Source organism: Moschus berezovskii, chromosome 6 (assembly GCF_049115385.1).
Source record: "Moschus berezovskii isolate FMDL1 chromosome 6, NW_MosBer_1.0, whole genome shotgun sequence".
Lineage (NCBI taxonomy): Eukaryota > Metazoa > Chordata > Mammalia > Artiodactyla > Moschidae > Moschus > Moschus berezovskii.
The window spans coordinates 33,023,987-33,168,165 of NC_142465.1; the positions used below are offsets into that span (position 1 = coordinate 33,023,987).

Consider the following 144,179-nt stretch of genomic DNA (forward strand, 5'->3'; position numbering starts at 1 on the left):
GGGGCTGGAGAAGGGAGCTGTGTTGTGTGATTTCAGATCTTTGGAGGGAGCACATGTGGGTTCACAGCCCTGCCCAACTTTGCTACTTAATAGGTATCCAATGAAAACATAAGTAAATAGTGATAATCTCTTGTTGAATTATTCTAAAATTATTAAAGAATGATGGTTATAAAACAAGATACATAGAAAAGGAATACAGAAGTATGTATACCTAGATAAGAAAAAAATTATCAAAAGTCTAGAGTGAATTATGTAAAAATATTAATAGTAGTTGCCTTCGATGGTGGGATTGTGGATATTCTTTTCTCTATTTTCCAGATCTTTTGTAACATTCCTTATATCAATGAAGAGCAGCGATAGCCAACAACATATTCACCTCCCTATTCTACACAGGTTTCTCTAAAAAACATAGGGTTGAGGATTAGGGACAGCAGAATTTATACTGTATCTGCTACAGAGAATGGCAAGGCTGGAGGGTGGAAATCCCCTTCTCATCTTTATAACTCACCTAGTCCCCATGTCGGTGTCTGACACAGGGTAGATATTTATTGGGAAAACATTTTAGTGAATATTGAGAAATTATGTCTTGGATAGATATATCTCTTCTTTTTTCTTGCCCAGTAAACCATGGGTACACTTAGATTAAGCTGACCCTATAGTATAAAGACAGTTGTTGTTGTTCGGTTGCTAAGTTGTGTCCTACTCTTTGGAACCCCATGGACTGCAGCAAGCCAGGCTTCCCTGTCCTTTGCTATCTCCTGGAGTTTGCTCAAACTCATGTCCGTTGAGTTGATGATGCCATCCAACCATCTCATCCTCTGTCGCCCCCTTCTCCTCCTGCCCTTAATCTAGGAAACCCAAGTAACTGAGTATGACCTTGACAGAAATTGTTTTAACAATTTTCTGTAGGACATCTTCTAGTGGCCTAGTGGTTAGGATTTCAGACTTTTCTTCAAAGTCCCAGTTTCAGTCCATGGTCAGGGAACTGAGATCCTGCAAGCTAGGTGGCATGGCCAAAAAAAAAAAAGTTGCCGTAGAAGTTAAGGGGACCCTTTCTTTATGCAAACTGATTATGAAGGTGCTGAGTTGTTCTCAGTCAACCTGAGGCCATAGAAATTGTTGAAGACCCATTTTTAAGGCCCAGTACTGATTCTAGAATGAATTACTACTCTTTAGTTCAGAAGACTATCACAGTTGTTCTTAGCCAGTCAGTCATTACCCATATTATGAGGAATGGTGTAAGACTGAAAAAAAGTTGTCTTCAAGGACCTCCCCTAGTCACATAAAAGAAACAAATGCAAAGCAGTAGGAACAGAGGAAGCTGAGTATCAAAATTAATATGACAAAGAGGTTTGCATCTGAGCAGTGCAGTGTGGGCAATGAGGGGGGTGAGATGACTCTGCAGAGAGGTTGGTGAATGATGACCGTATTTTCTATTTCATGGTTGACAATGTTTCGTTGCACTGAGCATGTCCTTCCTGGACTCTGGGCGCATGGTAAACAGCTCCAAAGTCCTGGAGACCAAAGAGGCCACCCATGGCTATACTAAGTCAACACTGTCCACAGGTAGCCATCAGGGCCAGTGTGTGTCTATGGTTTACTGTGTGAACATAGCCAAACATATGTGCTATTGCACAGGCTGCATTTAGGACTCAACTGTTTGTTGGGAAAGACTTTGTTTCATATTTGTTTGAAAGATGGCATTATTTTTCTTCCTAAACTTCTAACCTGGGAACTGGATTAAGTAGGATCTTTGACAACTTGACATCTGCTGCTCTCAAACAACACTGAACTCTTTCACTGTCCCAGGGTCAGCTTGTTTTATCTTTAGTAGAGATAATCCTCATGCATGATTCTTAACAAGACTGACTACATATTAAAAGTATTTGGAAAATGCAATCAAGAGGAACTAAAAAGACTCTTGATGAAAAGTGAAAGAGGAGAGTAAAAAGGTTGGCTTGAAGCTCAACATTCAGAAAACTAATCATGGCATCTGGTCCCATCACTTCATGGGAAATAGATGGAAACAGTGGCAGACTTTTTTGGGGGGGCTCTAAAATCACTGCGGATGCTGATTGCAGCCAGGAAATTAAAAGACGCTTACTCCTTGGAAGGAAAGTTATGACCAACCTAGATAGTATATTAAAAAGCAGAGACATTACTTTGTCAACAAAGTCAACATAGCCGTCTAGTCAAGGCTATGGTTTTTCCAGTGGTCATGTATGGATGTGAGAGTTGGACTGTGAAGAAAGCTGATCACCGAAGAATTGATGCTTTTGAACTGTGGTGTTGGAGAAGACTCTTGAGAGTCCCTTGGACTGCAAGGAGATCCAACCAGTCCATAAAGGAGATCAATCCTTGGTGTTCATTGGAAGGACTGATGCTAAAGCTGAAACTGCAATACTTTGGCCACCTCGTGCGACGAGTTGACTCACTGGAAAAGACTCTGATGCTGGGAGGGATTGGGGGTGGGAGGAGAAGGGGACGACAGAGAATGAGATGGCTGGATGGCATCACCAACTCGATGGACATGAGTTTGAGTGAACTCCGGGAGTTGGTGATGGACAGGGAGGCCTGGCGTGCTGTGATTCATGGGGTCGCAAAGAGTCGGACACGACTAAGCGACTGAACTGAACTGAACTGAATACAACTTACAGAGTAGGTATGTAAATTTTGTTTATGAAAAGATAATGCATTTAAAAGTCTGAGAAAGCCATTAAAGAGAATGAGACAGTTCCATTTGCAGACATGGATGGACCTAGAGAGTGTCATACTGAGTGAAGTAAGTTTCAGACAGAGAAGGAGAATATCATATGACATCACTTATACATGGAATCTAAAAAGAAATAATACAAATAAACTTAGTTACGAAACAGAAAGAGACTCACAGACTTAGAAAACTGTCATTGCCAGGGGATGGGATAGTAAGGGAGTTTGGGAAGGTCATGTTCACACTGCTATATTCAAAATGAATAAGCGACAAGGGCCTACTGTATAGCATATGGAACTCTGCTCAGTGTTACATGGCAGCCTAGATGGGACAGGGATTTGGGGGAGAATGGATGCATGTATACGTATGGCTGAGTCCCCTCACTGTTCAACTGAAAATACCACGACATTGTTAATTGGCTAAACCCTGATATAAAAGTAGAAATTTAAAGTTTGAAAAATAAAATAAAAATACAGCAAAAAATAAATAAAAGGCTGCAAAATACTTTACTTATGCATACTCTTTTTGAATTATTTTAATTATTGTTGTTGTTGTTCAGTTGCTCAGTCATGTCTGACTCTTTGCAATTTGGACCACAGCATTCCAGGCTTTCCTGTCCTTCACTATCTCCCTGAGCTTGCTCAAACTCATGTCCATTGAGTTGATGATACCATCCAACCATCTCATTCTCTGTTGCCACCTTCTCCTCCTGCACTCAGTCTTCTGCAGATTAGGGTCTTTTCCAAAGAGTCAGCTCTTTGAATCAGGTGGCCAAAGTACTGGAGCTTCAGCTTCAGCATAAGCCCTTCCAGTGAGTATTCAGGGTTGATTTCCTTTAGGATTGACTGGTTTGATCTCCTTGCAGTCCAAGGGACTCTCAAGAGTCTTCTCTAGCACCACAGTAGGAAAGCATCAATTCTTTGGTGCTCAGCCTTCTTTATGGTCCAGCTCTCACATCCAGACATGACTACTGGAAAATGCATACTTTGCCTATACAGACTTATGTAGGCAAAGTGATGTGTCTGCTTTTTAATATGCTGTGTAGGCTTATCATAGCATCTCTTCATGGAGCAAGCATCTTTTAATGTCATCACTGCAGTCACCGTCCACAGTGATTTTGGAGTCCGAGAAATAAAGTCTGTCACTGTTTCCATGTTTTCCCTATCTGTTTGCGATGAACTGATGGGACTGGACCCCATAGTCTTAGTTTTTTTTTTGGGGGGGTGGTAAAAGCAAAGATAGCTTTATTGGGAAAGTTGACAATCCTGGTGAGAAGCTGGACTCATGTTCCAAAGAACCAAATCCCCATTGCTGATCAGAAGGCAAGAGATTTTAAAGGGAAATTTCAAGAATACACAGGTGGAGAGGGGTGGCTACATGCAGAGGAGTACAGTCATCTCTGACAGTCATCTTGAAATTGTTCATGGGTGATTCGACCAGTGTCATCTTGGTTGTTTTAAGTACAGTTAATCTTCAGTTCCAGGGTCAATTTGTTCCTGTTTCCTTGAGATGAACTCTCAGAATTGTGTAAGATGGAGCAGCTTATGTTGTGCCTATAGTCTGGTCATGATGTAATCAACTTCTTCCAACTGATAGGGGCTCCAATATTAAAGGATATGGCTCAGAAAATGATCTGTAGCCCTTGAATGCTAAGTCGCTTCAGTCATGTTGGACTCTTTTCGACCTCATGAACTATAGCCTACCAGGTTCCTCTATCCAAGGGATTCTCCAGGCAAGAATATTGGGGTGGGTTGCCATGCCCTTCCCCAAATCTTAGTTTTTTGAATGTTGAGTTTTAAGTCAGCTTTTTCACTCTGCTCTTTCACCTTAATCCAGAAACTCTTTAGCTCCTCCTCACTTTCTGCCATAAGGGTGGTGTCATCTGCATATCTGAGGTTATTGATATTTCTCCCAGCAATCTCAATTCCAGCTTGTGATTCATTCATCCTGGCATTTCGCATGATGTATTCTACATGGAAGTTAAGTAAGCAAGGTGACAATATATAGTCTTGAGGTACTCCTTTCCCAATTTTGATCCAATCTGTTGTTCCATGTCCAGTTCTAACTGTTGCATCTTGCATACAGGTTTCTCAGGAGGCAGGTAAGCTGGTCTGATTTTACTGTCTCTTTAAGAATTTTCCAGTTTGTTGTGGTCCACAGTCAAAGGCTTTAGCATAATTAATGAACAGAAATAGATGTTTTTCTGGAATTACCTTGCTTTTTCTATGATCCAACTGATATTGGCAATTTGATCTCTGGTACCTCTACGTTTTCTAAATCCAGTTTGTACATCTGGAAGTTCTGGGTTCACGTACTGTTGAGGCCTAGCTTGAAGGATTTTGAGCGTTTCCTTGCTAGCATGTGAAATGAATGCAGTTGTGTGGTGGTTTGAATATTCTTTGGCGTTACTCTTCTTTGGGAAAACTGATGTTTTCCAGTCCTGTGTCCAAATTTGCTGGCATGTTGAATGCAGCACTTTAACAGCATCATCTTTTATGATTTGAAATAGTTCAGCTGAAATTCCATCACCTAGACTAGCTTTGTTTACAGTAATGCCCAGTTGACTTCACACTCCAGGATGTGTGGCTCTAGGTAAGTGAACACACCATTGCAGTTATCTGGGTATTTAAGATCTTTTTCTATAGTTTTTCTGTGTATTCTTGCCACCTCTTCTTAATATTTTGCTTAATCTCAATTATGGGGGTTTGATCCATATTAAATATAAGAATATGAGATAAATGATACCAAGGGAACATTTCATCCAAAGATACAATGAAGGACAGAAATGGTATGGACCTAACAAAAGAAGAAGATATTAAGAGGTGGCAAGAATACACAGAAGAACTATACAAAAAAGATGTTAATGACTGAGATAACCATGATGGTGTGATCACTCACCCAGAGCCAGACATCCTGGAGTGTGAAGTCAAGTGGGCCTTAGGAAGCATTACTGTGAACAAAGTTAGTGTAGGTGATGGAATTCCAGCTGAGCTATTTCAAATCTAAAAGATGATGCTGTGAAAGTACTGCAGTCACTATGCCAGCAAATTTGGAAAACTCAGCAGTGGCCACAGGACTGGAAAAGGTCAGTTTTCATTCCAGTCCCAAAGAAGGGCAATGCCAAAGAATGTTCATTCACACAATGTCACATGCTAGCAAGGTAATGCTCAAAATCCTGCAAGTTAGGCTGCAATGGTACATGAATCGAGCACTTCCAGATGTACAAGCTGGATTTAGAAAATGCAGAGGAACCAAATTGCTAACATCCGTTGAATCATAGAAAAAGCAAGGGAATTACAGGAAAATGTCTACTTCTCTTCATTGACTACACTAAAGCTTTTGACTGTGTGGACCACTACAAACTGTGGAAAATTCTTAAAGAGATGGGAATACCAGACCACCTTATCTGCCTCCTGAGAAACCTGTATGCAGATCAAGAAGCAACAGTTAGAACTAGACATGAAACAACAGACTGATTCAAAATTGGGAAAGGAGTACCCTCAAGGCTATATATCGTCACCCTGCTTATTTCACTTCCAAGTAGAGTACATCATGTGAAATGCCAGGCTGAGTGAATCACAAGCTGGAATCAAGATTGCTGGGAGAAATATCAACAACCTCAGATATGCAGATGACACAACCCTTATGGAAAAAAGTGAGGAGGAGCTAAAGAGCCTCTGGATTAAGGTGAAAGAGCAGAGCGAAAAAGCTGGCTTAAAACAATCCTGGGAGATAATGAAGGACAGGGAAGCCCTGGGTCCTGCAGTCCTTGGGGTTGCAGAGTCGGACAGCAGTAAGCGACTGTACAACAGCAATTTATTTTATGCTGTGATCCCAAATTGCCCAAGGCCTGGCATCCTTGTCACTCCCTTGCCACCTGCTTCCCTTTTCCCCAAGTTCCTTCTCCTCCAAGTGTCATATATCTGGAGAACTGTCGGGAAGAATGTATTTCTCAATGTTTCTTTTCTTTATTGCCAATTCTAATCTCAATCCCTGGGTTGGGAAGATTCCCTGGAGGAGGGCATGGCAACCCCCTCCAATATTCTTGCCTGCAGAATCCCCATGGTTGGAGAAGCCTGGTGGGCTACAGTGCATGGGGTCGCAAAGAGTTGGGCACGACTGAGCAACTAAGCACAGCACAGCACACCTCTTAATCTCTATTGAGAAATATAAAGGGAAAATAAGTTAAAAGAATCATGAACCTAGTTGAGATTTTATTGTTTTATAATTAAAATAATTCTAAGAGTATGAATAAGGAAAGTATTTTGCAGCCTTTTATTTATTTTTTGCTGTATACCTTTATTTTTTCAAACTCTATAAACTTTTTATTTTGCTGATTAACAATGTTGTGATAGTTTCAGGGGAACAGTGAAGGGACTCAACCATATATATACATGTTCCCGTTCTCCCCCCAAATCCCCCTCCCATCCAGGCTGCTACATAATATTGAGTAGAGTTCCTTGTGTTATATAATAGGTCCTTGCTTGTTATGTGTTTTGAATATAGCAGTGTTTACAGGACCTTCCCAAACTCTGGTATTATCCTTTCCCCTGACAACCACAAGTTTATTATTCTAAGTCTATGAGTCTCTTTCTGTTTTGGTGTTAAGTTCATTTGTGTCATTTGTTTTAAGCTTCCACATATAAAGGATGTCATACGCTATTTCTAGATAGCATATTAAAAAGCAGAGACATTACTTTGCCAACCAAGGTCCGTCTAGTCAAGGCTATGGTTTTTCCCGTGGTCATGTATGGATGTGAGAGTTGGACTGTGAAGAAAGCTGATCGCCGAAGAATTGATGCTTTTGAACTGTGGTGCTGGAGAAGACTCTTGAGAGTCCCTTGGACTGCAAGGAGATCCAACCAGTCCATTCTAAAGGAGATCAATCCTGGGTGTTCATTGGAAGGACTGATGTTAAAGCTGAAACTCCAATACTTTGGCTACCTCATGCGACGAGTTGACTCACTGGAAAAGAGTCTGATGCTAGGAGGGATTGGGGGTGGGAGGAGAAAGGGATGACAGAGAATGAGATGGCTGGATGGCATCACCGACTGGATGGACATGAGTTTGAGTGAACTCCGGGAGTTGGTGATGGACAGGGAGGCCTGGCGTGCTGTGATTCATGGGGTCGCAAAGAGTCGAACACGACTGAGCGACTGAACTGAACTGAACTGAGGGCTTCCCTGGTGGCTCCCCTGGTGGCTCAGAGGGTAAAGCGTCTGCCTGCAATTCAGGAGACCTGGGTTCAATTCCTGGGTCGGGAAGATCCCCTGGAGAAGGAAATGGCAACCCACTCCAGTACCCTTGCTGGAAAATACCATGGAAGGAGAAGCCTGGTAGGCTACAGTCCATGGGGTCGCAAAGAGTTGGCCACGACTGAGCGACTTCACTCACTCACTCAGGATGAGCAAAACTCTTTTCAGGTGGCACTTGTGGTAAAGAACCTGCCTTCCAATACAAGAGACATAAGAGACATGGGTTCAATCCCTGGTTCGGGAAGATCCCCTGGAGGAGGGCATGGCAACCCACTCCAGTACTCTTGTCTGGAGAATCCCATGGACAGAGAAGCCTGGTGGGCTACCTTCCATGGTGTCACAAAGAGCCGGACATGACTGAGCAAATTAGCACCCACAGTTCAGTTCAGTCACTCAGTCGTGTCTGTCTCTTAGCGACCCGAAGGACTGCAGCATGCCAGGCTTCCCTGTCTATCACCAATGCCTGGAGCTTGTTCAAACTCATGTCCATAAATTCGGTGATGCCATCCAGTCAGCTCATTCTCTGTCATCCCCTTCTCCTCCTGCCTTCAGTCTTTCCCAGCATCACTGTGTTTTCCAATGAGTCAGCTCATCCCATCAGGTGGCCATAGTATTGGAGTTTCAGCTTTAGCATCAGTCCTTCCAATGAATGTTCAAGGTTGATTTCCTTTAGGATTGACTGGTTTGATCTCCTTGTAGTCCAAGGGACTCTCAAGAGTCTTCTCCAATACCACAGTTCAAAAGCATCAGTTCTTTGGTGCTCAGCTTTCTTTATGGTCCAACTCTCACATCCATACATGACTACTAGAAAAACCATAGATTGACCAAAAGTACTTTTGTCGGCAAAGTAATGTCTCTGCTTTTTAATATACTGTCTTGGTTGGTCTTAGCCTTTTTTCCAAGGAGTGATTTTTAATTTCATGTCTGCAGTCACCATCTGCAGTGATTTTGGAGCCCAATAAAACAAAGTCTCTCATTGTTTCCATATCTATTTGCCATGAATTGATGGGACCAGTGTCTGCCCTCTGATGCCCCCTCGCAATACCTACCGTCTTATTTGGGTTTCTCTTAGCTTAGGCGTGGGATATCTCTTCACAGCTGCTCCAAGAAATCGCAGCCGCTGCACCTTACCTTGGATGAGGGGTATCTCCTCAAGGCCGCCCCCCTGACCTTGAACGTGGAGTAGCTCCTCTCGGCCCTCCTGCGCCTGCGCAGCCACCGCCTGTTGGACGTGGGGTAGCTCCTCTCGGCCGCCGGCCCTGGCCTCAGGCGTCGGGTAGCTCCTCTCGGCGCGCTTCTTTGCCTGGTCAGTTGAGCCGGGGCCGGCGTCCCTCGCGTCTGCGCCACCGGGGGTCTGGCGTCCCTTGCGTCTGCGCCACCGGGGGGCTGGTGTCCCTCGCGTCTGCCCCGCCAGCCGAATGTGGTCCACTGGAGAAGGGAATGGCAAACCACTTCAGTATACTTGCCTTGAGAACCCCATGAACAGTATCAAAGGGCAAAATGATAGGATACTGAATGAGGAATTCCCCAGGTCGGTAGGTGCCCAGTATGCTACTGGAGATCAGTGGAGAAGTAACTCTAGAAGGAATAAAGGGATGGAGCAAAAGCAAAACCAATACCCAGTTGTGGATGTGACTGGTGATAGAAGCAAGGTCCGGTGCTGTAAAGAGCAATATTGCATAGGAACCTGGAATGTTAGGTCCATGAATCAAGGCAAATTGGAAGTGGTCAAACAGGAGATGGCAAGAGTGAACATAGACATTCTAGGAATCAGTGAATTAAAATGGACTAGAATAAGTGAATTTAACTCAGCTGACCATTATATCTACTACTGTGGGCAGGAATCCCTTAGAAGAAATGGAGTAGCCATCATGGTCAACAAAAGAGTCCGAAGTGCAGTACTTGGATGCAATCTTAAAAACTACAGAATGATTTCTGTTCGTTTCCAAGGCAAACCATTCAATATTACAGTAATCCAGGCCTATGCCCCAACCAGTAACGCTGAAGAAGCTGAAGTTGAACGGTTCTATGAAGACCTACAAGACCTTTTAGAATTAACACCCAAAAAAGATATCCTTTTCATTATAGGGGACTGGAATGCAAAAGTAGGAAGTCAAGACACACCTGGAGTAACAGGCAAATTTGGCCTTGGAGCATGGAATGAAGCAGGGCAAAGGCTAATAGAGTTTTGTCAAGAGAACGCACTGGTCATAGCAAACACCCTCTTCCAACAACACAAGAGAAGACTCTACACATGGACATCACCAGATGGTCAACACCAAAATCAGATTGATTATATTCTTTGCAGCCAAAGATGGAGAAGCTGTACACAGTTAGCAAAAACAAGACCAGGAGCTGACTGTGGCTCAGATCATGAACTCCTTATTGCCAAATTCAGACTTAAATTGAAGAAAGTAGGGCAAACCACTAGACCATTCAGATATGACCTAAATCAAATCCCTTATGATTATACAGTGGAAGTGAGAAATAGATTTAAGGGACTAGATCTGATAGAGTGCCTGATGGACGGAGGTTCGTGACATTGTACAGGAGACAGGGACCAAGACCATCCCCATGGAAAAGAAATGCAAAAAACCAAAATGGTTGTCTGAGGAGGCCTTACAAATAGCTGTGAAAAGAAGAGAAGCGAAAAGCAAAGGAGAAAAGGAAAGATATAAGCATCTGAATGCAGAGTTCCAAAGAATAGCAAGGAGAGATAAGAAAGCCTTCCTCAGCGATCAATGCAAAGAAATAGAGGAAAAACAAGAGAGCTCTTCAAGAAAATTAGAGATTCCAAGGGAACATTTCACGCAAAGATGGGCTCGATAAAGGACAGAAATGGTATGGACCTAACAGAAGCAGAAGATATTAAGAAGAGGTGGCAAGAATATACAGAAGAACTGTACAAAAAAGATCTTCACGACCAAGATAGTCACAATAACGTGATCACTGACCTAGAGCCAGACATCTTGGAATGTGAAGTCAAGTGGGCCTTAGAAAGCATCACTACTAACAAAGCTAGTGGAGGTGATGGAATTCCAGTTGATATATTTCAAATCTTGAAAAATGATGCTGTGAAAGTGCTGCACTCAATATGCCAGCAAATTTGGAAAACTCAGCAGTGGCCACAGGACTGGAAAAGGTCAGTCTTCATTCCAAACCCAAAGAAAGGCAAGGCCAAAGAATGCTCAAACTACCACACAATTGCACTCATCTCACATGCTAGTAAAGTCATGCTCAAAATTCTCCAAGCCAGGCTTCAGCAGTATGTGAACCGTGAACTCCCAGATGTTCAAGCAGGTTTTAGAAGAGGCAGAGGCACCAGAGATCAAATTGCCAACATCCGCTGGATCATGGAGAAAGCAAGAGAGTTCCAGAAAAACATCTATTTCTGCTTCATTGACTATGCCAAAGCCTTTGACTGTGTGGATCACAATAAACTGTGGAACATTCTGAAAGAGATGGGAATCCAAGACCACCTGACCTGCCTGTTGAGAAACCTGTATGCAGGTCAGGAAGCAACAGTCAGAACTGTACATGGAACAACAGACTGATTCCAAATTAGGAAAGGAGTATGTCAAGGCTGTATATTTTCACCTTGCTTATTTAACTTATATGCAGAGTACATCATGAGGAACGCTGGGCTGGAAGAAGCACAAGCTGGAATCAAGATTGCTGGGAGAAATAGCAATAACCTCAGATATGCAGATGACACCACCCTTATGGCAGAAAGTGAAGAGGAACTCAAAAGCCTCTTGATGAAAGTGAAAGAGGAGAGTGAAAAGGTTGGCTTGAAGCTCAACATTCAGAAAACAAAGATCATGGCATCTGCTCCCATCACTTCATGGGAAATAGATGGAAAAACAGTGGAAACAGTGTCAGGGTTTATTTTTTGGGGCTCCAAAATCACTGCAGATGCTGATTGCAGCCATGAAATTAAAAGACGCTTGCTCCTTGGAAGGAAAGTTATGACCAACCTAGATAGTATATTAAAAAGCAGAGACATTACTTTGCCAACCAAGGTCCATCTAGTCAAGGCTCTGGTTTTTCCCGTGGTCATGTATGGATGTGAGAGTTGGACTGTGAAGAAGGCTGATCGCCGAAGAATTGATGCTTTTGAATTGTGGTGTTGGAGAAGACTCTTGAGAGTCCCTTGTACTGCAAGGAGATCCAACCAGTCCATTCTAAAGGAGATCAGTCCTGGGTGTTCATTGGAAGGACTGATGCTAAAGCTGAAACTGCAATACTTTGGCCACCTCATGAGATGAGTTGACTCACTGGAAAAGACTGATGCTGGGAAAGGTTGGGGGCGGGAGGAGAAGGGGATGACAGAGAATGAGATGGCTGGATGGCATCTCCGACTCTGTGGACATGAGTTTGAGTGAACTCCGGGAGTTGGTGATGGACAGGGAGGCCTGGCGTGCTGTGATTCATGGGGTCGCAGAGAGTCGGACACGACTGAGTGACTGAACTGAACTGAACTGAACTGATGGGACCAGATTGCCATCATTTTAGGTTTCTGAATTTTGAGCTGTAAGCCAACATTTTCACTCTCCTCTTTCACTTTCATCAAGAGGCTCTTTAGTTCTTCCCTTCAATTTCTGCCCTAAGGGTGATGTCATCTGCATATCTGAGGTTATTGATATTTCTCCCCGCAATCTTGATTCCAGCTTATGCTTCATCCAGAGTACATCAGAATTTTTCATGATGTACTCTGCATATGTTAAATAAGTAGGGTGACAATATACAGCCTTGACATACTCCTTTCCTGATTTGGAACCAGTCTGTTGTTCCATGTCCAGTTTTAACTGTTGCTTCTTGACCTGCATACAGATTTCTCAGGAGGCAGATAAGGTGGTCTGGTATTCCCATCTCTTTCAGAATTTTCCATTTTATTGTGATCCGCACAGTCAAAGACTTTGGTATAGACAATTAAGCAGAAGTAGACATTTTTCTGGAATTCTCTTGCTTTTTCTATGATGCAATGGATGTTAGCAATTTAAATTCTGGTTCCTCTGCTTTTTTAAAATCCAGCTTGAACATCTGGAATTTCTCAGTTCATGTACTATTGAAGCCTGGTTTGGAGAATTTTGAGCATTATTTTGCTAGCCTGTGAGATGAGTGCAATTGTGTGGTAGTTTGGACATTCTTTGCCATCGCCTTCTTTGGGATTGGAATGAAAACTGCCCTTTTCCAGTCCTGTGGCCACTGCCGAGTTTTCCAAATTTGCTGGCATATTGAGTGCAGCGCTTTCACAGTATCATCTTTTAGGATTTGAAATAAATCAACTGGAATTCCATCACCTCCATTAGCTTTGTTCACAGTGATGCTTCCTAAGGCCCATTTGACTTCACATTCCAGGATGTCTGGCTCTAGGTGAGTGATCACACCATCGTGGTTATCTAGGTCATGAAGATCTTTTTTGTATAGTTCTTCTGTGTATTCTTGGCATATCTTCTTAATATCTTCTGCTTCTGTTAGGTTCATACCATTTCTGTCCTTTATTGTGCCCATCTTTGCGTGAAATGTTCCCTTGGAATCTCTAATTTTCTTGAAGAGATCTCTAGTCTTTTGCATTCTACTGTTTTCCTCTATTTCTTTGCACTGATCACTGAGGAAGGCTTTCTTATCTCTCCTTGCTATTCTTTGGAACTCTGCATTCAAATGGGTATATCTTTCCTTTTCTCCTTCACCTTTAGCTTCTCTTCTTTTTTCAGCTAATTTTAAGGCCTTCTCGGACAGCCATTTTGCTTTTTGCATTTCTTTTTCTTGGGAATGGTCTTGATCATTGCCTCTTCTACAATGTCACAAACCTCCATACATAGTTTTTCAGACACTCTGTCTATCAGATCTAATCCCTTGAATCTATTTGTCACTTCCATTGTATAATTGTAAGGGATTTGATTTAGGTCATACCTGAAGATCCAACCAGTCCATTCTAAGGGAGATCGATCCTGGGTGTTCATTGGAAGGACTGATGCTAAAGCTGAAGCTGCAATACTTTGGCCACCTCATGTGACGAGTTGACTCACTGGAAAAGACTCTGATGCTGGGAAAGGTTGGGGGCGGGAGGAGAAGGGGACGACCGAGAGTGAGATGGCTGGATGGCATCACTGACTCTGTGGACATGAGTTTGAGTGAACTCCGGGAGTTGGTGATGGACAGGGAGGCCTGGTGTGCTGTGATTCATGGGGTCGTGGAGAGTCGGACACGACTGAGCGACTGAACTGAACTGAACTGAACTGAACTGAATGGTCTAGTGGTTTTCCCTACTTTCTTCAATTTAAGTCTGAGTTTGGCAATAAGGAATTCATGGTCTGAGCCACAATCAACTCCCAGTCTTGTTTTTGCTGACTATATAGAGATTCTCCATCTTTGGCTGCAAAGAATATAATCATTCTGATTTTGGTATTGACCACCTGGTGATGACATGTGTAGAGTCGTCTCTTGTGTTGTTGGAAGAGGGTGTTTGCTATGATCAGTGCATTCTCTTGACAAAACTGTTAGCCTTTGCCCTGCTTCATTTTGTACTCCAAGACCAAACTTGCCTGTTACTCCAGGTATCTCTTGACTTCCTACTTTTGCATTCCAGTCCCCTGTGTTGAAAAGGACATCTTTTTAGGTGTTAGTTCTAGAAGTTCTTGTAGGTCTTCATAGAACCGTTCAACTTCAGCTTCTTTAGCATTACTTGTTGGGGTATAGACTTGGATTACTGTGAAGGTTTATATATGTATCCTGCTCAAGGGTATGTTTCTCTTTCTTAAGAACCTTCTGACTAAGCCTGTTATCATAAAATGTATATTGTGGGAGTGGGTCCAGTAAGACCTTTACAACCTTGAGACACTCTTTTGATTTACTGTTAATAATCAATTGAAAAAGTATATAACTCCTTTGCTAGGACTAGTGAGGGGGCACTCTCCATCCCCCTTCTGATGTCTATGTCAGAAGCTTTCTCTTTTTCACTGTAATAAATTTTCTGCCACATGAAGTCCTGAGTGTCTGGAACTTTGTCCTTGATCCTGAAGCTAAATCCTCTTGTTTGGAGATCACAAATCACTATTCCATTTTTACAAATTTTGATCTTACAAATTCTAATTGTGACACACTAAACTGATTTAATAATCCAAGAATATATTGAGACTCAGTTTGAAAAGCACCATTATAGGTCACAGATATATAAAGTCACATCCAAGCTAGTGTTCACATCCCATGAGAATCACAGAAGGGTTTATGGGGTGTGTGACATTGAGTTACGTCTTGAAAAATGGACAAGATTTCAATACTGGAAGTGCAGGTGGAAGTAACAGCCAAGGTGCAGGGTCTGGCAAGCCCAGCATGTGTTCAGGAAGAAGAGAATATGAAATTCAACTAGAATGAAGGATTTCTATGGTGGGGAGGTAACAGATGAGCTGGAAAGAAGGCTGAGACATGGATTGGATCCCTGGGTCATAACCCCCAGAGGAGAAAATGGCAACCCACTCCAGTATTCTTACCTGGAGAATCCCATGGACAGAGGAGCCTGGCAGGCTACAGTCCATGGGTTTGCAAAGAGTCAGGTAGGACTTAGCAATTGAGCACACACCCAAAGACTCAATTTTGGAAATATATACATAAATATGAACAGTTGTTATTGTTCAGTCGCTAATGTAAACATATTCTAATGAATAGTCTTCATTGCCTGTCAGCCATAATATATTTTAAAAATGAGATGATACCTTTATGGAACACCTCCTATATACCCGGCCTTTTTTAACACCAGGTATACCAAGATAATTGCCCCTAATGAGAACCTGACATTTTAATGGGAGGAGAAAATACAAAAACATCAGCCCACTAAAGGATTCTGCTTATCTTATTTGCGTTATATCTGTACCACCTTTCTTCTGCCTGGTGGTGGTGGTTTAGTGGCTAAGTTGGTTCTGCCTGGTATGTAGTTGATTTTCAATAAGTATATTCAGAATGATTTAGTGCTAGGGTATTAAAGTATTCAGGTAGCAGGCAGAATGTAGGGCTAACGCCCCCTGGAGGAAGGAGTCCCAGAATGCTTCAACAGAGGGGGATATTTTAATGAAACTAATAGTCTAATAGTTTAATAATAGTCTAACTAATATGGTTAGTTTTAATGAAACTAACAATAAAAACAACAATAATGAGTTTCTCAGGTAAGGAAGGTGTATGACTGTTAGCATAATTGATGCTATCTTGCGCCCCTAGGGGTCCTCTTGTTTTTCCACTGACCTGACCCAGGACTGTACAGTCCACTGAATCACTTCTCTGTTGCCAAGTACTTTGTATCATAAGTATTGTTTGATAATCACTGGGCCCATGACATTAGTAACCCATTAATAAATCTTGACTTAGGAATGCATGTCCTGTTTTGAGCACCTACCCCACGTCCTAGTTTAACAATAAAATTGTCCCATTGGCCCCTTGGCAGTGTGGAGTGCAGTTGTGAAAGCGTCTGGATTATTTTTCTCCCAATCCTACCCTGTGAATAAGTACCATGTATTAATAATAAAATGAAGCATGATTATATGGAGATGCCTGTCTTGCTTTCCTGTCTCAAGATGCCATCTCAGTTTGATGGGCACTTTTTGTTCCCTCTGTCCTCCAACAAAAAGGGAGGGGAGGGAAGAGTTAGGGGGCTTCCCAGTTGACTGAGTGGTAAAGAATCCACTTGCCAATGCAAGAGACCTAGGAGAGGTAGGTTTGATCCTTGGGTTGGGAAGATCCCCTGGAGAAGGGAATGGCTACCCACTCCAGTATTGTTGCTGGGGAAATTCTACAGACAGAGGAGGCTGGTGGGCTACAGTCCATGGGGTCACACAGAGTTGGATATGACTTAGTGACTGAGCACACACACAAAGACTCAATTTTAGAAATATATACATAAATATAAACAGACATAGTCTAATTATTAGTCTTCATTGCCTGACAGCCATGACAGATTTTAAAAATGGGATGATATATTTATGGAACATCTCCTATATATCTGGCCTTTAGCACCAGGTGTTCCCGAAAGACACAGGGTCTGGCTGCTCACAACTCAAAGCCAATAAACAAGCCAGGTTGGTGGAAAGAAAAGCATGCTTTATTTCAGATGCTGGCAACGTCTGTCCAAAGGTTGACCCCCCCACCCCCATAGGTAAGAGATTCTATAGACAGAAAGAGGGGACTACATACTGAAACAGCACAGTTCTCTCTGACAGTCATCTTCAGATTGGTCATTTGGTAGTCTGAACAGCGTCTCTTGATTGTTTTAGGTATAGTTAATCTTCAGTTCCGGGGTCTGTTTGTTCCCATTTCTTTAAGGCCAATTCTTGGAATTGTGGCAGCTCATGTTGTGGGTACAGCCTGGTCGTCATGTAGTTAACTTCTCCACCTGGAGTTTCAGTATCTATAAGACAGCTCACAATGTGTTTATATCCCTCACTGAGTACATGGCATTTAAAAACAACATCATTACAGAAAGATAACAAAAATACAAAATCTTAAAACCCATGGGATATGGAAAACATTATCCACTGAGCCCCCAAATGTAGTAGACTTTACATAAAAAGGAAAAACAATGAGTACACAAGCATACAGCCAGCTCAAGAAGTCAGCAAGATAAACAGAATAATCATAAAGAAAAAAAAGCACCTAATACGTACCAGGCATTAATGCAATAAAAATAAAGATAAAATTGAGATGCTCAACAGAGTCAAAGCTGCTTTAAAAAGCTTCTCTAAAAAGGAAAACATCAGGTAACAATAATCAACAAGAAAAATCTTGCAAATAAACAATATTCAAAATGGGAATTATTCATAGAAGCATTAAGAATATAAATAATAGAAACAACTTTATGCCTATACATTCTAATTAAAAAAATAAAAAAAAAAGACAGCTCACAGGATATGGCTCAGAATATTATCTACAGTCCTTGAGAAGAAATTAAAAGTCCTTCACTATTCACTGGAAGGACTGATGCTAAAGCTGAAACTGCAATACTTTGGCCACCTCATGCGACGAGTTGACTCACTGGAAAAGACTCTGATGCTGGGAAAGGTTGGGGGCGGGAGGAGAAGGGGACAACAGAGAATGAGATGGCTGGATGGAATCATCGACTCTGTGGAAATGAGTTTGAGTGAACTCCGGGAGTTGGTGATGGATAGGGAGGCCTGGCGTGCTGTGATTCATGGGGTCGCGGAGAGTCGGACACGACTGAGTGACTGAACTGAACTGATGCTTAATGACTACATTATTATTATTAGGCATCCTTTGACTGTTTTCCTTTGTTTTCGCATTTCTCACTTCTCAGATTAAACTTATTCTTTGACTAAAGTTCTCTGCAGACAAAAGGCAGGCTGAAGACATTGGGTAGGAAGTAGGGATCAGGGCCTAAGGCTCCTGCTGTTTCACAGGTATACAAAGATACCTGCTGCTTTTGAGAAGCTCACATTTTAGTTGAAGAAGAAAGTACGAAAACATTAACCCACGAAAGTATTCTGCTTATCTTATTTGCGTTGTATCTATACCACCCATCTTCTGCCTGGTATGCAGTTGATTTTCAATAAGTATATTCAGAATGATTTAGTGCTGGGGTAGAGTAAGAAGTCTTTGGGTAGCAGGCAGAATGTATAACACTGCCTGGAGGAAGGAGTCCCAAAATGCTTCAACAGAGATGGATATTCTAATGGAACTAATAGTCGAAACGATAAAAACCACAACAATAATGAGTTTCTCAGGTAAGGACGGTGTATGACTGTTAGCATAACTGATGCTATCTTGGGGCCCTAGGGGTCCTCTTGTTTTTCCACTGACCCGACCCAGGACTGTACAGTCCATTGAATCACTTCTCTGTTGCCAAGAGCTTTGTAGTTAATAAGTATCATTTAATAATCCTTAAGATCTTGTAGCCCTTATGCTCTGCTGATCCTCAAACAATGACAACCTTTTGCTGAGGTATTCCAGGAAAGTAGTTGCTCCTCATAAATCTAGACTTGGGAACACAGGTCCTATTTTGAGCACCTAACCTAATACCCTGCTGTAATAATATAGTTGTCCCAATGGCTCCTGGATGGTGTGGAATTCAGTCACCCATACTTCTGGACCATCGCCCAGTCTTACTCTGTAAGTTGTTTTTCAGCCACTCAGTAGTGTCTAATTTTTTGCAACCCCATGAATTGCAGCATTTCAGGCTTCCCTGTCCTACATTATCTCCTGGAGTTTGCTCAGACTCATGTTCAACCATTTTATCCTCTGTTGTTCCCTTCTCCTCCTGCCCTCAATCTTTCCAAGCATCGGAGTCTTTTCCAACGAGTCGGCTGTTCCCATCAGGTGGTCAGAGTATTGGAGCTTCAGCTTCAGCGTCAGTCCTTCCAGTGAATATTCAGGGTTGATTTCCTTTAGGATTTACTGCTTTGATCTCCTTCTTGTCCAAGGGACTCTCAAGGGTCTTCTTCAGCACCACAGTTCTAAAGTATCAATTGTTAGGCTGTCACCCTTTTTTATGGTCCAGCTCGCCCATCCATACATGACTACTGGAAAAACCATAGCTTTGACCATATGGAGTTTTGTCAGCAAAGTGATGTCTCTGCTTTTTAATACACTGTCTCAGTTCATCATAGCTTTTCTTCCAAGGAGCAGTTCAGTTCAGTTCAGTTCAGTCGCTCAGTCGTGTCCAGCTCTCCGCGACCCCATGAATCACAGCATGCCAGGCCTCCCTGTCCATCACCAACTCCCAGAGTTCACTCAAACTCATGTCCACAGAGTCGGTGATGCCATCCAGCCATCTCATTCTTGGTCGTCCCCTTCTCCTCCCGTCCCCAATTCTTCCCAGCATCAGAGTCTTTTCCAGTGAGTCAACTCACTGAATGAGGTGGCCAAAGTATTGCAGTTTCAGCTTTAGCATCAGTCCTTCCAATGAACACCCAGGATCGCTCTCCCTTAGAATGGACTGGTTGGATCTCCTTGCGGTACAAGGGACTCTCAAGAGTCTTCTCCAACACCACAGTTCAAAAGCATCAATTCTTCGGCGATCAGCTTTCTTCACAGTCCAACTCTCACATCCATACATGACCATGGGAAAAACCGTAGCCTTGACTAGACGGACCTTTGTTGGCAAAGTAATGTCTCTGCTTTTTAATATATTATCAAGGTTGGTCATAACTTTCCTTCCAAGGAGTAAGCGTCTTTTAATTTCATGGCTGCAATCAGCATCTGCAGTGATTTTGGAGCCCAAAAAAATAAAGTCTGATACGGTTTCCACTGTTTTTCCATCTATTTCCCATGAAGTGATGGGACCAGATGCCATGATCTTTGTTTTCTGAATGTTGAGCTTCAAGCCAACCTTTTCACTCTCCTCTTTCACTTTCATCAAGAGGCTTTTGCGTTCCTCTTCATTTTCTGCCATAAGGGTAGTGTCATCAGCATATCTGAGGTTATTGCTATTTCTCCCAGCAATCTTGATTCCAGCTTGTGCTTCTTCCAGCCCAGCATTCCTCATGATGTACTCTGCATATAAGTTAAATAAGCAAGGTGACAATATACAGCCTTGACGTACTCCTTTTCCTATTTGGAACCAGTCTGTTGTTCCATGTACAGTTCTGACTGTTGCTTCCTGACCTGCATACAGGTTTCTCAAGAGGCAGGTCAGGTGGTCTGGTATTCCCATCTCTTTCAGAATGTTCCACAGTTTATTGTGATCCACACAGTCAAAGGCTCCAAGGAGCAAGCATCTTTTAATTTCACGGCTGCAGTGAATTTGGAGCCCAGAAAAGTAAACTCTGTCATTGTTTCCACATTTCCCCCATCTATGTGCCATAAAATGATGGGACAAGATGTCATGATATTAGTTTTTTGAATGTTGAGTTTTCAGCCAACTGTCCTCTTTAATACCTGTTTTAATGCCCAGTTTTAATAGCTGTCCTCTTTCAGCTTCATCAAAAGGCTCTTTTGTTTCTCGTCATTTTCTGCTACCAGGGTGGTATCATCTGCACATTTGAAGTTATTGATATTTCTCCTGGAAGTTTTGATTCCAGCTTGAGCTTCATCTGTTGGGCATTTTGCATGATATAGCCCACATATACGTTAAAGAAGCAGGGTGCCAATATACAGCCTTGATGCACTCCTTTCCCAATTAGGAACTAGTCTGCTGTTCCATGTCCGGTTGTAACTATTGCTTCTTGACCTGTATACAGATGTTGATGGAGGCAGGAAAGGTGGTTCGGTATTCCCATCACTTGAAGAATTTTCCACAGTTTGTTGTAATCTGCACAATCAAAGGTTTTAGCGTAGTCAATGAAGCAGAAGTAGTTTTTTTCTGGGATTCCCTTGCTTTCTCTGTGATCAACGGATGTTAGCAATTTGATTTCTGGTTCCTTTGCCTTTTCTAAATCCAGCTTGTACATCCGGAAGTCTTGGTTCACATACTGTTGAAGCCTAGCTTGAAGGATTTTGAGCATTAACTAGTTAGCATGTGAAATGCACTCAATTGTGCGGCAGTTTGAACACTCTTTGGCATTGCCCTTCTTTGGGACTGGAATAAAAACTGACCTTTTCCAGTCCTGTGGCCACTGCTGAGTTTTCCAAATTTGCTGGCATATTGAGTGCCGAAGTTTAACAGCAACAACTTTTAGGATTTGAAATAGCTCAGGTGGAATTCCATCAGCTCCACTAGCTTTGTTCATTGTAATGCTGATAGTAAACCGAAACATGATTATATGGAGCTGCCTTTCTTTCTTTTCCATCTCAAGATGCCATTTCATTTTGATGGGCACTTGTTGTTCCTTCTGTCCTCCAACAAAAAGGGAGGGATGGGAGAAGTTAGGGGAGCTTCCCGGGTGGCTCCTTGGTAAAGAATTCACCTGCCAATGCAGGAGACATAGGAGACGCAGGTTAGATCTCTAGATCGGGAAGATCCCTTGCAGGAGAAAATAGCAACCCTCTTCGTATTCTTGTCTGGAAAATCCCATGGACCAGTGGAGCGTCGTGGGCTATATATAGTCCATGGGGTTGCAAAAAGTCAGACAGGACTGAGCTTCTGAGCAGATACAAACAGGAGGAGTTAATTTCAGGCAGTTCAGGGAAAACAAAAGCTTGAAAAAGAATATTGAGAGAGTGGATGGGAGGTGAGCATGGAGGGAAAAGTCTCCTATTCAAATAAAAAGCACATACAATACAGATACATATTAGCATCTATACAGAAATCAGTTGGCTATTGTGGTAATGTGAAATGTTCAATGAATTTACATGAATAAGATTTTATAAAAGAGGATCATTTCCAAGCTGGAGATTTGAATGGAAGGAAATTGTTTTAGATGGAGGAACTATGGTATGGTAGTGGGGTGCTGGCTCTTGGATCTAAAAAAATCTTTATTCAAAGCCTGGCTCTATCACTAACTTGTTGTGGGTCTTTAGGCAAAGAACTTAATCTCCCTCAGACCTAGGTTCCTAACATACAAAATTAAGATCATAGTTCTTGCCTCACAAATTTATTGTGAGGATTAATTCCTGTTTATAACATTTTATATATGGTGCTTGATACATAATAAGAATTCCATTAATGTTGTTAGTTACTATAAGTGAATAGTAGGGACCCAGTAGGCAAGACTGGTGTGTATGTTGGGAGCAATTCCTGAGTAAATGTGACAGGGGTGCTATGGTAGAGTCTCCTTGTAAAATGCATTTCTATTTTGGAAGTCCTGAACTAGAACAGGGCCTTTTATTTAAACAGGTTCGTTCTTGGGTGATTTCATATTTCTTCCTTTTTTCTTCTATTTTCCTGTGAAGGCAGATACATTGAGCCCAACCCAATCTAAGGAAGGTTTTCCTTAGGAAACTTGTCTGCTGTAGAACAAGAAGAAAAGAGATAGGTCAAATTGTAGTGGGATGACTTCTAGTCCTGGAATAAAGACATCTTCGTCTTGTGACGCTATGCTGTTCTGTGATTCTAGTTGCTGCAAAATGAGACAGAGATGATATCTTAGAATAAAAGTTTTCAAATGCAATTAATTGTTCATTAATATCCAGGAGTGGCAGATATATGAAGTTTTTCTTTTCAGGGCAGGTCAAAGATGAGATTTGATTATGCTTCTAAGAGTGTTATTTGCTTCTTGAAATTTCCTCTGGTATCTTTAACAATGTGTTGCCCAGAGAAGCATAAGAGGCATTGTCTAACCAAGAGAAGGTGCACTCCTCTGCATATATAGAGGCAAGAAACAGGAGTAGCAGTGGAGAAGGTCAGACCCAGCCTGTACAATGAAGAACCAGAGTAAGAAGGAGGCAGCCCCACAGTGTGAGCTAAGTAAGTAGCCAGCAAGTAAATACATAACAGCCCAGGGAATCTACCCACAAGAGCAGACCTGGAAAACGACAAGGATGGCTTCAGCCATTTTATTTTCTAGTTGCAGTAGAAGTTTCCAAAGGAAAGGTTCTGGTCTGGAGGGACTTCATTAAGCCTTTCTGAAACTCCCCATATGTGTTGCAGAGAGATTCTCAGAATTAATTTGTGCATTTTCTTTTCTCTCTAGGAGAAATTCTGTATGGAAACCAGCCTGTGTCGGATCACTGATTATGCTCACATCAGTTTTTTTGGGTCCCTGAATTTGTCTGTACTTTATTTGGATTTTCCTTATTGCAGTTTACTCTCCTTTTCTCTTCTCTTGGACTCTTTTATCAACTAATAAAAATTTCTCCTAGCAGTTTTTACACGAAGAAAGACGTTGGAGGGTTTTATGCTTTTCTTCTCTAGGTCTGTGACTTGGTTAGATAAGCTTGGTTACCTTTAAGGAAAGCGGTTATGGGGGCGATGTAGGGGCCTGGAGAGAGAAGGGTCTAAGAATGTTTCTGGTAACTGTAAACGACATTGTAGAAAATTAGGGTGGTTAGTCAGACTATTTTCTCCCTTCTGAAGCACCACTAGCCTGGTCGTCATCTTCAGAGAAAGATTCTGGGATGTGCGATTGAAACTGGGAATGGAGTGGGACTGCTTTTGGGTAGGTGGAAAATAAAGTTTGGGAGAAGAAGCGAGGCAGCTGAGTAGGAGAGAGGAAAACAATTCATTGCCGAGACTCGGGAGTAGGGCACCTGATGCAGTCGAACTGGCTGCACTAGCTGATGCTTCGCGGTTCCTCCCAGGTGTGGGGCGCTCTTGGTGGGGCAGCAGATACTATTATGTGGCTCTGGGGGCGAGAGGTGGCTATACTTTGCAGGGTGGAGCTGGAACTCTCACAGAGCCATGTCTCAGAATAAATGACCTTGTCTTCCAGGGACGTGAGGTCACGGCGAACTACAGTAGGAGACTTAATCGTCTGCAGGTTGCTAGCGGGATGGGAGACTCCACAACACAGTGTGGGTTGGACGAACTCCATCCAGCACTAGCTCAGCTGCAGACAGCTCCCACCCAGACCTCCGTGGCCCCGCCCCCAGCCAGCCCTGGAGTGGGCGGAGACTCGGGATCCGCAGTCAGCCTGCCACGCGCGTTGGCCGAATATGGAGAGTCCAGCCAATAGGAACGTGCGGCTGCGATCCTGTCGGCCAATCGCGGGGCGTGTCGGGGTAGGCTGGCGTGGCGCTGGCTCTAGGGATATGGAGCGGCTGGCGAGGGGACTGATTGTCAGGCTGTTGCGGAGCGGGTAAGGTGGGGAGCGGCCCAGGTCAGGGGTCACGCGGGCGCCCCGCGTTCCCCGGGCTCCGGGCGGCTCGCGGGCCAGCCTGGGGGCAGGCGCCGCGGCCAGAACTTGGCGTGCGGGGCGCCGGGCGGGTCTGCGAGGGGCGGCGCGGGCCGGGAGGGCCTGGACGCGGGTTGCAGGTGGAGCCGCATTCTTCGAAGGAAGAGCGAGAGGAGGGCTCCGGGCGCGGGGGGCGGGACGCGAACGCCGGAGCTGGCAGGGGCCTCGCCCCTTCCCCGCCGGGCCCAAAGAGACCTAGAGAGAAAATGGCTGAGCCGCCGGGCGGACCTGCCGCGGCCCCGGGACCCGTGGTCGAAGGTCTGCCAACCCCGCTTCACGCCGCGGCAGAGGCCGACGGACGCGGGGCAAGGTCCCCTCGGCCTCCTTCTTATCTTCGGAGCCCTGGTGCCCCGTCCGCTCCCTGGGCCTCCCGCCGCCGCACTTCAGCGAAAGAATTCATTTTACCACAGGCGACATCCCAGAAGCGCCTCTTCGTGTAAAGGGCCTGGACAGACCGCTGAGTCCTGGTGTGTAGACCGGTTTTAGGGCTGTTTGTGCAGCCTCCAGGCTCAGGAACTTGTGTAGGGGCGTTGTCGCCCTCCGCGTGTGAGAAGGGCGGCTGGCTGCTGGACATCTGTTCGGTTTCATAGGTTCCTGCTGTTACAGCTATGTTTACTTTTGGATGTTCTGCTTTTGTTTTGTTTTTAATTGGTTTCCCCCAATTCTCTTCATGTATCAGACTATTTCAAAGAGCATCATTGAAGGAGAAGTTGAGTAACCTGGACTTCAGTTTTCCTGTGTTTAAAGATATTCTCATACCGTCCACTGCTTTCAAAAGGAGTGTTAGGAAGTTAAGGGAATGTGACACCTCTTTAAAGTGAAAAGCAAAAATTCTATGGAATGCGAGGCAAGAGGAGACAGGTTTCCAGAAACTTGCTGGCCATAGTTCTGGTGAATATTGCTGCAACTAGGGGACCTTGTGTTTCTCTCTTGACTCTTGTGGAATCTGAACCCCAACTAGTCTTGGCTCTGTAAACCTTTGAGCAAGATTCTTAGCCTCTTTGTTCTTTTCTTTCCACATACTTAAAATGGGGATTGATAAAATCGATCTTAAACAGCTGATGGTGAGTATTGAATTAATACGCACTAAGGACACGACTGAGAAGGAAACGGTAACCCACTCCAGTATTCTTGCCTGGAGAATCCCATGGACAGAGAAGCCTGGTAGGCTACAGTCCACGGGGTCGCAAAGAGTCGGACACGACTAGCGACGGAACGGAACGGAAGGACACGACTGAGCTACTGAACTGAAGTGCTCAGAACATTTCCTAGCATGTAGGAGTTTTTGTTATTATTACCTGTAATGCCTTCTTCCCCCTGAAAGATTCCACAGTAGAGGAATTCTGATCTGAACCCTTAGGCCTGTTTTTCATCCTTGTCATTCATTACCTGAGGGTATAGTATGATTACCTGTGACAATAGATTTTCTGCTGAGTTTATTTTATCATTAAGAAAGTTGGGAAACTACAGGTATGCAGTACTGGGTCTGTTCATGATAGCTATGTTGGGGTAAATGAAAACTTCTTTGACTGTTTAGTTTTTTTTGGATAATATTTCATTTATAGTCTTGGCCTAGGCCAGTTTTTGTTTTTGTTTTGAGGTCCATGCCCCAAAGACCATGATTGCAGCATACTTGGTTCCTCCTGTTTCTGGGATGGCTGTGGGACCTGGGTGGAGAATTTTTGGCCAGCCTGGTGAATGGGGAAGCTGTACATAAATTTTACTCTACTGTTGGAAAGTACACAGAGATACTAAGCAGCTTTGGTTGATTTTTTTCTTTTTAAACATTTACTTACTTGACTGCATCGAGTCTTAGCTGTGATGCCCTGGCTTCTCTCTGTGGTGCTGGCTCAGTGGTTGCCTCTCTACATGTGGGATCTTAGTTCCCCAGCTGGGGATCAAACCTGGATCCTTTGTGTTGGAAAGTGGACTCTTCAAACCACTGGACCACCAGGGAAGTCCTTGGTTCAGTTTTGACTCAGTGAAGTGACGGTTAGTGGTTACACACTGGTATTTACAAAGCAGCATCTTTTCTAATATTTGACTTTTAATGCCAAGAGCTTGAGTGGGTGCTGTGAAATCAAAGATATCTTTATCCCCTATTTCCTTATTGTGTATGTAAACAGAAATGTCTACCGACAGACTTATGCTGTTTATGTGAGCTTAAAAGTTTGTCTCAGATTCTCTTGCTACTATTTGGAAGGCTGTAATGAAAGACTTCTGTTGTGAGTTTCTCTCCTTCCAAAAAGCTGCTGTTTATATAGGTAGCAGAATTGGGACCTAATCGCAAAATGAGAAACTTTGAGTTTTCAAAAAAGAACATCGTTTAGTGCATAACATTCTGGCCTGATTTGACTGAAGTACATGTGGTGTAAATTGAATTTTTTTTTTAACTAGATGAATTAAGATTTTTAGCTGGAGTTTCAATATCAAAGTCTCCAAGTTAATATAATGAATATACAGAAAAGTAGAAGGATACAGTAGACCTGAAAAGCACTGTAAAAGCAATTCAAGATAATTAAGATTTATATAATTTTCACACAACAGTAGGATACAAATTCTATTCATGTTCCCATAGACTGTAAACTAGGAGACACTGGAACATACCTGGGAACATAAAACAATGTGCAAAATTTTCATGATCTAAAGGTATTAAAACTATACAGAGTCTCTTCTCTTATCACTGTGGAATCATGTTAGAAATCAATATCAAAAGATATTTGCAAATAACCCACATATATTTAAATGCAAAGTGACATTTACCAAGAGAGATCTTCGACTTATCCTTTGAAAGTCTCAATAAAGTTAGACTGAAAAAAACAGAGGAGGTGATTGCAGTGAAAAAAGCATTTCAATGAGAAATTAGTATCAAAATAAAAAATTAAAGATACTTTAAACAAAATCCCATGTATTTGGAAATTAAATGTCCACTTTTAAATGATGGGTGTACCTGAGAAGCCTTAACAAGGAAAATTAGAAAATATTTGTAATAGAATAAAAATGAAAAGACTGTTTGCCAAGATTTGTTGCATAAAGCTGAAGCTACTCAAGGCAGCTAAATACAGTGTGGAATCTTGAATAAGGTATAAAAACAAATAATGGACACGCATATAATTTTGTGGAATCTGACTCAATGTTTTGATGAGAAAATTGGAATCTAGGGAGTTCCCTGTTGGCCCAGTGCTTTCAGTGCTTTCACTGGCAGGCTGGCATTCCATCTTTGTTCTGGGAACTAAGATCCTACTAGCTGCATGGCGCAGCAAAAAAAAAGAAGTTGAAATCTAGAATCCATTTTCTCTCTTGGACAGATATTTCACAGAAAAGATCAGACATATTGTGTTTTATTATCTCTGTAAGTAATTATGAAACTAATCATTTAGAATACTAATAGTAAAAATTTATTTAAATTTTAATTTATTAAAAATTTTGTCTTGAGATACTTTTGTTTAAAATTATTTTACAAACACCTTTTCACACTTCATACTTGGAGAAAAAGCACACTACTATCTCAATAGTTTACTTTTTAAAGATAAACTTTAAAGGCCTGTTGTGAATAGGAATTTTCCTCAGTTGTATTGAAGACTTCTGTGCCTTATGAAACAGGATATCAGTCATCACAACAAAAATAATCTGTTAATTGAATTGGTTCCTCATGAGTAGGTCAGAAATTATAAACTTTTGATAATAATAACAATACTAATAATAATGTTCTTTTAAAAATGACTGCTGTTAACACTTTTGGGCATGTCTATTTTATTTTATTTAATTAATTTATTTTTTGGCAGGGGAGTTCCTGTGTTTTCTAAATTAGCATGAGGTGCTATGTTTTACACTCCAGAAGATACCCTGCCACACCCCTACTCTCACCACCGGCTTCTGAGAAAATTGAAACTTGAGCACACTTGAGTTGTTTGTTGGATCAAAAAGAGTTATAGATTCTATCCTTAAAAACCCATCAAAATGAAGGGAAGTCAGTCTTTTAAATATTTGGATTAATCTGGAGGCAAATGCAGAGATTGAGTGATTGCCTGCAGGCCTCTCTGTGGAGGCTGATTAAAACCTGTTTGCCCACTTCCCTAGAAAAACTTTTTACTTCAGTTTGGTTTTGAATTCTTGCCACCAAAAACATGACTAAAACTTTTACATTTTTTTCTATTAAACATCTCTTAGTCATATTCTGAAAACTGCGATTATTTTCAAGGTTATCTAATTCAGTAGAACAATTATTCGTTTCATATAGTAAGGGTTCAGTCATACAGAGTCACAGAATGCCTGTTTTGAACTTGTTTTTATTTGTTCTTGCTAATTCCTCTCCCTCTCTTCTCTCCTTTCCAGAATCCTATTCTGTGAACTCAGACACTCAGGTATCCTCCATAGTATTGGGTCCTGCATCTTCTGTTCAGATACCTGTTCCAGATGGTAATTGATTGCTTTGTGCTATTGATTCATTTTTGTTTGGAATTAGGCTTAAGCCAGTAACAAATTTACCATATTGTCCTCCTTGTCCTCTGTTCCATCAAAAATTGTCTGCATTTCCTATCCCCCAGGACTTCCCTGTAGCTCAGTTGGTAAAGAATCCGCCTGCAGTGCAGAAGTCTGCCTGCAATGCAGGAGACCCAGGTTCGATTCCTGGGTTAGGAAGATGCCCTGGAGAAGGAAATGGAAACCCACTCTAGTATTCTTGCCTGGGAAATCTATGGACAGAGGAGCCTGGTGGGCTACAGTCCATGGGGTTGCAAGAGTCGGACTAAAGCACCATTATCCCCCAACCAACAATATCATGGAGACCTGCTCCATTCAGGGTTCACCACCTGGTGACTTAGGCTGAAAATGAAATGGATTTATAACAACAGAGACCTCCCTCATAACTCATTTCTAGTTCTGAGATGAGCTAAGATTAGCTTCAAGTCTGGTTTCTTGTAGCAGTAGTGCTTCGCTAGGGCTTCCCTGGTGGCTCAGATGGTAAAGAATCTGCCTGCAGTATGGGAGACCTGGGTTCGATCCCTGGGTTGGGAAGATGACGTGGAGAAGGAAATGGCAGCCCTCTCTAGTATTCTTGATTGGAGAATTCCATGGGCAGAGGAGCCTGGCAGGCTACAGTTCATGGTGTCACAGAAAGTCGGACATGACTGAGTGACTAACACTTTGAGTTAAAGGCAGTCTAACTTGCAGCCTGTCATAAAAACCTCTAGGGTGGTTAGGTTGCTTCAGATGAGAATGCAGCAGGAAAATACTGAACTAGCGCCTTATACAGTATTTAATGAGACGGTGCTTTGACTAATCCTTCCTGGTTCTAAATTTCTCCTTTAGAATTTCCATTGCTTTTCTGTAAATTTCCTCCTCAGTTCAGTAACACTTAAGGTAAAGTGGGTCAGTTCCCTATAGAAAGAAAGCTGCAAAGTTATCTTGATAACCCTGAGATTAGAGCTTTGTGGTTAAAAATAACCATTTGATGGCTACACACAATGAGTTTCCTAATTTTCTTGTCGGTTAGCCCTTTTCTCCCAGACCCTCTGTCTCCCTGAATTTAAAATTAGCAGCAAAATGCAGGAGGAAGGGAAACAGTGATGATTAGTCTGCGATGAGCCCTCTTGTCACGAGGGTGATACTACCCTCCTCCCCAAGCTCTTCACTCCTGGTCTTAGTCAGATGGCAAAGGGTTCCTGTTTGGTGGTTTCCTTGCAGCTTCAGATTTTAGCTTGAAATGTGGCTGGATTTTGCAAGTTACCAATTTTGGGGGAAGCCTGATGGAGATATAATGTCCACGGATTATCCTTTGAGTAATTCCTACCAAATAATGGATGGGGATGGAGAGGGGAGTGTCCTATTGGCCTGACTGCTGCTACTGCTACTGCTAAGTCGCTTCAGTCGTGTCCGACTCTGTGCGACCCCATAGACAGCAGCCCACCAGGCTGTCCCGTCCCTGGGATTCTCCAGGCAAGAACACTGGAGTGGGTTGCCATTTCCTTCTCCAGTGTGTGAAAGTGAAAAGTGAAAGTGAGGTCTCTCAGTCGTATCCGACTGAGTGACCCCATGGACTGCAGCCTTCCAGGCTCCTCTGTCCATGGGATTTTCTAGGCAAGAGTACGGGAGTGGCTTGCCATTGCCTTCTCCAATTGGCCTGACTATTTCCTTCTAAAAGTTAAGATTTTAGGTTATCAGTGAGGCTAGTCTGGGGATGTTATATATTGAGCCCTAGACATCAGTGATTTTAGAAGAAAATTAAATGATTCTAAAAATTGGCAAATGATAATGGAAGTGTGAAAGTAGGGGGAAACCATTATATCGTGAGATTAGTGTTGAAAACTAATGTAGAGCTGAGTGACCGAGGAAGAGGGCTGAGAGGGAGCTTTATCACCATAACCATTTTTGTATTTTTCAAATTTTCAGCCATGTGAATGTATTGCCTATTCAAAACTTAATTTATTAACAATATAAATAAAAGTAAATTGAGATAGAGTCAGGTCAGTCTTATGTGTTTAGGTATTAAAAGATTTAATTTCAGTATTTCTAAGATGATTATTTTGTTACTTTTAACTCATTTTTTCTCAAATCTGTTAATTCAGAAGATGCTTTTGGAGACCATGGAGACTCTGCCAGTCTTGGTGCCATCAACCCTGCCTACAGTAACTCCTCAATTCCTCAGTCCTCCGGGGGGCTCTCAGAGGAGCCCTTCACCACCTACCTGGATGAGAATCATGTTGTTCCTGAGGAGAAGGTTAGTGACAGATCCTTGGAGGAAAACATTATTATCTAGGGAAAACCTATGAATTCAAAGTCTGCTGGACAACTCAGGATCAACAACCTCAGAGTCAGTTCTGGCAGGCAGTCTCTGAAGACTGAATTTCTGTAGTCAGAGTAAACAAACTGTTAAGGAAACTAAGGTCCTTGAAAAACAGGTGCCAAGTTGTACTAGTGAGTATTTTTTCATCCAGAAACCATGAATTTCAGGTTCCCTTTTTCACGTTGCCTTTTGTCCCATTTGGATAGTACTGATATTCTTGCTGGGGTTTTAGAATGAAAAACTGTTGGAAAGGGCAAGTAAGAGAAGGGTTGGACTCTTATTTGGACAGGGAGTTGACCAGCTTATTGATAAGCAGTGGATAAGATGGCAATTAAACTTGGACACACCCATGTCCAGGTTAGGAAATCCTTTGTTTATGAAACTGATATTGTTGCTCTTTATGTGATAAAATAATAAATTAGATCAGCAGTTTGGTGGTGATAATTTTTTTATTTCTCCAAGAGACACTTTATTATTATTATTTTTTAACTTTTTATTCTGTATTGGACTCTAGTCTTTTAACAATGTTGTGATAGTTTCAGGTAGACAGCAAAGGGAGTCAGCCATACATATTCATGTATATCCATTCTCCCCCGAAGGTGATAATCATTCTACTTTGTTTTCCTCTCTCGTACAGTACTCTTGTTTTAGCTTTCGTAAACTCTGGGTCTTCACAGGACCAGGACTTCTTATGAGCGTTGTGGATCCAGGAAACATTGAATGTGATTTGCAGTCTGGAGCACTGGCTGGATTTAAGGTGAACATGGAGTCCTCCCTCTTTCCTTTTTAAACACACACAGCACACCGCAGCCTTTTCCTCTGCTCTGCCTGCTGGATATCAGCCTTGGTGGCTACATGCTGATACTTCATTGGCTCTGACACTTAGGTGAAAAGTACTTTTCCATCTGTTTTTAAATTTTTTGTAGTTGGTTTTTAATTTTATTTTACCCGGTAGTTTCCTTGAACAAAAGTGAAACAGCAGATAGGAAGAACTAAGACTCAGAAAGGTGCAAGGTGACCTAGCAAATTCTGTGCAGAATATGATACAGAACTCAGGTCATTTGATCCCTGAATGGAGCTCTTTCCTGAATGTACTGTTTCTCCCTTCCATTGCCAAACAACTGAACCAAAACTTCCAGTTGTCTCATGAGTGTAATGGTGGGATTTTGTTCTTCTCTAGCTGCTGTGGGTTCTTCTGTTGGCCACCATTGTTGGGGTCCTGCTCCAAACGCTTGCAGCTAGGCTGGGAGTGGTCACTGGGCTTCATCTTGCTGAAGTGTGTTACCGTCAGTATCCTAGGGTAAGCAACGTTTGTCTGTTCCGTTCCGTTCCGTCGCTCAGTCGTGTCAGACTCTTTGCGACCCCGTGGACTGTAGCCTACCAGGCTTCTCCGTCCATGGGATTCTCCAGGCAAGAATACTGGAGTGGGTTACCGTTTCCTTCTCCAGGGGATCTTCCCGACCCAGGGATCGAACCCGGGTCTCCCGCATTGGAGGCAGACGCTTTAACCTCTGAGCCACCAGGGAAGCCCAATCATAGGTAACTGTGTGTCTGGCAATCTGTGCTGTCCCACTGCCTCCCCCCGCCCTCATACTGAAATAGTGGAGGAAGAGGGGATCTGTGTCCCTGAGGACTGGCAGTCCCAAGGGAAATTCTGTAGCTTCTCTTGCTGCTAAACCATGTTTCTGCACTCCTTCAAAATCTAACATGAGATTCACATTTACCAGAAAGTTTCCTTAGATGTTTCTGTGTGAGTAAACACTTACCTTTTACTATGCCTTTTGGCACCAAGCAGGGCCCAGTTCACAAAGGGGTGGGGTGTTCTCTAAAACTTTTTTTTCATTCATCCATATTACTCCATTACTTTGCATTATTCATATTTTCTTTTTTGTTTGTCTTTGCTGTCAATCTGAAGTGAGTTTTTTTCTTTTACTAGGGCATGTTTGGCAGGATCTTTGAATTTGTTAATGATGCGTTTTCATTTTACCTTGACCCTGGAGTTTACACTGTTCTCCATAGTTTCTTTCTGGATATTTAGGTCTTTCTTGTTCCTGCTTAAGTCAGGAATGGATAGACAGGGTCTGGAAGATAACTTTAAACTGATCTTTTGAACTTTAGATAAGTATTTACCTCCAGTTTTTTCTTAAAGTTTAATCTCCTTTCCTGGCTGTTAGAGAGTATCCTTACCTGCCTTTTTGTTTGTTTGCTTTTTTATGCATCTCGAAAAAGAAAAACCTTGGTAATTTATGGTTTGTTTAGCTTCTCTTTCTTCATGTATCTCAGCTGTTGTTTTTTTGTGACTTTTTTTTTCAGTAGTAGGTACATGGAAGTGGTCCCCCCACGGCCCCCCGCCTCAGTGAGTTAAGAAACAGAAATTTCTTTCTGTTTAATTATTTGATGAGATTATCTTCCAGATTTTGTTATTAGACACCCAGTTCCAACACTTTGCCCTGAGTCCCTTTTGCATTTCTGTCTTTTTTAACTTGCTTGTGCATTATTATATTAAGGATGACTCCAACCTTTTCATGTTTGTTTTGTCTCTTCAGCTATGGTCAGGATAGATATTTTTTCTATAGTATTTCTGTTCTCTCCTGAATAATATTTTGACCATCTTAGTCCATGGGGTCGCTGCGAGTCAGACATGACTGAGCGAATTCACTTTCACTTTTCACTTTCACACATTGGAGAAGGAAATGGCAACCCACTCCAGTGTTCTTGCCTGGAGAATCCCAGGGGCGGGGGAGCCTGGTGGGCTTCCATCTGTGGGGTCACACAGAGTCAGACACGACTGAAGTGATTTAGCAGCAGCAGCAGCAGCAACATCATTTCCCCTCAAGAATTTTAGGATTGTTTTTAGGCAAAAAATATTAAGTGGAAATAATGAATGGAAATTCCATTTTTCTGTCAAGTGAAATGGAAGGAGAAGAAATTGACATCAGCTGTTGCCCTGACCTTGACTCACAGGCTCTGCCACAAAGAGCAGCCTGGCTCTCTCCATCAAGGGGCCAAAGCTGAGTTCTGGTCCTTCATCTCTAGACCTAAGGTTTAATAAAGGACTGTTTATGGATCACTGCCAAAATGTGAATTTTAAACTATGGGGGAAGTTCTTAGAAATGATTAATTAGAACCATATCTTTCTGCTGTTTGGTGTTTAGGTTCCACGAATCCTTCTGTGGCTGATGGTGGAGTTGGCTATCATTGGTGTAGACATGCAAGAAGTTATTGGCTCAGCTATTGCCATCAATCTCCTGTCTGCAGGAAGGTGAGTTTTTTCTTCTAGAAAGTAATCAATGTTTTGTGAGATTTCAAAGCAAGTATAATAACAAAAGTCCTTCCCAGGTGGCTTAGTGGTAAAGAATCCGCCTGTGAAGCAGTAGGTACAAGTTTGATCCCTTAATCAGGAAGATTTCCTGCCAGAGGAAATTGCACCCCACTCCAGTATTGTTGCTTGGGATATCCTATGGATAGAGGAGCCTGGCGGACTACAATCCATGGAGTTGAAAAAGAGTTGCACACGACTTGGAGACTAAGCAACAACATAAAAAGAAAAACACAAGTCATTTTCAATTTCCAGGATTCACTCAAGTATTATTTTTTCTGTAGAACCTTTTTGAAACTACCTTCCTTTCTCCTGGCAGATGTAGGCTCTATATCTTTCATGTAGTCATGTTGGGTAATACATACCTGTGTTATCCAGTATGTGGCAGTGTGTATTATAATTAATTTGTATGTCAGTTTATCCCGAGTGAGGTCATTGAGAGATAAGACCAATGCTTTTCAGTTTTGTGTCCTGAATGTCTGAAATACTAGACAAAGTTTGAATAAATGTATTGTTTCACTTTGACAAACCTAGACAGTGCGTTAAAAAATGAAGACATTACTTTAGTGACAGAGGTCCCTGTAGTCAAGGCTATGGTCTTTCCAGTAGTCATGTACGGATGTGAGAGCTGGACCAAAAAGAAGGCTGAGCACTGAAGAATTGCTGCTTTTGAACTGTGGTGCTGGAGAAGACTCTTGAGACCCTTAGACAGCAAAGACATCAAACCAGTCAATCTTAAGGAAATCAACCCTGAAGACTCATTGGAAAGACTGATGGGGAGGCTGAGCTCTAATACTTTGGCCACCTGAGGTGAATAGCTAGACTCATTGGTAAAAGACCGTGATGCTGGGAAAGATTTATGGCAGAAGGAGAAGAGGGCGACAGAGGACGAGGTGGTTGGATGGCATCACTGATTCAGTAGGCATGAACTTGGGCAAACTCTGGGAGATGAGATGGTGAGGCATAGGGAAGCCTGGCGTGCTGCAGTCCATGGGATCTCAAAGAGTTGAACACGACTTGATGACCGAACAGCAGCAACAAATTGTTTCATTTAGTGCTGTGATCCTAAACTATTCAGGGCCTGGCCTGCTTACTATGGATCTGTTTTCCCAAGTCCTTGCTCCTGCAAGTGTCAGATATCTGGAGAACTGTTGGGAAGAGGGTCATTCTCAATGTTTCTTTTCTTCCCTTCAATCTCTGTTTTTCATCTCTGACCTAGGATTCCACTATGGGGTGGAGTTCTCATCACCATTGCAGATACATTTGCATTTCTCCTTTTGGACAACTATGGTAAGGAGCATGGGAATGGAGGGGTCAGTCAGAGGAGCTGCTTTCCATCATGTGGCTTATGGGGAAATCTGCCTTCTGTGAACTCACTGCTACATTTTCCCCTTCAGGTTTGCGAAAGCTAGAAGCATTTTTTGGTTTTATCATTACTGTTATGGCCCTCACATTTGGCTATGAGGTGAGTATTACAGGCTATTCATTAACTTTTTTTTATTAGCTTTTTAAAACAAGATTTTTGTTCTTTTGTTATAAGAGACAGTAGGTTTTAACAAAAAGCCAGATTCAACCTTATGCCAATTTTAAAGGAATGAATTGTGGCAAAGACTAGTGTCCAAGGAAGGCCTGTAGGGATTCTTAGTTCAGTTGATTAAAATTTCTGGAACTTTCCAAACTAATCTCCCAGGTTGGCCATCCCAGTAACAGAGCAGCCTTGGAGAGGGTTAGGAAAGGGGTTGCAGGGTTATTCTTGGCTGTTACCTAAACAGATTCTGTTTTTGCTCATCCTGGTTGACAGTAATTGCAGCTTGGACTGTCTCTGTATTGTAGCAATGAACTATAGGGGATACAGTGCCTATTTCCTGGTTTGTGCCCCAGCCCCAACACTCCACTGGGTTAAAACTAACTCTACCATTATATGCAGTGAAGTGAAACCCAGCACCTTTCTATGTCCAATTATTATAAACTGACTTCTGTTTATTGCCCTCGCTAATAAGCTTTTAACAATGCATCTGCTCTGAGTAGATGATCCAGCTTGGTCTAAGGCTTCCAAGGGAAAAGCTGAACCAGGAAAAAGAATGTATGAGAAGTGTTTCTGAGTGAGTCTCAGCAGATGCTAGTGGCAAGCGTAAGTGATTTGTATATACATGGTGAGCACAGAAGCACGGTTAGTGTGGTAATCAAGAGTTGACTGTATTCTAAGGTGTGTCTGCCAGGAATTATTGTGACACTAATATCAATAAGGCCCTTAGCAGCTGTTCTATTTCTTTAGAATATTAATTGCATTCAGTTCAGTTACTCAGTCGTGTCCAACTCTTTGCGACCCCATGAATCACAGCACGGCAGTCCTCCCTGTCCATCACCAACTCCCGGAGTTCACTCAAATTCATGTCCATCGAGTCGGTGATGCCATCCAGCCATCTCATTCTCTGTCGTCCCCGTCTCCTCCCGCCCTCAATCCCTCCCAGCATCAGAGTCTTTTCCAGTGAGTCAACTCGTCGCATGAGGTGGCCAAAGTATTGGAGTTTCAGCTTCAGCATCAGTCCTTCCAATGAACACCCAGGATTGATCTCCTCTAGAATGGACTGGTTGGATCTCCTTGCAGTCCAAGGGACTCTCAAGAGTCTTCTCCAGCACCACAGTTCAAAAGCATCAATTCTTCGGCTATCAGCTTTCTTCACAGTCCAACTCTCACATCCATACATGACCACAGGAAAAACCATAGCCTTGACTAGACAGACCCTGGTTAGCAAAGTAATGTCTCTGCTTTTTAATATGCTGTCTAGGTTGGTCATAACTTTTCTTCCAAGGAGTAAGCGTCTTTTAATTTCCTGGCTGCAATCAGCATCTGCAGTGATTTTGGAGCCCCCCAAAAAAAGTCAGCCACTGTTTCCACTGTTTCCCCATCTATTTCCCATGAAGTGATGGGACCAGATGCCATGATCTTCGTTTTCTGAATGTTGAGCTTTAAGCCAAACTTTTCACTCTCCTCTTTCACTTTCATCAGAGGCCTTTGAGTTCCTCTTCACTTTCTCTACACATCTATTTTGTATATATAAAATACAATATGAAATGTCTGGACACTCCAGTCCTGAATTCTCTGAACTGTGCTGCTTGGTTTTTTTGGATGGTTCTGTGTTCCTCATTTCCTATGTAGTTGTTGATGAAGGGGCTTAAGGAGTAAAGGATGCAGTGTCTCTAGTACTGTGTTACTCCCTAGTCTCATGTTCCAGTAAAGGGTAATAGCTGTTCTGTTTGTGTATAGTATGTTACAGTGAAACCCAGCCAGACCCAAATCCTCAGAGGCATGTTCCTGCCATCCTGTTCAGACTGTCATACCCCACAGATCATGCAGGCTGTGGCCATTGTGGGCGCCATTATCATGCCACACAACATATACCTGCATTCTGCCTTAGTCAAGGTGAGCAAAACCTTTCTTATCTCAGTGGCCTGTGTAGTTCATGGGACCTTTTCCTTTAATTGCAAGGGACACACACTTAGTTTACAACTGTTAGAGCCCTGAAGGAGCACGTTGTTTTTCCACAGTTGGACTCCACACAGTTGGACTCTGTTTTTAACAGACCCCATAGAGAAGAGACTAAAGTCTCTCCTAAAAATACTGAAGGTGTACCATGTTTCCCAACTTTAAATTTCAGATGCCTGAATGGCCTCCTAGTGGTCAGGGGAAAAAAAGCCCAACCTGGCTTTTTTTTTTTTTTTTAGGTAATTAATTTATTTTTTATTGGAGGCAAATTATTTTACAATATTATATTGGTTGGTTTTGCCATACATTTATATGAATTCGCCCCGGGTTTACATAAGTTCCCCCTCCTGAACCCCCCTCCCACCTCCCTTCTCCCCCAACCTGGCTTTAACCAGTCAGTCCAACATAGTCATTAGCTGGGAGATTTCAGAGACTTTTGTCATTAAGGTTGTCTCCCACTTAGGTCTGAAATCAGGTTGTTTTTGTAGGTCAGCGGTTCTTCCAGCCACAGTAACTGAGGGCTCAGAAGTCACTTGGTCACTTTTTCAATTTGGGTGTGTGTGATATCATCACAGGGTCATGGCTTCTTACTCAGTGAACCAGGATGTAAGTGGAATCTCACACATTTCATGTGATCAGTTGTTTGCCATTGAGGACTTTCAGTGGACTCCGTACTCATGAAATATTGCAAGTAACTTGTTCCAACAGTTTTTAAAAAATGACTTTTGCTGTTATCTCTCTAGTCCAGACATATAGACCGAGCCAAAAGGCAGGAAGTTCGAGAAGCCAATAAGTACTTCTTCATTGACTGCTGCATTGCTCTCTCTATTTCCTTTATCATCAACACCTGTGTCATCTCAGTGTTTGCTGAAGCATTTTTTGAGAAGACCAACGAGCAAGTGGTAAGTAAGCCAGGGACACGGATAGTAGTGAACGTGAGGGTAAAGAGAAAAGCTGACTGGGGCAGGAAAACGAGACAGTGACTTAGAGCTCAGGGGAAATAGATCTTAGTGCTGCCCACTAAATCATTGCTCCAGCGTGGTTTACACTCAGCCCTTCCTTCCCAGCTTTTGACTGGGAAGGGAGTTTTCCTCAGACAAAGACTGCCTCTTGCTGTTGTTAGTGGCGTCACGTCTGTTTGCTCTTTCTCATCCCCTTTCCCTTCCTGTTTACCAACTACCAGCTGCTTGCCAGTGCTACTGTTTGGTGATGACAGGTTGGGAGGAATCAACACACAGAAACAGAATCTGCGGCTAGACAGGCCGCTTTGAGTTCTCTGTCCTCTTGACTCCTGATTGCCAGTCTAGTTCTGATGACTCCTTTGTGTCCCATTATATGACTTCTGACTCCTGTCTCTGCGTTGACTAAGGGCTCCCTATTCTGGGTGTCCTCTCATATTTGCGGCCAGTCTCTGCTCTCATCAGATTCCATGTCCAGTTTCTTGCCTTCAGCGTCTGTCTCTTAGATGACCTGTATGTGAGCTGAAGGAGAGGTCTTCTTAATCTGAGTCCTGACCTCAAAATTAAAAGTCATTCCTAAACTGCTTTCGTTCCAGGTTGCTGTCTGTAAAAACAGCAGTAGTGCCCACATTCACCTTTTCCCAGATGATAACTCAACACTGGCTGTGGACATCTACAAAGGGGTAAACCTGTTCAGATTTCTAATCTTTGCCCCTGAATCAAGATTCTTAGCATGGTATCTGGTCTTTTCTGAGGGTTCACTTCAGAGCTTAGCATATCTTCTCTGGATTGTTGAGTATCGTTATTCAGAGGTCCCATGCCAGACAAGCCTTTTGGATTATGGAAGGAAGTATAAGATCAGCTGAAAAGAGAAATTGTATCCGTGATTCTTAAACTTGTGTTGATAGCATTTTGTGCTATAGGCGTTAATTGGCATCAAAGAAAGTGTTCTTAGTAAAGTGGTCTTTTTTTTTTTTTTGTTCTCCTCCCCAACCCCTCTCCCCTGTGGCTGGAGACTATTTATTTAGGACACACTGTGTGGCGTGTGGGATCTAGTTCCCTGACCAGGGATCATCCCATGCCCCCTGCACTGGGAGCATGAAGTCTTAACCACTGAACTACGAGGAAAGTCCCAGGAAAGTGGTCTTTATTGGGACCTCTCTGTCCCTTTTATGCCAGTTACATTGTGAACCTCCAAGAGTAGAATAAATAGTATGCAGCATCTCCAGAATTCATTTGCTGTTTATCTCCATTTCTGTTACCATCTTCCAGAATACTGTATTAAGGAATATAATTTGGGAAATGTGTTGTAGACTTTTTTTTTAATAGTTAACATATAAGTTGAGGATAAAGGCTAGAGAAGAGAAGGGATTAGGCTGAGGAGGAATGGGGGCCCATCCAGCAGAATTTAGGTTGAAAGCATCTAGCATGAGGTCAGGACCCGAGTCTAGCTTCTGGGACAGTGCCGGCACTGCGCTCGGTAGAGGTGGGTGCGGAGCCAGGAACAGGGAGAAGTGACACCAAGGACATGTTTGGGTGCTGTCTCGGGTGATCTCTTTCCCTCGCCTCTGCAGGGTGTTGTGCTGGGGTGTTACTTCGGGCCTGCTGCTCTCTACATCTGGGCGGTGGGGATCCTGGCTGCGGGGCAGAGCTCCACCATGACGGGGACCTATTCCGGCCAGTTTGTCATGGAGGTACGTGCTGCCGTGACGGGGGTAGACGGGGGTAGACGAGAGGACATTGCCCTTTTGTCCCTTCTTAATCCCGTGCCTTCCCAGACCTCCTCAGACCTTTTTCTGTTTCCTTCCAGACATTCATCCTGCTTCCGTGTTTTCTTCCAGGGATTCCTGAACCTAAAGTGGTCACGCTTTGCCCGAGTGAGTCTGACCCGCTCTATTGCCATCATCCCTGCTCTGCTTGTGGCCGTCTTCCAAGACGTGGAGCATCTAACAGGGTTGAATGACATCCTGAATGTTCTTCAGAGCTTACAAGTGAGGAGGGAGCTGGGGAAACTCTCATCCCATTGAGTCAGGAGGCATTCTGTATTGCCCTTAGGTACCAAGCCTAGTGTGGGTGTGGGGAAAATTCAGAGGAAGAAAGAGACACATTCTTGGTCTACAGTGAATGCATATGAAATCTCTGGCATCTCAATGGCTTTTAGAAACGACTTGTTTTTTTTTTCCCTAAACCTGTTGAATGGAAATTATAAGCTGTAATTATGCAAAGAATACAACTTTGTTGTTTGTTAGTACAAGAAAATATTAAATAATGTATAAGACACTCCTCGGTTTTATGGAGATTAAGAAAATTTGGCAGATACAAATTTTGTAGACACTATGAGCATAACTGACGCTAGGTTCATGCTACAGATTTCCACCTAACCCTCCAGCATTTTGTGATGACAGGAATAATTTCTCACAGAGTAGGTGAGGCAGGGTCTGTGGTTCCCTTTTGCTAACAGTGCTGCTCTCTGGGGTTTTACAGAAACCCTCCATAGCCTTGTCTGATCTTAGTTTTCTCTTTTCTAGCTTCCCTTTGCTCTCATACCCATCCTAACATATACGAGCTTGCGACCGGTCATGAACGAATTTGCCAATGGACTGTGAGTGTATTTCTTTTGTTCCCAAAGATGTGTGGGGGAAGGGTATCTTCATCAAACAGGCCAGTCAGAAAATCAGTTATAGGGGAGCTATATGCTTTAAGAATCTATTGCTGGAGCTGCCCCTTCAACCTATGACTTAGAAAATAGAGACTACTGGGGACTTCCCTGAAACTAAAGTCTCACATAGCACAGAGAATGGCCAAAAATTAAAAAAAAAAAAAAAAGCACAACATTGTATATCAACTCTACTCAATTTTTAAAAAATTAAAAAAAAAAAAAAACGAAGATAGAGGTCGTGTATGTAACAAAGGAGGGAAAGCACATTTTTTGTTCTAATACTTTTTCTATACATCTTTAAAGGACAAGTGGTATTTGAAATGACTTGTTTCATCTCTAGGGACTCATGACTTTGCCGTTTTAGGGCTTGTTCCATTTTTAGGGAATTAAATAATAGGGATTATTTGATACTGTTATTTTTCCTCTTTCTCTGTGTGTGTGTGTGTGTGTGTGTGTGTGAGCTACTCAGTCGTGTCTGATTCTTTGTGACCCATTGTAATTTGTGACTATGGAGTTCTTTTCCAGGCAAGAATACTGGAATGGGTAGCCATTCCCTTCTCCTTGGGATCTTCGTGACCCAGGGATCGAGCCCAGGTCTCCTGCATTGCAGGCAGATTCTTAGCTGTCTGAACCACCAGGGAAGCCTTTCTTTCTCCCTAACATTGCGAAACTTTGACCCTTTTAACCTAATCTGGGACATAAGATCTACTTTTAAGTTTATTTTGAAATGCTGCTTATTCCTGCCTAAGGAGATACAGTGTCTTTTTCCATCTGTGGACAGGGTGGACTATTCCACCAATAATTGTGCTGATGCTTTTTACAGAGGCTTGAGGATCGTGGGCGGTATCGTGGTCCTTATCATCTGTTCCATCAACACGTACTTTGTCGTGGTTTATGTCCAGGATGTAGGTCATATGGCATTGTATGTGGTGGCTGCAGTGGTCAGCATAGCTTATCTGAGCTTTGTGTTTTACTTGGTAAGTCCAGTTGGAGGGGCAGGGGTGGTCAAGGGGGGCTAACACTCAGAAGAGAAAGGACCCAAAAGAGCATATGGTTATGTGTCTTCAGGTTATTGACACAATTCACATGAAATCATTAAACCGGCTGTGACTGAAGAATATTTTTAGCCATAAATTTTCCCTTGGTTCCTAAGTGCTGTCATTTTTCTGTCATTTCACCTGATTTCCATTCCTAATACTTCCTAACAAGAGAGTGTAGTATGTTTGAAAACTTCAAAGAAGATCAGCTGTGTAGAAAGTAGAGAGTGGTATGAGATGGGGTTGAGAAGGGAGATGTGTCATGTGATTTCAGATCTTTGGAGGGAGCACAAGTGGGTTCACAGCCCTGCCCAGCTCTACTGCTTAATAGCTGTCCAGTGTTGAAATTAGTAAATAGTGATATTCTGTTTTTGGATTATTCTAGAATTATTAAAAGTGATGGTTATAAAACGTAGCTCTGTAAAAAAGGAATGCAGAATTATATATACCTAGATAATCAAAAAATTATCAAAAGTCTGGAGTAAATTATGTAAAAATGGTAAGAGTAGTTGTCTTATCTTAGGATGGTGGGATTATGGATGTATTCTTTCTCTATTTTCCAGATCTATAATGTTACTTATATCAGTGAAAAGCAGTGATAGCTACAACACATCCACCGCCCTGTTCTACACAGGTTTCTCTAAAAAACACAGGGTTCAGGATTAGGGACAGCAGAATTTATACTGTATCTGCTACAGAGAATGGCAAGGCTGGAGGGTGGAAACCCCCTGCTCATCTTTCTAACACCCTAGTTCCCATGCTAGTATCTACCACAGGGTAGGTACTTGATTGGGAAAACATTATAGTAAATAGTGAAAAATTATGACTTGAGTATATATATCTCTTCTTTTTTCCTCCTCAGTGAACCATGGGCACACTGATTATGATGAGCCTGTAATATGGGGACTTACCCCAAGGAAATCCAAGTAATTGAGTATGGTCTTGACAGAAATTGTTTTAAAAATTCTCAGTGAGGCATTCCCTGGTGGTTTAGTCATTATGATTTCGGACTTTTACTTCAAAGTCCCAGACAGACAGACAGACAGACAGACACACACACACACCCCGTCTTTCACTTCGAAGTCCCAGACAGACAGATACACACACACACACCCTGCCCAAAGAAAATGCTGTAGAGGTTAAGGGGATCTTTCCTTCATGCAGATGTGCTGAATTGTTTCAGTCAGCCTGACGCTATAGAAATTGTTGAAGACCTATTTTTAAGGCCAAGCACTGATTCTAGAGTGAAGTGTACTGTTTAGTCAGGAGACTATTGCAATTTTATTAGTCAGTCATTCCCCGTATTGTAAGGAATGTGATAAGCCTGAAAAAAAGTGGCATTCAGGGAACTCTCCCAGTCAGATAAAAGAAGCAAATACAAAGCAGTAGGAACAAAGGGAGCTGAGTATCGAAATTAGTACAACAAAGAAGTTTGCCTCTGAGCAGTGCAGTGTGGGCGGGGTGGGGGGTGGGGGTGGTGGGTGGTGGTAAGGGCTCTCCACAGTTTGGTGAATGATGACTGTGTTTTCTCTTTCAGGGTTGGCAATGTTTCATTGCACTGGGCATGTCCTTCTTGGACTCTGGACACACACGGTAAGCATCTCTGTAGTCCTGCTGACTGAAGATACTATCCAAGGCTACACTAAGTAAACACTGTCTGCAGGTACCATCAGAGCCAGTGTGTTTCTGTGGTTTACTGTGGGAACACAGCCAGACATATGTGTTGCACAGACTGCATTTAGGACTCAACTGTTTGTTGGAAAAGACTTTGTTTCATATGTTTGAAAGATGGCATTATTTTTCTTTCTGAACTCTAACCCGGAAACTGGATTAGGTAGGATCCTTGACAACTTGACATCTGCTTCTCTCAAACAACACTGAACTCTTTTGCTGCCCAAAGGCCAGCTTTTATCTTTTTGAGGCATAATCCTCTGTGTAAGATTCTGAGAAAGACCGACTATATGTTAAAAAAGCTTATTTAGATAATTCAATAAATTTTTTATAATACAAAATGCAGAATACGTGTGCAAGTTTAGTTTATTAAATCACAGTGCATTTAAAAGACTGAGAAGTACTTTCCTTATGCATACCCTTTGAATAATTGTTTTTTCTTTACATCTGTTTAATGTCTTATCTCCTTTAGTAGAATCAAGGGAAGGCACTTTGTGTCGTTCATAGCTATACTTCCAAAACCTAAAGTAGTCTCTTAGTTCAGTTCAATTCAGTTGCTCAGTCGTGTCCAACTCTTTGCAACCCCATGGATTACAGCACGCCTCCTGGAGCTTACTCGAACTTCATGTCCATCCAGGTGGTGATGCCATCCAACCATCTCATCCCTTCTCCTCCTGCCTTCAGTCTTTCCCAGCATCAAGGTCTTTTCCAGTGAGTCAGCTCTTCACATCAGGTGGCCAAAGTATTAGAGTTTCAGCTTCAGCATCAGTCCTTCCAATAAATATTCAGGGTTGATTTCCTTTAGGATTGACTGGTTTGATTTCTTTGCAGTCCAAGGGACTCTCAAGAGTCTTCTCCAACCACAGTTCAAAAGCATAAATCCTTTACTGCTTGGTTCTCTTTATGGTCCAACTCTCACATCCATAATAACTACTGGAAAAACCCTAGCTTTGACTATATGGACCTTTGTTGGCAAAGTAATGTCTCTGCTTTTTAGTATGCTGTCTAGGTTTGTTATAGCTTTTCTTCCAAGGAGCAAGCGTCTTTTAGTTTCAATTTTATTTTCAATTTAATTTTAATCAAGTAGTGCCTGAGATGTATTAAGTGCTCAGTAAAGTGTTTATTGCATAAAAGGTTAGCAAAGATTTTTGACTGCTACATATGGGCAATGAACTTAGAAATGTGAACAATAATATATTTGAAAAGTGTCACACTGGAATGTTCTTCCACTTAGAAAACCTTAAACCTGTTCTCATTTTTCAACAAGCTTATGAACCTATCTCTCTGATGGATGGAGGTGTCAGTGCCATTGAAGGATACGAGAAGTGATTGTTCCATGCTGCTTTCTCTCCGTACTCCAAAGTGACTGCAACTCTGATTGTTGTAAAGAGTTTATTTCAGGATTCATCAAAATCCACTACTCTTGGTTTCAAAGCCACTGTGCAAGTTTAGTGTTGAAATCTGCTAGTATTGGAGGGTCTCCTCTAGAGGTGTGGGTCAGCAGTGACTCACTGCAGGGGCTGGGGCACTGGCACCAGCAGTCCTCTGGATTATTTTAATTATAAAATTGTAGATTTTTAATTATAAAATATTAAGTCTCAACTAGGGTGGCTTGATCCATATTAATATAAAATCATGAGATAATCTACCCCTATCAGGTTCAGGATTCTTTTAATTTATTTTCACTTTAAATTTCTCAGTGGCAGTTAAGAGGGACGAGAAAGCATAAAAAAGATGATAAATGGACAGATGGTAAAACTCACTTGTAGATCAAAGTGACTAATCTGTTAGAAAAATCACTTGAACAATTTTCTGCAGAGATTAAAAGAGTTTATAAAAATTTTCTTTGGAGTCCTGATTTTAATAATTCTCATATTAGCACAGAGCTCTCCTGATGGTGTTTCTTGAACACTAGAGTTGGGAAACCTCCCCCTTCCTCTTCTAGGAGGGTAGTGATAGAAAAAGATGGTAGCATTTACGAACTGATGTTCTCAAGAGACATTGGGGTGAGGAGAAAAAGAAAAGGAGCCATCTGTTTTATTCCTAAAAAACATCTACCGGAATCATCATGTTTTTCTGAAGCCCAAGACGACTTGCAAGGCTCTCAGGAGCTCTGGATGTAAGCCTTGCAAAGCTCGCTCCCTCTCAGCGAGTCCTTTGGTGTCACTATGGTTGCCAAGTTCGCTCTGCAGGGTTGCACTGAGCTACTACCTCTCTTCAGCCATTCCCTCAGAGGGAAAAACTTTGAGACCAGATGGTGGAGCTCTGGAGTCAGAGGAAATGGGTCCCTTCAGCATGGAGCTGCTGCTTTTCAGCCACTTCTGACATTTTTACATGTGCAGCCTGACACCATGTAATTAACTCAAACCAAGTCACATTATCCGGTGGAGATAAATAATCCATTCTTTTATAGCCACTGACTTGGTGAGAAAAGTAATGGGAATGTAATCAAAGGACTTTTCATTTTTGGTGTCTTCCTTCTGTAATTCCTGTTGATTGATGTTCTCTGTTCATCTGAGCCCCTAAAGGCATTGTTTCCAATACTTTGTACATCATCAAAAGTGCAGACTGAATGGACTGTTTTATATCTCATTAAGGATAAACTGAGGGCTTCTCTGGTGGGTCAGATGGTAAAAAATCTGCAGTGCAGGAGACCCAGGTTTGATCCCAGGGTTGGGAAGATCTGGAGAAAGGAATGGCAACCTACTCCAGTATTCTTGCCTGGAGAATCCCATTGTTAGAGGAGCCTGGTGGGCTACAGTCGTTGGGGTTGCAAAGAGTTGGATACGATTGAGTGACTAACACTAACTCACTAACTAAGGGTAAACTGATGTGTTGCACTGACCATGCCTTTACCTCAACCCCTCCAATGACATAATACAGAATCATGAGAGGAAAATTCCCTAGCCATTATTCCTCGCATCCCTTTCTTTCCCTAATACCATTCCCTAAACTGGTTACAAGGGCACTCTGAAAATATTTGGGGACTGACATCTTAAGTTCTTGTCTGGCCTCAGTAGTTGAGGGCCATGTTGACAAAATTCTTTGTAAAGGCGGTACACTAACATTTACTTTGCCCCAGAGTCTGGGTAGGTCTGGTCAGTCTCAGATTTACAGATGTTTAAAAGCTCAGGTAAAAGTTGCTAGTTTTCTTTTAGAAGTTATATATATGACTTACAATGATGGAAAATTTCTTCCCAGTTAAGCTGCAGTTTATATCACTATGTGTGTAGTATTTTACAGTGTTAACACTCCCATGCTATATGCCATCAGATGCTCTCACATGGAGAGTGCACTTTCTGTTCAGCCAGTACTTTGGGTACAGTAAACAACATTTAAAATTGAAATCTTCCAGCGCCAGCATATGCGCTCTGTGTGGAATGAAATAACTGCTGCTACAGCATACTGGGAATTAACAAGGGTGGGGAAGAGCTGCAGTTTGGCTCCTGTGAGGTCCTGTTAGTGGTTTTGGGAGTTGTTAAAATGAGCTTTTAGTGACACTTAACAATGTGTACACTTAGTTTGTAATTTAAGTTTTTTTTTCTTTTTTCAATTTGGTTTCCTGGGTATTTTTTTAACCTTGAAAATTCTCAGTTCATGGGTCTCAGCAAGTTTGAAATACTGAAACATCAGCTACCACCTTGCCTGGAAAATCCCATGAACGGAGGAGTCTAGTAGGCTGCAGTCCATGGGGTCGCTAAGAGTTGGATACAACTGAGCGACTTCACTTTCCCTTTTCCCTTTCATGCATTGGAGAAGGAAATGGCAACCCACTCCAGTGTTCTTGCCTGGAGAATCCCAGGGATGGGGGAGCCTGGTGGGCTGCCGTCTATGGGCTCGCACGGAATCGGACACGACTGAAGTGACTTAGCAGCAGCTACCACCTGGAGAACATATTAGACCCACACTGTTGGTGATTTTTCTCTTTTTAAGAGTTAGAGAAATACATGGAGAAGGAAATGGCATCCCACTCCAGTATCCTTGCCTGGAGAATCCCATGGACAGTGGAGCCTGGTAGACTACAGTCCATGTGGTCGCAAAGAGTCGGACACGACTGAGCGACTTCACTTTCACTATGGGCTCATGTATTTTTTTTACTCATATTATACTCCATTGCCATCATTATTTTTCATGCTCAAATTGTCTCAAATTTAGCCAGACTCATCAATTCATCTCTTGCATCCATTTGAAATGTTCTTAGTAGTTTTTGAGCACTTCCTTACTTTTAGGCACTAAAACTTTCCTAGGTTCACCTTGTACTTTCTCAGCTTTAGTCCTGGAATTACCCATTTCTCAAAGGAGTGCTGCTCCATTTTATTGGGTATTTAGGGTCCCACTTTTCTTAATGATGCCATTTAATTGAAGCTTTTCAAACTCAATTTGAAAAGCAGTTTGCTAGTGGGCCACTTCATTGTCTTCACACAATTTCAAGATGGTATTGATTTGAAATTCAAGCACTAATTGAACTGTTTCAAGAAGAATGGTTGATGTTCTCAAATTTTCCCAGACTGTACTATAAAAGATTAACAGCCAAAATATGGAATAGAAAAGTTGAATTTGATTATTACCTGAAAGGATATTTTGAGTAGCTTATATCCCTACCTTTGTGCTTCTTAAATTTATGCCACAATGTGCATTATATAAAAGCAGTGTGTGTGCCTTGTCCATTTTCTTTCCCCAAAAATACTCAAATTGTGCCCAAATTATCTTATTAGTTCAGTTTATTGTTCTAAACTAGGGATCAGCAAAACTTTTCTGTAAAAATCCAGAAAATAAATACATTTATTTTCAATCTTTGTTGCAACCACTCGACTCTTTAGTTGAAGGAAATCAGCCATAGAAAATATGTATATGAATGATTGTGGTTATGCATCAAATAAAACTCTTTTGCAAAAATAAAAAAAAAAGAGAGAAATACAGTTTACACCTGGATATCCAGGGATGCTGACCCTCTGTGGAATTAGAAAAAATCGGCCTGTAATCTATAGTCAGCTCTTCGTGTTTATACTCAGCCCTTCGTGTCCAGTGTTCCTCTGAATCTGTGATTCTGCATTCTCAAATTCACCCGACTTGGGATCATGTATTTCTGTGGCATTTAATATTGAAAAAAAATCTGTGTGGGAGCAAATTTGAACCTCGAGGTTCAAATTTACAGTGTTCAAGCTTCAACATACATTTACTTCTGAGAAGACTTGATGAATTGTCAACACCAAACACTAATTTCTACTACCGATTTAGTTAGTTTTGCTATTGCTAAAGATTACATTGTTACCATATTTAAAGTTGAAAAAAATGGTCATTTTGCATTTCTCTGCTGTAAGCTGAATATTTTTCTGTCTGTAGTCTTGTTTCACCATTGAGGTAGGCTTTTATGTTCTGTATATGCTGCCAATAAAAACCATGTGTGTTTGAAAAGAGAAATGAAAATTGTTTAGCTTAGATATGAGAGCATTTTGGCAGACCAGATATAAATACAAAGACCCAGCTCAGACATAATAAACAACTAGGCTTGTCACCAAACACATGCAGGAAAAGCTAAGTCAGCACTCACTTTGTCCTAGGAGTGTCACTAGAACTTCATTTTCCCTTTCTCTTTGCAAGCTTCCCCTGTCTGTCTTACAGGAATTGAATACTGTAAGTTACACCATAGAAATTATCTTAGAGTTTTGTTCTACATGTTGTCCTTCCTCCCTTCTTTCTTTGGTGTTTTGTTTTTTTTTTTTAAACTGTGCCATGTGGCTTACAGAATCTTAGCCTCCTGACTAAGGATTGCACCTGGGCCCGTGGCAGTGAAAGTCTAGAATCATAACCACTAAGCCACCAGGGAACTCCTTATTTGGGTTGAATTTCAGAACTAAAATAAGATGCATAACACTTTGAAGGCCCTGATTTGAGATGTTTGCTTTAGCTCTGCCCTCTGCAGTGCTTTCTGTTCCTTCCATGGACAGGACCAGTGAGTCCAGATGTGTCACCTTCTTTTGACCCCTTAGCTTTGGAGTGTTAAAAATGACTAACGCATGCTAGTTCGGTGTCTAAGCACTCACGTTTGTGTGTGTGTGTGTTGGGGGGTGCTCAGTCGTGTCTGACTCTTTGTGACCCCATGGACTATAATCTGCCAGGCTCTTCTGTCCATGAAATTTTCCAGGCAGGAATACTGAAGCGGGTTGCCATGCCCTCCTCCAGGGATCTTCCAGACCCAGGGATCAGACTTGAGTCTCTTGTACCTCCTGCACTGGCAGGAGGATTCTTTACCACTGCACCACCTGGGAAGCCCAAGCACTCACATGATCTCATGTAATTCATATAACAAAAGGATATAGATAAGGTAACTGAAGGACCAAAAATTAAAACAACATATCACCAGTAAGTGGGCAGTTGGCATTTGAACCTGACTAGCTTAATTCTGGAGAAGGCAATGGCAAGCCACTCCAGTACTCTTGCCTAGAAAATCCCATGGATGGAGGAGCCTGGTAGGCTGCAGTCCGTGGGGTCGCTAAGGGTCAGACACGACTGAGCGACTTCACTTTCACTTTTCACTTTCACACATTGGAGAAGGAAATGGCAACCCACTCCAGTGTTCTTGCCTGGAGAATCCCAGGGACGGGGGAACCTGGTGGGACACCAGGATCAGAGTCGGACACCCCTGAAGTGACTTAGCAGCAGCAGCTTAATTCCAGAGCCCATGTTATCATTACCAATCATCCTATACAATATATAGTATACACTTTGAAGTATACACTTTAAGACACCAAGTTTTGGTGTCTAGCAGCACCCAGAACAGCACCATATCAAAGATACTTTTCTTAATGCTCTGGTGAGTGCTACAATACATTTTAGGTTAAAAGTTGCCAATTGATAGGCTAATTTTGTTTGGCCTGTGCTAAATTTTCAAAAGTACCTGAATGCTTTTTCTGGTAGGTATAGAAAATGGGCAGGGCAGCAATAGCTAAGAACTGATAGTTTATTCATTTCCATATCCCTGTGCCCTTGAAAGGTTTAGCCAATTTCTCTGCCGTTTAGCCCCATTTCTCAGTGTCCCCAAGCAATACCACAAACTCATCCATTGAAGGAGTTTTCTCTACTAAGTCATCAAGTGATATAATCTGGAGGTCATAGGACTAAAAATGCAGCCCTTGCTTACTACAAGCCCACCCCACCACCTTAGCTCACTTGAGAATAAGCTGCAGTGAATTGTCTGGTATCTGATAATTGCTCTTGGTTATTAAGACCTTAAGTCATAAGACCCTAAAGTGTGTGTGAAAGGTGAAGTGCTGTTATTCTGCCCTAAGGCCAGTGTGTTTTAGTAATTCCTAGCCTGGTAGTTGAGAATAGTTTTTATCACAGGCTCTTTTGTCTCATCTTACAGTCATCATAAACCTCTGATGGGTGTTTTTAATGTCTAAAAAAATATTGAAGACCTAAATGAGTTAGGCTTCCAAGTTGGCGCAGTGGTAAAGAGTGCCTGTCAGTGCAGGAGAGACGAGATGTAGATTTGATCCCTGGACTGGGGAAAATCCCCTACAGTAGGAAATGGCAACCCATTCCAGTATTCTTGCCCAGAAAAATCTTCATGGACAGAAGAGCTGGTGGGCTATAGTCCATGGGGTCACAAAGAGTCAGACACACCTGAGCACAGACACACACACACACACACAAAGTGATAGCTTATTAATGTCCTTGGCATTTTCAAATGTACCATTTTTTCCGGTTTTACAAATGAGTAGGGTAAGGTGCCAGAAGGATACGTGACTTGCTTAGGGTCACAGGAAGTGGCATAGTTGGAGCTTGACCCCTGCCCCAGTGCCTTTTCCACTATACTGTACTAGTCCATAGGGTCACAGAGTCAGACACGACTGAAGTGACTTAGCACGCATGCATACTGTGAATCTGTTGTGTGCATTCAGCATCCTGCCTATTCATACAGTCTCATTTAATTCTTATAACAAAAAATCAGCCTCTAAATTACGATGAGGTAACTGAAAGGGCCAAAAGAGGCTGTTACCAAGGGGCAACAACATTCCTAAAACCCCAGGTAATACCACTAGGGCTAAACGGAGACTCTGATTGTCCCATGGTGAATGTAGAGAAGAAAAAAAGAGTAAGCTACGTCTTCACAAAAGCCAGTACAAACCATCTGGATTAAGTCTCCAGGAGTGGGTCTGGCAATATGTTTTTTTGCTTTGTTTTCATATTTATTTTTGATCTGCACTGGGTCTTGGCTGTGTCTCAAGGGATCTTTTGTCACCATGCGCAGGCTTCTCTCTAGTTGCTGCTTGTGGGCTGTAGAGCCAGAGCTTGTTTAGTTGCTCCCAGGCACGTGGGATCACAGTTCCCTGACCAAGGATCAAACTATGTCTTCTGCCTGGCAAGGCGAATTCTTAACCCCTGTACCACCAGGGAAGTCCCTGGCAATGTGTTGTAAAAGCAGCTGAAGTAATTCTTATTTGGTCTGATGAATGTTTGGGACCCATAGATTGTTTGCTTTTCTCTTAGCACATGCTATTTTATGTTTGTTTTCTTTTTTTAAGTGGAAGACTTTTCTCTGCTCAGGTGCCAAAGGATAATAGAGCCCAGATAATAGGGCTCAGGATTTAGACTATTTCAAATTTGATTTCTTTTCTCTCTTTTGGCTGCACTGTTCAGCTTGTGGGATCTTAGTTCCCTGACCTGGGATTGAACCCGAACCCTCAGCAGGGAAAGCACAGAGTCCTAATCACTGGACTGCCAAGGAATTCCCTGAAATTTTATTTCTAACACACTTGATATTAAGGTATAAAAAGCTCACAGTACATTTGCTATTAATATCCTGATCAGAAACACCCATCCTAAGGTAGAGTATGTCACAAGAATAATTAAAGTGCAAATTTTGTATTTGGCATTAACAAATCCTTAACAAATTTCAGCTCCTATCAATTATTTTATATACAGTAAACCATTCCTGTATCTATAAGCCATTTATTTTCTGAAAGAAAATCAGTATAGCAGAACTGAAATAAGAGCTACTTTTATGTGCTGATTATAGATACTTAAATGCCAAATTAAAATACTTATAAATCAGTCTAACCCTTTTCCATCTTTTTGTCCTCAGTACCATCTAGGATTGACAGTTCAACCTGAACTCTACCTTCTGAACACAGTGGATGCTGCCTCACTTGTGTCTAGATGACTGACAGCCTGAGGGACTATATAAGACCCACTTTCTCTTAGTCCTTTTGTGCCAAGGGTCCTGTTAACATATCTCTTGTTTGTTCAGTAGTGAGTTTTGTTCAGATGTTTTGAACAAAAGGTAAAGATTTCCTCATGGGATAGATTTCGTCACAGTGTTAAAGCTGACAGCTGTTAAGTGTAGGTCAGAGACCCACTCACCTCATAACAGTCCTACAACTGCCGGAGTTAAATGATTAGCCTATGATTGCCATACCCCTTATGGACTTTTGTCTGAACTTCTGGAATTTAAAAAATATGTATGTGTGTATATTTATGTAAACCTGAACATACTAGTTTGGGTAGAGTTTTATATAAAAATGATATTTTGTATTTTTTTTTAAAGAATGTTGTTCAGATAAACCAGATATTTTGTCTGAATCACAAGTGACAAAGGAATAAGAGCACAGTTCTTTTTCAGAATGAGCTGGTCAAATTGACTTACTTTTAAAGTGATACTTTACTATGGCCAGTTAAACTTGGATTTAATCAACTTATCTTTGGTAACTACTGATTCTAGCACATCAATTCCAAAGAAAACATTTCTTTTATTCGGCAGTTGTATTTCATCCTGGTTGCTGGCATGCTCTGTGATTGTTATTTTCTTTCTTGTTTTTCTTGAATTTTTCTTTGCATATATGATGGTATTTTCCAAAGAGCTTAATACCTAGTAACAATATCCAGAAGTCATTCTTTAACCAATAATCAGTTTTCCATGCTGCATTGTAACTCAGCCCATTCTAGCACCTTAGTTATAAAAAGAATTCTTACGTTGAACTTTATAAAGCCCAACAGAAGATAATGGAGATGTTAGTTTTCTTTCTAATGTGTGTATAGTCCCATCTTTTCTTCCCACTTTTTCCATTAATACCGAAACACCATTTCTAGGCCAAAGTCTATTTCCTAATAGACTTTGGAAATATTTCTAGTATTTCTAATGCTGACTCTCCTAGGGAATGCCAGGTATTTAAAGTTATTTATACCAAGTAGTATGAGACTAGAAAACTAGACTGGGACTTGGAAGATAAGTCTGCATGTCACAAACTGCCTGCCCACATGTGGATTATAGATTTTTTTGACTCCTCTTCCTAACCAGGATTTTTTTTCCATAAAATTTTATAGTAAATCATTTAATACCTAAAACTTGAAAGTTTCTGCATATTGATCTGAGGATTTTGAACACCAGGCTCGTACCCCTTCATGGAAGTGCAGTTGACTTACACTGAATGGCAGCTATCCATTCTTAATGTCATACAGTCTGTGCCTTCTCTCCTTTCCTTCTAGCCCCAAAGACACTGAGTATGCAAGCCCTGCAAGCTTTGTATGTCTGAGCATCATTTTCCTCTTTCAGCATAAACCTTGCTGCCTTATTTTAAAGCTTAGGACCTTTCAGTAAGACTTAAAAAAAAAAATCCAGACATTGCATTTGTACATTTATAATGATTTGATCCTCTGAGTGGCAGGAATTTTTTTTCCAAGATGATTCTTTAAAATTCCCTTGTTTCTACTTCATGGGCTTTGAAATTTCTGATAAGAGCAACAGCCTTGCATCCCAGGTTAGAGAGCTTGTGATCTTAAAAGTAAAACTGAATTAGCATCATTTATCAGCTCTTATTTGAAAAAGAGACTTAAAAAATGAATTTCAGTGCTTTGGTTTTTTTATACAGAGACAGCAACTCTAGATGAATCAGTTTGTTGGATTTTTTTTCCCTCCTTGGGCAAGTGTCCAGATGTTCATTTCTCAGTAGTTTCATTACCAGAGAATGTTTGGGGAAAGAAAAAAGCAAAAAGAATCCTGTTATACAACTCATGAAGAAGATAAGGTGGTTGGTTAAACAGAGATTGAGTTCTTGGGGGTGTTTCTGTAGCTTATCTCCATTCTTTAATTGTATGTTACTGGGAATAGACTACAGTTTGCAGAAATTTACAAGTATACGTCTCAGGTCATACAACTCCTGTAATCAGAAAACTTTATATAAAGCAAAAACTAGATCATGCCAAAATCAGTGGAGGAGACTGATGTTTAAAGAGTGAGTCTTGGGTAAATGTTTTTGCTAAGTTAAGAGCATTTAATCATTATGATTTACAAATCTGGATTTCTATGATATGTGCTTACATAGACAATAATATAATCAATCTCCCCGCTTTTGACCCCACTGGGCGGCATGCGGGCTTCCCTACCTGGAATCAAACTGATGTCCACCTCCAGTGAAAGTAGAGTCTTAACCACAAGGGAAGTCCCAATATATTCAGTTTTAAGATTAACCTAGATGTATATACTCTTTCAATTCCTAAGGTTTAACACTGTGGAGTCAGTTTGTAAAAGGGTGTTCTGACAGTGTATACCCAGAGTTTCAGAAAATGCAGTTCAGTACTGAGCAGCTGCTCAGTATTGAATTTAACAGCTGCTGCTGCATACTATATTATTGAGCAGCTGCTGCTACACAACTGTGTGCTGGCCTAATAAAAAAGGCATTCAGAGCATACCCAATAGTTTAACTAGTCAGTGAGGCATCAGGGATTACAGCAGCCTTCTCAATTTTTAAACATTATGATATTAAGCACCAAGCCTTTGCCCCAGAAGTATTGTGCACATTCAGGTTTGTATCTGTTTATAGGGCCTTCCTTCAGTGACCTCCCCTCTTTGCCCAAAATAATGTGGGTAAATGGGCTTCCTGCAAAGTTAGCTTTTCTCCATATATGATTTTACATTTTAATTTAAGCATAATTGGTGAGCTCTTATGTATAACTACTCTTAATATTTTTCACTGCTTTTTCAAGCAAGAATTACATTAGTATATTCAGGGTAAGATTATTGCAAAATTCTGGAGTCTTTTGGGTTTTGTGAGAAGAGCCCATTTCTGATTAAACAGTTCATCTATTTTTAATGCTGAGCATATTTTGGGAGAGGGGGATCTTTGTGGTAGCCTGATTAGAAGTATCTTTTAATTGTGTAATCAGTATGAAGGATGACATTTCTATGGCCTCGGTCTTAAATTTTCCTGACTTTCATGGAACACATTGGAGCCAACTGATGGAATGTTTACTCTAGGGAAATAGAGTAGCTGGATTCTTTCCTTGCCTGTTTTCTAAAGAGGACAGTGTTGACTGAAACATGTATTTCTCTTGGTTGCACTTGAAGAGCTTCATGGTGGGTACAGATGGCAGCTTTAAAAATAATTACCCTATGCTGTAGAGAAAAGTGTATATAATACATAGAGCAGTGAGTTAGTGTTGTCTAGAATGTAGATATAGTATCCAATATTCCTGCATCTTTCCCTTCCCCAAACACTAGACTTCACTTTCCAGTCAGAATAATTTCTCCAGTACAGAAAACATCAAGGAAGAGAAAATCAGCACCAGAGAGCATATTATAGTGCACCCCCTTTTTTTAAATAGTGCATTCTTGTTCTTATCTCAGTGGGTACTTTTTTCCCCCTTTGATTTTCTTCCCTAGGCATGGCGTTGGAAGAAATCTTAGGCATAGCAGTTATGACTTAAGCAAGATGGAGCTAGTTTTTATAACCCTAAGGCTTACAGAGGAGTTTGAGGCTTCAGGTATACTTCACATTTATTATCTTCTTTGTTTCTTGTGTTTTATGCACTGTCATGCCACATCTCCCACAATACTGCAATATGAGGGAAAAGGGACTTTTTTTTTTAGCAATTTTCCTTTGTACTCCCAAAAATACTTTCAAGAAGTATAAGGATGAATACATAAATATTGAAATCTTAGATATTTATGTTTGTGGTAAATGAGTCAAGTTTCTTTATAAGAGTGAGGTGCACAGTAGTGAACCAAGTTTTTTTTTTTTTTTTAATTTCACCGAGCCCCCAGACAGCATGCTACCCAGCACAGGCTCTGTGCTAGCCATGTGCACTCCCACTGGGGGCCTCTGGGCTGAACCAAATTTAAATAAAAACATGGCCATTTATTCTCCTCTGATGTAATTTTTGCCTATTCTAAAAAGGAGTTTATGAAAGCCTTAATTACCTTGCCCTGTTTGAAGAGAATTGAGTGACTAGAGCATCACATTTAATATGGATAGTGAAAATTTTTCTGTAGTCATAACTCCTAATTTTCAGATTGATTTGGCATAATATAGATTGTTTTCTGCCACTAACTAGAAAATAAAAATTTTGAAAGTGAGAACATCATGTCCTAGGTTCTAAAAGACATCAACAAAGGTATTTTTGAGTTGACTATGATTATTGATTTGGAAATCAATGTCTTAAACAATTAAAGGCTATGAGAATTCTGATGGGAACTTCTGCAGTATAATTTGCTATATGTTGAAAATTCATTCTTCATAACGACTTTTCAGAAGGCTTCTTATTTTTCTTGTGTGTACCTTCATTTTTTGGTAATCCTTACAGAGTAATCCTTATGGAGTAGAGAACACCTAGAAACAAAAAGATGTATATCAATAGAATAGCCAAAAGAAACAAACACTGAATTTCATCACTTGTATTTTTTTCTAAAACTATCCTACAATTGAAAACACTCTATCTTATTCATTTTTGGCATGGATCATACAAGTGACTCTAGAGCAAAAAAAACCCCAAAATCTAAGAGCCCTTTAGGATCAGTATAAATCTGAATTTATGATGTTACTGTGCCACTGTGATGTTTGAATTTTAAGATAGTTGTGAGAAGGGAAAGTGGGAAGATTGGCTAGATCTTGAGATTTAAAAAATAGGCACTTAGAAAACATATATTCAGTATTGTACCCAGTATTCTGTATTCAGTATTTTGATAAAAAGGAAAGTGAGTGGATCGTAATCCCTGCTTCTAGGAATTTACCATTGAGTGGGTGAATTAGCTGTGTTTAGGCAGTTGAGACAGGTGTACATCTTCCCCAAGGATGAGGTCCTAGGGCCTTGCAGAGAGAGGGAAGGGCCTGGGAGGATAGCCTGAGGAAGAGCTGATTTCTGTGAATTCCAGGGACATCAGCAAATGTTCATACCCAAAGCAAGATAGGGAGTCGCAGATTTAAAATACATTCTATAACAGTTGTCAAGGCATCAGCTATCTAGTAGATTGTCTAAACTTAACATTACTTCATTTTCCTTCTGCTTTATTTATGACACTTTCTGTTAATACCTATTGAGTGAACAGAGCCTAAAGGGTCAGTAAATTCTTTTTCTCATCCAAATCAGATAGAGAAATGAGGCATATGTCTGCATAATTTTCTAATGAAATAGTATTGTAACTATAGATGCATAAAATTCAAGCCAAGAAATGTTTAAACTTGTATCATTGTGGTATCTATGGAAATAACATTCTCTGTTTCAGAGAGTACTGTGAGATTCATTTCTCTGTGCTTATTAGATACAATTATTGAGCTACCAAGGGAATATTTCATGCAAAGGTGGGCACAATAAAGGACAGAAATGGTATGGACCTAACAAAGCAGAAGATATTAAGAAGAGGTGGCAAGAGTACACGAAAGAACTATACAAAAAAGATCTTCATGACCCAGATAACCACAATGGTGTGATTACTCACCTAGAGTCAGACATCCTGGAATGTGAAGTCAAGTTGGCCTTAGGAATCACTATGAACAAAGCTAGTGGAGGTGATGGAATTCCAGTTGAGTTATTTCAAATCCTAAAAGATGATGCTGTGGAAGTGCTGCACTCAATATGCCAGCAAATTTGGAAAACTCAGCAGTGGCCACAGGACTGGAAAAGGTCAGTTTTCATTCCAATCCCAAAGAAAGGCAATGCCAAAGAGTGCTCAAACTACCGCACAATTGCACTCTTCTCACACGTTAGTAAAGTAATGCTCCAAATTCTCTAAGGCAGGCTTCAACAGTACATGAACCATGAACTTCCAGATGTTCAAGCTGGATTTAGAAAAGGCAGAAGAAGCAGAGACCAAATTGCCAACATCCACTGATCATGGAAAAAGCAAGAGAGTTCCAGAAAAATACCTACTTCTGCTTTAATGACTACACCAAAGTCTTTAACTGTGGATCACCATAAACTGTGGGAAATTCTGAAAGAGATGGGACTACTAGACCACCTGACCTGCCTCCTGAGAAATCTGTATGCAGGTCAAGAAGCAACAGTTAGAACTGGACATGGAACAACAGACTGCTTTCAAATTGGAAAAGGAGTATGTCAAACCTGTATATTGTCACCCTGCTTATTTAACATGTATGCAGAGTACACCATGAGAAATGCTGGGCTGGATGAATCACAAGCTGGAATCAAGATTGCTGGGAGAAATATCAATAACCTCAGATATGCAGATGACACCACCCTTATGGCAGAAAGCAAAAAAGAACTAAAGAGCCTCTTGATGAAAGTGAAAGAGGACAGTGAAAAGGTTGGCTTAAAGCTCAACATTCAGAAACCTAAGATCATGGCATCTGGTCCCATCACTTCATGGGAAATAGATGGGGAAACAGTGTCAGACTTTATTTTTTTGGGCTGCAAAATCACTGCAGATGGTGACTGTAGCCATGATATTAAAAGACACTTACTCCTTGGAAGGAAAGTTATGACCAACCTAGATAGCGTATTAAAAAGTAGAGACATTACTTTGCCAACAAAGGTCCCTCTAGTCAAAGCTATGGTTTTCCCAGTAGTCATGTATGGATGTGAGAGTTGAACCAAAAAGAAAGCTGAGCGTTGAAGAACTGATGCTTTTGAACTGTGGTGTTGGAGAAGACTCTTGAGAGTCCCTTGGACTGCAAGGAGATCCAACCAGTCCATCCAAAGGGAAATGAGCCCTGAATATTCATTGGAAGGACTGAAACTAAAGCTGAAACTCCAATCCTTGGACCACCTGATGTGAAGAACTGAGTCACTGGAAAAGACCCTGATGCTGGGAAGGATTGAAGGCAGGAGCAGAAGCAGGTGACAGAGGATGAGATGGTTGGATGGCATCACCGACTCTATGGACATGAGTTTGAGTAAGCTCCAAGAGTTGGTGATTGACAGGGAAGTCTGGCGTGGTGCAGTCCATGGGGTCACAAAGAGTCAGACACGACTGAGTGATCTGAACTGGATGTGAGAGTTGGACTGTGAAGAAAGCTGATCACCGAAGAATTGATGCTTTTGAACTGTGGTGCTGGAGAAGACTCTTGAGAGTCCCTTGGACTGCAAGGAGATCCAACCAGTCCATTCTAAAGGAGATCAAACCTTGGTGTGCATTGGAAGGACTGATGCTAAAGCTGAAACTCCAATACTTTGGCCACCTCATGCGACGAGTTGACTCACTGGAAAAGAGTCTGATGCTAGGAGGGATTTGGGGTGGGAGGAGATGGGGATGACAGAGAACGAGATGGCTGGATGGCATCACCGACTCGATGGACCTGAGTTTGAGTGAACTCCGGGGGTTGGTGATGGACAGGGAGGCCTGGCGTGCTGTGATTCATGGGGTCGCAACGAGTCTGACACGACTGAGCGACTGAACTGAACTGAACTTATATGAATATGTATTTCCCCCCAATACTAGGATTGGAATATACATTCTATTTTATAATCTTTTATTTTATCTATGTATTTGAGTATTATTCTAAAACATGGTTTAAAAAATCTTTACAAAAAGAATAAAAAATCTCTACACAGTATTTCACACCACTGAAGTTACCATCTCCTATTTAACCATTCTCATTTAGACTGTTTCCAGTTTTTCACTATAAATACTGTTACAGTGAACATCCTTAACCATAAGTGTTTGTGATCATCTAAAATTATTTCCAAATAAATAATTTGCTAAAAAGTGGAGTTGCTGAATCAAAATTCTGTGCCTTTTTAAAACTGTTGGTACAGGTTGTCAAATTGCGTGCGTGCTCAATTGCTCAGTTACCTCCAACTCTTGCGACCCCATGGACTGTAGCCCACCAATCTCCTCTGCCCATGGAATTTTACAGGCTAGAATACTGGAGTGGGTTGCCATTTCCTTTCCAAGGGATCTTCCCAATCCGGGGATCGAATCTACACCTCCTGCATTGGCAGGCAGGTTCTTTGGAGCCAACTGAGAAACCCGTTTTCAAACTGCCCTTTGGAAAAGTTGCAGCAATTTGCATTCATACCAGCAATAGATATGAGTGCCTATTTCCAATAAATGCTCATCGATAGTTTTTTTGGTCAACTTGATATGTAATGTGGTATTTTTGATAACATGCATATCTTTAATAATCTTAACATCTTTTACTAAATGTTGTTGGTTGTTTAGATTTCTTCTTTTCTGATTTGTCTCTTGATGTCCATTATCAGTTTTCTAATAGGTTGTTGGCTTTTTTCTTACTGATTTGTAAGGGCTTTTAGTATAGTTAGACTATGTACACTACCAATGTTTTCCCCCCATTTGGTGTTTGCCTTTTAATTACAGTTTTTGAAAAACTTTAAATTTATCTGAAAATTGTTCCTAGGCTCTGCTTTGCAAACCTGTGGGAATCTGAATCCATGCCAAGCACTGCCTGGTGCTAAATAACCATGTTTTATACTTTGTACCATTGTCACATAATGTAAATGATAGGAGTAATTAAAACAATTGAATCACCTAACAAATGAGAACATGTCATACAGCACTACGTAGTGTACTGTGGTGATCTGAATGGGACTGAAATCCAAAAGACACTCAATTTGCTGTACAGTGGAAACTAATGCAACATTGTAAAGCAACTATACTTCAATACAAATTAATTTTAAAAATAGGGGGAAAATTTAAAAATAAAATCATAAATTTTTGGTTTGTTGAAATTTTTAAAAAAATATGGAGCCATCTAAAAGTCTTACTAAATTCATGATAACATTTTTCTTCTTTTGATTTATTTAATTGGAGAATAATTGCTTTACAATATTGTGTTGGTTTCTGCCATACATCAACATGAGTCAGCCATAGGTATACATATGTCACCTCTCTCTGAAACTTCCCTCCCATCCCCTGCCTCATCCCACCCCTCTAGGTTGTCACAGAGCACCAGGTTGAGCTCCCTGCATCATACAGCAAATTCCCACTGGCTGTTTACAAGCAGTTCATGATAATATTTTGTCATTAGGTGTTTTATTCAATCTGTGGATGTTGTGTGTAAATAACTGTCATATAACAGCAATTGCTGCTTTCATCTGGAACAGTCCAGGTCAAGTCTGGACACAGTAGTAGCTCCACATTATTAAGGAGTCTTCAGAGGTTTTCTACTTATCTACATCCTGGGGGAAGAAGGAGGAAAGGGACCAGTGAGTACCTCTGAAACCCATGGTCCCATTCTCCTTAGCCTCTTCTAGCTTCCCTAGTCTTGACTGTCCGAGGCAGAGTTTAGAGAGGGAGTTCCCCCTAATTTTGTGGGCAAGTATGAGACCTGAGCTGCAATACTTTGGCCACCTCATGCGACAAGTTGACTCACTGGAAAAGACTCTGATGCTGGGAAAGGTTGGGGGCGGGAGGAGAAGGGGACGACGGAGAATGAGATGGCTGGATGGCATCACCGACTCTGTGGACATGAGTTTGAGTGTACTCCGGGAGTTGGTGATGGACAGGGAGGCCTGGCGTGCTGTGATTCATGGGGTCGCGGAGAGTAGAACGCGACTGAACTGAACTGAACTGATGAGACCTGTGTTTAGGAATGGAAAACTTGAAATTTTCTGGTGGAAAAAAGATTTCTCCCTACAAGATTCCAGAAGAGGAGACCTGTGCCTAGAGAGGTTGCTGATGCACCCTGGGTTATACAGGTTAGGCTAGAGATGGCTATTACCCATTCAGGTGACTGCTGTGTACACAGCTGGACTTGAACATTTGGAGTTAGAAGAGAGAGCTGAGCTGGATACTTAGATTTGGAAACCATCTGTGTGCATGATAATTGAAAACTTTGAGGGGCATGAGATTGCACAGGGGTTGTATATAAGCAAAATTAGAGCCAAAACAGAAACTCCAGTGTTTAGGGGATGGGCAGAGGAAGAATAGCCAGCAAAAGTGGTAGAAATGTTAAAGTTGGAGCGATACAAAGCCCCAGTGATGCAGTGATAAGAATATGTGCATTCAAGTCAGATCTGCTGGCTGTTTAACGTGGGGCAAGTTTCTTAACTTCTCTAGGTCTATTTCCCCAACCCAACATGAAGATAGTCCCTGTGTTAAGGAATGTGTGATGGGGTGAATGAGAATGTAGGAAAGTCCCTGGTTCTATTCAGCAGTGAGAGGGTGCTTTGTAGGAGTTAAAGGAAGAATATGATCCCCTAAGAGCATTCTCAGTGCTTAAACCTGAGATGATCATTTGCTTTGCAGAGGCACTGTGAGATTAGTAACACTATAAGCAAAATGTCTCCTAACTGTGCCAGTTAATGCCCAATCTTAGGACATAAGGATCCATGATGTGAGTATCAGAATCAGACATTTTTCAGATACTATTTTGATGTTGGCCTATCCTTGAGCCAAAGACAGAATTACAGTTGGCCCTCAGCCCTTGGTATCCAATGGCTTCCCAGGGAGCTCAGCTGGTAAAGAATCTACCTGCAATTCAGGAGACCCCAGTTTGATTCCTCCGTTGGGAAGTTCCCCCAGATAAGGGATAGACTTCCTACTCCAGTATTCTTAGGCTTCCCTGGTGGCTCAAATGGTAAAGAATCTGCCTGCAATGTGGGATACCTGGGTTTGATCCCTGGGTTGGGAAGATCTGTTGGAGGAGGTCATGGCAACCTACTCCAGTATTCTTGCCTAGAGAATCCCTATGGACAGAGGAGACTGGGGTCTACAGTGCATAGGTCGCAAAGAATCGGACACGACTGAATGACTAAGCACAACAAAGCACTCGGTATCCCGTTCTGTGTCCTCAGATATAAGCAGCCACAAATTGAAAATACTGGAAAAAATCCAAAAAGTTATAAAAAGCCAAACTTGAATTTGCCACATGCTAGTAACTATTTACATAGCATTTACCTTATATTAGGTATGCTAAGTAATCTAGAGATGATTTAAGGTATGTGGGAGGATGTGTATAATTGATAAGCAGATTGTAAACCATTTTATATAAGTGACTTGAACTTGTGTAGATTTTGTTATCTGTGGTGGGGGCAGAGAGGGACCTCAGGGATACTAGATTCAACTGTATATTATTGTCTCAAAACACTTTCTTCAAGTCCTTTTCTTCCTGAGGAACTTCCTCTGTTAGAAAATAAAACTGGGGAGTATAGAACATCCTTTTCCCCTAGAATAGTAAATTCAAATGTTAAGATATTCATACTTAATGTATGTTCACCTATATTTAGAAAACACTGTAAAAATAATTTTTAAATAAACAAGGTAATATATGAAAATTACATATAGGTATAAAGATTTCAAACTATACAGAGAGATATAAAATGAAAAGAAATTCTTTCCCCTCTTCCAATTCCCTTCCAAAGAGGTAACTGTTAATAGTTTCTTGTGTATCATTCCCATTAACATAAATACTTATATAGGTATATTCTCCCCCTACACACACAAATGGACTTGTACTCTATGTAATATTCTGTTTTCATTGCCTTTTAAATTAACACTAAGTCGAAGATTTTTTTCATATCAACATAGGTAACTCTTCATTGTTCTTTTTAACAGATGCACAGAAATTCTTTATACTATGTGAAAATTTACTTAACAGCCTCTGACTGATGGATATTTAAGTTATCTTCAATTTGTGGTGTTGCAAATACTGTAATGAATATTTTCACATATAAATGAATTTTTGCACATTTATACAGTATACCTATAGGATAAATGCCTGTAAGTGTACTTGAGTGTACTTGAGTAAGTGTATTTGAGTAAGTGTACTTGAAAATTTAATATTATTAAATTGCCCTCGGTATCCAGTCCTCCAAACCCACCCCAACACTATATTGAACTTAAAAATCTCTGACAGGATAGTAGGTAAAATAGCATCTTGCTTTACTTTCTTTTTAATTAAAATGTAGTTGATTTATAATGTTAGTTTCAGGTATACAACATAGTGATTCAGAATTTTAATAGCTTATACTCCATTTAAAGTTGTTACAAAATAATGGCTATATTTCCCTGTGCTGTAGAATCCATCCTTATTGTTTATTTGTTTTATCCGTAGTAGTTTGTATCTCTTCATCCCACACTCCTGTCTTGCCCCTGTACCCTTCTTCAGTGGAATGGGAAACCTACTTCAGCATTCTTGCTTTGGGAACCCCATGAACAGAATGAAAAGTCAAAAAGGTATGACACTGAAAGATGAACTCCCCAGGTCAGTAGGCGCCCAATGTACTCCTGGGGAAGAGTGGAGAAAGAGCTCCAGAAGGAATGAAGAGGTTGAGCCAAAGCAGAAACGATGGCCAGTTGTGGATGCGTCTGGTGGTAAAAGTAAAGTCTGATGCTGTAAAGAACAGTATTGCATAGGAACTTGGAATCTTAGGTCCATGAATCAAGGTAAATTGGGGAAGTGCTCAAACAGGAGATGGCAAGGGTGAACATCAACATTTTAGGAATCAGTGAACTAAAATGCACAGGAATGGGCGAATTTAATTCGGATGACTATTATATCTACTACTGTGGGCAAGAATCCCTAAGAAGAAAAGGAGTAAAGAGAATCCAAAATGCAGTACTTGGGTACAATCTCAGAACAACAGAATGATCTCTGTTTCCAAGGCAAGCCGTTAAATATAAATAATCCAAGTCTATGCCCCAACCACTAATGCCAAAGAAGGTGAAGTTTAACAGTTCTAGGAAGACCTATAGGACTGGCTAGTAGGAACAAACACCAAAAAAAGATGTCGTTTTCATTATAGGGGACTGGAATGCAAAAGTAGGAAGTCAAGAGATACCTGGAGTAACAGGCAAGTTTGGCCTTGAAGGGCAAAAAGAAGCAGGTCAAAGACTAACAGAGTTTTGCCAAGAGAGCACAACTGGTAATAGTAAACACCCTCTTCTGACAACACAAGATGACTCTATACATGGGCATCACCAGATGGTCCATACAGAAATCAGATTGGTTACATTCTTTGCAGCCAAAGATGGAGACGCTCTATACAATCAGCAAAAACAAGACCAGGAGCTGACTGTGGCTCAGATCATGAACTCCTTATTGAAAATTCAGACTTACATTGAAGAAAATAGGGAAAACCACTAGGCCATTCAGGTATGACCTAAATCAAATCCCTTATGCTTATACAGTGGAAGTGATAAATAGATTCAAGGGATTAGATCTGATAGAGTGAAGAGCTATGGACGGAGGTTCATGACATTGTACAGGAAGTGGTGATCATTGTACAAAAAGTGGTTTTTGAAATGCAAAAGGAAAAATGGCTGTCTGAAGGGGACTTATAAATAGCTGAGAAAAGAAGAGAAGCTAAAGGCAAAGGAGAAAGGAAAGATATACCTATTTGAATGCAGAGTTTAAAAGAATAGCAAGGAGAGATAAGAAAGCCTTCTTAAGTGAACAATGCAAAGAAATAGAGGAAAATAATAGAATAGGAAAGATTAGAGATCTCTTTGATAGCCTATGGTGAATGGTGTCGGGTTCATGATCTCCAGTGGAGGGAATTTTGCTTCAGATTCAGAGATTCAGCTTTAGTCACTCAGAGCTTCCTGGCAAAAGTTTTATTACAGTGAAAAAGGGGTAGAAAAAGCTTCTGACACACACATCAGTATGGGGCAGAGAGTGCCCCACTAGTCTTATCAAGGCCTTATGTATCTTTTCGATTGGTTATTAACAAGAGAAAGGTCTTATCAGACCTAAACAAACAAACGTTTAAGATAACAGGATTAGTAAGAAGGTTCTTAAAAAGGAGAAATATATCTTGCACCAAGATATAATATTGTTATGTAATCATTAGTACAGAGTTTAAGGAAAAACAAGCCCTTGAGCAAGATAAGTTGTTGTGTAATCATTAGCTGTATGCTTAAAGATAAAAAAAGTCTTATGTGACTAGGATGAAGGAATGTAGACAAAAAACTTTGTTGCTTTCTCCTCCTTGAGGGCCCTGGACTCCTCATCAACCTACCTAAGAATCAATTCTCTCATCTTCAAGAAAATTAGAGATACCGAGGGAATGTTTCATGCAAAGATGGGCACAATAAAGGACAGAAATGGTGTGGGCCTAACAGAAGCAGAAGATATTAAGAAGAGGTGGCAAGAATACACAGAAGAACTATACAAAAAAGATCTTCATGACCCAGATAACCACGATGGTGTGATCACTCACCTAGAGCCAGACATCTTGGAGTACAAAGTCAAGTGAGCCTTAGGAAGCTTCACTACAAAGCTAGTGGAGGTGATGGAATTCCAGCTGAGCTATTTCAAATCCTAAAAGATGATGCTTGAAAGTGCTGCACTCAATATGCTAGCACATTTGGAAAACTCAGCAGTGGCCACAGGGCTGGAAAAGGTCAGTTTCATTCCAATCCCAAAGAAGGGCAAGGCCAAAGAATATTCAAACTACCAAACAATTGCTCTTATTTCACATGCTAGCAAAGTAATGCTGGAAATTCTCCAAGCAAGGCTTCAGTAGTACATTAACCAAGACCTTCCAGATGTTCAAGCTGGATTTAGAAAAGTCAGAGGAACTAGAGGTTAAATTGCCAACATCTATTGCACTGTGGAAAAAGCAAGCAAATTTTAGAAAAACTTTTGCTTTATTGACTATGTTAAAGACTTTCACTGTGTGGATCACAACAAACTGTGGAAAATTCTTAAAGAGATGGGAATACCAGAACCACCTTACCTGCCTCTTGAGAAACCTGTGTGCAGGTCAGGAAGCAACAATTGGAACTGGACATGGAACAACAGACTGGTTCCAAATAGGAAAAGGAGTATGTCAAGGCTGTATATTATCACCCTGCTTATTTAACTTATATGCAGAGTACATCATGAGGAACGCTAGGCTGGAAGAAGCACAAGCTGGAATCAAGATTGCCGGAAGAAATATCAATAACCTCAGATATGCAGATGACACCACCCTTATGGCAGAAAGCAAAGAGGAACTAAAAAGCCTCTTGATGAAGGTGAAAGAGGAGAGTGAAAAAGCTGGCTTAAAACAACCTTCAGAAAACTAAGATCATGGCATCTGGTCCCATCACTTCATGGCAAATAGATGGGGAAACAGGAAACAGTGATAGACTTTATTTTCTTGGACTCCAAAATCACTGCAGATGGTGACTGCAGCCACAAAATTAAAAGATGGTTGCTTCTTGGAAGAGAAACTATGACCAACCTAGACAGCATATTAAAAAGCAGAGACATTACTTTGTCAACAAAGGTCTGTCTAGTCAAAGCTATGGTTTTTCCAGTAGTCATGAATGTGACAGTTGGACCATAACGAAGGCTGAATGCCAGTGCATTGATGGTTTTGAAATGTGGTGTTGGAGAAGACTCTTGAGAGTCCCTTGGACTGCAAGGTGATCAAACCTGTTAATCCTAAAGGAAATCAACCCTGAGTGTATATTGGAAGGATTGATGCTAAAGCTGAAACTCCAAAACTTTACCCAGCTGATGTGAAGAGCTGACTTATTAGTAAAGACACTGGTGGTGGGAAAGATTGAAGGAGAAGGGAATGACAGAGGATGAGATGGTTGAATGGTATCACTGATTCAATGGACATGAGTTTGAGCAAGCTCCAGGAGATGGTAAAGGACAGGGAAGCCTGGCATGCTCTGTGTGATTCATGGGGTCTGTCTAGTCAAGGCTATGGTTTTTCCAGTGGTCATGTATGGATGTGAGAGTTGGACTGTGAAGAAAGCTGATCGCTGAAGAATTGATGCTTTTGAACTGTGGTGTTGGAGAAGACTCTTGAGAGTCCCTTGGACTGCAAGGAGATCCAACCAGTCCATCCTAGAGGAGATCAGTCCTGGGTGTTCATTGGAAGGACTGATGTTGAAGCTGAAACTCCAATACTTTGGCCACCTCATGTGAAGAGTTGACTCACTGGAAAAGACTCTGATGCTGGGAGAGAGGGGGCAGAAGAAAGGGACGACAGAGAATGAATGAGATGGCTGGATGGCATCACCGACTCGATGGACATGAGTTTGAGTGAACTCCGGGAGTTGGTGATAGACAGGGAAGCCTGGCGTGGGGTCGCAAAGAATCGGACACGACTGAGCAACTGAACTGAACTGAGCATACTCCATTTAAAGTTATTACAAAATAATGGCTGTATTTACCTGTGCTGTAGGATATATCCTTGTTGCTTATTTATTTTATATATAGTAGCTTGTATCTCTTAATCCCATACCCTTGTCCTGCTCCTCCCCTCTGCCCTCTCCCAACTGGTAATCACTAGTTTGTTCTCTATATCTGTGAATTTGTTTCTGTTTTGTTATAGTCACTTGTTAGTTTTATTTTTAAGATTCCATTATAAAATATCTTGCTTTAATTTGTTCTTTAATTACAAGACTAAACATTTAAATCACATGTTGGCTATCTTTATATTTCTGTTCCAGTAATTTGCTTCTTTTTCTCTTTTTAAAAGCAATTGATTGAAGAATCCTATTGTTGATTTGTAATGTCATTTAATATTAAGGAAGTTAACCCATTGTCTATTGTCCTTAGCAAATATTTTTATAATTTTTTTGTACTTTGTTTGTTTATACTCCATTTCTTTTCCCTGAAGGAGTTCTAAAATTTTATTTATTCATGTATTATCAGTCTATTTCTTTAAAGCTTCTTCTTCACTCTAAGATTTTTTTCTTAAAAAATTCAACAGTATTTTTTCTAGTAGCTTTACTTTTCTGTTAGGGGTTTGATCTGCTGAAATTGGGAGGGCTGCCCTTGGTGACAGTGGTGGCTACTAAGCAGCCCTCCTCATGCCCGCACTCACCGGCCTCAGCACTCGGCACACTTCCTGGAGGATCTGCTCCTGGTTCTTCACTGAGCAGAGCACCAGGGTGCAGACCACCACATCCATGGAGCCTGTGGCCACCTGGTGCATGCTCTCCCCGGCAGCCACTATGAAGCGCTCAAACTGCAGGTGTGGGTTCTGGGCAACGCTCTTGATCAAGAACTTCTCAAAGTTGGGGTTGGGATCAACACAGGTCACCTGGCATCCAGAGGGGTAGAACTTGAAGTTGGCCCCCGTGCCACAGCCCAGCTCCAGCAGGGAGAGCTTCCCAGAGGGGCTGGCGAACTCCCGCAGGTTGCTGAAGAGCTCCCGCTTCTTGCTCGCCATCTGTTCGTTGTACATCACAGTGAACCTCGCCAGGAAGTAGGGGAACCACTGTTTGCATATCCAGTTCCACAAGCCCAGAAAGTCCAGCAGGTACATGGGGAATGCCAGGATGCAGACGGCCAGCCGGAGGATAAAAATGGTGAGCGCCATCACTCAGAAGAGAGGAAAACAGATCAACAGTTAGAGATCCAACTCCTTTAATTGTGGGAAGTAGGATTCTGGCCACACTTCAGAGCCAATCAGCTGCAGAGTAAAGAACTGGCTATGCTGGAAATACACAGCTGAAGTCAAATCTCAGGTAAGAGAGCTGTTTCATCCAATTAATAGATGTTTGGCAGAAGTTGCCTTCATGGCTTAATTTTCATGAAGTGAAATGAGAAGATTCCCAGCTTTTCCTTAGAAGGAAAATTGATTACAACCCCCTATTCCTGCTTGGAGACTACTGCTGCAGTTTTAAATGCAGAGTGTACTCACAGCTTGCCTGTTTCCCGGTGACCTCTCCTAAGAAAACGATCTGTGGGTGGAGCCTAGCTAAAACCCACACCAGCAAGCCAATTTCAAAGCCCAGTTATTACCACATGCCCCCTCCTACTTCCATTCCATCTCACCCCCCTCTGCCTCAGTTTTTTATAAAAAAGTGAAATCACGTGCCTGTCTAGTCACAGTTAGCAAGACTTTTCTCTTTTGCGTTCTCGGCAGAGGCTGTCTGCCGAGATTATTATTATTGTAATCAGAAAATGGAATTATTTTTAAATCATTGTTTTGGGCCGCCCATCTTTTAAAGGGCAAGATTCACCTTCAAACTGTGCCAAGCCACTTCATTACTGGGGCTTCCCAGGTCACTAGGGGTAAAGAACCTGCCTGCCAGTGCAATGATAGAGGTAAGAGATGTGGGTTCTATTCCAGGGTCAGGAAGATCCCACTCCAGTATTCTTGCCTGGAGAATCTCATGGGCAGAGAAGCCTGACGGGCTACATTCCATAGGGTCACAAAGAGTAGGACACTGCTGAAGCAACTTAGCACACATACATGCATGCACTACATTATTGAGCTTATTTACACCAAAAAATGTTTCCAGACATCCATCTGTTTTAAATGAGAAAGCCTGGGTTTTAGGGTGGTTGGGGAACATAGAAATTTTCAAAAATAATATTTACTTTTTAAACCTGGTGATGGATACAAAGAATGTTCTGTTGTTTCATTGTTTGTTCAGTTCAGTCGCTCAGTCGTGTCCGACTCTGTGCGACCCCATGAATCACAGCACTCCAGGCCTCCCTGTCCATCACCAACTCCCGGAGTACACTCAAACTCATGTCCAGAGTCGGTGATGCCATCCAGCCATCTCATTCTCTGTCGTCCCCTTCTCCTCCCGCCCCCAACCCTTCCCAGCATCAGACTCTTTTCCAGTGAGTCAACTCGTCGCATGAGGTGGCCAAAGTATTGGAGTTTCAGCTTTAGCATCAGTCCTTCCAATGAACACCCAGGATTGATCTCCTTTAGAATGGACTGGTTGGATCTCCTTGCAGTCCAAGGGACTCTCAAGAGTCTTCTCCAACACCACAGTTCAAAAGCATCAATTCTTTGGCGATCAGCCTTCTTCACAGTCCAACTTCACATCCATACATGACCACTGGAAAAACCATAGCCTTGACTAGACGGACCTTTGTTGGCAAAGTAATGTCTCTGCTTTTTAATATACTATCAAGGTTGGTCATAACTTTCCTTCCAAGGAGTAAGCATCTTTTAATTTCCTGGCTGCAGTCAGCATCTGCAGTGATTTTGGAGCCCCCCAAAATAAAGTCTGACACTGTTTCCACTGTTTCCCCATCTATTTCCCATGAAGTGTTGGGACCAGATGCCATGATCTTTGTTTTCTGAATGTTGAGCTTCAAGCCAACCTTTTCACTCATCTCTTTCACTTTAATCAAGAGGCTTTTGAGTTCCTCTTCACTTTCTGCCATAAGGGTAGTATCATCTGCATATCTGAGGTTATTGGTATTTCTCCCAGCAATCTTGATTCTAGCTTGTGCTTCTTCCAGCCCAGCGTTCCTCATGATGTACTCTGCATATAAGTTAAATAAGCAAGTTTAATTGCTAATTTGTGTCTGATTCTTGTGATCCCAAGGACTGTAGTCCATCAGGCTCCTCTGTCCATGGGATTTAGCAAGCAAGAATACTGCAGTGGGTTGCCATTTCCTTCTCCAGAGGATCTTCCCCACCCTGGGATGAAACCAGGGTTTCCAGCTTTGCAGTCTGATTCTTCAAAGACCGAGCCACCAGGTAAGCCATTATTATTTGTTACACCCTACACATATTTTATAAATATATATTCCATCTTAACAGCTTTCTTGAGGTAGACGTGACAAACAATAAACTACACACATTTAAAGTGTCTAGTTTGGTTAAGTTTTCACACATGTACACACCCATGAAATCATTGCTTCGGTCAAAGTAATGAACATACCTATCACCTCCCCCAAATACCTCTTGCCTCTTGGTAATCCCTCTTTCCTGTCCTCCCTGCTCCTGGGCCACCACTGATCTGTTTTCTGTTGCTAGAGATTAGTTTGCATTTCCTATAATTTAATGTTAATGGAATCATACAATATCTGCTTTTTTTGGTCTGGCTTCTTTCATTGAGCATAATTGAGAGTCATCCATATTGTTGCATGCATCTGTTGATTTTCCTGCTGAGTAGTATTCCTTTGTATGGATCTATAACAGTTGGTTTATCCACTCACCTGTTGATGGACATTTGGGTTGTTAACAGTTTTTGGCTGTTGCAGATGACGCTACTATGGGGACTTTCCTGGTGGTGCAGTGGTTAAGAATACACCTTGCAATGCAGTGGAATCAGGTTTGATCTTTGGTCAGGGAACTAAGTTTCTGGGGAGCAACTAAGCCCCCATGCCACAACTACTGAGCCTAGAACCGACTAGTCAAAACTAAAGAGTCCGTGAACCTCAAGGAAAGATCCACTGTGTTGCAACAAAAGATGCCGCGTGACACAACAAAGATCCTGTGTGCTGCATTCAGACTCAATGCAGTCAAATAAATAAATATACTTTAAAAAAATTAAGCTACTGTGAACATTAGTGTACAAGTCTTATATATGTACATATGCTTTCTCCTGGATAAATTCCTGTGAGTAGAATGTGTAAATCTCATGGTAGGTATATGTTTATCTGTTAAAGAAAATGCCAAACTGTTTTCCAAAGTGGTTGTACCACCAGCAGTGTATGAGAGATTGAGTTGCTCCACATCCTCACCTACAGGTGGTGTGGTCATCCTTTTAATCTTAGCCATCCTAAAAAATGTCTTGTGGTGCCTCCTTGTAGTTTTAATATGCATCTCCCAGGTGATTAATGATATCAAGCATCTTTTAGTGGCCTATATTTGCTATCTATGTATCTTTTTTTTTCTTGTGTGTTCATTTTATCTCTTTTTAAATTTTATTTTTAATTTATTTTAATTGGAGTCTATGTATCTTATTTGAGGTGTCTGTTCAAATCTTTTGAATGTTTTACTTATTATTATTGTTTTTGGCTATGCTGTGTGGCACGTAGGATCTTAGTTCCCCAACCAAGGATTGAACCTGCGCCCCCTGGAGTGGAAGTGTGGCACCCTAACCACTGGACTGCCAGGACATTCCCTGAACATTTTAAAATAGGGCTATTTTCTTATTGAGTGTTGAGAATTCTTTGCAAGTCATTATTAAATATGTTTTCCTACTCCATGGCTTGTCTTTTTAATGGTATGCTAAGAAATGCAGAAATTCTTGTGGCGTCTTTGTCTGGTTTTAGTATCAGAATAATGCTGTTCTTGTAGAATGAATTTGGAAGTGTTTCTTCCTATTCTGTTTCTTGGAAGAGTATGAGAATGATTGGTACTAATACTTTACGTATTTTATAGAATTCACTAGTGAAATCCTCTAGTCCTAGAATTTTGTTTGTTGGGAGATTGTTCCTTACTGATTTAATGTCCTTACTAGTAATCTATCTCTTCAGATTTTCTATTCATGAATCAGTCTTGGTAGGGTATGTTTCTAGGAATTTATTCATTTCTTCTATGTTAACCAATTTGTTGGCTTATAGTAGTCACTTACGATTCTTTGTATTTCTGTGGTATCAACCGTAAAGTCTCCTCTCTACATTTCTGATTTTATTCATTTGGATCATCTCTTTTTTTCTTGATGCGTCTAGCTAAAGATTTGTCTATTAAATCTTTTAAAAAAAGCCAGTGTTTGGTTTCATTTATCTTTTCTGTTGTCTTTTTAGGCTCTGTTTTATTTATTGCCACTCTGATCTTTGTTATTTCCTTCCTTCTACTAATCTTGTGCTTTATTTGTTCTTTTTTTTAGTTTCTTGAGGTATAAAATTAGGTTATTTGAAATTTTTCTTGTTCCCTGTGGCAGGCATCTGTCATTTTGAACTTGTCTCTTAGTATTGCCTTTGCTGCATCCCATAAGTTTTGGTGTGTTCAGTTCAGTTCAGTCGTTCAGTCGTGTCTGACTCTTTGCAACCCCATGAACTGCAGCATGGCAGGCCTCCCTGTCCATCACCGACTCCCGGAGTTTACCCAAACTCATGTCCATTGAGTTGGTGATGCCATCCAGCCATCTCATCCTCTGTTGTCTGCTTCTCCGCCTGGCCTCAGTCTTTCCCAGGATCAGGGTCTTTTCAAATGAGTCAGCTTTTTGCATGAGGTGGCCAAAGTATTGGAGTTTCAGCTTCAGCATCAGTCCTTCCAATAAACACCCAGGACTGATCTCCTTTAGGATGGACTGGTTGGATGTCCTTGCAGTCCAAGGGACTCTCAAGAGTCTTCTCCAACATCACAGTTCAAAAGCATCAATTCTTCGGCACTCAACTTTCTTTATAGTCCAACTCTCACATGCATACATGACTACAGGAAAAACCATAAGCCTTGACTAGATGGACCTTTGTTGGCAAAGTAATGTCTCTGCTTTTTAATATGCTGTCTAGGTTGGTCATAACTTTCCTTCCAAGGAGTAAGCATCTTTTAATTTCATGGCTACAGTCACCATCTGCAGTGATTTTGGAGCCCAATAGAATAAAGTCAGCTACTGTTTCCACTCTTTCCCCGTCTGTTTGCCATGAATTGATGGGACCGGATGCCATGATCTTAGTTTTCTGAATGTTGAGCTTTAAGCCAACTTTTTCACTCTCCTCTTTCACTTTCATCAAGAGGCTTTTTAGTTCTTCTTCACTTTCTGCCATAAGGGTGGTGTCATCTGCATATCTGAGTTTATTGATATTTCTCCCAGCAATCTTGATTCCAGCTTGTGCTTCTTCCAGCCCAGTGTTTCTCATGATGTACTCTGCATGTAAGTTAAATAAGCAGGGTGACAATATACAGCCTTGATGTACTCCTTTTCCGTTCCATGTCCAGTTCTAACTGTTGCTTCCTGATCTGCATACAGGTTTCTCAAGAGGCAGGTCAGGTGGTCTGGTAATCCCATCTCTTTCAGAATTTTCCACAGTTTATTGTGATCCACACAGTCAAAGGCTTTGGCCTAGTCAATAAAGCAGAAGTAGTATTTTTCTGGAACTCTCTTGCTTTTTCCATGATCCATTGGATGTTGGCAATTTGATCTCTGGTTCCTTTGCCTTTTCTAAAACCAGCTTGAACATCTGGAAGTTCACAGTTCACATATTGCTGAAGCCTGGCTTGGAGAATTTTAAGCATTACTTTACTAGCTTGTGAGATGAGTGCAATTGTGCGGTAGTTTGAGCATTCTTTGGCATTGCCTTTCTGTGGGATTGGAATGAAAACTGCGCTTTTCCAGTCCTGTGGCCACTGCTGAGTTTTCCAAATTTGCTGGCATATTGAGTGCAGCACTTCCACAGCATCATCTTTTAGGATTTGAAATATATCAACTGGAATTCCGTCACCTCCACTAGCTTTGTTTGTATTTCCATTTTTATTTTTCTCTAGGTATGTTTCAATTTCTCTTTTGATTTCTTAATTCACTCTTTGATTGTTCAACAGCATGTTTTTTTAACCTCCAAATATCTGTAAATTTTCCAGTCTTCCTGAAATTAGTATCTAATTTCATACCACTGTGGCTGAAGAAGATATTTGATATGCTTTCAGTTTTCTCCTTTTGCTTCTATTTTATGTTTTGGTTTTTGGCCGTACGGCATGTGGGATCTTAGCTCCTCGACCAGGGATTGAACCCTCACAGCCTACATTGGCAGACAGAGTCTTAACCACTGAACCACCAGGGAAGTCCCTGTATGTCTTAACCACTGCTATTTTCCAGTGTCCAGAACAGCATCCGGCACAGAGTAGATCCTCAATGCTGTGCTGTATGAATAAAATGAAATGGAACAAACATGTGTTTGTGTGTCCTTATTCTAATGTTGTTTGTTAACATTAAATAGAAGAGACTGAGCTGTCTTTCTAAACTAAACCTATTCAGCTTTGGAAACTTGGTCATTCTGAACCTCTGACCCTACCTCTTGAGAAGACTCCTCCCCAACCTCTTTTTACTCTGGGTGACTCACCCTCTAACCTCACTGGTCAGCTTATGTCCTAGGCACCCCTGACCACTATTTTTGGTTTGGGACTTGACTCATAACCCAAGCTAGGTGTCAGACAGAGCCCTCCCTGAGATTTTTGCTGGAACAATAAGGGAAAAGATAGTCTATCTGCTAGTGGTGAGGATTCCACCAGCCCAGAGCAGGTGGTGGCCACCGTCCCACCATGCAGGCAGAACCTGTCTGGGAATAAACCGTACTGGGACTGAAGTAGAGCCCAGAGCGAGAGGGGGTTAGAAAGAAAGAGATAAGTGGACAGTGGCTTGGTTGATATTATCTGAGTTCCCAGATGAAGCCCTGTCCAAACTCACTGTACCATTGTGTTATGTGTAATTCACTTCCCTTTGAGCATAGTCTGAATTGGGTTTCTATCACAGGTAATCTAAAACCAAAACAAGGGAATTTCCTGATGGTCCAGTGGTTAACACTCAGTGCTATCACTACTAGGGCCCTGGGGCCTGAGTGGGATCCTTGGTTAGGACATCTTTTTTGTGTGTTAGTTTTAGAAGGTCTTTATAGAACCTTTCATCTTCAGCTTCTTCAGCATTAGTGGTTGGAGCGTAGACTTAGATTACTATGATATTGAATGGCTTGCCTTGGAAATGAACCGAGAGCATTCTGTCATTTTTGAGATTGCACCCAAGTACTGCATTTCAGACTCTTGTTGACTGTGAGGGTTACTCCATTTATTCTAAGGCATTTTTGTCCACAATAGTAGATATAATGGTCATCTGGATTAAATTCACCCATTCCTGTCCATTTTAGTTCACTGATTCATAAAATGTTGATGTTCACTATTGTCTTCTGCTTGCATGCCTGCTAAATCACTTTATTCTTGTCCTACACTTTGGGACTCTATGGACCGTAGCCTGCTAGACTCCTCTGTCCGTGGGATTTTCTAGGCAAGAATACTGAATGGATTAAGAATACTTGCTTGGATCTGAAGTATGTGATCATTTCCTAGTTAGGGGCTCTTTCCAACCCAGGGAACGAACCTGCGTTTCTTACGTCTCCTGCATTGGCTGACAGGTTCTTTACCATTAGTGCCTCCTGAGAATCCTCTTAACATCTCTTGCTTGATCATGTCCAATTTACCTGGATTCATGAACCTAACATTCCAGGTTCCTGTGCAATACTGTTTCTTTTAGCATCGGACTTTACTTTCACCACTAGGGCCACTGGTGACTTTACTTTCACCTCTGGGCCACCAGGGATGTCCTCCCTAGAGGAAGGAACATCTAAAGTGAGACATCAGGGACTTTTGTGGTGGTCCAGTGGATAAGAATCTGCCTGCCAATGCAGGGGACATGGGTTTGACCCCTGACTGGGTAGATTCCACATACCATGGAGCCACAACTACTGAGCCTGTGCTCTAGATCTGGGGAGCTGCAACTACAGAGTCCACGTGCTGCAACTGTTGAAGCCTGTGTGCTCTAGAGCCATGCTCTGCAGCAAGAGAAGCCACCGCAATAAGCCTGCACACTGCAACTGGAGAGTAGTCCCCAAACCCTGCAACTAGAGAAAAGCCTGTGCAGAAAAGAAGACCCAGCACAGCCAGAAATAAAATAAATAAAATTATTTTTTATAAAAGCAAAGTGAGACATCAGAGGTAAGTAGGGATTAGCTAGATGGAGGATGGGCAGAGCCAGAATGCTGCAGCAGAGGCACAACATGTGAAGACAGGGAGGTAAAAGAGAACATTGGTGCATTTGGGGAACCAAAAATATAGGGAGCATCCTTGTGAGGCTGGTATCATCCTCAGTTCAGATAAAGAAACGAAACAAAGATTTGATAATTTACCCACAGTTTCTCAGTTGGCTTGACCTGGAATCCAGGTCTGTTTTACCCTTTCAGTTCAGTTCAGTTCAGTCACTCAGTTGTGTCCGACTCTTTGCGACCCCATGAATCACAGCATGTCAGGCCTCCCTGTCCATCACCAACTCCCGGAGTTCACTCAAACTCATGTCCATCGAGTCGGTGATGCCATCCAGCCATCTCATTCTTTGTTGTCCCCGTCTCCTCCCACCCCCAATCCCTCCCAGCATCAGACTCTTTTCCAGTGAGTCAACTTGTCGCATGAGGTGGCCAAAGTATTGGAGTTTCAGCTTTAGCATCAGTCCTTCCAATGAACACCCAGGATTGATCTCCTTTAGAATGGACTGGTTGGATTTCCTTGCAGTCCAAGGGACTCTCAAGAGTCTTCTCCAGCACCACAGTTCGAAAGCATCAATTCTTCGGCGATCAGCTTTCTTCACAGTCCAACACTCACATCCGTACATGACCACGGGAAAAACCATAGCCTTGACTAGACGGACCTTGGTTGGCAAAGTAATGTCTCTGCTTTTTAATATGCTATCTAGGTTGGTCATAACTTTCCTTCCAAGGAGTAAGCGTCTTTTAATTTCCTGGCTGCAATCAGCATCCGCAGTGATTTTGGAGCCCCCAAAAATAAAGTCTGACACTGTTTCCCCATCTATTTCCCATGAAGTAATGGGACCAGATGCCATGATCTTCGTTTTCTGAATGTTGAGCTTCAAGCCAAACTTTTCACTCTTCTCTTTCACTTTCATCAAGAGGCCTTTGAGTTCCTCTTCACTTTCTGCCATAAGGGTGGTGTCATCTGCATATCTGAGGTTATTGATATTTCTCCCAGCAATCTTGATTCCAGCTTGTGCTTCTTCCAGCCCAGTGTTCCTCATGATGTACTCTGCATATAAGTTAAGGTCAGTCTTCATTCCAATCCCAAAGAAAGGGAATGCCAAAGAATGTTCAAACTACCTCACAATTGCACTCATCTCACACGCTAGTAAAGTCATGCTCAAAATTCTCCAAGCCAGGCTTCAGCAATATGTGAACCGTGAACTTCCAGATGTTCAAGCAGGTTTTAGAAAAGGCAGAGGAACCAGAGATCAAAGTGCCAACATCTGCTGGATCATGGAGAAAGCAAGAGAGTTCCAGAAAAACATCTATTTCTGCTTCATTGCCTATGCCAAAGCCTTTGACTGTGTGGATCACAATAAACTGTGGAACATTTTGAAAGAGATGGGAATACCAGACCACCTGACCTGCCTCTTGAGAAACCTGTATGCAGGTCAGGAAGCAACAGTTAGAACTGGACATGGAACAACAGACTGGTTCCAAATAGGAAAAGGAGTACGTCAGGGTTGTATATTGTCACCCTTCTTATTTAACTTATATATGCAGAGTTTTACCCTTAAGAAGCTATTTTTACTCTCACCGTCCCACAAATGTCTCTAATGCTGATTGGGTCCTCAGTCTTATTACACTGAAATTACAGACAGGTTGTTTAAAATTAGAAGAGGACGAAGGAGTGAACCTAAACAATGCCTTCATGTGAGGAGTAGGAAGAAGAAAGTCTGAGTGAAAGTAGGAGAGAGAACAATTCAAACAGAACGACTGAAACAGCACAGCGTAATGGAAGCCAAAGAAAGCATTCTAAGAGGAATGGTATCACATTTCAAAGACGGAGAAAGTTGAAGAGTTAGTGGGTTTTCTGACTCTACATCGTGATGATCTCATTTAGCTAATGAGGACGTGATTTCTAGGTGGGGTCACAAAAGGATGGAAAAAAGAGTGTTGGAGAAGTAGAGGAATGCAGATCACTTTTTCAAATACATTAATTTCTGGATGCAGGAAGTAGTAAAAAGGGAAGCCAACTTCAAGATGGAGGCAGTCAGTTATTTGGAGGTGATCTTGAGATAGACGCTAAAGGAAGGGAAGGAAGCAGTCTGCACAGGAGTTGAGCTGTGATGTAGGATACAGGTTGAGCCAACCATCAGATCTGTCCCTGGTTGGGGAAAGAGGGGCAAATCTTCATCTTCCCATCTGGATCAGTTATTTGATGTGGGCTGCCTGAGAGAGGCATAAGAGGTCATGCCTGAGGCCAACAGCATTCCCACTCAAAACAGGGGTAATAAGTCCTTCATTCTCCCAGGGGATACTTCTAGTGCATTCCAGCATTATCACAAGGAGGAATACTTTTAGGATAGATAAAGATATCACAAGACTCAGTTTCAGTCCCTGGGTTGGGAATATCCCTTGGAGGAGGAAATGGCAACCTATTCCAGTATTCTTTCCTGGGGAATTCATGGCCAGAGGAGTCTGGTGGGTTCCGTACAGTCCATTGGGTTGCAAAGAATCTAATATGACTTAGCAACTGAACACACATACAAAGACTCAACTTTGGAAATAGATACATAAATATAAACAGATATAACCTAATTATTAGTCTTCATTGCTTGAGCCATAACATTAAAACAATGGGATGATACATAGTTATGGAACACCTCATATATCTGGACTTTGTTAACACTAGGTGTACAAAGATAATTTCCCCTTTTGAGAAGCTCATATTTTTGTGGGAGAAGAAAGCATAAAAACATTAACCCACTAAGGGGCTGTGCTTATATTATTTGTATTGTGTCTGTTCCACCCATCTTCTGCCTGGCAGGTAATTGATTTTCAATAAATATATTCAGAATGAGTTGGTGTTAGAGTAGAGTAAGAAGTGCTTGTGTAGCAGACAGGATTTAGGGCTAATGCTGCCTGGAGGAGGGAGTCAGCAAATGCTTCAATAGAGGAGGGTGTTTTAATGGAACTAATAACAACAATAAAAACAACAACAATAATAATGAGTTTTTTTCCCGTAACTGACGCCATCATGCCTAAGTTCCTCTTGTCTTTACCCTGACCCAACCCAGGACTGTACTGTGCTGTTACTCACTTCTCTATTGTCAAGTTTTTTGTAGTTAGTAGGTATAGTTTAATAATCATTAGGATCAGGTAGCCCCTATGCTCTGTTGATCCTCAAACGATGACACCCTTTGCTGATGTATTCCCATGAGACTAGTTACCCATTCATAAGTCTTGACTTAGGAATACAGTTCCTGTTTTGAGCACCTACCCCCATACCCTAGTTTAACAATAAAATTGTCCCAGTGGACACTGATGTGGAATGTAGTTTCGAAGTCTTCTGGATCATTGTTCGCCCAATCCCACTCTGTGAGTAAGTTACCGTATAATAAATGGGAAACATGATTACAGGGAACTGCCTGTCTTGCTTTCTTGTCTCAAGATGCCATCTCAGTTTGATGGGTATGTTTTGTTCCCTCTGTCCTCCCACAAAAAGGGAGGGGTGAGAAGACTTAGGAGGGGGCTTCCTGGGTGGCTCAGTGGTAAAGAATCTGCCTGTCAATGCAGGAGACACAGGAGATGTGGTTCTTGTTCGATCTTGGGGGTCTTGGGTTCTTGAGTTTGATCCCTGGGTCTTGAAAATCCTCTGGAGGAGGAAATGGCAACCCAGTCCAATATTCTTGCCTGGAAAATCCCATGGACCAAGGAGTCTGGCCTGTTATAGTCCATGCGGTTGCAAAGAGTCAGACAGTACTGAACTTCTAAGTAGGTATGCATGAAGGAGTTAATTTCAAGCAGTGTTCAGGGGGAAAAAAAAGCATGAAAAAGAATACCGGGAGAGTGGATGGGAAGTGAGCATGGAAGAAAGTCTCCTATTTAAATAAAACCACACATGATACAGATACATATTAACGTCTATTTAGAAATCAATTGGCTATTATGATAATGTGAAATGTTCAGTGAATTTACATGAATAGGATTTTATAAGAGAAATTTCTGAGCTAGAGATGTGAATAGAAGGAAACTGTTTTAGGGGTGTAAGATGAGGCACTGTGATATGGTAGTTGGGGTGCTGGCTTTTGGATCTAACACATTTTTATTCAAAGCCTGACTCTACCACTAACATGCTGTTAAATTAATTAACTTTAATTAATTTACCTCCTTAAGTAACTAATTACTTAACCTCCCTCAAACTCAGGTTCCTAATATGCAAAATAAAGATTATAGTCCTTGCCTCACAAATTTATCATGAACTTGTTTATAATGTCCTAAATATGGTATTTGATACATAATAAGGACCCCATTAATGTTACTGTAAGTGCATTGGGGACCTAGCGGGCAAGATTGGAGTGTGTATGTTGGGAGCAGTTCCTGAGTAAAGGCCACAGGAGTACTATGATACAGTCTCCTTGTAAAGTAAATTCTTATTTTGGGAATCCTAAACCACAACGGGGACTTTTCCTGCAACAGGTTAGTTCTTAGGTGATTTCATATTTCTTCTTTTATTTTCCCATGAAGGGGGGCAAATTGAGCCCAACCCAATCTAAGGCAGTTTTGCCTTAGGGAACTTGTCTGCTGTAGAATAAGGACAAAGAGATAGGTCAATTGTAATAAGATGGCTTCTAGTACTGGAATGAAGGGATCTTCTTTATCTTGTGGTGCTATGGATGTTCTGGGCCTCTCAGTTCAGTTCAGTTGCTCAGTCGTGTCCAGCTCTTTGCGACCCCATGAATCATAGCACGCCAGGCCTCCCTGTCCATCACCAACTCCCGGAGTTCACTCAAACTCATGTCCATCGAGTCAGTGATGCCATCCAGCCATCTCATTCTCTGTCGTCCCTGTCTCCTCCCCCCCCCAATCCGTCCCAGCATCAGAGTCTGATCCAGTCAGTCAACTCGTCTCATGAAGTGGCCAAAGTATTGGAGTTTCAGCTTTAGCATCAGTCCTTCCAGTGAACACCCAGGATTGATCTCCTTTAGAATGGACTGGTTGGATTTCCTTGCAGTCCAAGGGGCTCTCAAGAGTCTTCTCCAGCACCACAGTTCAAAAGCATCAATTCTTTGGTGATCACCCTTCTTCACAGTCCAACTTCATATCCATACATGACCACGGGAAAAACCATAGCCTTGACTAGACGGACCTTGGTTGGCAAAGTTATATCTCTGCTTTTTAATATGCTATCTAGGTTGGTCATAACTTTCCTTCCAAGGAGTAAGCGTCTTTTAATTTCCTGGCTGCAATCAGCATCCACAGAGATTTTGGAGCCCCCCCAAATAAATCTGACACTGTTTCCACTGTTTCCCCATCTATTTCCCATGAAGGGATGGGACCAGATGCCATGATCTTTGTTTTCTGAATGTTGAGCTTCAAGCCAACCTTTTCACTCTCCTCTTTCACTTTCATCAAGAGGCCCTTGAGTTCCTCTTCACTTTCTGCCATAAGGGTGGTGTCATCTGCATATCTGAGGTTATTGATATTTCTCCCAGCAATCTTGATTCCAGCTTGTGCTTTTGAGACAGAGATGAAATTTTAGAATAAAAGTTTTTAAATGTAATTAACTGTCTGCTAATATCCAGGAGTGGCAAATATACACGTGCATGCTCAGTTGCTCAGTCATGTCTAACTCTTTATGACCATATGGACAGTAGTCCACCAGGATCCACTGTCTATGAAATTCTCCAGGCAAGAATACTGTAGTGGGTTGCCATTTCCTCCTCCAGGGGATCTTCCCAACCCAGGGACTAAACCAAATCTCCTGTCTCCTGCGTTGATCGGCAGATTCTTTACTATGAGCCTCCTTGGAAGCTCCTGCAGATATATGCTTTCCTTTTCACGACAGGTCAAAGATGAAATTTGATTATGCTTTGAAGGGTGTGGTTTGCTTCTTGAAATTCCCTGTGGTGTCTTTAACAATATGTTGTCCAGAGCAGGGTAAGTGGCCTTGTTTAACCAAGGGGAGGCGCACTTGTCTCCATATATAGAGCCAAGAGACAGGAGCCGCACTGGGAAAAGTCAGACTGAGCCTGCACAATGAAGAAACAGCTTAAGGAGGAGGCAGTCCCACATTGTGAGCTAAGTAAGTAGCCAGCAAGTAAGTATATAACAGCCCAGGGAATCTACCCACCAGAAAGCAGACCTGGAATGCAAAAAGGAGGGTCCAGCCATTTTACTTTCTAGTTGCAGTAGAAGTTCCCAAAGGAAAGGTTCTGGTCTGGAGGGACTTCATCAAGCCTTTCTGAAACACTCCATACACCCCAGAGAGATTCTCAGAACTAATTTGTGGTAAAGAACCTACCTGCCAATGTAGGAGATGCTGCAGACTCAGGTTCCATCTTTGGGTTGGAAGATCCCCTGGAGGAGGAAATGGCAACCCACTCAAGTATTCTTGACTGAAAAATTCCATGGACAGAGGAGCCTGGTGGGCTACAGTCCATGGGGTCGCAAAGAGTTGGACCCCAACTCTGAGTATATACACACATGGTATAAGCTTAATTATTTAGCTTTGGATAAAAACAATTTAGTACTTGCATAGTATTGAAAGTTGGATACTGGCTTGGTCTGAGTGGAGGACATTGTCTTTATGAATCCTGTTTATATAAGGAAGACAGGGAGTGACATCTTTAAAGAGTGGAGTTTGAGGCAGAAAGGGAAGCCTTTTGCCTTATTACTGTTGTTGTCTTCATCCTGGGAGTCTCTCTGGTTAGGGAGCATTTGAATGTGCAGCATATAAGGAGTCGGAAGAACTAGACCCTTGCTGTCTCTGTGATCCAACGCCATTTAGTCTTTTGATAATTTAACAACCGTGTATTGAACAATTAATGTTTATTGGCCCCTGGAGACACAGGAAGAGCCCTACAGGTATCATTGGGAATATCATGGACATAGTAAAACAATAAATATGAATTATAAACTGTAATACCATCAGAATGGATTAGAAAAGAATTGGCCAATGATAAAAATATATTTATTGTCTAATTTCTCTTCCATTTTAAATTTAAGGTCAGAGTAGCTTACATTTTTTAGCATAAGGATCAGTTCCCAGTAAAGACTTACACTGGGAAATTAGGGTTCTCAGTCTTGTCTTTGTTCTTATTGCTAGTATGTCATCTTGTATGGGTTATTTTTGTTTTCTTTTGTTCCATCTGTCACTAATAATAGAGTGTCTATAAAATTCCTAGGTAATGAAAGGAGGCTGAAAGTCAACTATTGAAATTTCAGCAGGTTCCAAATGGTAGAAGGAGGAATGTAGGAGTCTTGATTCCCTGGTGGTTCAGATGGTAAAGAATCCACCTGGAATGCAGGAGACGCAGATTTGATCCCTGGGTTAGGAGGGTCTCCTAGAGAAGGACATGGAAACCCCCTCCGGTATTCTTGCCTGGAGAATTCCATGGACAGAGGAGCCTGGCAGGCTACAGTCCATGGGGTGGCGAAGAGTTGGACACGACTGAAGTGACTTAGCATGCTTGCACGCACACCAGAGAATCTTATATATATTGTCTGTCATTACAGACAATTTTTCTTTGCTTTAAGCAAAGACACTTTGAGGAACACATGTACTAAAAATTGTTAAGGTCAGTCTACATTGGGGGAAGCCGGTATCTGTCACTGGAATAAATAAGTTGAATGTAACCTAATGGTAATCATTCCTCACATTTGCAAGAGAAAAGCTACTTACGTATAAGGGCAAAACATTTTTTTCTGACATAAGAAGTGGATACAGACTGGTTTCATAGACTTTCTTACTTCAGGGTAAAGGAGTCTTTGAAATTTTTACAGAGCTTGGAGTTTGTGTTCTGAGATAGTTGTGTCAGGACAGGAGGCCAGGTTGGGCTGTCAAAGGGAAATACACTGCTGTGAACTTCGGGTTGGGAGGAAATCAGGAGAAGCTTCCAGTGAGAGCTGGGAGGAACAAAGACCAAGCTATAATTTCTGAAAGTAAGATATTAGTGGCCCTGACATATAAGCAGGCAAGGAGGTTTGGAAGCTGGCAAAGCCTCAGAGGGCTGGGCAGAGAAAGTGAAGAGCCCTATTTAATGGGTATTAATTGGGCCATTCTAGTTCTGAAGTCTCTCTGGTTGATGAGTGATTATTTTGTACTTCTTGACAGCCTGGCCACATTTCTCCCCACTGTTACTGCCTTTGACACCCAGGCAGCTGATGTCATTTTCAGCTGTCCTCTTCCTCCTTGTATCTTACCCCCTCTCCTCTTCTTGCTGCCTAACATTTTCTCTTTCTCTTTTTTCTTCATCATTAGATGTTCTGCATGTCAGATTTTCCTTTCAACCTTAAAACAGGTTTTCAAAAGTCTAAGTCAAGTGGAAACAGCATGCTGAGTTGAAATTGTGGTTCTCCGATTGACTAATTGAGATGTCTCCAATTTGGAGATTATTACCATGACATAAAAAGTCAGTGACATGGTCCCTCTCAGTGGCCCTTGTGTCAGAGAGAGAGAGAGAGGCTCTGAAGCGAGTTAAGCATGTTGTGCAGTAGCAGCGCTGGACTTTATGAGCTGCACGTGCTTGTGTGACATTCAGCTTACCGAAATTTTAACTGCTAGGGCAGAGAGGGTTAGAGTTTGAAGGCTTTTTTCTTAAACTAACACCAGAGGGGCTTTTCACTTTGTTCTTCTGTCAGGTGACAAACATTGAAAGTCTTAGTTGCTCAGTCGTTTCTGGCTCTGAGACCCCGTGGACTGTAGTCCACCAGGCTCCTCTGCCTGTATTCTCCAGGCAAGAACACTGGAGTGGGTAACCAGTCCCTTATCCAGGGGATCTTCCTGATCCAGGGATCAAACCCAGGTCTCCTGCACTGCAGACAGATTCTTTATCATCTGAGCCACCAGGGAAGCTTGTCAGGAAGTAGATATAATCTGTCTCCAATCTGTCTTTTTTTTTATTATGTCATTTTATATCAACATCATTTTTTATGAAAGAAAAATGGGATTATTTTGTATTCAAATTTTAAAAATAATTCCAAACTTCTCATCCTCAATTATGATTTAGAAATTCACATGGTTTCTCTCTTATCACCCCTAGTGGGGGCAGATTGAGTTTCAGAATCAATTAGATAAAGATCCTGATGGAAAGACTCAGAAACTGATGCTTCTTTATTGACCTGGAATGGGAAAACAGAGGAAGCTATCATTTCTCATTCTAAAAAATGGCCAGTAATATTCCTTATTAAAATCTTTAAGTTCAGACAGCAGTTAGCTCTGTTTGAAACACAGAATATTTCAGTTTGTTGACTTCTAATCATACAGGGGCAGGAGCTCACCGTCATGAATAGCATATACAATATAAAAGCTATACTAAAAATAATGGCTTAGTAGGCTTATCAAGTATTTTAGCCTTAAAGTAGACCTTTAGAGGAAAGGGAATTTTAGATGGATCTGGAAATCTTTACATTTTCTTCAAAACAAATGGAATTCTGTTTTTTTTTTTTAAATCACAACTCCTTTTTATTCTCTAATAAATAACTTGGGTATGACTTTTAAGGCCTGTTTCAGCAGTTTCCATTTTGTCACCAGCGTGTTGAACCTGAACATTGGCTGAGGAAACATCGAGAGGAGGAAGAGGTGGCTTTGCCAGTCAGTTTAAATATTCCTGCTCACATTTATCTAATCAGCTGATTCCATGCACACTTTTCTGGTTGCCCCTATGAAACTTCTTTTCCTACTTAATGCTGTCTCCAGTTTTATCTATATAAAGGAGTGAAAGAAGGGGAGAAGAATTAGAAGACTGTTCAAAAAACATTCCTCTCCAAAACTAAGATTGATTTTAGGGAGACTTTTGCAGCATTGAACACAGCTCTAAAATCAATGAAAATGGTTTTGGGTGACTTTGTTCTTTATAAGAGAGTTTAATAAGATAAATATTAGTTTAAATTCAATTTTTTTTAACCATGGGGGGAAAAGTTGAAATTGTATGTACTTTAATACTCAGTATTTCACACTTTCTTGTTGGCAATTTTTGAACCAGGTTTGGGCTACCCAGATTGTTTTTCAGAGTTCTTGTAAATGCTAAGAAAACACTCGGAAGTATTGTCAATTAAATATTCAGAATTTATGATAGCTAATACGTGTTGGGGGATATAACTTTTTATGTTGATGTAATTTAAAACTTGCAGAAAAGTTGCAAGAGTAGTATCAGGGAATGAATGCTTTCAGGGTAGCATGGTATGATAATAGTAAGCTGCAGATGCCTTGGGGGAACATGAAAGAGGGCCATTTAACCCAGGTTAGGGAGTGAGGAAACACTTTGCTGAGGAAGATTTTTTTATTTCTTTGGATTCAGGAGAAACTTCCAAATCGTAATTTCAGAGCATGGCTGTTTGCACACTAAGTCAAAGTAGTAGTAAGTTAAACTTAAGGCCACATATGCCTGCCCACCAACAGCTTCAGATCTCTGGTTATCCATTGCAGAAGCTTTATCAGAGAGAACTGACTTATCCCTGAAGTGGTTATTGAAAAACAGAAGGTTCCTGAGGTGTTTGTTGGGAAACTGAGTAAATTTTCATGTTCTTTATGTTTTTAAAAAATAAACAATACATTTACTTGGCAAATATTTTTTAAATTGCGAAACCGTATACAGTGTATATTCATGAGAGGTCCTTTTGACTGACCTCATTTGTGCTCCTCCACTCCTTCCTCTTGGAGACGGCAATACCAGTTTTTGGCATGTCCTGTGGATTTTTTTTGTACGCGTATTGTATATTCTGTGTCTCTCTTTTGCTACGTAAATGATAGCATGCTGTTCTAAGTATCTTTAACTTCAGTGCATCTTGGAGATTGTTTCCTGTCAATCCGTTTGGATCTGCCTTGTTCATGGTACTCTATTCTATGAATGTCCTGGGTTGTTTTAGTCTTTTGACACTCCAAACAGTGCTGTGGGAAATATTCTTGCACATATTGATACTTCCTGTGCAAGTGTTTCTTTACTATGCATTCTGAGAAATGGAATTGCTGGGTCAAAGAATATGTAGACTTTTGACATTTAGACAGAAAATGTAATTAGCATTCTTATCTTATAAAACAGTCTTAAAATTTTTTGATAAGGAATGGGATAAAATAGTTATATTACATTGACCCATGAGTGCCTTTTTCCCCCCTGCTGTCGATGGCTGTTTGATAGGAGGAAACTTACTGGCTTTAAAGGAAGGTGACACTGAGTGGCTGGGGGTGACCTGGAATGTCAAGGCACATTGTTAATCATAACTGTCCGAGTACTGCAGGTTGATTCTTGTTGCTTGTATCTCCACTTGATCTTTTCTTAACGTAATTTAATGACTGAAATGACCTGGTGGTATGGTCCTAGAGAGCAAAGTGGTCTTATATTAACTTACTGCTTCTTTATGGGTGTTGGATTTTCATGGAGACCTAAACACTGGGCAGCATGCAGAGTGTATTGACTCTCCATTCCTTCCCTAGTTATGTTCTCTGGACACTGCAAACAATGAAAGTTATAGCTGTTGACTCAATGTTTTGATGAGAAAGTTGGAATCTAGGGAATTCCCTGATGGTCTAGTGGTTGGAACTCAGGGTTCTTGCTTCCAGGCCTAGGTTCCATCCTTGGTCTGGAAACTAAGATCCTACAAGCTGCACAGTGCAGCAAAAAAAAAAAAAAAAGCAAGAAGTTGAAATCTAGAATCCATTTTCTTTCTTGGAGAGAGATTTCAGAAAGATCAGACTCTTGTGTTTTAAAATTCTGTAAGTAATTATGGGAATAATCACTTAGAATACTAATTGCAATTATTCAATTTTTTGGTAAAACATTTCTTTTTAAAATTATTTAACTATCACCCTTTCACACATGATACTTGGGGAAAAATACTACTGTCTCAATTGTTTGCTTTTAAAATATAACCTTTAAAGGCCTGTTTTGAATAGGAATCTTCCTCAAATGTATTGAATACTTCTATGCCTTCTGAAACCAGATATCAATCATCAGGACAAAAGTAATCTAATTGAATTGGTCCTTCCTGAGTAGAGCAGCAATTAGAAACTTGAGTTATTCTTACTAATATAATATTAATAATACTAATCTTAAAAAGGTCATTCAAGACATTTTGGCACTTCCTTTATTTTATTATTTTTTTTATTTCTTTCTATTTTATTTTATTTAATTAGTTTATTTTTTGACTATGCTGTGTGGCTTCAAGATCTCAGTTTCCCAGCCAGGGATTGAACCTGGGCCATAGCAGTGAAAGGCTAGAATCCTAACCACTATGCCACCAGGGAACTCCAATAATAATATTCTTCTTTGGAAGGTGGGTTGGAGGGGGCCTGTGCTGTGTGACTTGTGGGACCTTAATTCCCTGACCAGTGATCAAATTTACACCCTTGGCAGTGAAAACGTGGAGTCCTAACCTCTGGACCACCAGGGAATTCCCAATAATCTTCATAATAATGTTTCTGAGTGATTGAAGTATGTGGAAGTTGTCTCCTATCAATAGCCCATAATTTTCCGTGTAAGAGCTGTAGTCCCAGATCGGATTTGTGGTTTCTAGTTTCTTGTGTGTTATCCTGGCTTCTTAGAATTAATGTAAAATAAAAGTAAACAAGCTCTGAGTGGTGTCTAGGAGGTGTGCTGTGATTGGAATTCAAGTCCTACTACTACTGAGTGGCCAGATGTATAAGTCCCATTTAGTGAGGTGCTGGCTGAGAGAGGGGTGGGATTTAGTCAGCAGCATTGAGGCTGCTGGCAAAACCATCTGGTAGCTCAAACTCTGATAGGAAGGACATTGAGTTCAGTTCAGTTCAGTCGCTCAGTCATATCCGACTCTCCGCGACCCCATGAACCACAGCACGACAGGCCTCCCTGTCCATCACCAACTCCCGGAGTTCACCCAAACTCATGTCCACAGAGTCAGTGATGCCATCCAGCCATCTCATTCTCGGTTGTCCCCTTCTCCTCCCGCCCCCAACCTTTCCCAGCATCATATCAATAATCTCAGATATGCAGATGACACCACCCTTATGGCAGAAAGTGAAGAGGAACTCAAAAGCCTCTTGATGAAAGTGAAAGAGGAGAGTGAAAAGGTTGGCTTGAAGGAAGGACATGGATATTGTTAATTATACAAAGTTCTTGATATTGGTGAGGATAAAGAGGAAAGGTTATGCTTTCTAACTTAGCAAGAGGTGGTATGTTTTACACTCCAGAATATAGATGAAATCTAACACCCTCTTCAGGTCTTAATTCTGCAAAATAAGTATAGAATATGTCAATTTGTTGTTGTTGTTTTAGTCACTAAGTCATGTCTCTTTTGAGACCCTATGGACTGTAGCCAACCAGGCTTTTCTATCCATGGGATTTCCCAGTCAAGAATACTGGAGTGGGTGGCCATTTCCCTCTCTAGGGGATCTTCCCGACAACGGCTCAAAACCCAAGTCTCTTGCGTTGGCAAAAGGATTCTTTTCGCCTAAGCCACCAGAGAAGCCCCAGAATATGTCTCTAGAATGTCTAAAAAAGAAAGCAGAGCACTGTTCACACAGGAGCAGTAATGTTACAAGAGTGGAAGAAGTCTAGTGAAGGATAGAGATGGGGAGGCTCCCTCAGTTTCAGTAGGATAGTCACTGGGGTTCAAGGGGAGGTGGTTAACAATTAATATTACCTACCTTTCCTCTTCAAAGTTTGAACCTAACTGAGAAGTAGATTCCTTAATCAGGAGATAAAAATTTTAAAAAGTTAGCCTTATTGGTGGAGTTGACTGGAGAATATGCCATAGATCTGTGGCCCAATGGACTTACTAATGTGCCCCCTCTAACTATTTCTGCTTTATTGACTATGCCAAAGCCTTTGACTGTGTGGATCACAGTAAACTGTGGAACATTCTGAAAGAGATGGGAATACCAGACCACCTGACCTGCCTCTTGAGAAACCTGTATGCAGGTCAGGAAGCAACACTTAGAACTGGATATGGAACAACAGACTGGTTCCAAATAGGAAAAGGAGTACATCAAGGCTGTATATTGTCACCCTGCTTATTTAACTTATATGCAGAGTACATCATGAGGAACGCTGGGCTGGAGGAAGCACAAGCTGGAATCAAGATTGCTGGGAGAAATATCAATAACCTCAGATATGCAGATGACAGCACCCATATGGCAGAAAGTGAAGAGGAACTAAAGAACCTCTTGATGAAAGTGAAAGAGGAGAGTGAAAAAGTTGTCTTAAAGCTCAACATTCAGAAAACTAAGATCATGGCATCTGGTCCCATCACTTCATGGGAAATAGATGGGAAAACAGTGGAAACAGTGTCAGATTTATTATTTTGGGCTCCAAAATCACTGTGGTTACTGATTGCAGCCATGAAATTAAAAGACGCTTACTCCTTGGAAGGAAAGTTATGACCAACCTAGATAGTATATTAAAAAGCAGAGACATTACTTTGCCAACAAAGGTCTGTCTAATCAAGGCTATGGTTTTTCCCGTGGTCATGTATGGGTGTGAGAGTTGGACTGTGAAGAAAGCTGATCGCTGAAGAATTGATGCTTTTGAACTGTGGTGCTGGAAAAGACTCTTGAGAGTCCCCTGGACTTCAAGGAGATCCAACCAGTCCATTCTAAAGGAGATCAATCCTGGGCGTTCATTGGAAGGACTAATGCTAAAGCTGAAACTCCAATACTATGGCCACCTCAAGTGAAGAGTTGACTCACTGGAAAAGACTCTGATGCTGGGAGGGATTGGAGGCAGGAGGAGACGGGGACAACAGAGAATGAGATGGCTGGATGGTATCACCGACTCGATGGACATGAGTTTGAGTGAACTCCGGGAGTTGGTGATGGACAGGGAGGCCTGGCGTGCTGTGATTCATGGGATCGCAGAGAGTCAGACACGACTGAGTGACTGAACTGAACTGAACCCCCAGTTAAACTTAACTCAGTAGTCCTTATGCTCTCCCTTTCCAGGCTGCTTATTGCTGATGGAGAGAAGCGCAGGTGGACTGTGGACTGTGCTTTGTCCTCCCGGTGCCTCTGGGGCTTCGGGGAGGTGGGACTGGTCATTCATTTTTCTCTCAGTTGTTGACGTGTTGGGGAAAGAGAGCTGAAACCTTATAGCTGTAGTCTCTGTTTAGGGAAAGGTGAGGCTGCGAAACAGTGGCCCTCTTCTACCAGTGTGCTTGTGAGATGCTTCCCCCCCTCACCCAAAATCTTGAAATATGAGCTTAAATTATTAGTTAGAGCAAAGAAAGTTATAGATTTCTGTCCTTAGAAACCCATCAAAATGGTGGGAAGTCAGTCTTTTAAATATTTGGGTTAATCTGGAGACAAAAGCAGAGACTGGGAGATTGCCTTGAAGCCACCATGTGGATGCTTTTGTTGTGTTGTTCAGTCACTAATCCATGTCTGAATCTTTGCCCATGAACTGCAGCACGCCAGGTGTCGCTGTCCCTCACTATTTCCTGTGGATGCTTATTAAAAACTACTTGCCCACTTTCCTGAAATACCCTTTACTTAAATTTTGTTTTGAAGTCTTGCCAGCAAAACTATGATTAAAGCTTTTATATTTTTTCATTAAACATCTTAATCATAGTCTGAAAACTGTAATCATTTCCAAGGTTATATAATTCAGTAGAACAATTATTCTTTTCACATAGTAAGGGTTCAGTCATCCAGAGTCACAGAATGCTGGTTGTGAAACTTGTTTTAATTTGTTCTTGCTAATTCCTCTTCCTCTTTTCTCTCCTTTCCAGAATCCTATTCTATGAACTCAGGCACTCAGGTATCTACCACGGTGTTGGGTCCTGAACAGAAGATGCTAGATGGTAATTTACAGCTTTGTGTTATTACCTCATTTTTGTGTGGAATTAGGCTTAATACTTTGGCCACCTCATGCGACGAGTTGACTCACTGGAAAAGAGTCTGATGCTAGGAAGGATTGGGGGCAGGAGGAGACGGGGACAACAGAGAATGAGATGTCTGGATGGCATCACGAACTCGATGGACATGAGTTTGAGTGAACTCCAGGAGTTGGTGATGGACAGGGAGGCCTGGTGTGCTGTGATTCATGGGGTCGCAAAGAGTCAGACACGACTGAGCGACTGAACTGAACTGAACTGAGGCTTAAGCCAATGTTGGGGTCCTTTAATGGACCGGGACCTGGTGGTCTGGAGATGACGATAAGAAAGTGAAAGAGAGAAAGAAGCTGATATTCCCTAGTTTACGCAGAAAACCAATAAAGTCCTTGGCACAGGACTTGCGTCTCCCACGAAGGCACTGGGCGCCCTCTCGAGGGGGAGTGAAGGCACATGGTGCCTTCCCGAGAGAGTCTTAGAAGCCCGCGCAGGAGGGTGGGCAAGATGGGTCTCTATGCTCTAAGGAATCAGCCAAGGAGAGAGAAAGAGAGAAAGAAAGAAAGAAAGACATGGGGACCCAAGCTCTGATGGAGCAAAGGTGCTTTAATGATTTCTCTGTGAGTATATAAAGGCTGTGGTAGAAGAAATTTCTTTCAACAATGATAGAGATCAGAAAACCAAACGTACAGTAACCGTTACCAAGGGAACTAGGGGTTAATAATGGTCGCAAGGTCAGGAGACAATCCATATCTCAAGAAAGATGATTGAGACTAAGCAGTTTTGTTATAAAGAGAACGTTTACTAAAGGAGACTCAAGCCTGTCTCACACAATGACCTTAGTTCCTGGGAACAGTATGCTATTCCGCTTAAAAAGAAACAAAGGACTTGTGAGAAACAACACGTAGGAATCCTTCTGTTAAACATTCCCTGACAAGCCAGTAACAGAAATTTACCATTTTGTCCTCTTGTCCTGTTTCATCAAAAATTGTCGCCATCTCCTGTCCCCCAGCCATCAATATCATGGAGACCTGCTCCATTCAGACAAGGGAAGCACTGATGATTAGTCAGCGATGAGCCCTCCTGTCACGAGGATGACACCTCCCCTTCCCCAAGCTCTTCACTGCAGGGCTTAGTCAGGTGGCAAAAGGTTCCTGTTTGGTGGTTTCCCTGAAACTTCAGATTTTAGCCTGAAATGTGGCAGGATTTTGCAAGTTACCCATTTTGGGGGCAGCCTGATGGAGATATCATGTCCAAGGATGATCCTTTGAGTAAATCCTACTAAAAAAATGGGTGGGGGATGGAGATTGGAGTGTCCCATTAGCCTGCCAATTTCCTTCTAAAAAGTTAAGATTTTAGGTTATCAGTGTGGCTAGTCTAGGGATGTTATATATTTAGCCCTAGACATCAGTGATTTTAGAAGAAAATGATTCTAAAAATTGGCAAGTGGCAGTAGAAGCGTGAGGGCTTCCCCAGTGGCTCATCTGGTAAAGAATCCGCCAGCAATGCAGGAGACCTGGGTTTGATCCCCTGGAGAAGGGGATGGCTACCCACTCCAGTATTCTGGCCTGAAAATTTAATAGTATAAAACTGTATAGTCCATGGGATCGCAGAGAGTCAGACATGACTAAGTGACTTTCACAGTGCAGTGCAGTACAATAAAAGTGTGAAAGTAGGGGGAGACTATTTGTGAGATTAGTGTTGAAAACTGATGTAGAGCTTAGTGACCGGGGAAGAGGGTTGAGAGGGAGCTTTATCACCATAAGCAATTTTGTATTTCTTAAATTTTCAGCCATGTGAATGTGTTTCCTATTCAAAAATTAATTTGTTAGAAATATAAATAAAAATAAAGTATCAGAGACTTTACTTTGCCAACAAAGATCCGTCTAGTCAAGGCTATGGTTTTTCCAGTAGTCATGTATGGATGTGAGAGTTGGACTATAAAGACAGCTGAGCGCCGAATAGTTGATGCTTTTGAACTGTGATGTTGGAGAAGACTCTTGAGAGTCCCTTGGACTGCAAGGAGCTCCAACCAGTCCGTCCTAAAGGAGATCAGTCCTGGGTGTTCATTGGAGGGACTGATATTGAAGCTGAATCTCCAATACTTTGGCCACTTGATGCAGAGAGCTGACTCATTTGAAAAGACCATGATTCTGGGAAAGACTGAGGGCCGGAGGAGAAGGGGACGACAGAGGTTGAGATGGTTGGATGGCATCACCGATACAATGGACATGGGTTTGGGTGGACTCCAGGAGTTGGTGATGGACAGGGAGGCCTGGCGTGCTGCGGTTCATGGGGTCGCAAAGAATCAGACACGACTGAGCGACTGAACTGAACGAAACCAAAAATTGATATATAGTCAGGTTGATCTTGTATATTTAGTTATTAAAAAGGTTTAATTTCAGTATTTCTATGATGATTACTAATATTAGTGTATTTTGTTAATTTTAACTCATTTCTTCTCAAATCTGTTAATTCAGAAAATGCTTCTGGAGACCATGAGGTCTCTGTGAGTCTTGGTGTCATAAACCCTGCCTGCAGTAACTCCTCAATTCCACAGTCCCGTGGGGCACACACAGAGGAGCCCTTTACCACTTACTTTGATGAGAAGATTGCCGTTCCTGAGGAGAAGGTTAGTGACAGGTCCTTAGAGAACAATACTATTATCTAGGGAAAACCTATGTACAAAGTCTGCTGGATAACTCAGGGTCAGCAACCTCAGAGTCAGTTCTGGCAAGCAATCTCTGAAGACTGAATTTTTGTAGTCAGAGTAAACAGAAACTTTTAAGGAAACTAAGGCCATTGAAAAACCATTGCCAAGTTGTACTAGTGAGCATTTTTTGACCCAGAAAGGGAAAATTTCATGTTCCCTTTTGTACGGTGCCTTTTGTCCCATTTAGGTAGTGTTTGAGCACAGAGGAACTGCTATTATTGCTGTGGTTTTAGACTGAAAGGCTGTTGGAGGGCAGGTAAGAGAAAGGCTCTTATTTGTACAGAGAGCTAACCAGATTATTGATAAGGAATGGATAAGATGGAGGAGAAACTTGGATTCACCCATGTCCAACTTCCAAACTCTTTGTTCTTATGAAACTGATATTGTTGCTTTTTATGTGATAAATTAATAGATAAATTAGATCAGCATTTTGGAGGTGATAATTTTTTTTTTCTCCAAGAGACACTTTTATTTATTTATTTTTGACTATTGAATAATTTATTAGACATCTGTATAATATTGAATCTTTTCATTTAGTTCTTTAGTAGGTCTTCATTAAATCATTTCTGCTTTTATTTATTTTTTTAAAACCTTATTTATTTTAATTGGAGGCTAATTACTTTACATTATTGTATTGGTTTTGCCATACATTGACATGAATCTGCCCCGGGTGTACATGTGTTCCCCATCTTGAACCCCCCTCCCACCTTCCTCCCCATCCCATCCCTCTGGTTCATCCCAGTACACCAGCCTCGAGCATCCTGTATCATGCATCGAACCTGGATTGGTGATTTGTTTCACATATGATAATATACATGTTTCAATGCCATTCTCCCAAATCATCCCACCCTCGCCCTCTCCCACAGAGTCTGAAAGACTGTTCTATACCTCTGTGTCTCTTTTGCTGTCTCGTATACAGGGTTATCATTATCATCTTTCTAAATTCCATATATATGCGTTAGTAAGTGCAATACTTTGGCCACCTCATGCGACGAGTTGACTCACTGGAAAAGACTCTAATGCTGGGAAAGGTTGGGGGTGGGAGGAGAAGGGGACGACGGAGAATGAGATGGCTGGATGGCGTCACCGATTCTGTGGACATGAGTTTGAGTGTACTCCGGGAGTTGGTGATGGACAGGGAGGCCTGGCGTGCTGTGATTCATGGGGTCGCAGAGAGTCGGACACGACTGAGCGACTGAACTGAACTGAACTGATACTGTATTCGTGTTTTTCTTTCTGGCTTACTTCACTCTGTATAATAGGCTCTGAGAGACACTTTTATTACTATTTTTTTTAAAAAAACTTTTTCGTCTATATTGGAGTATAGTCAGTTAACAATATTGTGCTAGTTTCAGGTGGACAGCAAAGGGAGTCAGCCATACATAGGCATGTATCTATTCTCCCCCTGGAGGTGATAATAATTTTGCTCTGTTTTCCTCTCTTGTATAGCACTCTTGTTTTAGCTTTCGCAAACTCTGGGCTTTCACAGGACCAGGATTTCTTATGAGCATTGTGGATCCAGGAAACATTGAATGTGATTTGCAGTCTGGAGCACTGGCTGGATTTAAGGTGAACATAGAGTCTTCCCTCATCCCTTTTTTTGGTTTACCTGGTGGCTCAGGTAGTAAAGAATCTGCCTGCAATGCGGGAGACACAGGTTTGATCCCTGGGTCAGGAAGATCCCTTGGAGAAAGGAATGGCAAGACACTCCATTATCCTTGCCTAGGAAATCCCAGGAGAGAGGAGCCTGGCAGGCTACAGTCCATGGGGTCGCAAAGAGTCAGACAAGACTTAGTGACTAACACTTTGACTTCCTCTTTGCTTTTTAAACACACGCAGCACACCACATCCTTTTCCTCTGCTCTGCCTGTTGAATATGAACCTTGGTGGCTACATGCTGACTCTTCATTGGCTCCGACACTTCGATGAAAAATACTTTTTGATCCATTTTTAAATTTTATTTTATCATGTAGTTGGTTTTTAGGTTTATTTTATTTACCTGGGTAGTTTCCTTGAACAAAAGTGAAACAGCAGATGGGAAAAACTAAAACTCAGAAAGGTGCAAGGTGATCTAGCAAGTTCTGTGCAGACTGTGATACAGAACTCAGGTCATTTGATTCCTTCCTGAGTGTACTGTTTCCCATTCCCATTGCCAAACAGCCAAACCAAACCTTCCAGTTGTCTCGAGTGTAATGGTGGGGTTTGTTCTTCTCTAGCTGCTCTGGGTTGTTCTGTTCTCCACCACTGTGGGCCTCCTGCTGCAGAGCCTTGCAGCTCGACTGGGAGTGGTCACTGGGCTGCATCTTGCTGAAGTGTGTCACCGCCAGTATCCCAAGGTAAGCAATGTTTGTCTCATATTATAGGTAGCTGTGTGTCTGGCGATCTGTGCTAGCCCCCGGTATACTGAAATAGTGGAGGATGTGGGGATCGTGGCCCTGAGGGCTGGGAATCCCAAGGGAAATTCTATAGCTCCTCTTGCTGCTAAACCATGTTTCCCTGATGCTGGGAAAGATTGAAGGCAGGAGGAGAAGGGGACGACAGAGGATGAGATGGTTGGATGGCATCACCGACTCGATGGACATGAGTTTGAGCAAACTCCGGGAAATGGTGAAGGACAGGGAAGCCTGGCGTGCTGCAGTCCATGGGGCCGCAAAGAGTCGGACACGACTGAGCGACTGAACAACAGCAACAATGTCTGGAAGACAGGTTTAAACTGACTTGATCTTTAGATAAGTACTAATCTGCCTCCAGTTTGTCCTAAATGTTCAATCTCTTTTCCTGGCTGTGAGAGTATCCTTTACCTGCTTTCTATCTTATACGCCTCTGAGGAAAAAAAAAATCTTGGGAATTTATAGTTTGTTTTATCTTCTCTTTCTTCATGTATCTTAGTGGTTGTTGTTTTGTGACATATTTTTTAGGTAGTAGATTCCTGGAGGTTGTTTTTTACCCCTGGCCTCAGTGAGCAAGACTAGTAAATTTATTTCTGTTCTATTATTTGACCAGATTAGTTCCCAGATTTTATTATAGGACACTGAATTCCAACACTTTGCTTCGAGTGCCTTTGCCTATCTGTGTTTTTTTACTTGCTTGTGTATTATTACACTAAAGGATGAATCCAACCTTTTCATGTTTGTTTTGTCTCTTCAGCTATGGTCAGGATAGATATTTTCTTCTGCAGTATTTTTTGACCATCCTAGCATTCTCATTTTCTGCTAAAACTTTCAGGATTGTTTTTAGATCAAAAATTAAGTGGAAATAATGAATGGAAATTCCATTCTTCTGTCAAGTGAAACAGAAGGAGAAGAAATTGACATCAGCTGCTGCCCTGACCTTGACTCACAGGCTCTGCCACAAAGAGCAGCCTGGCCCTCTCCAGCAGGGGGCCAAGTGCAGCTGAGTTCTGGTCCTCCATCTCTATACCTAAGGCTTAATAAAGGACTGTTATTGGATCACTGCCAAAATGTGAATTCCAGACTATGGGGGAAGTTCTTAGAAATGATTAATTAGAACCATATCTTTCTGCTGTTTGGTGTTTAGGTTCCACGAATCCTTCTGTGGCTGATGGTGGAGTTGGCTATCATTGGCGTAGATATGCAAGAAGTTATTGGCTCAGCTATTGCCATCAATCTCCTGTCTGGAGGAAGGTGAACGGTTTTTCTCTAGAGAGTAATCAATGTTTTGTGGGATTTCAAAGAAAGTATAGAAACCAAAAGTCCTTCCAAGGTGGCTTAGTGGTAAAGAATCTGCCTGCCAAGCAGGTGATGCATGTTTGATCCCTGGGTCAGGACAATACACTGGAGAAGGAAATGGCAACCCACTCCAGTATTCTTGCCTGGGAAATCCTATGGACAGAGGAGTCTGGTGGGCTATAGTCCATGGGGGTTGCAAAAGAGTTGGACATGACTTAGCAATGAAACAACAACATAAAAATAAAAACCCAAGCCATTTTCAATTTTCAAAATTCAACTCAAGTATTATTTTTTCTGTGTAACCACTCTGGAACCACCTTCTTCTCTTCTGGCAGATGTAGTCTCTTTATCTCCCATGTTTTCATGTTTGGTCATGCATATCTGTGTTTTCCAGTGTATGGCAATGTATATTATAATTAATTTGTATGTCAGTTTATCCCACTTGTCAAGTGAACTCCTTGAGAGATAAGACACATACTTTTCAGCTTTGTGTCCTGAATGTCTGTAATAGTAGATAAAGTCTGAATGAATGTATTACTTTATTTAGTGCTGTGATCCTAAAACACCCAAGGCCTGGCCTCCTTACCACTGTTCCCTTTTCCCAGGTCCTTGCTCCTCCAAGTGTCATATATCCAGAGAGTTGTTGGGAAGAGAGTCTTATTCTTAATGTTTCTTTTCTTTAATCTCCCTTTTTAATCTCTGACCTAGGATTCCTCTATGGGGTGGAGTTCTCATCACCATTGCAGATACCCTTATATTTCTCTTTTTGGACAAATATGGTAAGGACAGTGGGAACGGAGGGGTCACTCAAAGTTCCATCATGTGGCTTACGGGGAAATCTGCCTTCTGTGACCTCACTGCTACATTTTCCCCTTCAGGTTTGCGGAAGCTAGAAGCATTTTTTGGTTTTCTCATCACTATTATGGCCCTCACGTTTGGCTATGAGGCAAGTATTACAGGCTGATCATTAGCTGTTGTTTGTCTTTTTTTTATTAGCTTTTTAAACAAAATTTTTGTCCGTTTATTATAAAAGACAGTGTGTGTTAACAAAACCCAAATTTAGCGCTGCTGCTGCTGCTGCTAAGTCACTTCAGTCGTGTTCGACTCTGTGTGACCCCATAGACAGAAGCCCACCAGGCTCCCCCGTCCCTGGGATTCTCCAGGCAAGAACACTGGAGTGGGTTGCCATTTCCTTCTCCAATGTGTGAAAGTGAAAAGTGAAAGTGAAGTCGCTCAGTCGTGTCCGACCCATAGTGACCCCACAGACTGCAGCCTACCAGGCTCCTCCATCCATGGGATTTTTTAGGCAAGAGTACTGGAGTGGCTTGCCATTGCCTTCTCCGCAAATTCAGCACTAGGCCAATTTTAAAGGAATAAGGATGTAGGAAAGACTAGTGTCCAGGAAGTTCTGCAGGGACTCCTAGGTCAAAAATGACTAGAATTTCTCGGATTTTCCAGACTAGACTCCCTGGTCCCAAATTGGCCATCTCAGTAAGAGAACAGCCTTGGTGAGAATTAGGAGAGGAGCTGCAGGGTCATGCTTGGTTGTTACCTTGACGGGTTCTGTTTTTGCTCATCCTGGTTGATGGTAATTCCAGCTTGGACTTTCTCTGTATTGTAACAGTTAATGAACTATAGGGGATACAGTGCATGTTTCCTGTTTTGTGCCCCAGCCCCAACACTGCGTTGGGTTAACCCTAACCTTACCATTATATGCAGTGAAGTGAAACCCAGCACCTTTCTATGTCCAGTTATTATAAACTTATTTCTGTTTATTGGCCTAGCTAAGCTTTTGAAAATATGTCTACTCTGTGAGTAGATGATCCAGCTTGGTCTAAGGTTCCAAGGGAAATGCTGAACCAGGAAGAAGAGTGTATGAGAAGTGTTTCTGAGTGAGTCTCAGCAGATGCTCGTGGCAAGCATAAGTGATTTTTGTATACATATGTGAGCACAGATATTGGATCATCAAAAAAACAAGAGAGTTCCAGAAAAACACCTACTTCGGCTTTATTGACTATGCTGAGGCTTTTGATTTTGGATCACAGCAAACTGTGGAAAATTCTTAAAGAAATGGGCATACCAGACCACCTTACCTGCCTCCTGGGAAATCTGTATGCAGGTCAAGAAGCAACAGTTAGAACTGGGCATGGAACAACAGACTGGTTCCAAATTGGGAAAGGAATACGTCAAGGATATATATCGTCACCCTGCTTATTTAACTTACATGGAGAGTACATCATGCAAAATGCCAGGCTGGATGAGGCACAGGCTGGAATCAAGATTGCTGAGAGAAATTTCAATAACCTGAGGTACACAGATGACACCACCCTTATGGCAGAAAGCGAAGAAGAATTAAAGAGCCTCTTGATGAAAGTGAAAAAGGGGAGTGAAAAAGTAGGCTTAAAACTCAACATTCAAAAACTAAGATCATGGCATCTGGTCCCATCACTTTTTGGCAAATAGATGGGGAAACAATGGAAACAGTGAGAGACTTTATTTTTTGGGCTCCAAAATCACTGCAGATGGTGACTGCAGCCATGAAATTAAAAGACACTTGCTCCTTGGAAGAAAAGCTATGACCAACCTAGACAGCACATTAAAAAGCAGAGACATTGCTTTGCTGACAAAGGTCCGTTTAGTCAAAGCTATGGTTTTCCCAGAAGTCATGTATGGATGTGAGAGTTGAACTATAAAGAAAGCTGAGTGCCGAAGAATTGATGCTTTTGAACTGTGGTGTTGAAAAAGACTCTTGAGAGTCCCTTGGCCTGCAAGGAGATCCAACCAGTCAATCCTAAAGGAAATCAGTCCTGAATATTCATTGGAAGGACTGATGCTGAAACTGAATCTCTAATACTTTGGCTACCTGGTTGGAAGAATTGACTCATTTGAAAAGACCCTGATGCCGGGAAAGATTGAAAGCAGGAAGAGAAGGGGACGACAGAGGATGCGATGGTTGAATGGAATCATCAACTTAATGGACATGAGTTTGAGCAAGCTCCCAGAGTTGGTGATAGACAGGGAAGTCTGGTATACTGCAGTCCATGGGTTCACAAAGAGTCAGACATGACTGAGTCACTGAACTGAACTAAGCACAGAGGCATGATTAGTGTGGGTAATCAAGAATTGACTGTATTCTAAGGTGTGTCTCACAGGAGTTATTGTGACACTAATATCAATAAGGCCCTTAGCAGCCATGTTATTTCTTTAGAATATTAATTATATTCTTTACACATCTATTTAGTATATATAAAATACAATATGAAATATTTGGATACCCCAGTCATAAATTCTCTAACCTTGTGCTGCTTGGTTTTTTTTTTGGATGGTTCTATGTTCCTCATTTCCTAAATAGTGTTGATAGAAGGGTTTAAGGAGTAAAGGATGCAATGTTATCTAGTACCGTGTTACTCCCCTTGTGTCAAGTTCCAGAAAAGGCTAATAGCTGTTCTCTTTGTATGTAGTATGTTACAGTGAAACCCAGCCAGGCCCAGGTCCTCCAAGGCATGTTCCTGCCATCCTGTTCAGGCTGTCGTACCCCACAGATCATTCAGGCTGTGGCCATCGTGGGTGCCGTTATCACACCACACAACATATACCTGCATTCTGCCTTAGTCAAGGTGAGCAAGACCTATCTTATCTGTGACTTATGTAGTTCATGGCATCTTTTCCTTTCATTGCAAGGGATACATACTTAGTTTACAATTGTTGGAGCCCTGAAGGAGCACGACGTTTTTCCACAGTTGGACACCACACTCTTGTATCACCAAGGTGACCATAGATGACTGACCCCATAGAGAAGGGACTAAAGTCCTTAAAAGATCTGAAGGGGTACCGTGTCTCTTGTCTTTAAATCTCAGAAACCTCAATGGCCTCATAGAGGTCAGGAGGAAGGAGCCCAACCTAGCTTTTACCAGTCAGTCCAACACAATTGTTTGCTGGAAGATTTCAGAGACCTTTGTAATTAAGGCTAACTCCCCCTTAGGTCTAAAATCAGGTTGTTTTTGTAGGTCCGAAGTTCTTCAAGCCACAGTAACTAAGGGCTCATCGGTCACTCAGTCACTTTTCCCTGTTTGGGTGTGTGTGATGTCATCAAAGTGTTATGATTGAACTCAGTGAACCAGGATATATGTGGGGTCTCTCACATTTCATGTGGCCAGTTGTTTGACCTCTAGGACTTTCAGCTGACTCCAACCCATGAAATATCACAAGGAAACTTGTTCCAACTCGTCAAAATGTGACTGTTGCTATTACCTCTCTAGTCCAGACAGGTAGACCGAGCCAATAAGCAGGAAGTTCGAGAAGCGAATAAGTACTTCTTCATTGATTCCTGCATTGCTCTCTTTGTTTCTTTTATCATCAACATCTTTGTCATCTCAGTGTTTGCTGAAGCATTTTTTGAGAAAACCAACCAGCAGGTGGTAAGTAAGCCAGGGACCTGGGTAGTAGTGAATGTGAGGGTAAAGAGGACGCTAATTGGGGCAGGCAAATGAGACAGTGACTTAGAGCTCAGGGGAGATAGAGCTCAGTGCTGCCCCTAAGTCACTGCGCTAGTCTGGTTTACAGTCTGGGGCTGTGGCCAAGTCCAGACTCATCATTCTCAGCTTTGGACTGGGAAGGGAGCATTCCTCAGATAAAGACTGCCTCATGCTGTGGTTAGTGGCTTCATGTCTATTTGCTCTTTCTCATCCCCTTTCACTTCCAACTTCTGACTGCTTTCCAGTCCTGCCATTTGGTGATGACAGATTGGGAGGAGTCAACACACAGAAAACAGAGTCTGTGGCTAGACAGGCTGTTTCATCACACTGAATTCTCTGTCTCTTGACTCCTGATTGCCAATCTAGTTTTGATCACTCCTTTGTTTCCCATCATAGGACCTCTGATACCTGGCTCTGCTTTGAATAAGGACTCTCTATTCTGGGTGTCCTTTCATATTTGAAGCCTTCTAAGGGCCCTCACTTCATGTCACCATTTAAATTGACCTAACATTCATGTATTACCATGCATACTGTAACTCAGGAAAAGTTTTTGATGACCTGGGAGTGTAGAAAAATTATCAAGGAAGACCTCAAGGCTATTGCTTCAAGTCTCTGCTGTCATCAGTCCATGTCCAGTGTCTCGCCTTCAGCATCCATCTCTTAGATGACCTGTGTGTGATCTGTAGGAGAGGTCTTCTTATCTGAGTCCTGGAATCAAAATTAAAAATTGTTTCTAAACTGCTTTGGTTCCAGGTTGCGGTCTGTAAAAACAGCAGCAGTGCCCATACTCACCTTTTCCCTGATGATAACTCAACACTGACTGTGGACATCTACAAAGGGGTAAACCTGTTCAGATTTCTGATCTTTGCTCCTGAATCAATATTCTCAGCATAATATCTGGTCTTTTCCATGGGTTCACTTCAGAGCTCAGCATATCTTCTCTGAAGTGTTGTTATTTTTAAGAGGTCCAGATACCAGATAAGACTTTTGGATTATGTAGAAGGGAATAGAAGATCTGCTGAAAAGATGAATTAATTGAATCAGCAATTCCCAAACTTGTGCTGCTATAGGCATTAATTGGGGTGACTAGAGAAAGTGTTCTTAGTAAAGTGATTTATTTTTTATACTTGTTCCCTACCTAGCCCCAGTGGCTGGACACTTTATTTAGGCTGTGCTGGGTGGCATGTGGGACCTAGTTCTCTGACCAGCAATTGAACCCATACCTCCTGCATTGGGAGGGTCTTAAACCAATGGAACATGAGGGAAGACCCTGTAAAGTCATCTTTATTGGGGCCTCTCTGTCCCTTTATGCTGGTTACATTATGAACCTCCAAGAGTAGAATATGTAGCATCTCTAAAATTCACTTGTGCTTTCTCTCCATGCCTATTACCATCTTCCAGAATACTGTGTTAAGGGATATACTTTGGGAAATGTGTTGTAGACTTTTTTTAATAGTTAACATATAAGTTGAGGATAAAGGCTTTAGGAGCCTAGAGAAGAGAAGGGACTAGGCTGAGGAGGAATGGGGGCCCATCCAGCAGAATTTAGGTTGAAAGCCTCTAGTACAAGGTCAGGACCCGAGTCTAGCTTCTGGGACAGCGCCGGCACAGCGCTTGGTAGGGTGGGTGCGGAGCCAGGAACAGGGAGAAGTGACACCAAGGACATGTTTGGGTGCTGTCTCTGGTGATCTCTCTCCCTCGCCTCTGCAGGGTGTTGTGCTGGGGTGTTACTTCGGGCCTGCCGCTCTCTACATCTGGGCGGTGGGGATCCTGGCTGCGGGGCAGAGCTCCACCATGACGGGGACCTATTCCGGCCAGTTTGTCATGGAGGTACGTGCTGCCGTGATGGGGGTAGACGAGAGGACATTGCCCTTTTGTCCTTTCTTAATTCCGTGCTTCTAAGGTCTTCACTTCATGGGAAATAGGTGGAGAAACAGTGGAAACAGTGTCAGACTTTATCTTTTGGGGCTGCAAAATCACTGCGGATGCTGATTGCAGCCAGGAAATTAAAAGATGCTTACTCCTTGGAAGGAAAGTTATGACCAACCTAGACAGCATATTAAAAAACAGAGACATTACTTTGCCAACCAAGGTCCGTCTAGTCAAGGCTATGGTTTTTCCCGTGGTCATGTATGGATGTGAGAGTTGGACTGTGAAGAAAGCTGAGCGCTGAAGAATTGATGCTTTTGAACTGTGGTGTTGGAGAAGACTCTTGAGAGTCCCTTGGACTGCAAGGAGATCCAACCAGTCCATTCTAAAGGAGATCAATCCTGGGTGTCCATTGGAAGGACTTATGCTGAAGCTGAAACTGCAATACTTTGGCCACCTCATGCGACGAGTTGACTCACTGGAAAAGACTCTGATTCTGGGAGGGATTGGGGGCAGGAGGAGAAGGGGACGACAGAGAATGAGATGGCTGGATGGCATCACTGACTCGATGGATATGAGTTTGGGTGAACTCCGGGAGTTGGTGATGGACAGGGAGGCCTGGCGTGCTGTGATTCATGGGGTCGCAAAGACTCGGACATGACTGAGCGACTGAACTAAACTGAAGGTCTTCCCAAACCTCCCAGCCCTTTCTTTATTTCCTTCCAGACATTCATCCTGCTTCTGTGTTTTCTTCCAGGGATTCCTGAACCTAAAGTGGTCACGCTTTGCCCGAGTGAGTCTGACCCGCTCTATTGCCATCATCCCCGCTCTGCTTATTGCTGTGTTCCAAGACGTGGAGCATCTAACAGGGATGAATGACTTCCTGAATGTTCTTCAGAGCTTACAAGTGAGGAGGGAGCTGGGGAAACTCACATCTCACTAAGTCAGGAGGGATTCTGTACCTTTATTCTGTATTGCCTTTAGATAACAAGCCTAGTGTGGTTGTGGGGAAAATTCAGAGGAAGAAAGAGGCACAGTCTTGGTTTACGGTGAACGCATATGAAATCTCTGGCATCTAGAAGGCTTTTAGAAACGGCTTTATTTTTAAGCCTGTTGAATGGGAATTATAAGCTGTAATTACAGATAGAATACAATTATTGTTCGTTAATCCAAACAAACATTAAATAATGTATAGGACACTGTTGGGCTTTATGGAGATTAAGAAGACAAGGCAAATACAAATTTTGTAGACACTATAAGCATAACTGATGCTAGGTTCATGCTACAGATTTCCACATAACCCTCCAGCATGTTGCGATGACAAGAGTAATTTCTCACAGAGTAGGTGAGGCAGGGTCTGTGGTTCCCTTTTGCTAAAGTGCTGCTTTCTGGGGTGTTACAAGGATCCCCTGTAGCCCTGTCTGATCTTAGTTTTTCTTTTGCAGCTTCCCTTTGCTCTCATACCCATTCTCACGTTTACCAGCTTGCGGCCTGTGATGAGTGAATTTGCCAATGGATTGTGAGTGCACTTCTGTTAGTTCCCCAAGATGTGTGGGAAGGATATCTTCATCAAACAGGCCAGTTAGGAAATAAGTCATAGGGGACCATGTGCTTTAAGAGGTGGTTGCTAGAGCTGCCCCCTCAATCTTTGACTAAGAAAAGAGAGACTTCTGGGGACTTCCCTGATGGTCCAGGGGTTGAGACTCTGCCTTCCTGTGCAGGGGGTGAGGGTTTGATCCCAGGTCAAGGAACTAAGGTCCTACATGCCACAGGGTGTAGCCAAAAATTAAAAATAAATGAACACAACATTATAAATCAACTATACTTCAATTTTTAAAAATTAAAGAAAAGAAAATAGAGATGGTAAATGTAACAAAGGAGGGCAAGCACATTTTTTATTTCTGGGCGAAGTTTTTCAGCTTTCAGTGCTTTAAATCTTCAACTTCAGCCACTGAAGGTTAAAGCATCTTAAATCCATGTTAAATGATCTTGATGAGAGAGGCATAAGCTAATACCTTTTATATACATGTCTAAAGGACATGGATATTTGAAATGGCTTGTTGTATCTCTAGGGACTCATGACCTTTTCAGTTGTAGGGCTTGTTGCATTTTTTAGGGACTTATATGATATGGATTATTTGATAGTGTTTTTTTTTTCTCTTTCTCCCTATCATTGTGTAATTTTTGCTCATTTAATCTAATCTGGGACAAAAGAAGCACTTTTCAGTTTATTTTGAAATGCCCCTTACTCCTGTCTTGTGACCTCAAAAGACACAGTGTCCTTTTCTTTTTATGAACAGGTTGGACTATTCCACCAATAATTGTGTTGATTCTTTTGACAGAGGCTGGAGGATCTTAGGCGGTATTGTGGTCCTTGTCGTCTGTTCCATCAACATGTTCTTTGTCGTGGTCTATGTCCAGGGTCTAGGGCATGTGGCATTGTACGTGGTGGCTGCAGTGGTCAGCGTAGCTTATCTGAGCTTTCTGTTTTACTTGGTAAGTCCAGTTGGGAGGAGGAAGGGGTGGTTGAGGTGGGGCTAACACTCAGAAGAAAAAGGATCCCAAAGAGCACATAGTAATCTATCTTCAGGTTATTGACACAATTTACATGAAATTGTTAAATCAGATGTGACTAAAGAATATTTTTAGCCATAAATTTTCCTTTGGTTCCTAAGAGCTGTCATTTTTCTATCTCTGTCACTCTGTCTGATTTCCATTCTAATAATTCCTAACAAGAGAGTGTAGTGTGTTTGAAGAACTCAAAGATCAGCCATGTAAAAGTAGAGAGTGGTACAAGATGGGGTTGGAGAAGGGAGCTGTGTCGTGTGATTTCAGATCAGAGGGAGCACATGTGGGTTCACAGCCCTGCCCAGCTCTACTGCTTAATAGCTATCCAATGACAACACAAGGAAATAGTGATAATCTCTCGTTGAATTATTAAAAATGATGGTTGTAAAACATAGTGCTCCATAGAAAAAGAATGGAGAATTATGTATACTTAGATAATAAAAAAATTTTCAAAAGTCTAGAGTAAATTATATAAAAATAGTAATAGTAGTTGCCTTCAATGGTGGGATTATGGAAATATTCTTTTCTCTATTTTCCAAATCTTCTGTAATATTATTTATATCAATGAAAAGTAGCTATGGCAACAACACATCCACCTCCCTGTTCTACACAGGTTTCTCTAAAAAACCCAGGGTTGAGGATTAGGGACTACTTCAAAGAATGGCAAGGCAGTAGGCTGGAAATGCCCTGCTCATATTTTTAACACTGACCTAGTCCCCATGTCATTGTCTGCCACAGACAATGTCTGGATTGGGAAAACATTTTAGTGAAATATTGAGAAATTATTTCTTGGATAGATATATCTCTTCTTTTTTCTTGCCCAGTAAACCATGGGTACACTTAGATTAAGCTGACCCTATAATATAGGGACAGTTGTTATTGTTCGGTTGCTAAGTTGTGTCCTACTCTTTGGAACCCCATGGACTGCAGCATGCCAGGCTTCCCTGTCCTTTGCTATCTCCTGGAGTTTGCTCAAACTAATGTCCATTGAGTTGATGATACCATCCAACCATCTCATCCTCTGTCACCCCCTTCTCCTCCTGCCCTCAATCTATGAAACCTAAATAACTGAGTATGGCCTTGACAGAAATTGTTTTAACAATTTGCTGTAGGACATCTCCTGGTGGATTAGTGGTTAGGATTTCGGACTTTTGCTTCAAAGTCCTAGGTTCAGTCCCTAGTCAGGGAACTGGGATCCTATCCTTCAAGCTAGGCAGCATGGCCAAAAAGAAGTTTCTGTGGAAGTTAAGGGGATCCTTCCTGTACGCAAATTGGTTATGAAGGTGCTCAGTTGTTCTCAGTCAGCCTGAAGCTATAGAAATTGTTGAAGACCCAGTTTTAAGGCTGAGGACTGATTCTAGAATGAATTACTATACTACTCTTTTGTTCAGAAGACTATCATAGTTGTTCTTAGCCAGTCAGTCATTACCCATATTGTGAGGAATGGTGTAGGACTGAAAAAAAAAGTGGTCTTCAGGGACCTCTCCCAGTCAGATAAAAGAAACAAATGCAAAGCAGTAGGAACAGAGGGAGCTAAATATTGAAATTAGTACATAAAAGAGTTTTGCATCTGAGCAGTGCACATATGGGCAGCGAGGGGGGTGAGAGGGCCCTCCAGAGGGGTCAGGGAATGATGACCAACTACATTTTCTCTTCCAGGGTTGGCAATGTTTCATTGCACTGGGCATGTCCTTCCTGGACTGTGGGCACACGGTAAGCATCTCTAAAGTCCTGCTGACCAAGGAAACCACCAGTGGCTGTACTAAGTAAATGCTGTTCACAGGTAGCCATCAGACTCAGTGTTTCTATGGTTTACTGTGTGAACATAGCCAAAGGTATGTGCTGCTGCACAGGCTACATTTAGGGCTCAGCTGTTTGTTGGGAAAGACTTCGTTTCATATATTTTTTGAAAGATAGCATTCTTTTTCTTCCTAAACTTCTAATGTGGGAATTCGGTTAGGTAGGATCTCTGACAGCTTGACATCTGCTGCTCTCAAATGATGCTGAACACTTTCACTGTCCCAGGGTCAACTTGTTTTATCTTTATGAGAGAGAATCCTCTATGCCTGATTTTAACAAGACTGACTACATGTTAAAAAAACATATTTGGAAAATACATTTTTCATAATATAATTTACAAAATAGGTATGCAAGTTTTGTTTAGCTGAAGATAATGGATTTAAAGGGCTGAGAAGCCATTAAAAAGAATGACATGATGCCATCTGCAGCAACATGGATCGACCGGGAGAGTGTCATGCTGAGTGAAGTCGGTCAGACAGAGGAGGAATATTGTATGACACCCCTTATATGTGGAATCTGAAAAGAAACAATACAAGTGAGTTGCTTACAAGACAGAGAAAGACTCACAGGTTTAGAAACTGAATTTGTGGTTGCTGGGGGGAAGGGATAATTGGGGAGTTTAGGACGGTCATGTGCACACTGCTATATTCAAACTGGATACCCAACAAGGATCTATTGTATAGCACATGGAACTCTACTCAGTGTTATGTGCCAGCCTGGAGGGGAGGGGGATTTGGGGGAGAATGGACACATGTGTATGTATGGCTGAGTCCCTTCGCTGTTCACCTGAAACACCACAACATTGTTAATCAGCTGTATCCCAATACAAAACAAAAAGTTTAAAGTTTGAAAAAAATAAAAAGTATACAGCAAAAAAGAAAAAGGCTGAGAAATACTTTCCTTATACATATCCTTTGAATTATTTTTATTATAAAAAATAAAATCTCAACTAGAGTGGTTTGATTCATATTATATTTAATTATGAGATAATCTTCATCTATCAGGTTCAGGATTTTTTTAAACTTATTTTCACCTTAAATTTCTCAGTGGAAGTTAAGAGGGGTGAGAAAGCATTAAGATGATAAATGGACAGATGGTAAAACTCACTTGTGGTCGTGGTGACTAATACTAATTTCTTCCGAAAATCACTGATTATTTCCCTCAGAGATTGAGAGCTTACCGAAATGTTCTTGGGAGTCCCGATTTTAATAACTCTCATGTTAGCATAGGATTCTCGTATGGTATTTCTTCTTGAGCACTTGGAGTTGAGAAACCTCCCCCTTCCTCCTCCAGGAGGGTAGTGATAGAAAAAGATGGTAGCATTTGTGAACTGATGTTCTCAAGAGACTTTGGGGTGAGGAGAAAAAACTTGAAAGAAGAGGAGCCATCTGTTTTATTCCTAAAAAACAACTTCTACCAGAATCATCATGTTTTTCTGAAGCCCAAGACGACTTGCAAGGCAATCTCAGGAGCTCTGGGTGTTAGCGTTGCAAAGCTCACTCCCTCTCAGCGAGTCCTTTGGTGTCATTATGGTTGCCAAGTTCGCTCTGCAGGGTTGCTCTTCAGCCATTCCCTCAGAGGGAAAAACTTTGAGACCAGATGGTGGAGCTCTGGAGTCAGAGGAAATGGGTCCCTTCAGCATGGAGCTGCTTCTCTTCAGCCACTTCTGACATTTTTACACGTGGAGCCTGAGACTATGTGATTATCTCAAACCAAATCACATTGTCTGGTGGAGATAAATAATCAGGTCTTTTATAGCCACTGACTTGGTGAGAGCAGTAATGGGAATGCAACTGAAGAACTTTGCATTTCTGGTGTCTTCCTTCTGGAGTGCCTGTTGATTGATGTTCTCTGTTCACCTGAGTCCCCAAAGGCATTGTTTCCAATACCTTGTACACAATCTAAAGCACAGACTGAATGGACTGTCTTTTACATGGCTTTAAGGGAAAGTTATGACCAACCTAGACAGCATATTAAAAAGCAAAGACATTACTTTGCCAACAAAGTTCCATCTAGTCAAGGCTGTGGTTTTTCCAGTGGTCATGTATGGATGTGAGGGTTGGACTGTGAAGAAAGCTGAGTGCTGAAGAATTGATGCTTTTGAACTGTGGTGTTGGAGAAGACTCTTGAGAGTCTCTTGGACTGCAAAGAGATCCAACCAGTCCATCGTAGAGGAGATCAGTCCTGGGTGTTGATTGGAAGGACTGATGCTAAAGCTGAAACTCCAATACTTTGGCCACCTCACGTGAAGAGTTGACTCATTGGAAAAGACCCTGGTGGGGGATTGGGGGCAGGAGGAGAAGCGGACGACAGAGGATGATATGGCTGGATGGCATCAGTGACTCGATGGACATGAGTTTGGGTGAACTCCAGGAGTTGGTGATGGACAGGGAGGCATGGTGTGCTGCGATTCATGGGGTCGCAAAGAGTTGGACATGACTGAGCGACTGAACTGAAGGGTAAATTTCTGTGTTCTACTGACCATACCTTTACCTCAGCCCCTCCAGTGACATAGCACAGAATCATGAGAGACAAATTCCCCAACCATTCCTCCTCACATCTCTCCCTCTCCCCTACCATCGTTCCCTAGACTGGTCACAAGGGCACTCTGGAGATATTGGGGGCTGACCTCTTAAGCTGTCGTCAGGCCGCAGTAGGTGAGGGCCATGTTAAAAAAAATTCTTTGTAAAGGCGGTACACTAACATTTACCTTTGCCTGGAGTCTGACTGGGTCCAGTCAGTCTCAGAGTCACAAATATTTAGAAGCGCAGGTAAAAGCTGCTAGTTTTCTGTTAGAAGTTATATATGTGACTTGCAATGATGAAAATTTCTTCCCAGTTAAACAGCAGTTTATATCACTATGTGCATAGTATTTTACAGTGTTAACACTCCCATGCTATATTCCATCAGATGCTTTCACATGAAAAGTGCACTTTCTGTTCAGCCACTACTTTGGGACAGTAAACAATGTTTAGAACTGAAATCTTCCAGTGCCAGCGTGTGCACTCTGTTTGTGTGAAATGTTTAAGGATATGCAATTGTACTTTATGTAAGTTGGTCCTTGTTCTCCATAAATATGTCATGAAATAACTGTGCTGCTGCAGTGTACTGGGCATTAACAGGGATGGGGAAGAGCTGCATCTTGGTTCCTGTGAGGTCCTGCTAGTGGTTTTAGGAGTGGTTATAATGAACTTTTAGTGACATTTGACGATATGTTAAACTCAGTTTGTGGGGACTCCCTGGTGGCTCAGGGAAAGAATCTGCCTGCAATGAGGGAGACCCAGGTTCGATCTCTGGGTCAGGAAGACCCCCTGGAGAAGGGCATGGCAACCTACTGCAGTATTCTTGCCTGGAGAATTCCATGAACAGAGAAGCCTGGCAGGCTACAGTCCAAAGGGTCATAAAGAGTCAGACACGACTGAGCTACTTTCACCTGGTGGCCCAGGGGTAAAGAATCCTTCTGCAACACAGGAGCCGCAGAAGACTCAGGTTTAATCCCTGGTCGAGAAGATCTCCTGGAGGAGGGCAAGGAAACCTACTTTAGTATTCTTGTCGGGAAAATCCCATGGACAGAGGAGCCTGCCAGGCTATAGTCCAAAGGGTCACAAAGAATCAGACATGACTGAGTGAGCACACCCACACACCAGCTTTGAAATACTGAAACATCAGTTACCACCTGGATTGACATATTAGACTCACACTGTTAGTGATTTTCTCTTTAGAAGGTATAGAGCAATATAGTTGATCTCTGGCCATGTAGGGGTTAGGGGTGCCAGCCTTCTATGGAATAAAAAATCTGCCCGTAATTTATAGTCAGCTCTTCATGTTTATACTTGGCCTTCCACGTCCAGTGTTCATCCAAATCTGTGGTTCCACTTTCTCAGATTCACCCTGTCTGGGATCATGTATTTCTCTCATGTTTACCATTGAAGAAAATCCCTGTATGAGGAGACTCGTGGGGTTCAAATTCATGCTGTTCAAGGCTCAACATAGGTTTAGTTCCCAGAAGACTTGATGAATTGTTGACACCAAACACTAATCTCTATCACCAATTTAGTTAGTTTTGCCATTGCTAAAGATTACATCATTACCATATTTAAAGTTGAAAGGTGATTGTCGTTCTGCCTTTCTCCACTCTAAGCTGAACATTTTTCTGTCTGTAGTCTTGTTTCACCATTGACATAGGCTTTTATATTCTGTTTATGCTGCCAATAAAAAGTATGTATATTTGAAAAGAGAAACCAAAATTGTTTAGCTTAGAAATGAAAGCATTTTTGGAGACCAGATATAAATATAAGGACAAAGCTGAGAAACAGTAAACTACTAGGCTTGTCACCAAACACAGAGCAGGAAAAGCTAAGTTAGCACTTAATTTGTTCCAGAGGTGTCACTAGAACTTCATTTTCCCTTTCTGTGTTGCAAACTTCCCCTGTCTTAACAGAAACTGAATACTGTAAGTAACGCCATAGAAGTTATGAGAATTTTGTTCTCCATGTTATCCCTTCTCATTTAGCCCTTTTTTGCTTTTAATCTTTTTTTTTTTGGCTGTGCCATGAGGTTTATGTGATCTTAGCTCCCTGCCCAGGGATTGAACCCAGGCTAATGGCAGTGACAGTCTGGAATCGTAACCATTCAGCCATGGGGAACTCCTTATTTGGGTTTAATTTCAGAACTAAAATAGGATGCAACAATTTGAAGATTCTGATTTAGCTTTAGCTCTGCCCTCTGCATTGCTTTCTGTTCCTTCCTTGGGCAGGACCAGTGAGTCCAGATGAGTCACCTTCTTTTGACACCTTAGCTTTGGAATGTTAAAAATGACCAACACATTACTATGCTGCTGCTGCTGTCGCTTCAGTCGTGTCTGACTCTGTGCGACCCCATAGACAGCAGCCCACCAGGCTCCTCTGTCCCTGGGATTCTCCAGGCAAGAATGCTGGAGTGGGTTGCCATTTCCTTCTCCAATGCATGCAGGTGAAAAGTGAAAGTGAAGTTGCTCAGTCGTGTCTGACTCTTCGTGACACCATGGACTGCAGCCCACCAGGCTCCTCCGTCCATGGGATTCTCCAGGCAAGAGTACCGGAGTGGGCTGCCATTGCCTTTTCCCATTACTTTGCTAGTTGGGGTCTAAGCACTTGTGTGTGTGTATGTATGCTCAGTCACTCAGTCATGTCTGACTCCTTGTGACTTCATGGACTGTAGCCTGCCAGGCTCCTCTGTCCATGCAATTTTCCAGGCAAGAATACTGGAGTGTGTTGCCATTTCCTACTCCAGGGTATCTTCCTGACCCAGGGAACAAACCCGTGTCCTTGGGCCTCCTGCATTGGCAGGAGGATTCTTTACCACTGCACCACTGGGAAAGTCCTTAACACTAATAAGATCTCTTATAATTCTTACAACAAAAGGACAAAAATAAGGCAACTGAAGGGCCAAAAGTAGAATAACATTGCTAATAACTATGTAGTTGACATTTGAATCTGACTAGCTAAATTCCAGAGCCCATGTTACCATTGCCAATCATTCTATACAATATATAGTATATACTTCATAGTATATACTTTAAGACACCAACTTTGGTGTTTAGCAGCACAAAGAACAGCACCATATCAAAGATACTTTGCTTAATACTCTGATTAGGGTTAGAATATGTTTTAGGTCAAAAGCTGCCAATTAATACGCTAATTTTGTTTGACCTGTCCTATATTTTCCAAGTACCTGAATGCTTTTTCAGGTAGATGTGGAAAATGGCAGAGTCCTGTATGATCCTATCCCAGCAATAAGGAAGAACTTATTCATTTTCTGGTGGCTCAGACAGTAAAGAATCCTCCTGCCATGCAGGAGACCTGGGTTCAATCCCTGGGTTGGGAAGATCCCCTGGAGGAGGTCATAGTCACCCCACTTTTCTTGCTTGGAGAATCCCCATGGACAGAGGAGCCTGGTGGGTTGTAGTGCATGGGGTTGTGAAGAGTCAGACACAGCTGAGCAACTAAGCACAGCACAGCACTGCCCTTGAAAGTTTTAGTCAGTTCCTCTACCATTTAGCCCCGTTTCTCAGTGTCACTGAGAAATACAACAAACTTCTCCAATGAAGGAGTTCTCTCTACTAAGTCATAAAATGATATAACCTAGAGATCATGGGACTAAAAAAGCAGCCCTTGTTTACTACACGCCCACCCCACCACCTTAGCTCACTTGAGAAAAGGTTGCAGTGAATTGTCAATGTATCTGACAGTTGCTTTTGGTTACTAAAATCAGATGGTCAACACTGAAATCAGATTGATTATATTCTTTGCAGCTGACGATGGAGAAGCTGTATATAGTCAGCAAAAACAAGACCTGGAGCTGACTGTGGCTCAGATCATGAGCTCCTTATTGCAAAATTCAGACTTAAATGAAGAAAGTAGAGAAAACCACTGGGGCTTCCCTGGTGACTCAGATGGTAAAGAATTGCCTGCAATGCAGGAGACCTGGCTTCAATCTCTGTGTCAGGAAGATCCCCTGGAGAAGGGTATGGCTACCCACTCCAGTATTCTTCCCTAGAGAATTCCATAGACAGAGGAACTTGGCAGGCTACAGTTCATGGGGACGCAAAGAATTAGACACGTTTGAGTGACTAACACTTTCACTTTCAGAGAAAAACACTAGGCCATTCATGTGTGACCTAAATCAAATCCCTTATGATTAGACAGTGGAGGTGATAAATAGATTCACAGGGCTAGATCTGGTAGACAGATTGCCTGAAGAACTATGGACAGAGCTTTGTAACATTGTACAGGAGGCAGTGCCAAAACTATCCCAAAGGAAAAGAAATGCAAGAAGGCAAAGTGGTTGTCTTAGGAGGCCTTACAAATAGCTGAGGAAAGAAGAGAAGTGAAAAGCAAGGTAGAAAAGGAAAGGTACACCCAACTCAATGCAGAGTTCCAGAGACAAGTAAGGAGAGACAAGAAGACTTTCTTCAGTGAACGATACAAAGAAATAGAGAAAAAACACAGAAAGGGTAAGACTAGAGATCTGTTCAAGAATCTATCAATTACTGATATTTGATATAAATATCAATCTATTGATATTTCTTTGGAAATATCAAAGGAATTTCATCCAAATATGGGCACAGTAAAGGACAGAAATGGTAAATATCTAATAGAGGCAGAAGATATTAAGAAGTGTCAAGAATATACAGAAGAATTATACAAAAAAGTTCTTAATGATCCAGATAAACATGAAGGTGTGCTCACTCACCTAGAGCTGGACATCCTGCAGTGTGAAGTTAAGTGGGCCTTAGGAAGCATCAGTGGGCTTCCGTCTATGGGGTCACACAGAGTCGGACACGACTGAAGTGACTTAGCAGCAGCAGCAGCAGCAGGAAGCATCACTACCAACAAAGCTAGTGGAGGTGACAGAATTCCAGCTGAGCTATTTGACTTCACACTCCAGGATGTATGGCTCTCAGTGAGTGACCGCATCATTGTGGTTATCTGGGTCATTAAGAACTCTTTTGTATAGTTCTGTGTATTCTTGCCACCTCTTAATCTCTTCTGCTTTTGTTTGGTCCTTACCATTTCTGTCCTTTATCGTGCCCATCCTTGTGTGAAATGTTCCCCTGATACCTTCAATTTTCTTGAAGAGATCTCTAGTCTTTCCCATTTTATTGTTTTCCTCTATTTCTTTGCACTGTTCTCTTAAGAAGGCTTTCTTACCTCTCCTTGCTGTTCTGGAACTCTGCATTCAGTTGGGTATATGTTTCCTTTTCTCCTTTGCCTTTCACTTCTCTTCTTTTCTCAGTTATTTGTAAGGCCTCCTAAGACAACCACTTTGCCTTCTTGCATTTCTTTTTCTTTGGGATGGTTTTGGTCACCACCTCCTGAACAGTGTTACAAATCTCTGTCCATAATTCTTTAAGCACTCTGTCTACCAGATCTAGTCCCTTGAATATATTCATCACCTCCACTGTCTAATCATAAGGGATTTGATTTAGGTCATACATGAATGGTCCAGTGGTTTCCCCTACTATCTTCAATTTAAGTCTGAATTTTGTAATAAAGAGCTCCTGATCTGAGCCACAGTCAGCTCCAAGTCTTATTTTTGGTGACTGTATAGAGCTTCTCCATCTGTGACTACAAAGACTATAATCAATCTGATTTCAATATTGACCATCTGATGACGTTCTGGCATAGAGTTTTGTGTTGTTGGAAGAGAGTGTTTACTATGACCAGTGTTACTGAAGTGGTTTGCATTCCCTTTTCCAGTGGACCACATTTTGTCAGAACTCTCTACCACAACCTGTCTGCGCTGGGTGCTCCTGCACAACATGGCTCATAGTTTCATTGAGTTGCACAAGGCTGTGATCCATATGTTCATTTTGGTGAGTTCCGTGATTGTGATTTTTGTCCTGGAGGCTGTGGAATTGTAGTTCTTGCTTCTTCTTTCTGCCCTCTGATGGATGAGGATAAGAGGCTTGTGCAAACTTCTTGATGGGAGGGACTGGCTGTGGGGTAAACTTGGTATTGCTCTGGTGGGCGGGCCCATGCTCAGTAAATCTTTAATCCAATTTTCTGCTGGTGGGTGGACCTGTGCTGCCTCCTTGTTAGTTGTTTGCCCCGAGGAGGCCTAGTCCTGGCGTCTACAGGCCTATTGTAGGGCCAAAGGTGAACTCTAAAAGGACTTAATGACAGTAGGTGCTCCCAGGACGGCTGCTGCCAGCGGCCCCGTCCCTGTGGCAGGCTACTGCTGATCAGCACCTCACAGGAGAAGCTCAAATAGTCACAAGCTGGTCCAGCTTAGTCTCTTGTGGGATCACTGCTCCTTTCCCTGGGTCCTGGTCCACACAAGGTTTTGTTTGTGCCCTCCAAGAGTTTCTGCTTCCCCAAGTCCTATGGAAGTTCTGTAATCAAATCCTGCTGCCCTTCAAAGTCAGACTCGCTGGGGATTCCCAGTTCCTTTGCTGGACCCCCAGGCTGGAAAGTCTGACGTGGGGCCTAGAACCTCTGCAATGGTGAGAGATCTTCTTTGGTATTATTGCTCTACAGTTTGTGGGCTGCCCACCTGGCCAGTATGGGATTTGACTCAAACGCGATTGCGCCCCTCCTACCACCTCGCTGTAGCTACTCCTTGGTCCTTAGACATGGGGAATCTTTCTTCGTGGGTTCCAACATCCTCCTGTCGAAGGTTGCTCAGCAGCTAGTTGCATTTTTGGTCTTCTTGCAAGAGACGATGGGCACACATCCTTCTACTCTGCCATCTTGATATCTCATTTTCCACTATACTATACCAGAAATGTTTTCTTTCTATGATTTTACAGTGTGCATTTTGTGTCCTGAGCATTCATATGATCTCATTTTAATTCTTACAACTAAAGAATTAGCCTCTATACAGATGAAGTAACTGAAAGGCCAAAAAGAGGCTGTTGGTACCTAGCAGCAACAACATTCCTAAAACCCCACGTAATACCAGTGGGCTAAAAGGAGACTCAGTGATTGTCCCACGGTGAATGCAGAGGAGAGAAAAGGAGTAAGATACAATTTCACAAATGCCAGTACAAACCGCTGGGATTAGGTCTCTAGGAGTGAGTCTGGCAATATATTTTTTTGCTTTGTTTTCATAAAATTTTTTGTCTACACTGGGTCTTGGTTGCATCTCGCAGGATCTTTCATTGCCATGCGCAGGCTTCTCTCCAGTTGCTGCTTGTGGGCTCCAGAGCCAGAGCTTGTTTAGTTGCCTCCAGGCATATGGAATCATAGTTCCCAGACCAGGGCTCAAACCTATGTCTCCTGCCTGGCAAGGTGGATTTTTAACCATTAGACCACAAGGAAGTTCCTTGCAATGTGTTTTAAAAACAGCTGAAGTAATTCTTATTCAATATGATAAACATTTGGGACCATTGGTTATCTCCTTTTCTCTTAGCACATGCCATTTTATTATTATTTTTAATGAAAGGCTTTTCTCTGCTCAGGTGCCAAAGGATATTAAGGCCCAGATAATAGGGCTCAGGATTTAGGCCATTTGAAATTTGATTTCTTTTCTCTTTTTTGCCCACGCTGTGCAGCTTATGGGATCTTAGTTCCCTAACCAGGGATTGTATGCTAACCCTCAGAAGGGAAAGCTCAGAATCCTAACCACTGGACTGCCAGAGAATTGCCTGAAATTTTATTTCTAACACACTTGGTATTAAAGTATAAAAGCTCACAGTGCATTTGCTCTTTAGATCCTGATCAGAAACACCCATCCTGAGGTAGAGTGTCATAAGAATAGTTAAAGTGAAAATTTTGCATTTGGTATTACCTCAATCTTGATTTTAGCTCATATAGATTATTTTATGTACAATAAACCATTCATGTGTCTGTAAGCCATTTATTTTCTGAAAGAAAATCAATATAGCAGAACTGAAACAAGAGCTACTTTTATATGCTGATGATAGGTACTTAAATTCCAATTTTAAATACTAGCAAATCAGTCTAACCTTCTTCCATCTTTTTGTCCTCAGTACCATCTGGGATTGACAGTTCAACCTGAATGAACTCCACCTTCTGAACACCGTGGATGCTGACTCACTTGTGTCTAGATGACTGATAGCCTGACAGACTATATAAGACCCACTTTCTCTTAGTCCTTTTGTGCCAAGGGTCATGTTAATAAATCTGTTTGTTCAGCGGTGAGTTTTGTTCAAACTTTTTGAACAAAAGGTAAAGATTTCCTCATAGGAAGGGTGTGAAAGGCTGATTAGCTGTTAAGTGTAGGTCAGAGACCCACCCACCTCACAACAGTCCTACAACTGCCAGAGTTAAATGATTAACCTATGATGTCCACACACCCCTATGGGCTTGTGCCTGGACTTCTGGAATTTTAAAAATATGTATGCATGTATGTTTATGTAAACCTGAACATATCAGTTTGGGTAGAGTTTTATATAAAAGTGATAGATACGTTGTATTTTTTAAAAAAAATATTGCTCAGATAAATCAGATATTTATTTTGTCTGAATCACAAATGACAAAGGAAAAAGAACACTGTTCTTTTTCAGAATGAACTGGCCAAATTGACTTATTTTTAAAGTGATACTTGACTATGGCCCGTTAAACTTGACTTGGATTTAATTAAACAGCCCTTGGTAACTACTAGTATTAGCACATCATTTCCAAAGAAGACTTTTCTTTATTTGACAGTTATATTTCATCCTGCTTGTCAGCATGCTCCGTGATTGTTATTTTCTCTATTGTTTTTCTTGAATTTATTTTTTCAGAGATATGATGGTATTTTCCAAAGAGCTTAATACCCAGGAACAGGATCCAGAAATTATACTTTAACCAATGATCAGTTTTCCATTCTGCATTGTAACTCAACCCATTCTAACATTTTAGGTATAAAAAGAATTCTAACATTGAGCCTTGTAAGGCCCAACAGAAGATAATGATAATTTTCCTCCTAATGTATGTATAGTCCCACCATGTCTTTTCTTCCCCCTTTTCCCATTAATACTCCAAACATGATTTCTATGTCAAAGTCTATTTCTGTAGTGGCTAATGTTTCTAATGCTGACTCTCCTAGGGAATGTTAAGCATTTTAAGTAATTTATAGCAAGTGGTATGAGATTAGACCTAGACTGGGGCTTGGAAGCTTAGTCCACAAGCCACAAACTGCCTGCCTGCATGTGGGTTATAGCTTTTTTTTTTGACGTTCCTTCCTAACTAGGATTTTTTTTATTCCATAACTTTTTTTTTTTGACGGAGTCGAAACTGTTTACTTGACAACACAATGAAACAGCTGGTGGTTTAAAAGTCAGTCTAGGTTCAAGATGGCAGATTAGAAGGACGTGCGCACCCATCTCCTCCTGTGAGAGCAAAACATTGCAACTAGCTGTTGAACAACCATCGACAGGAGGATGCTGGAACCCACCAAAAAAAACACCCCATGTCTGCTAGTGTTGGAGACTCTCCCATGGTGGCATGGGTTGGCAGTGGCTCACTTCAGGAACATGGGCACCCATAGCAGCCTCCATAAAATTTGTGTAATAAAACATTTAATACTTGAAAGTTTCTGCATCTGATCGAAAAGTCAGAAGATTTTCAACACCAGGCTCACACCCCTTCATGGAAGTGTAGTTGGCTTACACTGAATGGCAGCTACCCATTTTTAATGGAATACACTCCATGCCTTTTCTCATTTCCTTTCAGCACCAAAGGCAGTGAGTTTACAAACCCTGCAGCCTTTGTATGTTTGAGCATCATTTTCCTCCTTCAGCATAAACCTTCCTGCCTTATTTTAAAACTTAGCACCTTCCAGACATTAGCTTTGTTCATTTATAATTGGATCCTCTAAGTGGCAGGGATTTTTTACCAAGATGTTTCTTTAAAGTGTCCTCATTTCTACTTTGTGGCCCTTGAAACTTCTCATAAGAGCAACAGCCTTGCCACAGAGGTTATAGACCTTCTGATCTTAAAAGTAAAACTGAGTTAACACCATTTATCAACTTTTACTTGAAAAAGAAACTCAAAAAAATGAGTTTCAGTGTTTTGGTTTCTTTATACAGTGACAGCAATTCTAGATGAATCAGTTTGTTAGAAGAGCCCATTTCTGAGTAAATACTTCAGTTCATCTATTTTTATTTATTTATTTTTTCGTTTTATTTATTTTTTTCTTTTCTTTCTTTCTTTATTTTTTATTTTATTTTATTTCTAAAATTTTTATTTAATAAATGGTACAAAGCACAATGACAAAAACATTAACAGTTAAAATGTCACCTAAAGAAAAAATACTATAGAATACACAGTTGTAAAAAGCTACATTAAGTTATTTTACAACTGCCTCAGGCTGCAAAAAGAAAAAAATCTCAATGCCATACCTAAGTTATCCCTCTCTCAAAATAATGCCATTTATGTTATAAACCATGAGCACCCTATCAAAAGACGGGAACCGCTTTTGTTAATTCATATATATATATATGACTGTATCACTTTGCTATACACCTGAAACAAACACAACACTGTAAATGAAATATAGTACAACCTAAAATAAAAATAAATAACAGACCTTTGGGGCTTTACACAGAGTTAGAGTTGCTATCAGAGGGACAACAGCTCCACAGCCGTACTAAATCCTCATAAAGGAGGCAAGAGTTACAGGAATGAGAGCTGCTCACTTCCCAGAAACTACAGCTCACAGAAAGCCAACAAAGGCACGAGATACAGACCATTCACTTATGAATGTGTACAACTCAAGAAAGTCCATATTAATCCTACAACATGTTGAAAATGCTTCAGAATTCATACAATACTAATTTTCTTTTGGTTCTGGTTAAATTATATATACCAGTTTATAACAAATGGTAAAATCTGTAACTCTGTTCAAAGTTGTAAAAGATTACTTAAGAATAGTTTCTTGTATTTCTATGCCACCTTTATAGTTCTGGTTTCTCATTTCTTAATTAGTAAATTCAGCGTGCAGGTTCTATCCCAGGCTAATTTATATACTTCCAGAAGGAACGGCCTCTTGAATCCACAGAGTGTTGAGGTGAGGAGCCCCCAACCACGTCAGATTCATTTCACATATGATGATATACATGTTTCATCTATTTTTAATGCTGAGCGTGTTTTGGAAGAGGGGCATCTTTCTGGTAGCCTTATTAGAAGTATCTTTTCATTGTAATCAACATGAAGGATGACATTTCTATGCCAGAGGTCTTAAATTTTCTTGATTTCATGGAACATATTAGAATGTTTATTCTAATGCTGGAATGTTTATTCTAGTGGATAGAGTAGTTGGATTCTTTCTTCGCCTGTTTTCTAAAGTGTTGACTGAAACATGTTTGTTTGTTGGTGGCACTTGAAGAGCCTCATAGTAGGTACAGATGGCAACTTAAAAAAAAAATTACCCTGAGCCAGTAGAGAAAAGTGTATATAATACATACAACAGTGAGTTAGTGTCTAGACTGCAGATAGACTTTCAAACATTCCTGCATTTTTCCCTTCCCCAAACGCTAGACTTCACCTTCCAGGCAGAGTATTTCTCTACTATAGAAAATATCAAGGAAGAGGAAATCATCAGCACAGATCATATTACATGCATTTTAGTGTATTTTTTGGTTTTTTACCGTGCATTCTTGTTTTTATCTCAGTGGGTACTATTTTTTCCCCTCTTTGGTTTTCTTTCCCAGGCCTGGAGTCAGAATAAATCTGAGGCATAGCAGTTAGGACTTCAACAAGATGGAACTAGTTTTTAGAGCCATAGGGCTTATAGAGGAGCTTGAGGCCTCAGGTATACTCCACATTTATTATCTTCTTTGTTTCTTGTGTTTTCTGCAGTGTCATGCCAGATTAGCAATAGCACAAATGGACTAAATCTTTCCACTCCCACAATACTGCCATTTGAGGGAAAACGGATTGTTTTAGCAATTTACCTTTGTATTTCTAGAAATACTTTCAAGAAGTATAAAGATGAATACACAAGTATTTAATGTTAGACATTTATGTTTGTGGTAAATAAGTTTCTGTATGAGAGTGAGGTGTAGAGTGGTAAACCAAATTTTTTTTTTTTTAATTTCACTGTGCACTCCCCTTGCAGTGCACAGCCTTGCTGCTCCACAGGGGCCCTCAGGGCAGAACCAAATTTAAATAACAACATGGCCATTCATTTGCCTCTGATGTAATTTTTGCCCTTTCTAAAAAGGACTTTATGAAAGCCTTAATTACGTTGCCCTGTTTGGAGAGAATTAAGTGATGAATACAGCATCACATTTAATATGGAGAAAATTTTTCTGTAGCCATTATATAACTCCTAATTTTCAGATTGATTTAGCATAATATAGATTATTTTCTGCCACTAACTAGAAAATAAAAATTTTAAAAGTCAGAAAATCATTTCCTAGTTTCTAAAAGACATCAACAAATACATTTTTGAGTTGACTATTTATGATTGTTGATTTGGAAGTCAACATCCTAAACAGTTGAAGGCTATGAGAATTCTGGCTGAAACTTCTGCAGTATAATTTGCTACATATTGAAAATTCATTCTTCGTAAGTACTTTTCAGAAGGCTTCTTATTTTTCTTGTGTGTAACTTCATTTTTTGTACCTATTGAAGAATCGAGGTCTAATGTAATCCTTGTACATAGAGTAGAGAACACCTAGAAACAAAATACGTGTATCAATAGAGTATTCATGGGAAACAAACACTGCATTTCTTCACTTGTGTTTTTTCTAAAACTAACCTACAATTAAAAGCAAACACCCTCTATCTTATTAATTTTTGGTTTAGATCATACAAGTGGCTCCAGGAAAAAACAAAATAAAACTCAACTTCAATCCCTGAGTTGGGAAGATCCCTGGAGTAGGAAATAGCAACACACTTGGACCAACACAGTATTCTCGCCTGGAAAATCCCATGGACAGAGAAGCCTAGTGGGCTATACAGTCCATGGGGGTCACAAAAAGTTGGATGCTAATGAGCACATATGCACACTACCTCTTAAATGTAGGTGTTTCCTGGAGTTCTGATCCCAATGCTTTTCTCACCTCATTCACACCTGCTGCTTCACTCGTAAGCAAGTAGATCTCTCTTCTGAGAGACCCATATACAGACTATATTAAATGTGACATTTCAACATTCCATATGTAGATGGTCTCCAAAACTTGTATATAAGCAAATATGTTGAGCATGCCCCTCAAAATGTGCATTTATAAACAAAATAAATGTACTACAGTCAGTCAGTATACTGATAAATCTTTTTTGTTTTGTTTTTGGCTTTGGCGGCACAGTGTGGCATGTGTGCTTGGGTGCAAAATCATCTTGGTTGTGTCTGACTCTTTATGACCTTATGGACCGTAGCCCACTAGGCTCCTCTGTCCATGGGATTCTCCAGGCAAGAATACTGGCATGGGTTGCCATGCCCTCCTCCAGGGGATCTTCCTGAACCAGGGGTAGAACCCATATCTCCTGCATTGGCAGGCAGATTCTTTGCCACTAGCACCACCCGGGAAGCCCAGCAAGGCATGCAGGATCTTAATTCTTCCACTCGGGATAGAACTCATGCCCCCTGAATTGGGAGTGTGGAGGGAAGTCCCCCCATAGGCATCTTTCTAAATTGTTATTCTGACTATGTTACTCCCCTGTTTAAACCCTTCACTGGTTTACTTCATCTTGTTACTCCTCAACTAGCAACCATGAAAATCTATAGGGGGATCTGTTTTATATCAATTTAGCTAAGCTGTTACTATGTTTTCCAGGATTCCCTTCTCTGCATGGTGGTGGTGGTAGTTTAGTCGCTAAGTTGTGTCCGACTCTTGCGATCCCATGGACTGGAGCCCGTCTGGATTCTCTGTCCATGGGATTTTCTAGGCAAGAATACTCGAATGGTTTGCCATTTCCTTTTCCAGGGGATCTTCCCTGATCCAGGGATCGAACCCGGGTCTCCTGCACTGCAGGCAGATTCTTTACCAACTGAGCTACCAGGGAAGCCTCCTTCTCTGCATAGTTCTGAGTTAGCTTGGCCATGAGAGACATTTTACTTGAGATTTGAAGGTGAAAGGTGAAGCTGCAGCTGCCAAATATTTTTGCACTTGTCAGGCTTGGTACAGAGGACCAGGTGGATTATAGTTTGTGTGTGTTTTTTATCTGCTGGCTCTCTTTGCTACTGTTGGGCAGCAGTCAGGCCCACACATCTTTCGGCTCCTTGTGAATCTCCTCTATTAGCTTTTCTGGCTCCTGGGCCAGATGTGGAAAATAGAGGGTGCCAGCTTTTCTTAAAGGCCATGCCATCTAGGTCAGAGTCGACAAGATTCTGACTCAAGTTTCCACTTGTCTTTATGGGTTCCAGTTCATCCTTAGAGATTCTAGTTTCCTTTTCCTTCCCAACTGCTGCCTTGTTCAGGTGCCAGGATTAGAAATATAACCAACAGCCTAACATGGACTGTTGAACCAGCTACCCAAATTGCTTAAGGTCATATCTCTATAATAATTCCCTTTTTCTGTATCATTATTAGTAGTTTTAGAAGGAAATGGCAACCCACTCCAGTATTCTTGCCTGGGAAATTCCATGGAGGGAGGCGCCTGGGTACAGTCCATGAGGATATGAAAGAGCTGGACATGACACAGTGACTAAACAACAAAAACAACTAGTAGTTTTGCTTATCTGATTGAACAGAATGATACAGAATTTGGTATTAGAAGCTCCCAGAGGAATATAACCCTAACATAACATAACCCAGAGGATTGGTTCTGTGAATTAGTTCAAATTATAATAATAATTAGTGAATAATTAGTGAATTATTTGGAGTTGGTTCTCTAATCTGATTAGATTTAAAGGTATTAATGGCCTTTCTCCCCGCTTCCAGTGGTTAAGAGTATGCTGGCAGTCCATTGCATATATTAGCAAAACATTTTACAAATTATCACCTTGCAGATACCCTTAACCAGGTGCCTATAGAAAGCAAGGTTTTAGGTGATCAAGTATATACTGCCATAGAACATTTAGTGGAAATAAGGAGTATAGTATAGTTGGTTACTTCTATGTGTACTGGAAAACGTGGGAAAACTATACAATGGGCTCATGGCTTTTTTTTTTTTAAGATGCAATTTATTTTTTTAATTTAGATACACAAGATCTCAGTTGCAGCATGTGGGATCTAGTTCCCTGATCAGGGATCAAACCCAAGTCCCTGCATTGGGAGCTTGGAGTCTTAGCCACTGGACCTCCAGGGAAGTCCCTGGGCTCTTGGCTTTTAATTCCTAGTTCAGGTTTGCATGAGAGAACTGAAAGCTTTATGACTTTCCAAAAAGAAACTCAATTCCTGTGGCCATGAGATTGCTATTTTTGAAAAATAGCCACAGAGTCTAATCTTGTGAGTGATTAATCACAACACAAAATGAATTCCCAACCTCACAACACCTCTTTAAAGTTTAGGGCATTGCTTTGGAAGGAATGGGACTCTGAAAATTGGAATGGGGACATACGGTCAGATTTCAGTAAAAGTGGGTCCTTGAGGTCCAATATCTTACTGACACTCCTTTGCCAGGAGAAACAGTCCTCTATATCTGTCTGAGAAAGACTGAAACTTGGATCAAAAAGTAGTCTCCACTAAATGAAGCTGAAATAGCAGAACTTCCTTAGTATTCTTCCATGGTAGAGAAGTGATTCTTCTGACCTGTGGAGTAAGGGCTCTTATGGTAGGAAAAGCTAAGTGTAAACCATTCTATATGCCCCTATTATCAAAGTAATACTGCATTCCCAGGGGGATTGTACAGCTTAGTGTCATTAGCAACAACTTTAAAGATGCCAGGGTGGTGATTTCTACCACATCTCTATTCATTTTGCCTCTTTTGCCAGAAGGCAGAGTGATCTTAGAGAATGATAATGGATTTATAAAAACTTAATCAGGCGATCAGTCTAATTGCAGCTACCATACAGGTGTGGTTTCAGTACTAGAGAAAATCAACATAATTTTTGCTATCTGATTTGCAGCTGTTAATCTGATGGATTGCTTTTTTTCTGTATACCTTTTAGTAAAGACTGTCAGAAGCAGTTTGCTTTCATCTGGCAGGGCCAGTGGTATACTTTCAATGTTGAGACTCAGGACTGTGTGAACTTTTCAGCCCTATGCCACAGTTTAGTCTGTAGGACCTTGATCATCTCTGTTCCACAGGACATCACATCAGTCCATTACACCGATACGATCTATCAAGGGGAAATTGCTACTATATTGTTAGGCTAGGGAGAAGGGTGTCTGGAATGTATACCTTCTGGGACATTTCTTAGTACTACCATGTCCTGTGATTAAAGAAGGTGGAAAATTACACCCCATACAGGAAGGATGATTAATGACCCACATCATTTAAGAATGAAGGTTTGGGTTAACACCCCAGTAAAATAACTATGAATAGCCAAGGTGCTTTTGGAAGGCAAAGGATGGATAAAATGCCTAGTGGAAAAACATGGTTATAATATGAGTCATGCTTACATGACCAGTTGCAGAAACAAAGACTTTGATGGTTATGAATATTTATTCCTTATTTTTACATGAATACACTTGTGTATATTCACCATTTTTTTTTTTACTGTTTGCCACTTTCATTTACCTACCATCTAATATAAAAAGTGTTAATAGTAGTTAACCTTATATCTCAGTATTTAAGTCACAGGATATCAAAGGGGAACATGACTCAGCTCAAAAATGAATCAACATCACCCAAAGGGACTTTGAATCCTCTTGGGGAGAGAGCATGTTTCGGTTATACAAGGCATGTTTGATTTTGCCATTTGTCTTTATTTGAAGGTAAGTATATTAAGAGATGTATATATGGATGCCAGGTGGACAAGGAGTAGAAGGTGATGGATTTGTATTGTGTCAACTTAGCTAAAATGTAACTAGGTTTTCCAGAATTCCTTTCCTTTTGTCAACTACAAATTGGCACATGCCATCTACCTCGATAAGTATTAAATCATGTGCTGCTGCTGCAGCTTTTGATTTTCAACACCCCCCCGAAAGCAGTTTAGGGTAGAAAGCAGAAATGAGGCACTCCGTGCTCTGGGAAAAACTGGGAAGGCAGGTCTTCAGATAGTTAGATATTTTCAGGAGCTGACTTTATGAGCCCAATTCTTATATCTCCTATCTAGAAAAGCACTAACATCCTTCATAGTGATGACTATTCTTTGTGACTACCAGAAAGCTTTACAAGACTAGCAGAAACCTCCTGGAAAAATATGTGCTCGACTCCATGTATTCCCCCTTCACCAAAATCACATACATACTGATGTTACCCCCACTCCACCCACCCCTACCTCTTTGGAATAGGTTCTCAGAGCTATCCGAGGTGCTGCCTCCCAGGCTGAAATCTTCATTTTGCCCCAAATAAGCCTCAACTCACAACTGTCACATTGTGCATTTTTTTAAGTCGACACTTTCATTCCCTGAAAAACTGCACAGGAGATATTTAGCATGAGCCTAGAAGGCAGAAGTGAAGCAACAGCCAAGTTCTTTTAACCCGACAAGGCACTGCTGCAGCATGTTTTTGCTTATCTGCTGGACCACATTTTTGGCATGGGGCAGCAATCAGGAGTGCAGCTACTATGGCTCCTGCTGACTTTCCTCTTCCACTTTCTCTGACTCTTTGGCCAGGTCTGTGTTTAGTTCCAGGATGAGGGGCATCAGCTTTTTCTATGTCACTCCCAGTATCTACTTTGAAGGCTTAGAAATGGTGAGAAATCCACAAGCATTCCAGAATATCCTGTGTGTTCTAGGTCATCCTTGTAGGTTCTAGATTTCTCTTGCTTTTCTCATTTTTAATCTACCATTTCTTAATAACTGCTTGCTCTGACCACTTCAGGTCCCAGTTCCTGATACACAAACAAGAGCCTTACCATTACATAAATCCTAATACCTATAACAAACCTCTTACTTTACGTTACTACTAGTAGTTCTACAGTCTCAACAATCGCAGATTGATTCACCTACCATACCAAGCTATGCAGAGTTCCACTAACATGTCACGCTTTTATGACTTTTTCCCCTGCCTAGAGTCCCAGCTTCCTTCTCTGCTTAGCTACTTCCTCTACACTCTTGGCTCATCACGTGGTTTGCATCCTCAGAGAAGCCTCCCCTGGATTCTCAGCTCTAAATGCCCCTCCTCTGTGCTTGTGCTTCCACAGCAACCTCTGTTAGTTTGTTGTAGTACATTTGACTTTATTTTGTCTTCCCCTGCTCTTGGTCTCTCTCCCTAAGGAGACTAAACTGTTTGAGGGTAGGGAGTTACTTTTTATATCTCTAGACCAGCACAGTGCCTTGCACATAGCACATGCTCAGTGTTTGCTGAATGATGAAAATGAGAACACATTACTGTGTAGTAATGTTTCCTGTTGTATTTTGTTCAAGTATCACATATCACAGTTCATAGTAAGAAGATAATTACCATATAACTCCCTCTATGCGACTCCCAGACTCATCATCTCATAATCCTAGACCTACTCAGGCTGAATCTACTTTGCACAGTATGAAGGGGAGCTAAGAACATTGTGACTTGTTCTTATTAATGTAGACGAAAAAACCTGAGCTAATTTAGGTCCCAAAGTAAATTCTTTGTCTATCTGAACTATCTGATTTAGCTGCTGATATAACCTGAATAAACCAGATAATTTTACACCATTCTTTGGATTTGACTGTGTAAATGTCACTTAATTTACAGACTAATTTAAATAATTGCCTATTGCTCACGCTGAATAGCTGAGTTACATAGGGTATAAACTATTCACTGCTCCTTTTATTACGGAGGATAATACAAACTATAACCTAATTCTCTACTGGGTTTTTCCTTTTAAAAATTGAAGTATATTTCACATACAACATTATGGTGTACAACATAATGATTCTGTATTTGTATGTATTGTGAAATGATCATCACAACAAGCCTGCTGCTGCTGCTAAGTCACTTCAGTCGTGTCCAACTCTGTGTGACCCCATAGACGGAAGCCCACCAGGCTCCCCCGTCCCTGGGATTCTCCAGGCAAGAACACTGGAGTGGGTTGCCATTTCCTTCTCCAATGTGTGAAAGTGGAAAGTGAAAAGTGAAAGTGAAGTTGCTCAGTCGTGTCCGACCCTTAGCGACCCCACGGACTGCAGCCTACCAGGCTCCTCCATCCATGGGATTTTCTAGGCAATAGTACTGGAGTGGCTTGCCATTGCCTTCTCCGTCACAACAAGCCTAGTTAACATCTATCACCAGATATAGTTACAGAATTTTTTCTTTTGATGAGAACTTTCAAGATCTACTCTCTTAGCAACCTTCAAATATGCAATACAGCATTATTAACTATAGTCACCATGCTATACATCATATCCCCATGACTTATGTATTTTATAACTGGAATTTTGAACCTTTGCCTACTGAGGTTTTTTTTTTCAGTGCTTAAAATACCAAGACAATTAAGCCTATAAACTGGGCAGCAACCTCAACCAAGTGAAGATCGCTGCCTTTCTTTCCAATCCTCCTCCACTAATCATCTTGATCCAATATTCATGAATGAATATGAATGAATGAATAAATAAAAATACTCTCTAATCTGAATGAATGAATAATGAAAATACTCTCAAAGATGGTTGAATCATATACAAATTAAGTAGGTTACCTAGAGTTACAGCTCCTACAACAAATCCTTGGGCAGCAACTCTCATGTGAATAAGATGAATGGACATTTTCTGCTCTCTTCTGTATTTTAACTTGTAAAGACCATAGGACACCACAGTCACAAAGCCTGCTATCCCTGTAAATTAAAAAAGTAGAGATTATATAAATAGCAGGCTAAAATTTCCAAAGAACTTAGAGATTTGAATAAAGGGCTGCCCAAGGGATCAGTACGTGGAAGATAAGCAGGCAAAACACCAAAAAATACTTCATTAATAGATTCAGTCTTTGCAGTTTTGACTCTTTCAGAAAAAATCGAATTATATAGTATAAAAACTTGTCTAGCAGTTTTTCTGAGGCATGGTTGTAAGCAGCAATACTTTTATTTGGGGCAAGCTGTTTAACCAGTGAGTGAACCAACCAAAATCTCAGCATTCATAGCTTTTGGGTGTTTGGCTTTATTCCTCTCTACTTTTTATTAATATTAAATAAGGAGTAAATCTAGTGAAGTGAAAGAAACTTTAATATCTTAATTGAAAATGACATGTTGAGTTTTAATAAGAGGTAAAAAGGTGTGAATATTTGCATGAGAAGCCTGTGACTCTGGGAAGAACTGTGTTTCTAAAAAATTCCAGAAGCCCATACAAATATTTTTGTATTCCTTACATATGTCAAGAACTGAATACACTGCTGTGACAACCAAGATTCTATGCAGTTGACTCTAAAACAGAAAACTGAATAGGAATCAACTGAATATCAGGGAAAATTCTAGTAAGTGATTTGAAACAGTGTGAGAAGTTAATCCATGACAAATCAAAATAACCATATAACAAATAAGGGGATAACTATCTGAACTAGCTTGAATTTACATCTCACACCAGACCCTAAAAAAAAGCTCTGGATGGATTAGAGTTAAGTATGAAAACAAAACAAATTTATCAAGAAAATCTAGAAGAAAATAGAATATTTATGACATCTAGAAAAGGGGTAAAGTAGACTTAAAGGCAGGACAAAAATGCTGTATTTTGATAACAGAATAAAGGAAACTTCTGCATGGTAAAAGTGTGGCTCTATTTTGGGGGATCTCTTTTCTACTGATTTATGAATCTACCTTCATCAATACCACACTGTCTTGACTACTGTTATCTGTATAGTAACCCTTAATATCAGGTAAGGATGATTCCTCCCACTTAATACTTTTTCTCAAAAAAGGTTGCTTTATATCAAATCTCAACATGAATCAGCCGTAGGTATACATGTATCCCCTCTTGAAGCTCCGTCCCATCTCCCTCCCCACCCCACCCCTCGAGGTAATACAGAGCCCCTGTTTGAATTTCCTGAGCCATACAGCAAAGCAATTATCCTTCAATAAAAAATAAATGCATTTTTTAAAAAAGGTTGTTTTAGCCATTCCAGAACTTTTGCCTTTATATGAATTTTAGAATAAGCTTGTTTATATCTACAAAAAAAAAAAAACCACAACCATTGCTGGTATTTTGATAGGAATTACACTAAACCCATAGATGAGTTTGTGGAAAACTGACATCTTTATTGAGTCATACAATCCACAAACAACAGTCACTATATTCATTTAGGTCTTCTTTGATTTCTTTAATTAGCATTTTGTATTTTTCACCATACAGATTCTAAACATGTTTTCTGAAGCTTGAAAGTGAAAGTGTTAGTCGCTCAGTCATGTCTGACTCTTTGCAACACCATGGACTGTAGCCTGACAGGCTCCCACGTCCCCTGTCCCCTGTCCATGGAATTCTCCAGGCAAGAGTACTGAAGTGGATAGCTATTCCCTTCTCGAAGGAAATCTTCCTGACTCAGGGACTGAACCCAGGTCTCCTGCACTACAGACAGATTCTTTACTGTCTGAGCCACCAGGAAAACCCTAATCATTTCATTTTCTTTAGAGTGACTGTAAATGGTCTCATGGCTTTAATTTTGGCTTTCATGTGTTTGTTGTTAGTATATGGAAATGCAATTGATGCTTAAGTAGACTAGCAAGTTTTGACTATGTTGGCATGTGTTTGTCTCTGTGGGTGGGTGAGGATACGTTTATTCTAAGAATCAGAGTATATAATCACATTTATATGAATATTTTGTATGCTAATTAGCAATAAGTGAAATTGAAATAAAAATGACAAACAAAAACAGCAAAAAACAAATTACAGTAAAACAATGATGGCAGGTACACTGAGAAACAGGTACAATGCTGAAAGCTTTGTAAAGATTTAGCCAAATCATTCTGGAAAGAAATCTGAAAAGATACAATAATTGATATTAAACTGAACATGTGAGAAGTATAAGAGGGAAGGGACATATGTATACCTATGACTGATTCATGTTGATATATGACAGAAACCATCACAATATCGTAATTACCCTCCAATTAAAAATTAAAAAAACCTGAACATGCTTCATGCCCTGAAAATTCTACTTTGGGGAAGATACTCCAAGGAAGTAAGCAAAAGAAAAGTCAAGAAGTTGACACAAAGATGTTTATGGCTACACTATGTATGAGGAGAAACAAAACAACCCAAATGTCCCAAACAGAGGAAAAACTATCAGAGCCCTAAAAAAAAAATTGTAAATATAATTATACTTACATTATAGTATAATATACTACTATTTAAATTATATGAAATGTTAAGTAAAAAAAGCAAAAACAAATAATCTATTGACACAGAGTGTAAATACATGTAATGTATTTAAAGTGTCATTATTTAGACCTTAGCAGTGACCATAAGATTTTAAACAATATAAACCAATTATAACGACAGAAGTCAAGATAAGAAATTAAAATACTCCATCCTGCAGCAGAAAATACTTAGTAGATATTCTTAATAAAATGAGTAAAACAAACTAATAATATATATACAAATTTTATCATTTAGTTTTCTAGCAAAAACTTGGCTCTCTTCCCTTATCAAGACTCTGTTCTTACTGAAATTTGTTTTGCTTCTTTTAGAGATGAAAGTCAGAACCTTTACTGTTTTCCATACAGCATCTCTGTAGTTTGTATATAATTGAGTTTAGCTGGAAACACTTTTATCTTTCTACTTTAATCACCCTAAATGTCTCTGGAAAAACAATTGAATTTACAACAGACACAGTGATTAATCTGTTCATTATAGTGATCTGTTCAAGTGACACTGAGTTCTTGAATTTTTTTTTCTAGTTAAAAATGCTAAAGATGATGAATAAATCACTATAGAATTATTTGCCTCCATTTCCTGTGCTATTACAAACCTTAATCAAATTAAGTGAAACTTTTAAACACAGAATACTACTTTAAAGTAAAATTTTGATCCTTTTTGATACATGAATAATGACACAAAGAGTTGCTAGATTTGTAGTGACATTTAATGGAAACATATGACTTATACCTATTTAGAAGCTTTTGTGGAATTAATCACAAACTTATGTTTGTCTGATATATATATATATATTTAAATTTTATTGAATAATAATTGATTTACAACCTTGTGATAATTTCTGCTGTACAGCAAAGTGATTCTGTTTTACATATATATTTTCTTATTTATATTATTTTCCATTTATAGTTACTCACATTATATTGAGTATAGTTACCTGTATATATGTATGATTTAAATACTTTTTTAAAAATAGTTTCCAGACTAAACACAAGGAAAGAGGGATGGCTGAAGTATACAATAATAATGCTTAGGGCAGCTAAAGTATCCAAAAGAGAAGGAAGAGAAAGCTCAGCTTTTGAAACAAAATACTAGTGCTTAGATTTTTTTTTTTAACTCCACATATATATATAATATTCGATAAAATGTAAACACATTAAATATGTGTTGGGAAAGGATAAAGAGGCCAAGATTTCAGATACAATTATAATAATATTAATACTTCTTGCATCAAGAGTTTATTTAATCTTAGCAATCTGAAACACATCAAGAAGCCAACAACAAGCCTCAGAGAATGAACACCAAAGTTCATGCTCTGAAGTATATACGTAGGCCCAGACTTTCATTCAGAGCTTCTCAACTCTGAATTGACTCACAGTTCTTTTGAGCTTGGGTATCTAGCTTCTGCTGCTGCTGCTGCTAAGTTACTTCAGTCGTGTCCGACTCTGTGACCCCATAGACGGAAGCCCACCAGGCTCCCCCGTCCCTGGGATTCTCCAGGCAAGAACACTGGAGTGGGTTGCCATTTCCTTCTCCAATGTGTGAAAGTGAAAAGTGAAAGTGAAGTCGCTCAGTCATGTCCGACCCTTAGCGACCCCACGGACTGCAGCCTACCAGGCTGCTCCATCCATGGGATTTTCTAGGCAAGAGTACTGGAGTGGCTTGCCATTGCCTTCTCCGATCTAGCTTCTAGCAACACAAAATATTAGAAGAAGAAGTTTCTGATGGTACCCAACAGTAATGGAAGAAAGAGAAAAATCTATAAACATTGGACACAAGAACTTAAAGAGATATGTAGATCTTCCTTAACTCATGATGGGATTACATCTTGATAAACCCATCATAAGTTGAAAATATTGTAAGTCAAAAATTCATTTAATACAACCTCACCTATTGAACATCATAACTTAGCCTAGCCTACTTTAAACGTGCTCAGAGTACTTACATTAGCCTGTAGTTAGGCAAAATCATTTCATGCAAAGCCTATTTTATAATACAGTGTTGAATATCTCATGTAATTTATTGAATATTGTACTGAAAGTGAAAAACAGGATGTTGGGTACAGAGTGGTTGTAAGGGTATTATTGGCTGTTTACCTCCATGATGGTGAGGCTGACTGGGAGCTGCTGCTGTCCAGCACCATCATAAAAGTATTGTATCACATATCGTTAGCCCAGGAAAAGACCAAAATTCAAAGTATGATTTCTACTTGAAAGCACATTGCTTTCTTAACATCTCAAAGTCAAAAGGTCATAACTCTGTATACAGAGTCTCTTTATACATCTCAATAGTTCCTAACAGACTCAGTCTAATAAACTGAATTGGCTGCTACTGATTCTGAATCATTATAGAAAAATTACAGTCCATTCATCAATTCTATTTAGACTGGTTGGGAAGTTTTTAAAAAAAATTTTTTATATAAAACTGTAATTTTCCTTTTTATATTTATTTATTGGCTGTGCAAGAGGTATGTGGGATCTTAGTTCCCCAACTAGGGATTGAACCCATGCCCCCTACACTGGACGTGCAGAATCTTAACCACTGGACCACCAGGGAAGTACTTGGCAACGAGTACTTTTAAATAGACTGTGAATGAAAATGAATTAAACAGAATAAAAATTTGATGCTTCATAATAATTATAGCTAACATTTACTGAGTATTTGTCATACACTAGGAACCGTGCTGAAAGTTTAACTCACACATGCATAGAAGGGGTTAGCTTCAATTATCTGAAGATTATATAAAAGATTTCAATACTCAAAGATACTGGTCGAGGTATTATTGTGTTATTACAAACAGTTTTACAGTATCCAGTCAAGGCTTGTACTTACCTACAGGGACAAACGGGGAGTCTCTAGATTTTCTGATCAGTCGGGATAACTGGCCTTCGTCTTCGTCTGCTGACCACTGGTTACCTGAAGACATTTTTCTCTCTAACAACTAGGGGATAAATGTGGTTGCTATGAATGATCAGAAAGAATCTGTTTTCCTCTTCCAATATACTCTTGATTATGTGTTCTTCATTTGCTTGACATGACTGTCTGTTCAACTGAAATAAAGTTATCTTTCCTTCACTCTGCATTGTGGAATCCTTTCATTTTGTTTAGATGTGGAGGAAAAAGAAATATACAGGGTGGTAAATAATAATCAGATTCCATGAATACAGAGTAAAAACATAGATCATAGGAGTATTATTCAGTCCCCTTTCACTGCTCGGCATTTGTAATCATTGGGAATCTCAGAACTTCCACAAAGAATAAGAGCAGAGTTTCTTTTACAAAATACAGTTTTAAAGAATGATGGCAAAGCCAACATAGGCAAAAATAACTCTGGATTTACAGTTGCTGGGAGAATGACCACTCCAGTTCTGCAGAATGTGTAGAGTACTATAAAGTCATTGAGATTTTTACCAAGCACCTACTATGTACCAGGTGCTACCCTAGTCAGTGGAAATAATGTTCCTTGTCTGCACAGGATGAATGAGGACGCTAGCAAGAGCAACTATAATCACAACCAACATGATCTGGAAGTATCTGTTTGTTATCCGTGCAACCCTCTATTTTAAACCCTCAAATCTGAAATACGATGGCTTCATTCATTGATATCAGTCAGCTTTCATCAGAAAATGTAATCTGGTAAATGGCAGAAGCACAATACCTTTAGCGTACTCCGGCACCTGCAGCCTGTCTTCTGGTGTTCGCTTAGCAGGAAGCCGTGGATCAGAACAGGCTTTGCAAAGACGGGACACGTTTAGGTGCAATTTCTAACTGATTGATAATGGGAAAGCCAGTACTCTCGCCCCAGCAAGGGGGAGTGGCCGGCTGGTATTGGCCAAGGTTTCATAAGCACCAGCTGGAAACTTACTAGTAGCAGGACCTGGACCACAAACATTAGGTTTTCGAAGATAACATTAAAGGAAACATCAAGCTTTTCAAGAAAAGGCCTTTCCTTCTGCCTTCAAAAGGGCGCTCCCAGTTCCCTCTGTGGTTGAGTCCCCGTTACCCAACTTAGTCCAGAAATTGAACGGAAAGTGGCGGCAGGGTTACAACAGTGGATTTGTAGTGGGAGTGGGGCTAGCCTTATGAGGCCAAGATTCTTGTTGTCTTTTAGGGCGCTTGCCAGATGGCCGCTCACGGTGGCTGAGATCCGAGGCTGAGGAGCCGCGAGCCTGTCTCAGCTCATCTGACCGCCAAGCACTCGCACCTGAGCTCCACGTGTAGCTGGGAGCTGCACGCTCGCCCTGCCAGGAAGGATGTGACATCACTGCGCCCTCAGCCAATCCGAAGGCCCGGGGGCGGGAGACGGATGGTGTGAGTGAGCTGTGCCTGCGCTGCGCGAGGCTACTGTGTCTTTCCTTGCGGGTGGTGGTGGACGGTGTCCTTGCTGCTTCTGTGAGGGTGCAGCCTTGAGGCATCAGAGAAATTCTGACTCAGGTCTCCCGAGTGCAGCCATGAACGCCTTAGGTTGAGGACAGAGGACCAGGTAGAGTTCGCTCTTTTACCTTAGGAGTTTGAACTTTTTAATTATTTTAGATTTACAGAAAAGTTCCCAGAATAGTACAAAAAACTGTATATCTGATAGCTTAGATCCCCCTTTGTTAACATTTAGTCGCATTTGCTTTATCTTTTTCCTCTGGATATGGTTTCTTCCTTCCTATGAGCCGCCTGAGAGAAAGTTGCACACGGATAGGCCTGTACCCCTATATACTTTGTGTGCACTTGGGGCATTTTCTTACACAACCATCGTACAAAGAGCAAAATCAGGAAATTAACAGTGCTATAATATGATAATCTCAAGATTTTATTCCTATTTCACTAATGGTCCCAATAATCCTTAACAACAACAAAATTTTTTTTTTTTTTGTCAAGGATCCAGTCCAATACATATATTACATTTGTTTGTCAAGTGTCTTTTAGACTCCTTTAATCTGGAACATTTCCTTAGTTGGTGTATTACTCAAGATTCTTCAGAGAAACAGAACGAATAGGGTTGTTTTTTTTTAATATTTATTTGTTTCTTTGGCTGTTTTGGGTCTTAGCTGCGGCACGCGGGATCTTTATTGTGACTCATGGACTCTAGTTTTGTCTCTCGAACTCTAGAGCTCAGTGGGCTTTAGTAGTTGCAGGTTCTTAAATTTCTGATCCTACTCGGTGACTTTTTCTTTCCCTTCTGTGAAATGAATAGTGAAGCTGTCTGCTGAGAGAAACATTGTGGAAATGAGTGTGGTGAAGGTTTGTCCTTTGTGGGAACTGAGGGCAAATTATGAGATTTCTTAGCAACAGTGAAAGTCTAACTCAGATTTTGTCCTTTCTCCTGAGAGAAGCAGAGGAGGAAAATGACAGGGATCAGTTGTTTGTTTAAGAAAGGTTAATTGAGTGCTGCAGACAGAAAGGTGTCTCAAGACAAATGCCCTGTCCTCAAGAAGCTTAGGATCAAGTTGGGGAGATGGAGGAGTAAAGCAGTGTCATGTGAGAACCTGTTGGGATGATGGGAGGAAGAAGTATGGGCTGATAGAAGCTAAAGAATCTGAAAATTCAAACTGGGAAGTTAAAGAATTCTTTTAGAGAAAGTGACTTACGGGATTTTTTTTTAGAAAACTTATAGATTTTAGGTGAAGAGATGGTAGGGATGTTGCAGGCAGAGGGTACAACTTGTGGAAAGGCACAGAGGCAAACAGCAAAAGCGGTTCAAGGTGTGGAATTGAGTGGGAGTGGCTTGTAGAGGATGGAGCTATATCTGACCAGTGGGGCCAGATCATGAGACCCTTGCATTTTATTCATTAAAATTTTTTTATTGGAGTATAGTTTATTTAAAATATTGTGTTAGTTTCAGGTGTATAGCAAAGTGAATCAGTTTTCTCTCTCCATAAATATATATCCATTCTTTTTTTAGGTTCTTTTCCCATATAAGTTGTTAACAGAGTATTGAGTAGAGTTCCCTGTGCTATATAGGTCTTTGTTCAGTTCAGCTCAGTTCAGTTCAGTCGCTCAGTTGTGTCCGACTCTTTGCGACCCCATGAATCACAGCACGCCAGGCCTCCCTCTCCATCACCAACTCCCGGGGTTCACTCAAACTCATGTCCACAGAGTCGGTGATGCCATCCAGCCATCTCATTCTCTGTCATCCCCTTCTCCTCCCGCCACCAACCTTTCCCAGCATCAGAGTCTTTTCCAGTGAGTCAACTCGTCGCATGAGGTGGCCAAAGTATTGGAGTTTCAGCTTCAGCATCAGTCCCTCCAATGAACACCCAGGATCGATCTCCCTTAGAATGGACTGGTTGGATCTCCTTGCGGTACAAGGGACTCTCAGGAGTCTTCTCCAACACCACAGTTCAAAAGCATCAATTCTTCAGCGATCAGCTTTCTTCACAGTCCAACTCTCACATCCACACATGACCACGGGAAAAACCATAGCCTTGACTAGACAGACCTTTGTTGGCAAAGTAATGTCTCTGCTTTTTAATATATTATCAAGGTTGGTCATAACTTTCCTTCCAAGGAGTAAGCGTCTTTTAATTTCATGGCTGCAATCAGCATCCGCAGTGATTTTGGAGCCCAAAAACATAAAGTCTGACACTGTTTCCACTGTTTTTCCATCTATTTCCCATGAAGTGATGGGACCATGATCTTTGTTTTCTGAATGTTGAGCTTCAAGCCAACCTTTTCACTCTCCTCTTTCACTTTCATCAAGAGGCTTTTGAGTTCCTCTTCACTTTCTGCCATAAGGGTAGTGTCATCTGCATATCTGAGATTGTTAATATTTCTCCCAGCAATCTTGATTCCAGCTTGTGCTTCTTCCAGCCCAGCGTTCCTCATGATGTACTCTGCATATAAGTTAAATAAGCAAGGTGACAATATACAGCCTTGACGCACTCCTTTTCCTATTTGGAACCCGTCTGTTGTTCGTTACATATTTTATATATAGTAGTGTGTATATGTTAATCCCAATCTCCTAATTTATCACTCCCACATTTTCCCTTTGGTAACTGTAAGTTTGATTTCAAGATTTGTGAGTCTGTTACTATCTGTAAATAAGTTCCTTGTGTCGTTTTAAAAATTAGATTCCATATATAAGTGATATCATGTGATGTTTGTCTTTCTCTGACTCACTGCATTTAGTATAATAATCTCTGGGTCCATCCATGTTGTTGCAAATGGCATTATTTCATTCTTTTTTATGGCTGAGTAATATTCCATTGTAGACACATACCATAGTTTCTTTATCTGTTCATCTGCTGATGGACATTTTGGTTGCTTCTGTGTCTTGGCTATTGTAAATTGTGCTGCTATGAACATTGGGGTGCATGTATTTTTTTGAATTATGTTTTTTTGTGAATATATACCAAGGACTGAGACTGCTGGATCATATGGTAGTTTGATATTTAGTTTTTTAAGGA

General features: G+C 41.2%; 3 protein-coding genes and 1 pseudogene across 3 annotated transcripts; 2 read left to right on the top strand and 2 right to left on the bottom strand.

The window, feature by feature from the left end:
• The first annotated feature begins 29,014 nt into the window (after positions 1 to 29,014).
• On the top strand, positions 29,015 to 45,841 carry LOC129535619 (natural resistance-associated macrophage protein 2-like). Its single transcript, XM_055394106.2, is given in 16 exon segments — positions 29,015 to 29,096; positions 31,244 to 31,395; positions 32,099 to 32,218; positions 32,642 to 32,761; positions 34,617 to 34,723; positions 36,000 to 36,070; positions 36,178 to 36,245; positions 38,049 to 38,204; positions 39,011 to 39,169; positions 39,823 to 39,909; positions 40,801 to 40,920; positions 41,068 to 41,217; positions 41,755 to 41,828; positions 42,709 to 42,862; positions 44,460 to 44,507; positions 44,510 to 45,841. Coding segments are annotated over 14 exon segments (1,443 nt in total). The 5' UTR covers positions 29,015 to 29,096; positions 31,244 to 31,395; positions 32,099 to 32,152; the 3' UTR covers positions 44,573 to 45,841.
• A 7,921-nt stretch (positions 45,842 to 53,762) lies between these two features.
• On the top strand, positions 53,763 to 115,154 carry LOC129535617 (natural resistance-associated macrophage protein 2-like). Its single transcript, XM_088836914.1, has 18 exons — positions 53,763 to 71,204; positions 73,032 to 73,186; positions 94,813 to 94,884; positions 97,392 to 97,543; positions 99,074 to 99,193; positions 99,841 to 99,960; positions 101,162 to 101,268; positions 102,022 to 102,092; positions 102,192 to 102,259; positions 104,775 to 104,930; positions 105,573 to 105,731; positions 106,542 to 106,628; positions 107,499 to 107,618; positions 108,415 to 108,564; positions 109,103 to 109,176; positions 110,000 to 110,153; positions 111,885 to 111,938; positions 113,536 to 115,154. Exons 2-18 carry the CDS (start codon positions 73,060 to 73,062, stop codon positions 113,725 to 113,727), a joined length of 1,983 nt encoding a protein of 660 aa, XP_088693040.1. The 5' UTR covers positions 53,763 to 71,204; positions 73,032 to 73,059; the 3' UTR covers positions 113,728 to 115,154.
• On the bottom strand, positions 70,529 to 71,056 carry LOC129535980 (thiol S-methyltransferase TMT1A pseudogene; annotated as a pseudogene).
• Positions 115,155 to 127,068: 11,914 nt separating the features above from the next.
• On the bottom strand, positions 127,069 to 139,708 carry HIGD1C (HIG1 hypoxia inducible domain family member 1C). Its single transcript, XM_055395564.1, has 3 exons — positions 139,615 to 139,708; positions 134,124 to 134,258; positions 127,069 to 127,133 (listed from the first exon to the last, which is right to left on the bottom strand). Exons 1-3 carry the CDS (start codon positions 139,706 to 139,708, stop codon positions 127,069 to 127,071), a joined length of 294 nt encoding a protein of 97 aa, XP_055251539.1.
• Positions 139,709 to 144,179: the final 4,471 nt, after the last annotated feature.

Excerpts from the sequence above, each read along its gene's own strand:
- LOC129535617 (XM_088836914.1), top strand. The coding sequence starts at position 73,060 with ATGGGATTTAGCAAGCAAGAATACTGCAGTGGGTTGCCATTTCCTTCT. Across the intron at positions 99,194-99,840 it reads GAGCACTGGCTGGATTTAAG|CTGCTCTGGGTTGTTCTGTT; the intron begins GTGAACATAGAG and ends GTTCTTCTCTAG. Across the intron at positions 107,619-108,414 it reads CCGGCCAGTTTGTCATGGAG|GGATTCCTGAACCTAAAGTG; the intron begins GTACGTGCTGCC and ends GTTTTCTTCCAG.
- HIGD1C (XM_055395564.1), bottom strand. The coding sequence starts at position 139,708 with ATGTCTTCAGGTAACCAGTGGTCAGCAGACGAAGACGAAGGCCAGTTA. Across the intron at positions 134,259-139,614 it reads CTCCCCGTTTGTCCCTGTAG|GGATAGCAGGCTTTGTGACT; the intron begins GTAAGTACAAGC and ends TTTAATTTACAG. Across the intron at positions 127,134-134,123 it reads TGTAGGAGCTGTAACTCTAG|GTGTTCTCTACTCTATGTAC; the intron begins GTAACCTACTTA and ends TTTTGTTTCTAG.